The following is a 132,097-nucleotide window of genomic DNA, read 5'->3' as shown; positions in this document are numbered from 1 at the left end:
AGGCCTCCAAAGTTTCCCCAATCAAGAACATAGCACTTGAGACCCAGTCCCCTTCTCCCTCAGATCCAGGAGCCTGTGTCCCAGGTACCTTCTCTCTCAGGACCAGAGACCAAGCCCTCAGCCCTTTCTCCCTACGACCCACGAGTCCAGGCCTTCTGCTCTGCTTCCCAGGACCCCCAGTCATCTAGACCTTTAACTCCTAGATCAAGGATTCCTGAACCAAAGCCCCCAGACCCTTTCTTTAAGGATGAGCTGAGTCAGGCAGCCAACACCTCAAGGTAAGAGTTGACCCCCATCCTTGCTGTAAGGATCAGGACATTTCTATTTTCCCACCCCTAGCCTCTCCTTTGCCCCCTCCCCTTCAGGGCTCACTTCTTTGTCTCCTCAAAATGCAGTGTAGAATTGTCTTCCCCAAGCTGACTGGGGCAGTCCTGTCATGTGTGTGCATCTGTGCATGTATGTTTGTGTAGCTGTATCTTAAAAGAGCCTAGAGTGCTCAATGGGTAGCAAAGGGCGGGGGGGTGGCTCACGGTTTTTTCTACAGCCACTTCATAGTCTAGGGTAAGAAGAAGGGCCTTGGGGCAGCTTCGATGGACCCCTTCTTTGATAGACAGTAATAATGCCAGGAGAATCTCTAAGACATTCACTTTGCAACTTTTTTTATTAAACATAAATATTCTCATTCTCAGATTCCAACACCACCCCCTCACCCCCCCAACCCCACAACAGCTCTCACCCTATCCTTACTCCTTGGGTCCAGTTCTTCCAGGGCCTTTAAGAAAGGTAGAAAAAATCAAGATAGTGACCATCTTGGATTCCCAGGGAGTGAATGGCCATTTTGGCTGCAATTCCGTGGGTGAAGCAAAGTGCCCCTTGGGGAGAGCCAGGAAAGGTCCTCCATCTTAATCTGCCTTATGTTGCCTTTCGTCTCAATGCAGGTGGTCATCTTGAACTATCTTCTTTCAGTGTTTGGAAACAACTTCCTTCTCTGCCCCTAACTCCCATCACCTGCTGTCCCCCCATCCCTCTGCAAAGGGTCCATGTGCCATCTTGACTCTCTTTTACACAGGGGAAGAGGTAGGCACAGTGGCCTTCTTGCTCCCACTTGGGACATCCCCTTTGGCTGAGCTGACTGCATATCAATGACCCAGACAATTGTAACAATCTTTCCCTCCCCTCAATGTTCAATTTTGGAAGAGTAAGGTCGCCAACTTGTTCTGGTTCCTCAGAAATCAGGACAATCCATTATGGCAAGTTGAAGATCCCAGGACTCTTCAGTTGGAGAGATGTCACACATGAGTCTGGAGACGTGGGTGGCTGGGTGTGGGGAAGGCAGCATATGGGAAGGGGGGAGTGCTGGGGGCCAGATCTGGGGGTCCAAAGGATGTGGGTTTGATGTAGCTGGTAAAAGCTCGAGGATGGGGTGTGGTGAGATAACCTGCCTGGGCTCTATATAATCTGCAGGGGGGGACAATGCCCAGATGTGGTTTGAAATCATAGAAAGTAGGGGTTCCTGGAGGTCCAAAAAGGGAGGAGGGTGGTAGGAAGAGACCTCCTCCAGGGGCTTCTCCAAGGCTCAGGCTCACACTGACTCCTCGGACCTTGTAGTAACCATTGGTTGGGTCCTGAGGGGACAAAATGGGACTTGGTAAGGTATGTAAGGGTACAGCGGGGTGAGGGTCACGGATGGAGAGACACACTGAGATAGAGCCAGACCTAGGGGGAGACGAAAAGATAGAAACAGGAGCAGTCAGAGACCCAGAGACATATAGACTGGTAGAAGGGCAAAGTGACACAGAAAAACAGTGACAAGAGATGAAGGGACAGAAGGAGATGGGCAGAGAAAGACAGAGACAGAAGGATATAGGCCTGCTGAGGGGTGGTGGTGTGGAAGGAGATGCAGAGGGAACAAGAGAGAGAAATGGAGATGAAGACATTCATTCATTCATTTGCCCAACAGCCCTGAGGCTTTGATTCTGTGCCATGCCCTGTGCTGCATGCCTAGACATCTCTCACTAGGATAGACCTAGCCCTGTCCTCATGGAGATCCAGGCCAAAGGAGAAATGATGAATCACTAGATAGAGCCAGGAAGGTCAGGGTTGTGATGGAGGAAGTTCACGGAGTGACTGGGACAGCGATGGGGGAATCTTCAGACTGTCATGGGGAAGCCTAGCTCACAGTGGTCATGGCTATGACAGGTGAAACACAGAAAGAATGATCAGGGCTGCGAGGAGGGAAGCATGAGCTTTCTGGAACCAGAAATGTTTGAGTTGAGACCAGAGGAATGATGGAGAGAATTAGGTAGGTATGTGAAGAAAGGTAGGAGTGTTTCAGGCCAAGAGAATAGCATGTGCTAGGTACAGAGAAGAGAGAGAAGGGCTCTGGATTGGGGACTGGGGTCAGTGGGGCCTAAAAGAGATGGGACCCTAAAGGATGTACAAGTTTGGGGAAATGTGAGGCCAGTGTGGAACCCGGTAGGTAGAAGGGGCCTGGGTGAAGCAACCAGGGAGAGGCATCTAGGAGGCCTGAAACATGACTGTGATGAGGAAAGCACAAGCAGACTGAACCTTGATCTGGGGCTCAAGATGGAGGCCAAGGCTGGGGCAGATATGTGGGCATAGTCAGCAGATAAACAAACTGAAACTGGAGGTGGGTGAGACAGCCCAGGAGGCAGCAAGAAGTGGGTGGAGGGGGTTAGATGCCAGCTCTGGGGGCAACAGAATGAAAAAGGAGGGAACAGAAGTGGAGAGAGAGACTTCTCTGGTGGCGCAGTGGTTAAGAATCCACCTGCCAGTGCAGCGGACACGGGTTCGAGCCCTGGTCTGGGAAGATCCCACATGTCATGGAGCAACTAAGCCCGTGTGCCACAACTACTGAGCCTGTTCTCTAGAGCCACAACTACTGAGCCCGCATGCCACAACTACTGAAGCCAGAGCGCCTAGAGCCCATGCTCTGCAACAAGAGAAGTCACCGCAATGAGAAGCCCACGCACAGCAAGGAAGAGTAGCCCCTACTCGCCACAACTAGAGGAAGCCCGCGCGCAACAACGAAGACCCAACGCAGCCAAAAATAAAAAATAAAAAAAAAGACGTGGAGAGAGAGTTGGAGATACAGTGAAGGGAGCCCCTCTTTTCCCAACACTCACCTTGGTCTCCAGAGCTCCCTCCTCATCCAGAGCCAGGTCACTGTGGTCTGTGTGCGCGATGGGGCCCTGGGGTAAGGTGCTTAGTGAAAGGGAGTGTAGAGGATCCTCTGGCCCCAGTGCCAGACCCCAGAGACCCTCAGTTGAACATCTGAGGCCAGGCAGGAGGGACCAAGGGCACCTGAGAGCTGGGGTCTGGACTCAGGACAACAAGGAGCCCTAGGGACATATTGGGTCTAGGGAATAATTGGGTCAGGGGTGTATTTGGATTTGGGGGATATTTGGATCTGGAGATCACTTTTGGGACTATGGCTCTATTTGAGTTTGGGGCGCCCAGTTGCAACTGGGATCACAACTGGGATTGGGTTACTATTTGGGTCTTGAGGTACCGTCAGGTCTGGGGACCCTGGCATCCTACCTGGTCCTTGCTGCTGCCTGTCTCCTCCTCGGGACCCCTCGAACTGGAGCCGTTGCTGCTCCCTGGGATTCGCACCAGATTCTTTTGCTTGGAGAAAGAGGCTGAGGCCAGGGACACTGGGGGTGAGGGCAGAGGTAAATGATGGGACTGGGTCACGGCCTGTGGAGACCAGTGAGTGGGAAGAGAGAGGACTGGGGCAAATCAGGTCGGGAGACTGGGAGAGAACCCTGGCCTAGGAGAGTAAGGGGTGTGTGACCCTGAGGAGATGGAGTTAGAGCTTGAGCAGGGAATCAGGTCCTGAATGTGAGCCAAGGCCAGTGAGGGTCTAGAGAGGCAGGACTGGGACCAGGTCCCAAGGCCAGGCCAGTCAGTGGGCAGGGCCTGTGTATGGGGCTGGGGTGGGGCTCAGGTACTGACCCTTGCCGTGGCGCCAGCAGCAGAGGGCCACCCCAGTGATGACCATAAGGAGAGTCATGGCCACTGCGGCCACTCCAGCCACAATCCGCACAGTGGGCAGCAAGTCTGTGGGATGAAGAGGAGGTTCCTGAGGAGGCTGAGCAGGAACTGGGGAACAGGGCTTGGGGCTTTTTTAGGGAATCTCTGGGTTCAAAGGTCACCAAGTTTGGGGATTCCAAGTTTTGCAGTACCCTAGCTTGGGGTCCCTGTGTTTAAGGACTCATGAACTTGAGGTTTCACAAGTTTAAACTCCCTGGCTTTAGGGAGTCTTAGACTTTGAGCGTATTTTTACTTTGCCTATATTTGGAGGTTGCTTTCTTTGGAGCCCCTAAGTGTGAGGGGTCTCTCAGTTTAGGATTCCGTATTTGAGGGAAATTATTGTTTGGGGATCTCAGGATTCAACGGACTCATAGTTTTGAGGCTCCCAAGGTTTGGGGGTCTCTGCACTTGAGGATCCTCTGTTTGGGGGTTGTGGCATTTTGGGGGCTTGAAATATTCAGATTTGGGGTCTTTGGGCCCAGGGTCTCACCTCTACGTCCCAGGCTGACCTGGGTGCCTCCTTCGCCCAACCGGTTCCGGGCAGTGCAGTTGAAGCCCCGGCTAAAGTCGGACTCCTGGGTCCCCGAAATGTGCAGCACAGAGATCAGGCCTGGACCCTGTCCCCCGCGGCCCTCTGGGGCTGGGAATGTCTCCACCAGGAACCGACCCCGCGACCCTGCCGTCAGGAAGCCCTCATCCCAAGACCAGACCTGGGGGCACAAAAGAGGAAGGTCACTGAGGAGACTAAGGGGGGCGGGAAGAGGAGGTCAAGGTGTCGGGAAAGTCACAGGTAATCACAGCAGTTTTGGGAGTCCGGCTAGGAGGGCTGGGATCACCGCTGGACGGGTCATGAGAGTGGGTACTTTTCTTACCACGGCTTCTGGGGCGGGGGAGGCGAAGACTAGACACTGGAGGCGGGCGGGGCCCCTCAGGAAGGCGGGCGCAGAGTGCAGGGCGGTCACCACTGGGGGAGCTGGTTTGGAGATTGTGGACCAATCAGAGGAGAGCCCCCCCCCTCCGCCCAGGCCCGTTCTCAGGCAGGCGAGGCCAGGCCTGGGCACTCGCCACTAACCCCAACCAACTAGGCCATGCCTCTCAACAAACTTCGAACCCCTCTGAGGCTTGCCTTCCCTAGGTCCCAGCCGTCAGTTAAGCTCCCCTTCTCAAGGCCACTCCCACTCCCATTAGCCCTCGCCCCCTCTGCCCACTTCTCATCCCAGGACATGCCAGGTCCACTAGGAAGCACCGCTTTCTCACCGTTCACAGTCAACCTAGCTTCCGCAGCGCCGCCCCCCAGGCCCGAGAGCCCCGGCTCGGCTCTGCACACGTAGTCGCCTGCATCCTTGGGCCCCACCGCGAGAAGACGCAGCGTGGGCCCGGAGGCCAGCACCTGGGATAGGGAAGGGGCGTCAGGGGCACGACCATGGGAGAAAGCCCCATCAACTGCCAGCCATGGCCACAAGCCCCAGGTCTGGCCTCACCTGCGCGTCCCCGCGGCGGGTCCAGGTTACGCGTGGAAGCGGATTCCCGCTCCAGACACAGCTGAAGGAGGCGTCTTCCCCTACGTCCACGGATAAGGGTTTCGGCTTTGCCTGCAGAATCGGCCCGACTGGAGGAGACAGAGGAGGGGTCACATGACCAGGGAGGGATGCAACTTCTGAGTTGGCATCAGCCACTCAGAAACGACACTCACAAGGGCCATTGAGTTTAAGCCCCCAGTTCACAACTCAGCTCATACGTCCGGCTCACAAGCCCCGGCCCCGCCTTCGCCCCGCCCCTACTCCACTTTGGTACTGATCCAGCACAGCCAAATCCCGCCTAAATCCTACTTCGGCCCCACCACCTCCCGCAGTCCGTCAGAGCCGCGCCTCACCGTAGCCCCAGTCCCATTTCTCTCACCCCACTTTGGCCACACCCACGGCCCCGCCCCTGCTCACATCGCACATCCAGCGCTGTGCTGCGGTTGGCGCTACCCACTGCGTTGCTGACCTCGCAGGACACCGGCGCAGTCAGGAATGCAGCGTCCGCCACTACCTCCAACATTGGCCCGCGGGCCCCAAGCACAGGGGAGCCCCCCTTTGCCCACCTGCGAAGGTGGTGGGCTGTGTTGTCCTTGCTCCCGAAGCACACCTACTCACGTCCTAGCCCCAACCCTCCCCAAGCCTGTTCTCCCGGCTGGGGAGAAATGATCTGCGTCCTCACCTATAGCCGGTGACAGGAGGCTGGGCTGTGGCCTGGCATAGGAAAGTGACCTTCTCTCCCTCCTGCACTGTCTGTGGCTCTGCAGACAGAGTCACCACTGGGGGGTCTGTAGAGGTGAGTCAATGGTCAGCGGTGGGCAAGGACATGCAACACCTCCACTGATGACCTAGTAGTCCAATTCTCAGGTCCTCCACCCCAGGAGTCTGAGTCCCCAGTCCCCTCTTCCCTTTCAGCTAGGAGTCTAGGCTTCCAGTACCCAATTCCCCCAGGGACCCGAGGTCCACAGCCCTCTCCTTTCTCATACCCTGAAGTCCAGGCCCCAGCTCCCTCTTTCCCCGAGGACCTCAGGCTCAAGGCCCAGTGTCCAACTGCACTCACACTGCAGGCTCAGTGTGATGGCTGTGTCCTTCCCCGTGGGCAGGGCCTGGCTCCGAGCCCGGCAAACCAAGATGGCTCCATCATCGTGGCTGGAAGGGGTCAAAGATAAGATGCTCTCCACTGACCCAGTGGCTCCTTCCTTCAACAGGGTCTGTAGGTTATGAATAATAATGATGATTTCATCTACCCTTAGGTAGTGCTTACTTTATGTCAGGCACTCTTCTAGGCATTTATAAATATTACTTTATTTAATCCTCACAACTATCCTAGAGGTGCATACTACTATTAACTCCATTGTACAGATAAGTAAACTGAGGGATGGAGAGGTTAAGATCAACTAACGAGTGGCTGAGCCAGGATTTGAACCTAGGTAGTCTAGCCCTAGAGCCCTTATACTTAAGTATGTAGCAAGGTTCCCAAGCCTTGAATCCCTGCCCTCCCATGCCCTTTTCTCCTTTGGGTGAGCCTGTGGTCTGAGTGGACCCCCAAATTTCCCTGAATGAGCAAGGGCTGGCACAGAGATTTGGACCTGACCTGGCGGAAGGTGGCCCCATCTAGCCGGACCCCATCTCGGAACCACAGCAGCTCAGGGGTGGGGCGGGCATCCCCACGGCTCCGACAGGTCACATTCGCAGGAACCCCAGCAACCAGAGACACAGAGGGGCCACCCAGCACCTGGGGGGGTTCTGGAGGCACTGTAGGGTGGATCTGGGGTCAGAGCTGGATCCTGGGCCCAGAGACCCTGATCTTCCCAGCTCTGACCGACCACTCCTCCGTTCTCCCCAGACTCTCATATTCCCAGCTAGCACTGGTGGCCCCCTGCGCTCCCCAGGGACAAGTGGGCTGGGTCCTCACCCAGCACGTGCAGTTGGGCTCGTCGAGAGCGGAGGCCTGCTTGTGTAGCTTGACATTCGTAGGATGCTTGATCCTCTAGCTCTACGGGCCTAATGTGGAGGTCGTGCTGGCCACTGGCTGCATTCCCTGATATCCAGTACCGGGACCACCCTGGAGTCAGGGGAAAAAAAGGCAGTCACACCATGGTTCTGAGTTCTTGGCCCCAGGCCTCCATCCCCAGACATCCCACACCAGAAAGACTCTACCAAAAGTGGGTGCTGGGCCAGAGAGACACTAATCTTCTCCCAATCCAGAGTCACTGCAAACTTGCAGGGGGGTGGGGTGTGTGTGTGTGTGACAAATTCAGGAAAAAAAAAAAGCAAGAAAACAATTGCCATAAAAGTCAGATTAGATACTACCTCCTGGGTGAGGAGGGAGTGGGCTATGACAGGGAAAGGGAATAAGGAGGGCTTCTGGGGAGCTGGCAATGGACCTGGGTAGTCGTTACATGGCTGTCTATCTTAGAATATTTGGCAAATCTTCCATTTATGCTTTATGAGCCTTTCTGCACTTATGCAATATTTTACAATAAAAATTAAAATTCCCAAACCCTATGGGTCACCTCCAACGAAGAAGCTGAAAATTCTGAACTCCCAAATGTTTCCTTGAGCCCATTCATTTCCCAAACTTGAAAACGTCAAAATAGAAACTTCAGTTATAGCCCAAGCCCAACACCCTCACCCTGGAGGCAGCCCCTCCCTGAATAGACAGAACAGCCTCACCTGGCAGGTCTCTTTCGCCCCCTAGAGCCAGCCCATCCTTAGTCCACTGAACCAGCCCCCAGTATGCGCCCAGGGCACAGGGCAGACGGGCCTCGTCCCCCAGCAGTACTACCAGGTCCTCTGGCTGTTGCAGGAAGTGGGGTGACAGGCCTAGGAGAATGGGGCGGAGGAGCAGAGCAGAGCTTAGCACATTCAAGAGTTCCCTCACTCAGGAGGGGGTTCAGTCCCCAATCCCCTCTGCCCTCAGATCCAGAAGCCCAGGGTCCCAGAGTTCTCCTCCCTCAGATCTAGGAGTCTGAACCCTCAGCCCCACCTACCACAGTAAAGCGACAACTGGCAAACAACCCTCTCTTATGTTTATCTGCCCCTGCCCCTCGCGGTACCTGCACGCCCTCTGAGGCAGAAGAAGAGGACAAGGAGTGCGGGGACCAGCATCCTGAGTGTGTGTCCCCCAAGATCCAGCAGACTTGCTGTTGCACTGGCTTCCCTGCCAGCTCCTTCCTCGGCAGCACACCTCCCACCACTCTAGCCTGTAGTCCCCTTCGCTCCCAACTCTTCGCTCCAGGCTAGAAGCACCCCCTGCCTCTGGCCCGGAGTTCTCCTAGTCTGCTCAGCCGCAGGCTCCGCGGCTCTGAAACGCAGGCCAGTTCCGCGCGCTCGGTCTCGGAGAGACCCTGGAGGGCCTGATCTCACTCGCCCCGCCCCGGCCTGCCTTCTGGGAGACCCGCCCTCTTCCCACTGAGAAACTCCCGCGGCCCAGACGCGGATGAATGGGGGCACGCAGGGCCGGGCCCCCAGCGGGAGGACACCCCAGCGCCCTTTCAGTTTGCGAGCTGGAACACCTGGGTTGAAGGACGGGGTACCGGCTGGGTTGGACACCTGCACCCTGCCGGGGTTGGGGGATGGCTGGGGGTGAGGAGGAGGGAGGGGAGGGAGGGGAAGAAACTTGCTCAGCCCGGGTCCTGGAGGGACCGCGCTGAGTGGAAACAGAGCTATAAATGGGAACCCCTGGGGACTCGCTAGTTTCCGCGCCCCGGAGAAGCGGGGCCCGGGGCTCCTCTGGGCCTGGTGGGTCAGGAAGAGGGCACCGTGTTTGCCTGGGGGGCAGCTTGGACTCCCCCCCCGAGAAGTGGGGGGTTTAGCTCTCCCCAACTCCAAGCCCCTTCTCAAAATATCCCTCTGCCTGCCTTGTTACCGCTGCAAACCATAGCACGTCCTAAGATCCAGGAATCCAGGCCCCCAGCCCCTCCTTTCCCAGGACCCTGCGGTCCGGGACCACCCCCTCGCCGCACTCGGCCGTGGTTGCCGGGCGACGGCTGGGAGGCGGCGGTGTCCGGGCTGAGTCAGGCGGGGAGGCTGGGAACCACGCAGCTTGTCCTGACGGCTACATGCCGCCCAGCTGGGGCGTTCCCACGCTGCCGGCCCGCGGTGCGCTGCGCAGCTGGCCGGGCAGGTGGGAGGGACCCTGAGCCGACAGAGCGGGGACTGGGGGCTTGGGACCCTGGGTCTGACATTCTTGAGCCTGTAGGGACTGGGGCTCCACACTCCGTTGTTCCTGAGCTCAGATTCTTGTGTCCCTAAATAGCAGGGGCATGGATCCCCAGGATTCTAAGACTAGGGGTTCAGACCTCTGAGGACTGAGAAGCTAATGGCCTGAACTCCGAGTTTCTGAGGAGTTGGGGACTCAACTAGGTCCCTTGCCTGCAGCAGAGTGCAGTTGGGAAAGGATGACCTGGGGTCAGAAAATCTGGTCTTAAATCTTAGAGTCAGTGGATTTAACCACCAATCTCTCGCCCACCCCCACTCAGGCCCAGGAGGATTTGAAAATCAACAGACAGTGAACATCTGCCCTAAGTCCTGTGTGTGCATGGGGGGGTGGGGTGGGAAGGATTGGAGGCCTGAACTCCCAGGTCCTTGGGAAGAAGGGACCTGGACTCCTGAGTCTGAGAGGGTAGATCCTGGGGACCCAGACTTCTAGAACTCTTGGCTTTTGTTTTGGGGATCCAGCCCCTGGATTTTGAAACAGGATGAGCTTGGGTCTAGGACTCCTGAGTCTTGGGGTGGAAGTCAGGTAGTAAGGCTGTTTTTCCAGACACCTGACATCACTTCCCCTTTCTGGCTCTCTGGGGCCACAGGCATGGAAAGATGGAGAGGCTGAGGTCCCAGGAGCATCCAGAGAAGGAAAACATCCAAGGTGGAGGGTGGAAGGTTTGTGCTAATTAAAGGTCCCAGCAATGGACAGCTCTATGCCCTGGCCCCGAGGGACACCATCTGGTGACGGCCCTATGAGAGAACCTCCAGCTCTGCATCCAGCCCATTCCCCAGGAGGCGTGGGGGCGTTGGGAGAGGGAATGTGGGAGGAGGGCAAGGAGTCAGTAGTGGGAGGGAAGAAGAAAGACCAGAGGGAGCATCAAGGATAGAGGTGTGGGGCCTCAGGCCAGATGCCTCATCTTGTTTCTGGATGAGGACCAGATGGGGGTCATAGTGGGGAGAGAGAGAGAAAACGAGCAGTTCCAATTCCTGCAGGAGATAAGCGGGCAGAAGAAGCTTATCCCATGTGGGTGTGTATGCGCACACTGGAGTGGGGAGGGCAGGCCAAGCAGCATATGGTTATAAAATCCAAAGATGTGACAATCAGGAGGACTCAGAAATGAAGAAACGAAAGAAAGGCATACAGTCAAAGGCTGACTGAGAACAAATATTCATTGAGCTCCTGGTGTGTGTGAGAGACAGAGTATGGGGTGGGGGAGAGATAGAGATGAGAACAGAGACAGAAAGTGAAAAACAGAAACATACAGGCACAGACAGTGACAGAGTTAAAGGCTGGCTGACATGTAACCACCTAATGGAGAGAGAGAGGGGGAGAAAGACACTGAGTCAGAGAGGGAGAGTCTCAAAGCGATGGAGAAAGATAGGAAAATAAATTGAGATGGACTGAGGGAGGGAGAGAGACCGAGACACCCAGAAGGCAAGAAGACACAGAAAGAGATAGAGGGAAGCTACGTGAACTAGAACTCACAAGGCCCTTGCCAAAGTGTTCCCACACTGGGCTCAGTGCTTGTGACCTCGGACCCTACCTCTCACTCCTACCCACTCAGATTGCCAGGCACACTTAACACCTTAGACATCTACACACTCACACACTGCACAAACTTCCACAGATCACAGCTCACTCTCACTTTCCCCAGGCTCACAAGCATGCTCACACACTCACAAGCACTTCACACATATGTGTGCACACAGATATCGGCACTCTCCCAGTCCCTCTCACACACTCTTGCACACTCCGCAGCAGAGACCCCTGACGTCACTGAGAGGGGGATGTCTACTCAAAGAAGGAAGGGACTTGAAGGTCAGGTACCAGGGTAGGAAGAGCCGAAGAGTCTTACCCCCACGCTGGGTCCCGCTCTCAGCTCCCCACGCTGAGCTGGGACCTCCTGGGTCTGACCTGCTCCTCCTTACCCCTGGCCCAAGCCCGGCCCTTGGGGTCATGGGGGCTGGGGAGGCACCGAGGAATGTGCCTGGCATGCGCTGACGGGGGATTTCTTGCTCCAGCTGTGCCGGAAGAAGCCTGTTGGGCAGAGGCCTGAAGCTGGAGATGCGGGAGGGTGCCTGGGGGAGGTAACAGTGTGAGGACAAGATTCGACTGAGAACTGGACCCAGCTCTGCCACTGACCGCATCCTCGCTCTCCTGGGCTCCCGGGGCCTGCGCGACTCAGCAGTGGGTCCTCCCTGAGGGGCTGTGAGTGGTGAGAGGAGACCAGGGGTGGGGGTGGCACAGGAGAAGAAAGAAAAATAGACACTGACTTCAGGGAAGGAGATAGAGACTGAGAGAGAGAGAGGGAACTTTAGACCAGGAGAGCACGACAGAGAGAATACAGGAGGGAGATCAGAGGGGACTTAGGGCAGGAAGAGAGAGAGAGAAAGTGTGGGGGAGGGGAGACTGACTCCTGGGAGGAGAGAAAAACAGAGGAGGAGAAGAAGAAAAAGAGAAACAAAGAGAAAAGTAAGAGACGGAGACGTGGAAAGGGACCCCGAGAAAGACAGAGGCAGACGCAGGAGGCGGGCAGTGGTCACTGTGGGAGCCACAGGCAGAGGACCTGGGATGGCTCTGAGGCTTCCCATCAGGACGCCGCTGCTCCTCATGGGGCTGCTGATGACAGGTGAGTGGGATCCTGGCCGGTGACCAGAGCCAGGTGGCCCTCGTTTTCCACCCACATTCTCCAGGCAGACCCTCTGCCCTCTCCTACTGACACCTCTGTGTCCCCAGGCCTGGCCCAGGTGCCAGTCCCTGCCTCAGCCCCCCGAGGCTTCTGGGCTCTGCCTGAAAACTTGACAGTGGTGGAGGGGGCTGCCGCTGAGCTGTGGTGTGGGGTCAGCGCCCCTGGCAGCACAGTCCAATGGGCCAAAGACGGGCTGCTCCTAGGCCCCGATCCTAGGATCCCGAGTTTCCCGCGGTATCGCCTGCAAGGGGACCCTACGAAAGGTAAGGGACAAAAGCCTGAGATTCAGAGCCACCAGCAGAGGCTGACCGCGGCCCTGACCTGGGGTCCTCCCTGCAGGTGAATTCCACCTGCATATTGAAGCATGTGACCTCAGCGACGACGCAGGGTATGAGTGCCAGGTCAGCCGCTCAGAAACAGGCCCCGAGCTCGTGTCGCCCAGAGTGATCCTCTCCATCCTGGGTACGGGTGAGAGACCTCCAGGACCCATGAGTCTGGACTTCCACCCTCGCCAGCTCCAGGGTCCAGGAGTCCAAGCCACCAGTTCCCCACCACCCCTTTCCTTAGACCCAGGGTGCAGAACTCATTTCCTGAGCAATGAGACACAAAGCCCAAATCCTCATATCCTTCTGGGTGCTTCTGGCTTATCCCAGACCCTTTCTCACCAGTGCCCCCCAAGGTGCTTCAGCTGACCCCCGAGGCAGGGAGCACGGTCACGTGGGTAGCTGGGCAGGAGTACTTGGTCAGCTGTGTGTCTGGGGACGCAAAGCCAGCACCTGACATCACCTTCCTCCTGAGTGAGTGTGGGTGAACTGATGGGGGCAGCGTGAAGCCCCTGGAGTGGGGAGGGGATGTGTCCCTGCCCAGGGTCCTCCTGAGATGGGATGCAGGAACAGGCTTGGGGAGATGCTGAGGCCAGTGTGGGACCCAGTGGATGGGAGGGGACATCCAGGAAAGGTACCGAGGAGTTCACAGGACTGCTAGGCCAGGACTCAGGGGAGAGGCTGAGGCTCCAGCTAGAGATACGGGTGTCCTTCTGGTGCAGCAACGAGAAGCTGAGGTGATGGGGGTGGGTAATGCAACCCAGCAAGGAGGGGAGGGGAGAGGGAATTCCCTGGTGGTCCAGTGGTTAGGACTCCGCACTTCCACTGCAGGGAGCACGGGTTTGATCTCTGGTCAGGGAACTAAGATCCCTGCAAGCCAGGTGGCGTAGCCAAGATAAAAAGAGAGGAGGGGAGAGGCCCAGGCCAGGACTCAGCCCTGAGTGAGGACTCCAGGATTCAGGGAGGCTGGAATGTGTGGAGGGAATGGACATAGTGTTTTTCCCCAGAACCAGGGGGGAGGGGTTGTATGTCCACCCTGAGGAATTCCAGGCCATGCTCCCCAGGATCTACCTTGGGGGAAAGCTGGCACCCCTTCAGCCTTCTTGTTACCCCAAGGTGGACAAACAATTTCTGACATCTCTGCTAATGTGAATGAGGGATCCCAGGAGAAACTCTTCACCACAGAGGCCACAGCCAGGTATGGAAATTGGGGTGCCCTCCCCGCAGACTGATCCCCAAATTTCTCCATGAAAACCCCATATCCTAGGGATTCAAGCATGGAAACTTGGGTCAGGTAGGAACATCCGGGACCCAATTCTTCACCCTGACACTCTAAAACTTCTTCATGGAATCCCAGTTCCAGAGGATCAAGTACAAAGGTTTTGGCCAGGTGTGGGCCTCTGGGACCCCAGTTCTCGCTGTTGACCCCGAAATCTCGTCCATGGAACTCTAAATCCTAAAGGAAATCATCATAGAGACTTAGGCCAGGTGTGGGGACCCGGCACGCCCACCTCTTCACCTTGACTTCCCAAATTTCAGATGATCACTCTGACTTTAGAACCCCAACTTCCCACCCCAGGGTGACACCCCAGAGCTCGGATAACGGGCAGTTACTGGTCTGTGAGGGGTCCAGCCCAGCTTTGGACACCCCTATCAAGGCTTCAATCACCATGAATGTTCTGTGTAAGTGGGGAACTGAGTCAACTGTTGGCACTAAGGATAGGGAGCAGGAATTGGGGGGCCCGGGGGGCACAGGGATTATGGAAGGCTCAGACTCTCAAGGGGGAAACATAGGGGTTCAGAGACAGGTTGTGGGGCCTGGAAAGAATGGATGGGGTCCCCAGGCCCGTGACTGCTGTTCCCCAGTCCCCCCAGGACCCCCTGTCATTGAGTGGCCAGGCCTGGACGAGGGGCACGCGAGGGCAGGGCAGAACTTGGAGCTGCTGTGCATGGCCCGAGGGGGGAATCCGCTAGCCACACTGCAGTGGCTGAAGGTGAGGGCAGAGGCAGGTCTGGAGATGCGGGGAAGGGCGAGGGCCAGGAGCCGGCCCTGAGCTGGCCCAGGCCTGTCCCTGTCTCCAGAACGGCCAGCCAGTGTCCACAGCATGGGGCACAGAGCACGCTCAGGCAGTGGCCCGCAGCACGTTAGTGATGATCGTGCGGCCGGAAGACCATGGGGCGAGGCTCAGCTGCGAGGCCTACAACAGCGTATCTACAGGGATCCAGGAACGCGGGGTCACGCTGCAGGTCACCTGTGAGTCCTGGTGCCAGCTGCCCATCTGTCAGTCTGTGCCCCAGAGAACCATCTGTTTGTGTCCCCAAGTCATGCCTGCCTGATGCCAAAGACCTCATCATCTGTCCCCAGTCTCCTCTCTGTCTGGGCTCATCTGTGAGCCGTGCAGCCCAGCTTATGTCTCTCCTCTGTCCATCATCCCTGCAGTTCCCCCCAGTGCCATTACCATCCTGGGATCTGCATCCCAGTCTGAGAACAAGAACGTGACACTCTCCTGCATCACCAAGTCCAGTCGCCCGAGGGTCCTGCTGCGATGGTGGCTGGGCTGGCGGCAGCTGCTGCCCACAGAGGAGACGGTCATGGATGTGAGGCAGGGGCCGGGCTCCTGGGTCTGAGGGAGGAGGGAGCTGAGGGCACAACTCCTGGATCTGGGAGAGGAGGGGGTCTGGCAGCTTGGATGCCTTGGTGCCCGGGGAGCAAGCATGGACTGGGGCCCAGGGCCTCCAGGGTCTAACAGAGGAGAGGGTGGAGATGATTCTGTGTCCCTGCTGGGGTCTGGGGTGGACCCAGGTCACTGGTACCATGGATGGGGGTGCCCTACTCCCCCAGTCTGAAGCTCGCTCCCTGCCAGGGCCTGCATGGTGGCCACATCTCCATGTCTAACCTGACATTCCTGGCGCGACGGGAGGACAATGGTCTGACCCTCACGTGTGAGGCCTTTAGTGAGGCCTTCACCAAGGAGACCTTCAAGAAGTCACTCACCCTGAATGTGAAATGTGAGGCTCCACCCTCACCCGGGGGTGCCCCGTGCCTTAGAGACCCCCACCCTCAGGCCCCAGCCGGGAGAGAAAAGCCACTCTTCCTGGCTCTCCCCACAGATCCTGCCCAGAAGCTATGGATTGAGGGCCCCCCAGAGGGGCAGCGTCTCCGGGCTGGGACCCGGGTGAGGCTGGTATGTTTGGCCATTGGAGGCAATCCAGACCCTTCCCTCACCTGGTACAAGGTTGGTGTCAAGCAAGGGTTGTGGGGTGGCCGGGAATGTGGGGGAAAGATGAAGCCCCTTCTCTCCTCCTCTTGGGAAATCTTGGGAAACCTGAATTTCTTGAAAAATACTGGAGATTTTGAGTTTCGGCAGGGAATTGGAAAAGACAAACGCCATGAGAATTAAATGGGACCTTAGGAAAAGTGAGGAAGTTCTGGGAAAACAGTGAGAATTCTAGAATAAAAGAAAGAATTCTGGATCCAGATTGGGAATTCTAGAGAAAAGGCAATTAATTTCATTAAAATTAAAGGAAATACTGGTGAAATCTTGGAATTCAGGTGAAATGGCAGGAATTTTAGGGAAAGACTAAGAATTCCAGAAACAAAGACAATGGTGGGCAAAGCCTAGAAATTTGGGGGGAAAGACTAGTAATCCTCCAGCACATTCGGAAAATCCATTAATATTAAATTGAATTCTTGGGACTTGGGGGTAAGAAAATGAAATTCCATTAAAATTTAAAAATTCTGGCAGAATTCTGGGAGACTCTTGGGAAATTAGGAATCTAGTGGAAATTCTGGGGAAAGACTAGGCATTACAGGAACGAAATCGAATTCCATTTAATTGGATGGAATTTTGGAGAAATGCCACGAATTGGGGCAATACAAAGGATTCTAGTAAAAGATTAGGATAATAAGAGAATACTGGGGAAGGATTCAGAAATTTGCGACCAGCCAATGGAATTAAGGGAAAGATCAAAGGAAATCTCTGAGGAAGGTGGGGAGTTTAAGAAAAAGAACTAAGGATAGGCAAAAGTGAAGGAATTCTGGGAAAGGTTTGGGAATTCCAAGGGAGTTTCCTGGCGTAGGGTGTCTGGTAAACATAGCTGGAATGAATTTTGAGGAGTGGGGCTGAGGGTCGGCCGAGGGCACCAACGACTGCAGGCCTCCAGAGAGCAGAGGAGGCGGGGGGCGGGGGTGGTGAGGCGTGGGACTGGAGGTGGAATCAGACAGCAAAATCTCGGGGCTCCGGCGGCCCGGTCGGCGGGAGAGATTCCGGCAGGATGTGCTCAGTTCCGGTCCCCATTCCTCTACCCTAGCTGGTGCCCCCGGAAGGGGGCGCCTTTTCCTCATCACACAAAAGCTTTATCTGGGCTGGCAGCCAACCCAGTGGGGCGTCTCGCGGGGAATGGCAGGGCTACCCGCCGTCCCCCAGTCAGTCTCGGCCCTCAGGACTCGCGCACAGTGACCGAACCGCGGCCGCCCCAGGAGCCACGGCGGGTGCAGCTGGGAAGTCTGGAGAAGTCCGGGAGCACCTTCTCCCGAGAGCTGGTACTGATCACCGGTCCGTCGGACAACCAGGCCAAGTTCACGTGCAAAGCCGGCCAGCTCAGCGCGTCCACGCAGCTTGTGGTGCAGTGTGAGGAGGCGCACGGCCGGGCTGCGGGGGAGGGCTTGGCCGCCGCGGGCAACTGAGCCGGAGCCGTGGCTGGCGGCTTGGGGATGGGGGGCGGCTGGCGGAGGGGTGGGTGCCGCAGAGCCCCGGCGCGCTCGGGGCTGGGCGGGGCCTGGGTCACTGCCGGGCGGAAGCAGGCCGGGCCTCCTCCTCACCTCTGGGCCTCGCTCCTCCCACCGGTTCTCGAAGTCCCCCCAACTAATGTGACGATCCTGGCCAATGCGTCGGCGCTGCGCCCCGGGGATGCCTTAAACTTGACGTGCGTCAGCGTTAGCAGCAACCCTCCGGTCAACTTGTCGTGGGACAAGGAGGGGGAGAGGTGAGAGTGCGAGTGGCCCCGTCGCTCCCTGGTTCTGGTCACGCTCCTTTACAGTCAGAATCCCGCCCCCGCCCTACTTGCTGTTCTGTCCAGTACCCTGCCCAGTACCCAGACTCTGGCTCTGGTCCTACTCCCTGCCCGGTCCACAGGCTGGAGGGTGTGGCCGCCACGCCCCGGAGTGCTCCATTCAAAGGCTCCGCCGCCGCTAGGAGCGTCCTTCTGAGAATGTCATCCCGCGACCACGGCCACCGCGTGACCTGCCGTGCCCACAGCACCGAGCTACGGGAAACCGTGAGCGCGTTCTACCGCGTCAATGTGCTGTGTATGTGTGCAGGCCTGGCGTCCCTCTTGATTCCCTCCTGACCCTATACTACGTGGGTCTTCATCTTGATACTGTCTTTGACTTCCATCCTAAACCTTGAAACTTTCCTGACCTTTATCCTCACACCTGACCCTGCACCAGCTCCTATCCTGCCCAACCCCCATCCTGCCTTTTGTCCTCTATCCTTACCCCTGACCATCACCCCCATCCCGAACCCTCTTTCCATCCTTAAAGCTGACTCTGGCTTCTCCTGAACCTAACCCCCATCTCAGCTCTGAACTTAATTGCTACCTTGTCCACAACCTTAAAATCGAGTCATGATCTCGACTTTAACACTTCATGCCTGCACCTGATCTCAAATCCTCCCCGGATCTGAACCTTAACAATCTTGACTCCCAGCGGCGCCTCCTCCGCAGACCCTCCAGAGTTCCTGGGTGAGCAGGTGCTTGTGGTGACCGCGGTGGAGCAGGGCGAGGCACTGCTGCCCGTGTCCGTGTCTGCCAACCCTGCCCCGGAGGCCTTCAACTGGACCTTCCGCGGCTACCGCCTCAGCCCAGGTACAGGGAAGGGGCATGAAGAGCAGAGCAGGTCTCCGGGACTCCAGGACGGGAGGGTCTGGCAGGCCCCTCAACCTTTACTTCCCCCAGCTGGCGGCCCCCGGCATCGTATCCTGTCTGGTGGAGCTCTGCAGCTATGGAACGTGACCCGCGCTGACGATGGCCTCTACCAGCTGCACTGCCAGAACTCAGAGGGCACCGCTGAAGCTCTCGTGAGGCTGGATGTACACTGTGAGCCCCCTCGTCACCTTAGGCAAATAGGGAGCTTTGGAAGCCCCGCCCACCATGGAAACCACACCCATCCAGGGAATCTTGCCCACTGTGGAGTCTCCTCGTTGTGGAAGCTCCACCCACCCAGGGATTTTCACCCATCCTGGAAGCCTCCCACTCTGGGAGCCCCCACTGTGACGGAGCCACGTCCACTTTGGGAAACCTGCCCACTAGAGAGACCCTATGTAGAATCTCTGTCCACCTACTCCCATCAGCAAGCCAAGCCCTTTGTGGAAGCCCCACTGCCACACAATTCTGGAAGTCCACCGCACCTACTCTTGTCACTACAGTGGTATAGTAGAGGGTGGGGACAACCTCATTAACCTTGAGAACTTTACTCCAAAGGCAGACTTTATCACACCCATAACTTCCTCGGGCACCTCTAAGACGCCTCTCCCACCTGGGGCCCTCTTCCACCATGGCCTGTCTGGGCCCAAGTGCCTTCCCCAAGCTCCTCCCTTCCCTAGATGCTCCCATCATCCGAGCTCTCCAAGACCCCACTGAAGTGAATATTGGGGGCTCTGTGGACATAGTCTGCACTGTTGACGCCAATCCCATCCTTCCTGAGATGTTCAACTGGGAGAGGCTGGTGAGGATCCAACCTTTGGTAAAAGGAGGGGGCTGGGAGGATGTGATTTCTTGACTGTGAGTTCCTTGGGAGGAGGGGTCACGTCTACATGACCCTCTATAACTATGTACTTGTCCGGGCATGCTCCAAGAACTAACTGTTGAATGGCAGATGGATGGGTGGATGAGTGAATAGATAACCAGGTGAGTGGGTGGGCAGGTGGGTGGATATATGGATGGATAGGTAGATGGGTGGATGAATAGGTGGATGGATGAATGAGTGGATGGAAGAACAGATGGACAAATGAACAAGTGAATGACTGGATAAATGGATCAATAAATGGGCAGTTAGATGATTGAATGAGAGAAATGAGTAGATTAGACTAGAGAGTAGATGGATGGGTAGATATACCATCAGTGGAAAAGATGTCTGTGGAAGGATAATGGGTAAACGGATGGATGGATGAATGGGTGAGTGCACAGGTCAATGGAGAGATGGAGAGATGGATAAATAGGTAGCTAGATGCATTGATGAACAGATGCATGTATTTATTGGTGTGTGTGTCTATGAGGAAATAGATGGGGTGGATGGGTTGAGAGATGGAAGGGTGAATGGACAGGTAGAAGGAAGACAGATGGCTGGATGAATGAATGGGTGAATGGATGAATGGATGGAATGGGAGGTTGATGGATGTATGGATAAATGAATGAATCGATGGATAGTATGGTTAAATACATGGATGGATGGGTGGGTAGATGGTTCCAAGCATGAATGGTTGAATAAATGGTTGGGTGAGTGGTTGGCTGGGTTGGTGGATGAATGGATGGATCCATGCATGAATGGTTGGATAAATGGATGGATGGGTGTATGGGTGGATGACAGGGGGAATTTTTTCTTTGCTAGGAAGGGTGATTGTGGCTGGGAGAATGAGGCTACAGAGGGAACCCAGTTTGGAGGATAATGGAGCAGGGGCCAGAGTTGGGGACTATCTCCTGAGTCTTGTGCCTCCAGGGAGAAGAGGAGGAGGACCAGAGCCTGGATGACATGGAGAAGATATCAAAGGGGTCCACAGGGCGTCTTCGGATTCACCACGCCAAGTTGACCCAGGCTGGTGCTTACCAGTGCATTGTGGACAATGGGGTGGCACCTCCAGCCAGAGGGCTGGTCCGTCTTGTTGTCAGATGTGAGTAACAACCAAAGCCCTAACTTCAACGCCTGCCACTAAATCCACATATCATATCCTTCCATACACCTCATGTTGACCTCCAACCCCTCTAGTTGCCCCCCACGTGGAGCATCCCTCTCCTCTAACTAAAGTGGCTGCAGCTGGAGACAGCACTAGTTCTGCCACCCTCCACTGTCGTGCCCGAGGTGTCCCCAATATCGTCTTCACTTGGACCAAAAACGGGGTCCCTCTGGATCTCCAGGATCCCAGGTGAGCCCAGGCCCAGCCAGGTAGAAGTCCAGCCCTAACTTTGATCCCCCAGCCCCAATCACCCTCCCTGAGTCCCTGCCACACCTCCTCTCCAGGTACACAGAGCACACATACCACCAGAGTGGTGTCCACAGCAGCCTCCTGACCATTGCCAACGTGTCCGCAGCCCAGGATTATGCCCTCTTCACGTGCACAGCCACCAACCCCCTCGGCTCGGACCACACCGATATTCAACTCGTCAGCATCAGTATGGTGGGAGGGGGCTGTGAGGGTGTTGGGAGGGTGCTCCCCTAGGTCAATCCCCAAGTCTCTGGTTGCTCTCAGAATGGCGGTGTTCTGAAACCTGAGAAGTGTTTATGAATGAGGATGGAGTTTTTGCCTGCCCCGAAAATCCCAATGGAGACTGGATTTTTAGGGAAACCCACAACAAAGGAAAAAATGGAGGGGGTTTCTTATTGGCCCAAGTAACTGAAAAGTAGATTTTCAGGAGTCACTGGATCTAGGTTCAGCTGTCATCAAGAACTCCCCATCTCTCAGGATCGCTTTTCTCTGTGTTGGCTTTATTGTGAGATGTCTGTTAAACATCTAACAACCACTATGAGAAGCTTTACAATAAAGTAAGGCTTCCTAACAGTGGTCTGAAAGTACTAGAATTAAGATCCATTGGTTCCACTTGGCTCCCAGCCCATCCCTGATCCAATCAGGTGGTGAGGGGAAGACAACCTGATTTGATTGTTGCTCCTGTTGGCGAGGCCTAGTCACATGTCCATCCTACAAGGAGTGGAGTCACTTCCATCAGAAGCACGTGGCCTGAGGATGTGGGCGAGTGGTTCTCCAATGGGTATTCAGGGTTCTGTAACCAGAAGAAATGAGGGGAATGGATATGAGATAGGCACAAAAATCCACCACAAGAAACATATATTATACAGTCAATCCTCCTTACTTGTGGAGTCTGTATATGCAAATTTGCCTGCTGGCTAAAATGTATTCATAACCCTCAAATCAATACTCATGCTGCTCTCTCAGACATTCAGGCGACTGTACAGAGCAGGTGAAAAATTTGAGTCACCCAATGAGTGAGTACATTCTCCACTGAGGTGGAGCAAGGCGACACTCTGCTTTCTTACAGCTCTCATTTTTTGCACCTTCGTGCTTTTTGTTAGTGATTTTGCTAAATAAAATGGCCCCCAAGCACAGCACTAAAGTGCCGTCTGGTGTTCCTAAGCTCAAGAAGTCTGTGGTGTGCCATTTGGAGAAAATACTTGTGTTGGATAAGCTTCGTTCAGGTGTGAGTTATAGCACCACTGGCTGTGAGTTCAATGTTAATGAATCAACAAGATATATTAAATAAGACATCTTTAAGCAGAAACATGCATAATACAAGATCATGTGTTAATTGGTTGATGAAAATGTGACTAGAGGCTCATGGGAATCTAAGCCTGCATTTCCCCTAGAAGCAATGGTTTGGTATTTGCTCGTTGAGGGTTCGCAGTGACTTTAGAGAACATGACCACCATGAATAATGAGAATCGACTGTATGTTTAAAATCATGCTTAAGGAATCTGGAAGGAATCTTTCAGAATCCTTCTGTATCCTCTGACTATGTCCCCCATCCTTTACCTCAAAGGCCGCCCTGATCCGCCATTGGGATTGAAGGTCGTGAGCATGGCCCCATACTCGGTGGGGCTGGAGTGGAAGCCTGGCTTTGATGGGGGCTTGCCACAAAGTTTCCAAATCAGGTGGGTCCCTGTCATGGCAGGAAGGGGTGGTAGGCAATAGGACTGGGGCACCTCCCTGAATGACTGCTCTCCCTTTCATGCAGGTATGAGGCTCTGGGGACTCCAGGGTTCCTCTACATGAATGTCCTACCACCCCAGGCCACCACCTTCACACTGACTGGGCTGCAGCCTTCTACACGATACAGGCTCTGGTTGCTGGCCAGCAATGCCCTGGGCGACAGCGGACTAGCTGACAAAGGGTCCCAGATCTCAGTCACCACTCCAGGTGGGAAGGGACATTCTTGGGCAGGTTGCAAAATTCCTCAGAGAACTTACAGGGTGGTATAGTGAAGTCAATACTATTATTCCCTTTTTGCAGATGGAGAAACTGAGGCCCAGAGAGGTTAAACTGTCAAAGCTCACACAGATAGAAGGAACTACGGATGAGATTTAAACTCAGGCAGATGAACTCCAAAGACTAGTTTTTGCCACTAGACTCTACTGTTGGAATGTGATTGATCACACAAGGGAAATTATAAGGGAATTTGAATTGAATTAAAATGAAAACATGAAAATTGTGGGGTGCAGCTAAAGCACTGCTTAGCAAGAAATTTATAGCATTAAGTGCTCATATTAGATTTTTTTTAAAAGGTCTTCAAATTGTCTAAGTTTCCATGTTAAGAAACTAGAAAAAGAAAGACAAACCCAAATCCTAAGTAGATGGAAGGAAGGAAATAATAAAGAGCAGAAATTGATGAACTAGAAAATCAAAAAACAATAAAGAAAAATCAATGAAACCAAAAGCTGATTTGTTGAAAAGATCAGTAATGTTTATAAAGCTAATCAAGGCAAAAAAGAGAGAAGACACCACTTAACCAATATCAGGAATGAAAAGGGACATTACCACGGATCCTACAGACATTAAAGGAAATTAGGAAGTATTACAAACAACTTTATGTCAATAAATTCAGCAACTTGATGACACGGATAAATTCTTATATGACTGAGAACATTTTGACTCTGGTAGACACTACAGTGTCGTGGCTAACCACACAGAGCATGGTTCAGACAAACCTGGGTTCAAGTCCCAGCTCTGCAACTTCCTAGATGTGAGACCTTAGGCAAGTCACTCAAGACTCAGTATGATCTTTGAGCCTCAGGCTCTAAAGATAAGGTGTATCTCCAGCCTCTGTATCTCAGTTTCTGAAAATAAGGTCTATCTTAGACAGTTGTGAGGATTAAATAAAATATATCTAAAACTCTTAGAACAGGGCCCTGTACAAAGTAAGTGCTATGTAGATGCTAATTTAAAGAAATGCCCCCTGCTCACCTTCTGTTTACTTTGCCCCATGAAAGCTCCCTTTTTCTGTCTTTCCCTTCCTGACAGAGCAGCCTTTTTCCTCATGGAAGTAAGGACTCTTTCCCATCCCTACAATCTTCCCTCCCCTTTCCCCCACCTCCATTCCAGTTTTCCCTTTAAGCACTAAAGCATAAAGTAGTACTATACTTACATCCGTTGCTCTAGAACTTATACGTCTATTAAGGCATTCTGAGAACCCAGCATCTTTTTTGATTAATCCCTAAAATTGACAATTCAGGTTAAAAGGACCTTCCACACCATAAAGCACTCATCAATAATTTATTATTTTTTATTATTAGCATTATTATTATTAGCATTAGTGTTAGAATGGCTATTAATAGTATTGTCATTATCATCAGCAATTTCCAGTTCTCTTTGAAATATTCCTAAGAAGTCATAAATTAGTTCCCATGAGTCTCAAAATGGGCTGCAAAGCTTAATAGGAGGCTGAGAAATATTTAAGGCTTATCTCAGATTAATGGTGTTAATTTGCATTCTCTATATCCACCTCCCAGGTCTAGACCAACCTTCTGGAGAACCTGACTACCAGCTGCCTACAGAGCAGCCTGCAGGCAAGTCCTCAATCCCCAAACACCCTCTCTTTCCTGGAAAAAACTTTCTGGTCTCTAACCCCACCTCCTCTTCCTTGTGGCCACAGCCCTTTAAGACTTAGCTCTGCCCTGTAGGCCCTCATTCATATCCTTAGCTCTTCCTCTTACCTGGATGTGATAAATTTTCTCTCTTCCTAATTCAGTTTAATTCTGAAAAACAAAGCAAAACGAAAAACTAGCTGATTCCATGCCCTGTGCAGAGCCTGTGTCAGTTGGCTTTTGCTGCGTAACAAACCATCCCAAATATGCCCACTTACAGCAACAAACATTATTTCTTGTGATTCTATGAGTGGCTGAACCGTTCTGGTCTGGGCTATAGTCATGTAGCAGCTCTGCTGGGACTGGTTGGTCTAGGGGGGCCCCTCCTCACACGTCTGACAATCTGGCTCTTGGTTGGGACAATGGAGGTAAGTGGGCCGCATGTGCCTCCTTGGCTTGTTCACATGGAGGTGGTCACTGGAATCCCAAGAGCAGCAGGAGAGGGCAAGTTCCAATTTACAGGCACTTTTCAAGCTTCTGATTCTGTCTCATTGGCTGAAGCAAGTGACATGGCTCAATTCAGAGACAGTGTGGAAGGGAAAATCTCAAGGGTATGCATATAAGGAGACAATTATGATCATTTTGCAAATAATCCCCTTTAGAGTCTGAGAAGGTTGCAAGTGACAGAAATTCAGCTGTTGTTGACAATAAAAAGAATGGCTTGGCTCATGAAATTGAAACCTCTTAGTGTGCCTGGATTCAGGTGCTTAAAATTTTCACCAAGGATCAGTTTCTCACTCTCTCTCTCAACTTTGCCTTCCACTCTGATGACTTCCTTCTCAGGTTCTTCTCTTAAGAAGGCAAAGAAGTCCTCCCACACCTTCAGCTTTTATTTCACTTCTTAGCAGCTAGCAGAAGAGTGTCCTAGATGTTCTTGCAAAAATCCACCTTAGGTCAAATGCCAGTCTCTGAACTGATTGCCGTGGGAAGAGGAATGGGTGCTCTTATTGGCCATGTCAGGCCATGTGTCCTCCACAGAGTCCTGGGGAGCCATCCAGGCTGAGAGCAGGGAGTAACCACCGTCAAAGGAAAATGAGTCCTGTTAGCAGAAGTTGGGGAAATGAGTGCTAAGCAGATGTCTACTGAGAGGGACTTAGTCCTGTCCTCAGGGATATAGCAGAGGACTCTGATATTGTCTGGGATGGAAGTTTGTGCAAAGAGGAAGTCATTTGAGATGGAGTTTGAAGGGAGAGTAGAAGTTTGCTTGAGATGAAAGGACATTTAAAGACAGACACTTGACTATTCGAAAGCTTAGAAGTGTGGGTTTGTCTCAGTGATTCTGGAAACAGCCAGTGGTTAGTTTTGTGTGGCTGGAGGGTCAATAGTCTGTGAGCAAGAGTGGAGACATGGGAAGAGGCCAGATCACAGAAGGTCTTGAATGCCCAGCTAAAGAGCTGAAGTTCCTGCTTGAGTCCATACAAGGGGCTTGGGCAAAGGTAGGACCCAGTGCTAATGGCCTGATTTGAGAAAGGAGCCACCTTCCCTGGGGTGGCAAAAGGAGTGGACATGGAAACCCCTGCCCATCTGATTTCCTGACCTAGGAGGAGGACTTTGCTTGGTCAGGGACAGGCTTTTTCAGAGAACCCCAGTTGAAGTCTAAAACCAATTGTCCCCACAGGACCCTCAAAGCTGCCCCTGCTGCCGGTGCTGTTTGCTGTTGGGGGTCTTCTGCTGCTTTCTAACGCCTCCTGTGTCGGGGGATTCCTCTGGCAGCGGAGACTGAAGCGTCTTGCTGAGGGTGAGGAGGGACCTTTCCCCTGCCGGGACGGAGGCCCAAGGGTGATGGGAGCCCTGGGTTGGCTGCATATGAAGGTATCCCAGGGCCAAGTGGGCTCGAGGAGCATGTTTCTGACCCCTTTTTTCCTACTTCCCTCAGGCATCTCAGAGAAGACAGAGGCAGGGTAAGTGGGGATATTTTTCTGTAAGGAAGACTCTGGGGAGGAGGATTGAGGGAGACAGCTGTCAGAGGGTCAACACCCAGCTACCCCCATGCCTCCATCCTGGAAGGTCGGAGGAAGACCGAGTCAGGAATGAATACGAGGAGAGCCAGTGGACTGGAGACCGTGACACCCGAAGCTCCATGGTGAGTGAGGGTGGTCCTGACACCCCCCCACCCCCGACAGGGAATTGACAGTGACTAAAATTCCACTGTCAGCTTCACATTAATCATTGCCCTTTCCAGGAATGATGGAGTCAAAGGATGGAAAAGACTTTATCTGTTGTTTTTTGGGGGGGGGGGGGGCATTGACAGGTTAGCACAACAGATGTAGAGCCATATTACCACTCCATGAGGGACTTCAGTCCCCAGCTGCCCCCCACGCTGGAGGAGGTGTCTTATCCCCGAGGTGAGTGGTGAGCACAGTGGAAACCCCCCCCACCATAGGTACCCCTGACATCTGGACCTGGTGCCCTGATCATCTCTCCCTTCCAGGTCTCACAGGTCTTGAGGAGGAGAATATGACTTTTCCTGGGCACGTGTATGATGAGGTAGAAAGACTGTACGCCCCGTCTGGGGCCTGGGGACCCCTCTACGATGAAGTACCGATGGTGAGGAGATTTGTATCAGCAGAAATATTTCTTGGCTAGTGCTGGAAACCCACCTCCTATTGCTTGTATTAATTAGGGTAAGCTAGCTGCTGTAGCAAAGAGGCCTTAGCCATAATCCAGTGGCCTAAACAAGACAGTCTATTTCTTTCTCACATAGCAGTCAGAGGTGAGTGGCCCTGCTGCATGTGGTTATTCTGGAGCCCAAGTTCTTTCTATTGTGTTCTTCTGCTATCCTCTAGTAAGCTGACCAAGTTTACATGGATGGGACAGTTCCCTGGGGGTTTCAACCGGTGGGAAAGGGAAAAAGAGAGCATGGTAGAGGCACAACCCTGACTTAACGGTACAGGCCCAGAAACGGTGCATTCTGCTCTTATCCCACTGGTGAGAATATGGACATGGTCACACCGAACTGCAAAGGAGTCTGAGAAATGCAGCCTGTTTGGCAGCTATATCCCCTACTACAATTCTGTTACTGTGGAAGAAGGAAGGTATGTAGTTGGTTGGATAATTAGCCATCTCCACTATACTGGTTAAGCAGAGAGATACAGAGAAATAATTTTTTGGCCCACTCAATGGAAAAGTCAAGGGATAGAAATGTCTTCAGGCCCACCCAGAATTTCCTCTCTAAAGATGTCCCTAGCAAATTCAGGTTTGTATCCTATTAGATTAGAAACCTTCAAATAAAGGGAATGCCTCTTTTTCAATAGCTCCAAAGCCCCAACGCGGACACTTATTGGTTTAGTTTGGCTCATACTCATTGCTGAACCACTGAAGTGGGGAGTAGAATATGCTAATTGGACACGTCTGAATCAGTGCCCACCCATGGCATCAGGGAGTAGGGGCCAGCCCCACTCAATCCACTGGGCTGAGAGTGGAAGAGGGATGGAGAGCACAGAGGGAAGTAAAGATTGTGGCTGGGCAGGCAAAAGCAGCAGACAGGGACTTTGGCCACCAACTAAGCCCCACCTACTGCCTCACAGTAAGGGAGGTGGGGCAGAACCCCTACTTTCTGTGTGGCCTTGACTAATGCTCTGGCTACAGTGGGCCAAAGATTTCCCTCTGTAACTTTGTCCAGATGGGGAACTGTTCTCCCCACAAAGGTGGAAATAAAGTGCATAATGCTGTCCATGGTGCTGAACCACATGTGCCCTCTAAAGCACAGACGCAGTCTGCACACTTTCTGAAAAGGGCCAGATCGTAAATATTTTGGGCTTTGCAGGATATAGTGTCTTTCTAGAAACTACTCACTGTGCCATAAAAACAGCCATAGACAATAGATAGACAAACAATTGTGGCTAAGTTCCAATAAAACTTTATTTTTGGGCACTGAAATTTGAAATTAATATAATCTTCACATGTCACAAGTATCATTCTTTTTTTGATATTTTCCCAGCAATTAAAAAACGTAAAACTATTCTTAGGCAATAAAAAAATGCAGTGGGCCATATTTGGCCTGTGGGCAAGTCTGCTCTAAAGTTTGCTGATCAAAAACAACCATTTTCTCCCAAATCTAGGGAAAGCACATCCCCAGTAGCAACCACCCTACATGGTCTTTTATCTCTTTTATTTTGATGATGGAATGTTTTGGACATTCATAAGACTGACAGAATCAAGATTCACATTCCACAATTCCCATAGCTGATATCGTGGGCTAACTAAAAGTTTCACATGTCTGACATTTAAATTACTTTTTTGAGTGTAAATCACAAGATATCTTGGACTTGCTTAAAAATAATCCAGTTGGGAGGGTGGGGGATAAGAAGCTAGAGACATAGATAAATAAAGATTGACCAAAGGTTGATATTGTTGAAACTAAGTGATGGGCTCACGGGGGTACATAATAATCACTCTCCTCTTTGTTTATGTTGGAATTTCCACCATAATTAGAAACTAAAACATTTTTTTCTATGAAGTAGAGCAGGAGGGTGTATCCCCCAGAGCTTCAGTGATGACTCACAGAGCATCTCTCTATGGTTCTAACTCCACCTTTGCTTGTCAGGGCTCCTGTGACCTCTACTGGCCTGAAGACAGGTATGAGGATGCAAGAGGAATCTATGATCAGGTGGCAGGAGATTTGGACCCTATGGAACCTGATGTTCTACCCTTTGAGATGAGGGGACAGCTGGTGTGAGACAGCCTTTTCCTACACCTGCAAGACATAATATCCCAGTTGTCCTTTTTATTCCAGCCTAGGCTGAGCTTGTTAAGTGATCTCCATTGGACACAAAGGGACTGGACTTTTTCAGAAAGGGAAGTGGAGGGGTGTGTGTAAGTGACAGAAGATGGTTCAACCTGGTGTCAAAGTATAAACAAGCCTCCTCCTGGGGTTGGATTTAGAGTTCTCCATAGGGACACAGTGAATTGTAAAAGACATCTCAATAATGAAAAGCTAGTCTGAGGGTTTTTATGCTTTTTAAAGTAAACATTTCAGAAGTGGGAAAAGACATGTTAAAAACTCAGTTCATTTTGAGTTCAACTACATCTGAAATAGCCTGGTTTATGCTTTTCCACAGTTATCTACAACACGATGTGTAAACTGTGACACACATGTAAACATAAATAGACTCTATAGAAAATAAACAGCCTTTATTGAAACAAGCTGGACACAAAATAATACATGCTATGTGATTTCGCTTATAGAAATTCTAGAACAGGCAAAGCTAATCTACAGTGACAGAGCCAGATTAGTGGTTGCCTCGGGCCATGGGAAGGAACTGACTAAAAAAGAGTATGAGGAAATTTTTGAGGGGGTGATAGAAATGTTCTATATGATGATTGTGGTGGTAGTTATATGAATGTATAGATATGTCAAAACTCACTGAACTCTACACTTAAGATCGGTGCATTTTATGGCACATAAATTATACCTCAACAAAAGTGACTTTAAAAACAGGCACCATAGGGGCTTCCCTGGGGCTTCCCTGGTGGCACAGTGGTTGAGAATTCGCCCCCCAATGCAGGAGACACGGGTTCAAGCCCTGGTCCAGGAAGATCCCACATGCCACGGAGCAACTAAGCCCGTGTGCCACAACTACTGAGCCTGCACTCTAGAGCCCGCGAGCCACAACTACTGAAGCCCATGCACCTAGAGCCCGTGCTCCACAACGAGAGAATCCACCGCAATGAGAAGCCCGCACACTGCAACGAAGAGTAGCCCCTGTTCGCCGCAACTAGAGGAGGCCCGCGCGCAGCAACAAAGACCCAACACAACCAAAAATAATAAATAAATAATAAAATAAATAAATTTATCTTTTAAAAGGCACTATAATAAAGCAGCCCAGCAAGAGAATTCTTATTTTTTTTAATTTTTAAATTTAATTTTATTTATTTTTTTATACAGCAGGTTCTTATTAGTCTATTTTTTTTTGTATTGAAAAGCAGGAAAAGATAACTGAGAAGCTGTCTATTTCCATGGAGAACAGAGTATAGTTAGGAATAATCTTTCTTTAGGCCCCCAGTTCTATTTTATTAATCATATTGTCAAAACTGTTTAGTTCAAATGCTTGTCCAGGGACTTCCCTGGTGGTCCAGTGGCTAAGACGCTGTGCTCCCAATGCAGGGGGCCTGGGTTTGATCCCTGGTCAGGGAACTAGATCCCACAGGCCACAACTAAGAGTTCGTATGCCACAACGAAGATCCCGCGTGCTGCAACTAAGACCTGGCACAGCCAAATAAATAAATAAATATTTTTAAAAACCCCACAAATGCTTGTCCACATATTATTTTTTATCAGCATAGGCTAAAATAAGTTTTTATACCACAGCACTTGAATACACAAATGCATTGGAGTCCAATTGATTTCCCTTTAATTAAAAAAAAGATTCCATTCCTAAGAATAGAATTTTTCTAATTGTGTATTTTTCCTGTTCAAAGAAGAAGACTACAGGGTATTCCCTGGAGGCCCAGTGGTTAGGACTCCGCACTTTCACTGCTGAGGGCGCAGGTTCAATCCCTGGTCAGAGAACTAAGATCCCACAAGCCAAGCCGTGTGGCCCACACCCACCCACCCACCCCAAAAAAAGAGAGAGAGAGAAGAAGGAGGAGGAGGGGGAGGGGGAGGAGGAGGGGGGAGGAGGGGGAGGAGGAGGGGAGGAGGGGGAGGAGGAGGGGAGGAGGGGGAGGAGGAGGAGGAGGGGAGGAGGAGGAAGGGAGGAGGAGGAGGAGAAGGAAGAGGAGAAACACAACATTCTGTTTCCACTTTGGCTAAGGAGAAAAGGTGAATTTATTGAAACAAAGCTATGAGGGGTCTATCTCTCTGTCTCTCTTGGCTTTGCTGTTCTCTGTGTTGACTTCATTCTCAGGTAGACCCTTCATTTGGGAGACAAAGATGACCACTTGCAGTTCTAGGCTGGCATTCCACAAGCTTAGGAGCCAGAGTACATCTTTTGCTAATAGTTCTGGAAGGTATTGGGGCTGTCTTTTGTCAGCCCAGCTTGGGTCTTACGTCCATCCCTGAACCAATCATTATGGCCAGGGAACAAAATATGTGGATAATCCAGGTCCTGGGTTGCTCAGAACCACATAAACCACTTGGGTAAGGCTCACCAAAGGAACCCCCAGGCTGTGGTTGGGTCTCTTCACGCACTTTTTACTTCCTCTTTGCTACTGTTTGAATCAATGTAACAGATATCTATTGCTTCTGTCTGCCCAGAATCGACTCCCTCTTAATTCATATAGATATCATTGAATAAGACAAGTTCCTAATTATGCTAAGTCCCTGGATCCAGCTATACCCAAAGTCAGAGCCACTCCTGGACTATACATTCCCCTTTTCCCTTAGGTAAATCTGAATGGTGTCTTCAGTTAGTTAGTTGCAACCATAAATTACCCTCTCCCTTAAGCCAGTTTGAATGGGGTCCTTAGTAAACTGATACAGAAATGAATAATTTACAAGGGGACGAAACTCACTCAAATTAGTAGAGCTAAAAGGCATTTACTTTATTACTTACTAAGGGAAAAATAGTAATTTCACAGCGGAGGAAACCTGACAGATGCCACTTTACCAAATGATCAAAGTTAACATTACCAGGCATGTAAGAAATTGACATCATGGGCCTGCTGATATGAAATATTGAGGATACAACAGTATGTCAATGATATTCCTGAGTAAAGTGTATAACCTGAATCTAACCATGAGGGAGACATATTGAAATTGAAGGATATTCTACAAAATAGCTGTCCTGTAATCTTCATATATGTCAGGGTCATACAACAGAAAAGAAGACTGAATTGTTCCAGCTTAAAGGAGACTAAAGAGACGTGGCAACTGAGGGCAACACATATTTTCTATAAAGGGTATTATGGGGACAATTGACAAAACTGAGTAAGAATTGTAGATTAGATAACAATATAGTGTCAATGTTAATTCTATTACACTATGGTTGGGTAAGAGAATGCCTTGTTCTTAGGAAATGTACACTTAATCGTTTAGGGTAAAAGGTTATTGTGTCTTCAGTTTACTCTCAAACAACTGAGAAAAATAATGTGTGTTTATACAGAGAGATAGAAAAGGATAAAACAAAGGTAAAACGTTGACATTTGCGGAATGAGGGTGAACTGTATTGAAATGCTTTGTATCCTTCTTAGAACTTTTCCGTAGGCCTGATATCACATCAAAATAAAAGTTGATTCTAAAAAGTGCATTGTAAAGGTGCACGACAATGTCATAGAAGAAAAGAATCGGAAGTACAACTGGGTCTCATGGGTTGTGCAAATCTATCCAGTTCTTTTTATCTTTCATCAGTCACATCATCTTTTGTCTACATCCCTCAGCAGGTTTCCTCCATTCTCTCCTTGTAGATACCTAGCTTCCCTCTTTGTCCATAATTATTGCTTGTCCACGAATTGACTGCCCCAGTTCTAGAGCACCACACCCTTGCCTGACTCTGAAATATAGTGCCTTTATTCCAAATTTCAGACAGATCAAATCGGATTGGCTCAAGTTGGGTTAAAAAAAGGAGATCATAGCGGAAATGAAGACTATCTAGAGCAACAACATGGATGAATCTCACAAACACAGTGTTGAATTCAAACAAACCCAAAAGAGAACATACTGTATGATTTCATCTCTTTACAGTTAAAAACAGTCAAAACTGATTTGTGGCAAGAGTGGTTACCTTTGGGGGAGAGGGAGACAGTGATTGGAAAGGGACACAAGGAGGGTTTTTACGAGACTGATAATGTTGCTCCTTGACCTGGGTGCTAGTTACACAGGTGTTGTCATTTTCTGAAAATTTATCACACTGAATACTTGTGATATGGGCACATTTCTTTATGTGTGTTATATATCATTAAATTTTTTACATTATATCTCATAGATGGCATTATGGTTGGAATTATAATTTTCTGATATGGTTAACAACGCTTGGTACCGTTCTGAACAAATAAATTATAACTGTCACTCTATTTACTGTATAGTTTCATTTCAGAAAAAAGTTCGTATATTTTAAACCATACCAAAATTTTTCATGCATGCGTATTTATATTAATTTCAGATAATTATAAACTTATCTTTTTACCCATATGAATGCCTTAAACGATGTTTTCAAGTTGTTCAGGACGCGGACGCAGTATCCAGCAGCATGCCTTGACGCTGGCCTCTTAAATGTCTGTAGCGCCCTCCGTCAACGCGGTAACCAAAAACGTTTGCGTAAATTCCCAAAACTCCCACCAGGGGGCGGTACCGCCCCGTTTGAGAAGAACCAATCTACCAGAAGATTGGTTGTGTATTGGGAGCTCAGGGGACGGGTCTGTGCTGGAGATAATAACTTGGTGGTGGTGGTGGGAGTGTCTTCTGCATGTTAAGTGGTCACTGAGCCCCAATATTAAAGGCTAAGTAGCTGTGCAGGGCATCAAGACATGGGGGACCGCAGGAGCACAGTATGCGGAGGGATTTTCTTAAAATTGTCGCTGGAGAATAACTGTCAAGGCAGGGAGAGGTAGGAATTGAGGCTGGCGAGATGGGCAAAGATACATCACGAAGGTCATCTTATGGCGTTTGTACTTTATCCTATGGGTGATACGAAGCCACTGAATAGTTGAAATGACAACAACGGACAGACAGCATTTATGAGCTGTTTCCACATGCCAATCCCTTTTCTAAGTTCTTTTTATGTATTCTCTTCCGGAACCATCAGAATTACCCATGAGCTCAGTTGTTCTGTCATCCAGAGTTCATTCACCCTTTTCCTGGTGACATGCAGTCTTCTCTTGGGAAGCATCGGTGCCTAGTCTCCTGCTTCAGATATGCTTTGTGCTTTGTATGTAGCCCACTCTACCTGGGGCTCCACGAATAGGGATAGCCCTCGGAACTGACCAACCAGAGTGTCTTATTTTCTAAGCCCAGTGATTGGTTTACGGGTCATCAGGTGACCCAGTCAGAACCAATGAGAGGACTCTGACCCCAGCAGCTGTTCTCTGAGCTAATATTAAAGCCCCTTTCACTCTCAGCGGGAAGTGGGTGGTCACCCACAGAAGGACCGTCTGGGAACTTCGTTTAAGAACTTTCCCTAGCTACTGTTGAGCAGCCTGTTGTGTTCTGCCTGCTCTGCCAGGAGCTCAAGGTTCCCCACCTAGCCTCTGCCCCCCACCGCACTGTCATTTTCAACTTCACTTTCTACCAATCCTAGTTCTGTGTTTCAGGTAGTTAAGAAGAAATGCTTTTCTCCTCTATAGTTGTTTCTACCTCCTTGCCTTTAAATCGTCTGTGATCTCAACCTGGTATGCCCACCCATTTTATTCAATAAGAATTTGTGGGGCATCTTAGTCCATACTATACTCTGGAGGATGCGGAGATAAATAGTAGATCTGGTTGTCTTCAGTGTTGTGCAATTTCGTTTTGATGTATTTAGGCATGACTTTATTTTTATTTATCTTGTTTAGGATATACTTGCTTCTTGGAACTGTGGATTCATGTTTTTCATCAGTTCTGGAAAATTCTCAGCCATCATTTCTTCAAAGATTGCTGTTCCTCCATTCTATTTTCTGCTTTTTGGTCTTTTATCAGATATTTGATGTATCTTAATCTCTCCTTCACATATCCATCTCTTTGTCTCTTTGTGCTATGTAATTTCCTCTGATAAATCTTTCAGTTCAAAAGTTCTGTCTTCAGCTATGTCTAATCCACTGGTTTAATTTTTATTGTGGGAATTACATTTATTATATTTTTAATCTCTAAAAGTTTCATCTTTATTTTTCAAATCCACTTTTTTCATTCCTGGTACTCTCTTGTTGCTTGCTTACATTTGTGATTGTATATTTTATTTCTTTAAACATTTTACAAAGGGCTAGTTTGTAGTCTGATTTTGACGATTCCAATATCTGAAATTCTTGCAGGTCTGAATCTTTTGTTTGTTGTTGTGTTATATTGTATTTTTCCAAAGATGGCCAAAACAAGATTTGCTCTTTACAATATGACTTGACACAGGGCAAGTTTATGACTATGGCAGAAGTGACATTGTGATTTCCAAAGCTAGGTCATAAAAGACAGTACAACTCCTCCCTGATTCCTTTAGGATGCTCACTCTAAGAACTCCACCACCATGCTGCAAAGAAATCCAAGCATCCTATGGAGAGGAACTGAGGCCCCCAGCCCACAGACCTGACGGAATCTCCAGCCAACAGCCAGCACCAAGTTGTCAGGCATGTGAGTACAGCATCTTGAAAGTGCATCCTCCAGCCCCAAGTTGAGCCAACCCTGCTCATACTACATGGAACAGAAACAAACAACTGAACTGAGCCCTGCCCAAATTGAGAAATTGTAAGCAGAACAAATTATCGCTATTTTTTAAAGCTACCAATGTTAGGGGTAGTTTATTTTGCAACAGTTGATAACTGGAGCAGTTGCTTCTGCTAACCCTCACTCACGGTGGCTTACTTTCTTGCGTGCTTGGTGATTTTTTTTTTATATATTACCAGGCTGGAACATCATTATTTTAGAGTGATTTATCTTCTCTTTTAGGACAGACCTCAAGGTTAACTACTGATGAGATTTCCCATTTCTCATCCCTCTTGCTCGATAACCCTAAAGAACTCACCCCTAGTCTTGGAGGGCCCCATCCTGGGACAGTCTGTACTTTTCACATTTGTAAATATCAACATCAGACTGATAATAATCTCATCACCACACCCCAGTTCACCCCCCACATCTCTACCCTGGGAGTAGAACTAAATTCTTCGATTGGTTAACACATTGTCAGCAGTCAGGGAGCAGGCTAGTTTCCTCCTACTACAGGAAATAGAAGACAACCACACACATCACTAGTTCAGTGTAAGTGTGGCTCACCTATGCCTAATTTGAGAAAGGAGCAAATTCGCTCTCCCTTCAATAATCTCCCTCTATCACCATTAACCTTTGAGATCCCTAAATGCAAGCAGTTCACCTGCTGCTGCTTGGTTCTATCTCCTTAGTTGTGGCTCGCTGGCTCCTTAGTTGTGGCACGTGGGCTCCTTAGCTGTGACGTGTGAACTCTCAGTTGCAGCATGCATGTGGGATCTAGTTCCCTGAGCAGGGATCAAACCCGGGACCCCCGCATTGGGAGTGTGGTGTCTTAACCACTGTTCCACCAGGGAAGTCCTGGTTCTATCTCCTTGAGAACAAGCAAGGGGGGAAAAAAAGTAAGATCTGCCAGCTGAGAAATAAAAAATACCTTCTCCAAATCCCACTAAGGTGCCTTTCCCACCCAGAACTGAGTTTTCCCACTGCTATATATCTCCTTGTAACTTAATTAAAGAGCAATCAGGGCCTGCCTGCCTACCGTCCAGCATAAACATCCTTGGAAAACGTCAAACACGCCTGGATAACTAATTTTGTCATGAGAGAGGGGAAGATCTTGGCACCGCCTCTACTGGAGCGATGAGTGCAACACCACTGCACCTTGGTAAGCAGCGCTGCTGTCAGCGACCACTGTTAGAGCAACTCTACCTCTCCCAGCTGCCCCCTACTCTGTCCCCTGTCAGATCATGACTTTTTTGAGGGAGTGATTCTTGTGGTCTCTGCTACTTCTTGCCAGATCAGCACTGACTCAAGAAGTTGATCTTATCCACATGGAAACAACTTAAATGTCCATCAACAGATGAATGAATAAAGAAGACGTGGTACATATATACAATGGAATACTACTCAGTCATAAAAGAGAATGAAATCATGCCATTTGCAGCAACGTGGATGGACCTAGAGATTATCATACCGAGTGAAATAAGTCAGAAAAAGAAAGACAAATACCATATGATATCACTTACATGTGGAATCAAAAATATGACACAAAAAACTTATCTATGAAACAGAAACAGACTCACAGACATAAACAGACTTGTGGTTGCCAAGGGGTGGGAGAGGGATGGGTTGGGAGTTTGGGATTAGCAGATGCAAACTATTATATATAGAATGGATAAACAACAAGGTCCTACTGTATAGCACAGGGAAGTATATTCAATATCCTGTGTAAACCGTAATGGAAAAGAATATGAAAAAGAATGATGTATATATATGTATAACTGAATCACTTTGCTGTATGGCAGAAATTAACACAACATTGTAAATCAACTATACTTCAAAAAAATAAATTTAAAAATTTATGACTTTAGACCCAAACTCTGGTTTACAGGAAATACAGAAGATAAAGGAACACATTGAATGACATCACAATGACATCATAATCAGGCAAATACAATATGTAGGACATTCTATAAGACAACTTTAAACTTTGCAAATTTTCATGATAAAATGTCAGGGCAAGTGAAGAAATTATCAGTGATGGGAATCCATTCAACACAACAATCTGCAAATGTTAAAAATGAGGCAGATCAGCAAACTATAGAGAAAATGAACAAAGCCAAAGTTTGAAAAAATCAACAAGATTGGTAAAATCCCCAGTTAGATTGATCACGAAAAAAAGAAAGAACAGAAATAACTAATATCAAGATTGGAAGAGGGATTATCACTACAAATTCTGTCACCATTAAAAGGATGTAAAGAGAATATTATGACAACTTTGTGTGAAGGCCTTGACAATTTAGATGAAATGCCAATTCCTTGAAAAACATAACATATGAGAGTAACTCAAGATGCAATAGAAAATATATTTATTCAAGAAATTGAACTTATTATTAAAATCCTTCCCACAAAGAAAGCTCCAGGCCCAGATGGCTTTGCTGGTGAAATCTATCAAAGATTAAAGAGAGAAATAACATAAAATCTTTCAAATCTGAGATCCAACTATATGTGCTGAGATGGAAACAATCCCTCAAGATACATTAAGTAAAAAAATCAATGTGCAAAGGGACAAGTAGTATTTTCTCATTTATGTAACAAAAAGGAGCTATATAGGTGTGTTTCTATGCACAAACTATCCTCTGCAAGGATACCCTGTTGCTTTAGAGGCATGAATTGAGGAGTTGGAGAAACTGTTTCACTCCTTTTCCTTTTGTATTATTTTAATTTTAAAATATGAACTGCGCATGTAATAAAAAAAAGTTTAAAGACTTTTTAACCCAGGATTTTCTGGATTTATAGTCTGACTCTTGTCCCTTGATTCTGTGAATTAGGTACTGAGGAAAAGACTGCAAAAAGGGTGGTTAAAATTTTATTCCTGGGGTTTAGGGGACAAGGACATTAAATCCACACTTGGCCACTGGCTGTGTCACTTCAGACATCTTTACCTCTCTGAGGCTCCACTTTTACTATCTGTGAATTGGAGGTTGTGCATTAAAGGATTAATTTTGTCCAACTCCTGGGAGGTAACCTCTAATCCCCTGGAATATCCTGCTTGTTAGGAGTATCTTTGTTTACCTGGGGTCCTTGGGCTGTGCAGTATAAGCTTGACCCCTGGAGGGGCTGGAGACTAAGGTCAGTCATGTGGGAGGTAGGCCATGCCCATGTGACTGACCCCCAATAAAAAGTCTGGACACCATGGCTCATGTGAATGTCCCTGGCTGTGGCACTCCATGTGTGTTTTCATGTTTTGTTGCTGGGAGAATTGAGCACCATTCACTAGGCTCCACTGGGAAAGGACAATGAGAAGCTTGCCTTGGTGTCTCCAGGACCTATGTCTTGTCTTGGTGTCTCCAGGTCGTGTGTCTCCTATGTCCCATAGCTTCTTCCCTTTGGTATTTTTGATCTGTATCCTCTCACTGTAATAAATCATAACCATGAGTAAAACAGCTTTTCTGAGTTGAGTCCCTCCAGCGAATCGGTGAGCCTGAGGTGGTTTTGGGGATCCCTGAACACAGGGGTGATTAATGTCATATACCTCATCAGGGGCATAGACACCAATGGGGTTGTACGTACACAAAACTTAATGATCACAGCCAGTATGTATTGAGCACATACTGTATACCAGGCTGTGTGTGTCCACGAGCTCACTGGATCCTCATAACAACTCCGTGAGGCTGATACTATGATTAATTTCTTATTTTTATTTTCTTGTGAAATGTACATTCAGGAGTGTAAAATATAAATGTATGGCTTTAAAAAATACTTATAATGTGAACAACTGTGAATCATCATCAGGTTAAGAAAAAAAGGACATAGAAGCCCCCATGAGCCCCTACCCAGTTACAACTCCTCTAATCCCTTGAGGTGACCACCTTTCTGACTTTTGTGATAATAATTTCCTTGTTTGCCTTTTCTTTATAGTTTGACCACCCGTGTATGTATCCCCCATACTATATTGCCATTTCATTATCCCTGCTTTTGAGTTTTTTGAATAGAATAAGACAGCATGTCCTGTTTGGCTGTTTGGTGTCTGGTTTCTTTCACACACCACGTGTGCGAGATTTATCCATGTGGTTGTATGTATCAGTAGTTTATGCTCTTTTCATTGCTCTGTAGTATTGTGTTGCATGACTATACCACAATGTATTTATCCATTCTCCAGTTGATGGAAATTTGGGTAGTTCCCATTTGGGGCTATTATAAACAATGCTGCTGGGAACATTTCTTCCTGTACATGTTTCCTGATGCCCATGTTCAAGTTCTCTAAGATATATACTTAATATGGAACAGATAGGTAAAAGGTTATGTGCATTTTCAAATTTATTCAGTAGCACTACCCTCTCTCCCATTTTAAGATGAAGCAATTGCAACAAGAGAGGTTAATAACTTTCCCAAGATCACAAAGCCACACTGCCTTGCTCCCAGAACCCACATTCTCACTTAACACCCACTGGCGTATGATGGGCACCTAATAATTGTGAGCTGTTATTCTGAGGGTCGTTGGGGGCTGTTTTTGGGGGTTTCCTTTCCTGTCCCCATTATTCTGAACTATGTCCCCATAAGTTAATAATTAACTGCCCCCCAAGGAGCCTATGATCCTAAAGATTTGCCTTTCCCTGGTTACGGTCTGGTTAATCAGTCACTGCCCCTGGCCGGGCAAGGGGCACTAGGCAGACCAGCTGCCCTCAAAGCCCCCTGACCTGGTGTGGAAGTGGCGAAGGACTCCTGATGCTCTGGACCTGCCGTGCGCTCTGCTCCCAAGCTGGCCCCTCCCCTGGGGGCTGGAAGCCCCTGAGCTTTGATGGTGGGGCCTTCCACCTCAAGGGCACGGGAGAACTGACCCGGGCTTTGCTGGTGCTACGGCTGTGTGCCTGGCCCCCTCTGGTCACCCACGGCCTGGCGGTGAGCAGTGACCCTGGGGACTGGCCCAGGGGGTCCCCAGGGCCAGGCTCTGAGCCCTTGCTCCCTGTCACCCCAGCTCCAAGCCTGGTCTCAGCGACTCCTGGGGTCCCAGCTCTCGGGCGCGCTTCTCCGAGCGTCCATCTACGGGCAGTTCGTGGCTGGTGAGACCACAGAGGAGGTGAGGGGCTGTGTCCAACAGCTCCAGACCCTAGGCCTCCGGCCCCTGCTGGCGGTGCCCACTGAGGAGGAGCCAGACTCAGCTGTCAAGACTGGGTGAGTCGGGGGCCAGGGACCAGGGTGGCCGGGGGGCTTGCAAGAAGGGGGTGAGTGGGCTCCAAACCCTGACGCCTGCTGGCTGGGCAGCGAGGCCTGGTACGAGGGGAACCTCAGCGCTATGCTTCGATGCGTGGACCTGTCACGAGGCCTCCTGGAGACCCCTGGCCCGACCGGAAACATCCTCATGCAGCTGAAGATTACGGCGCTGATGAACACTCGCCTCTGTGTAAGGGACCAGCGGAGGGGGGGGGGACGGGGTGGCTGCCCGCCAGGGCCCCCTCACACCCCACCTACCACCCCATTCCAGAAGGAGCTAACCTCGCGGGTCCGAAGGCCGGGGGGTTCCCTGGAGCTGAGCCCTGAAAGACTGGCAGAAGCCATGGACTCTGGGCGGGTAAGGGCCTCAAGCTGGGGGAGATTGAATGGCTGGTGGGGAATGTGGGGGAAGCAGAGCCCCCTGGACTTGGAGGTAGCAGGCACCCGCAAGCGGCATGTTCAAAATATTTAACTACCTCTACTTTCCAGGCTTAGAATGATCAGAATAAATGTGGCTACAGACCTGGGGCATGGCTGGAATAAATGGAATATGGGTCACCGGGGGACTCTAGGGGAGGGGCCTGGGGGCTGGGAGCTCTCAGAGGAGAGATTGAGACAGCAGCTCTTTACCAACTGGAAGAAAGTAATCAATATTTTATCAATCAACTCAGCTATGCTAGTGTGTGCTAACTAGCTGGAAGCATTAGACCAATGGGTTTTGGTTCATTCATTCACTCATTTGTTCTTTCATTTATTCCTTTTTTTTTAATTAACTGTAACTTTTGAAAAATATTTCTTTTATTCATTTATTTATTTGGTTGCACCAGGCTTTAGTCATGGCAGGTGGGCTCCTTAGTTGTGGCACGTGTGCTCTTTAGTTGTTGCCGGCAGGCCCCTTAGTTGCGGCATGCATGTGGAATCTAGTTCCCTGAGCAGGGATCGAACCCGGGCCCCCTGCATTGGGAGCACGGAGTCTTAACCACTGCGCCACCAGGGAAGTCCCTCTTTTGTTTATTCTTTATTTCCATATCTAATTTTTACCTTCCCTGCCATCAGCAGCATGTATCTCTTTGTTACTGTGATTTTGTTTTGCCAAGTATATGCTCTTTGGGGGCATATTTTTCCAACATTTTATTATGAAAATTTTCAAAGATACAGAAAAGTTGAAAGAATTTTACAGTGAACACCCATATACCTGCTGCCGTTAACATTTAACTATACTTGCTTTATTTATTTATTTATTTATTTTTTAAACATCTTTATTGGAGTATAATTGCTTTACAATGGTGTGTTATTTTCTGCCTTATAACAAAGTGAATCAGCTATACATATACATATATCCCCATATCTCTTCCCTCTTGCGTCTCCCTCCCTCCCACCCTCCCTATCCCACCCCTCAAGGTGGTCACAAAGCACCGAGCTGATCTCCCTGTGCTATGCGGCTGCTTCCCACTAGCTATCGGTTTTACATTTGGTAGTGTATGTATGTCCATTCCACTGGGCATATACTTGCTTTAAATCGTATCTATCCTTCTATCCATTCCTCTATCCACCCACCAATCCACATTTTTTTGATGCATTTCAAAGTAACTTGCAGACACCAGCACACTTCTCCCCCAAATGCTTCAGAATGCACATCACCAATTAGAGCTCAGTATTTATTTCTTTTCAGGTAAAATTTACATACAATGAAATGCACACATTGTCAATGTACCCTTTGATGAGCTTTGACAGATACACACCTGAGCAATTCAAATCCCTATCAAGGTATAGAACATTTCCATCACTGCAGGAAGTTCCCTTGTGCCCTTCTCCATCAATGGGGCTGGGGTGGGGGGGGGAGGGTATAGTTTTAAACGCACACAAGTAACGTTATGTTATCTATGGCATTCTGTTTCTTACTTTTTTCACTGAGCACTCTGATTTTAAGATCCCTCCAAGCATCTCTGTGTACATCTAATCCATTTTTAAAAATATTTATTTATTTATTTGGCTGCTCTGGGTCCTAGTTGTGGCACGCGGGATCTTCGTTGCCGCGTGCGAGATCTTTTAGTTGTAGCATGTGGACTCTTAGTTACAGCATGTGGGATCTAGTTCCCTGACCAAGGATCGAACCTGGGCCCCCTGCCCTGGGAGTGTTGAGTCCCAACCACTGGACCACCAGGGAAGTCCCTAATCCATTGTTTTTAATGGCTGCTTCTGGCCGCATGGTTTACCTCTCCTGGGATGGACACCCGGCTGGCCTCTGAGTCTCCGTCACCCCAAATAATGATGCCTGGGACCTGCTGAGGTTTCTTTTTTTAATTTGTAATTTTTAATATGTGCCACAGAACACACAGAAGCAGGACTCAGTGCTTCAAAGGATCAGCTTTGGAGTGTACCGAATTTCACCTCTTCATGAACTTAGTTTACTCATGTGAGGACAGTGAGAGTAATTTCTTCCCAGGGTGGTTTTAAAGACTAAAGCCCCTGCCAGGCTGGCATCTGCACGATTACAGAGGGGCCCTCATCCCTCTGTGTCACTAGCTTCCCTTGGCTTCCCCAACACCATCAGACCTGGTGTTCCTTTTCCATCTCTGCCAGCTCATTCTCAATCTTTGTTAGGTTTTACTCTGCCTGACTCTTAAATATGGAGGTTCCCCAGGGCGAGGTCCCGGCTCACTCCCCTCTCAGTCCTTACTCCCCTCGAAGGGACCTTCTCACCCACAGCCTGTTTCCCTGCTCTGCACTCATGATGCCTGCCTTCTGTCTCCAGCCCCAGCCTTTCCCCTGAGCCCCTCTGGAACCTCCGCCTGGACGTCCCCCAGACCCCTCACACCAGCTGGGTCCCACGCTGGCCTGTGTCTCCCCAGACCTGCCCCTTCCTCCTGTCCCCATCTCAGAGCAGTCCTACCACCCCCATCCCAGACCCCAGGCCCCACCCATCCTTGGTCTTCACAGCCACTGGCTCCACAGCATGATTCATAACTGTCCCGTTCACGGCCATATCCCAGGCCATGGCACCTAGACAAGATGTGATAAACATATGTTAAATAAATGAGTAAATGAATGGAGCAAGTGAGTCTGAAACAGTAAATTAATGGTGGAGAACTTACCACTCACAACGTGCCACGCACTGTCCTAAGTGGTTTATATGTGTTCGAGGGAAGCATTTACTCTCTGCCTGGAGATGCTGAGGTTTAAATCCCAGGTCAAGCTGTATGATTTTATAAGTTTATTTATTTATTTATTTTTATTTTTGGCTGTGTTGGATCTTCATTGCTGTGCGTGGGCTTTCTCTAGTTGTGGCGAGTGGGGGCTACTCTTCGTTGCAGTGCGCGGGCTTCTCATTGCGGTAGCTTCTCTTGTTGTGGAGCATGGGTTCTAGGCGCGTGGGCTTCAGCAGTTGTGGCACGCAGGCTCAGTAGTTGTGGCTCACGGGATCTAGAGCGCAGGTTCAGTAGTTGTGGCGCACAGGCTTAGTTGCTCCGCGGCATGTGGGATCTTCCCAGACCAGGGCTCGGACCCGTGTCCCCTGCATTGGCAGGCGGATTCTTTTTTTTTAATTAATTAATTATTTATTTATTTATTTATTTATTTATGGCTGTGTTGGGTCTTCGTTTCTGTGCGAGGGCTTTCTCCAGTTGCGGCAAGCGGGGGCCACTCTTCGTCACGGTGCGCGGGCCTCTCACTATCACGGCCTCTCTTGTTGCGGAGCACAGGCTCCAGACGCGCAGGCTCAGTAATTGTGGCTCACGGGCCTAGTTGCTCCGCGGCACGTGGGATCTTCCCAGACCAGGGCTCGAACCCGTGTCCCCTGCATTGGCAGGCAGACTCTCAACCACTGCGCCACCAGGGAAGCCCGGCAGGCGGATTCTTAACCATTCTCCACCAGGGCAGTCCCAAGCTGTGTGATTTTAGACGAATGACTTCACCTCTCTGTGCCTTCACCTCTGTTTCCCCCTCTGTAAAATGGGGATGACGATAGTCCCTACTTCAGAGGGTGGTGAAGGGTAAATGAGGCCCTGAAACAGCACCTGGCACCCTGTCGGCCCTCTGTGAGGGCGGCGGCTCCACCAGCTGCTCACACCCCAGAACTCCCCTGGGATAATGTCCCACAGGGAGACAATTCTCTGACTGGGGAGAAGAACTCCGCAGGTGCCCCTCACCCTTCCCTTCTGCTGGAGAATCTTCTCCCCCAGGACGGGATCCATATCCATCCTGTTGACTATAATGGAGCCCTAGATTCCACCTGTTCCTCTTTCTTTAACTTCCCAATGTCTTTGAACCCAGCTGGACTCCCCGAGTCACCAGCAGCTCGCATTCACCCTGGAATCCCCATAAGAGGACCCGGAATTAGGGACAGTTATTATTTCCACGTTACAAATGTAACAATTCCCTAAACGTTTGTTGAACATCTACCACGTTCCAGGTGCTGTGCCAGGGGTGGGGATGATGCCCGAGATAAACAAAATCTCTGCCCTCGAGGTAATTACTTGCTAGTCCGGGAGGCACAAGAGACACTCAATTGTTAAAACCAAAGCCCAGGGCTTCCCTGGTGGCGCAGTGGTTGAGAATCTGCCTGCCAATGCAGGGGACACGGGTTCGAGCCTTGGTCTGGGAAGATCCCACAGGCCGCGGAGCAACTAAGCCCGTGAACTACAACTACTGAGCCTGCGTGTCTGGAGCCTGTGCTCCGCAACAGGAGAGGCCGCGACAGTGAGAGGCCCCCGCTCGCCGCAACTAGAGAAAGCCCTCGCACAGAAACGAAGACCCAACACAGCAAAAATAAATAAATAAATAAATTAAAAAAAAAAAAAAAAGCTTATCTTTAAAAACAAAAAAACAAAAAAACCAAAGCCCATTCGGGGCTTGCCGGCCTCATGCCGGTGAGGGGTGGTTGGGGGGGCAGTGCACCAAGCCAGGAAAATCATTCTTTTTCAAGTTTAGGTTCTAGTACCCCTCGGGGTCTCAGTTTCCTAATCTGGAAATTGGGAATAATATTTACTTAATTGTTTTAGGGGATCAAATTAATTAATGCAGATAAAGTAGGTACTTTTGAAATTGGGCTCCGAGAGCTTCCCCATATTAGTAAACCGCCTTTTCACTTGAGCTCTTTTGAAAGGTTTCTGTTTATTGTTCCCTTACAATCAAATGATCTTGGATTCAGATGGGGAGTGTGGCGCAGAGACAGACACAGAGAAACATTGCCCTCTCTTCACTCTATCCATAAGTGTGTGAAAAAATGTAATAAATGTTTAATTATACTAAAACAAAAACCAAAAAACAAAGCTGATATGTTACAAGTATAGACAGCCATCGTAGGGAAAAATAAGGCTGAGGAAGGGGAAAGGAAAGCCCCAGGAAGGGAGTTGCAAGTTCAAACCAGAGAAAACCTCATAGAGAAGGTGGCATTGAAATAAAGACCCTGCGGAGAGGTTGGAGTGAAGTAAGTGGACATCTAGGGGAAAAGTGTTCCAGGCGGAAGGAACAGCCAGAGCAAAGGCTCTGAGGTGGGAAGGTACCTGGCATGTTCAAAGACTCACAGGGAGGCCAGTGAGGCTGGAGGGCAGTAAGCCAGGCGGAGGGTGGGAGGAGGTGAGAGCAGAGGGGCCAGACCAGGGGAGCCTTGTGAGTTGCAATGAGGCCTTCAAAGTTTGATGAGGAAACTGAGGTCCCAAGAGACTAATGCAAGGTAACACTTATGGCTCTCATTATGATCTAGCTACTGTTCCAAGCACTTTCTAGATGCTAATTCCAAGTCACATCACTCTCCCACTGGAAAATGGAGCTTGGAATAACATCTGCCTACTAGGATCATTGTGAAGATTAAATACATAAGATGGCATTTGAAGCCACCTATTATTATAGCATGTATTGAGTGCTTATCATATTCTGCCACTGTCCTGTCCTGTTTATGTCCAGGCACATCTCATATATTAACCCATTTTTATCCACACAGCAACTCCATGAGGTAGTTATTATTATCACCCCCATTTTACAGAGGAGAACATTGAGGCCCAGAGGGGTTATATGATTTGTTCAAGGCCACACAGTAAGTGGTGGAGCCAGGATTCAAACTCAGATTCTGAGCTCTCAACCACTGTATAAATAAATATACAATAAATAAATAATAAATAATAATAAATAAATAATATCAATCAATCAATAAATAATATCAATGTGATACAGCTACTTTTCAGATTTCTAACAATTTCTAAACATTTTTTCCCTTCCTGCTGGTGGGGGAGAGAAGACTTAGGCTCTGGAAGGGTCCAGTAGCCCTGAACTGCTCTTGCCACCCCCTGCCCCCCACAGGACCTCCAGGTCTCCTGCCTCAATGCCGAGCAAACCCGGCATCTCCAGGCCTCCTTGAGCCGTTTGCACCGGGTGGTACAGGTAACACCTGCGGCCGCGGTCTGGCTCCACTGCACCTGCTTGCTGGTCACTCCTGGGGGTCCGACCACAGTCTCTCTCACCCTCAGCACGCCCGGGCCCAGCATGTGAGGCTCCTGGTGGATGCTGAGTACACCTGCCTGAACCCTGCACTCTCTCTGCTGGTAGCCGCTCTGGCCACTCGCTGGAACAGCCCCAGGGAAGGCGGGCCCTGGGTGTGGAACACTTACCAGGCCTATCTGAAGGTGTGTGGTGCACTTGGGGCTGCGGGGGGGGGGGGGGTCCGGGGGAGGGGACCGCAGGCCGGGGTCCCAGCACCTTGACCCGAAGCTGCCCCTGTGCTCTGCCAGGACACCTACGAGCAGCTGAGGCGGGATGCTGAGGCCGCAGACAGGGCTGGCCTGGCCTTCGGGGTGAAGTTGGTACGAGGGGCGTATCTGGACAAGGAGAGAGAGGTGGCCCGGCTCCAGGGTACCGAAGATCCCACTCAGCCTGACTACAAGGCTACCAATCAGAGGTGGGACTGGGGCGGGCTGGCCTCTGAGACAAATAATATTAGCATCTAACCTTTCATTAGAGCTCACTCGCCATGGTGCCGAGCGTCCTATGTGGGTCTACACAGCACTCCCTCTCCCCGGCCCAGGACACCGTCACTTCCCACCTGGAGATCAGCCTCCTCCTTGGGCTTCCTGCTCCCTCCTCTATCCCCCCTCCCCATTCGGTCCCCACTGTGCAGCCAGAGGGAGCCTCTTAACACCTGCCTCAGATCTTGTCCCTCCTCAGTTCAAAATCCTTCCATGGCTCCCAGTGCGCCCTTGATAAACCCCAGATCCTTGCAGCGGCCTGCAATCCTGTCTCCTCGCTCACTTCGCTCCAGCCACACTGGCCTCCTTGATGACCCCCAGGGCCTTTGCACTTCCTGTTCCCACTGCCCAGAACCTTCTACCTCCAGACAGTGGTGTGGCTCAATCCCTCACCTCCTCAGGTCTTTACTTGTTGGTACCTTCTCAGGGGACCTTCCTGCCCTCCCTATCAAAAACTAGAACTCTCCACACCCACTCACTTCTTAGATTTATTTTTCTTCCGGCGCTTATCAGCAGTTGAGGTTTCACATTCGGTTGCTCATTATTCGTCTCACCCACGGGAGCGTGGGCCCAGGAGGGCAGGGCGTTCTGATTTGTTCACTGCTGAACCCCCAGTGCTTAAAATTGCGCCTGCTGTGTGGTGGGTGCTCGGTACAGATCTGTTGAAAGAATGAATAAACAACCCAAGCAGTAGATACTATTATTATCATCCCCATTTCACAGGGGATGAAATCGAGGCACAGAGAAGTGGAATCACTTACCCAGGCTCGCACAGCTAGTGAGTGGCAGGGCCAAGATTTTTGGCAGACTGGCTCTAGAACCCACATTTTTACTCACCTCAAATCATTGTGAGTTCCTTGGGCCACCATCCCATGGCCCTGGGAAGAAAGAATTTATTCTTTCAGGGAATTCCCTGGCAGTCCAGTGGTTAGGATTCTGGGCTTTCACTGTTAGGGGCCCAGGTTCAATCCCTGGTTGGGGAACTAAGATCCTGTAAGCCGAGAGGCCGCAGCCAAAAAAAAAAAAAGAAAAAGAATTTATTCTTTCAATACATACTTGCTGACCACTTTATTTATTTATTTTTCTTTAAAATTTATTTATTTATTTAGTTTTGGCTGTGTTGGGTCTTCGTTGCTGCACGCAGGCTTTCTCTAGTTGCGGCGAGCGGGGGCTACTCTTCGTTGCTGTGCGTGGGCTTCTCATTGCGCTGGCTTCTCTTGTTGTGGAGCACGGGCTCTAGGCGCATGGGCTTCAGTAGTTATGGCACGCAGGCTCAGTAGTTGTGGCTCACGGGCTCTAGAGCTCGGGCTCAGTAGTTGTGGCGCACGGGCTTAGTTGCTCCGCGGCATGTGGGGTCTTCCCGGACTGGGGCTCGAACCCGTGTCCCCCACATTGGCAGGCGGATTCTTAACCACTGTAACACCAGGGAAGTCCCTGACCACCTGATTTAGATCAGGACCTGTGTTGGACCCTGGCTGCAGTGGCAGCCAAGGTGGCCACCAGGCCCTGTCCTCATGGAGTTTTCAAAGCCCAATTCCATTTCACAGTGCACCAAGGAGAGGTTTGTAGAGTTGCAAGTACTTACCAAGCTTCCAGAGCAAGTTGCCAAGCCACGAAGGCTAAGCTTGCATCCAAGCCCATGAAGGTTCCTAGGCACATTTGTGTCCCATAGGCTTAATCATTTGGCACCATATTTTTACTGAGATATAATTCACATATCGTAAAATTTGCTATTTAAAAGTGTACAAGGGAATCCCCTGGTGGTCCAGTGGTTAGGACTCTGTGCTTTCACTGCCGAGGGCCCAGGTTCAATCCCTGGTTGGGGAACTAAGATCCCACAAGCCATGCCATGTGTAGTCATAAATAAATAAATAGATAAATAAGTAAATAAATAAAAAATTTAAAAGAAAAAAAAAAAGGGGGCTTCCCTGGTGGCGCAGTGGTTGAGAGTCTGCCTGCCAATGCAGGGGACACGGGTTCGAGCCCTGGTCCGGGAAGATCCCACATGCCGCGGAGCAACTAGGCCGGTGAGCCACAATTACTGAGCCTGCGCATCTGGAGCCTGTGCTCCACAACAAGAGAGGCCGCGATAATGAGAGGCCCGCGCACCGCGATGAAGAGTGGTCCCCACTTGCCACAACTAGAGAAAGCCCTCACACAGAAATGAAGACCCAACACAGCCATAAATAAATAAATAAATAAATAAATAAAACTTTAAAAAAAAAAAAAAGTGTACAATTCAGTGGCCTTTAATATGTTCATAAGATTGTGCAGCCATCACCACTATCTAATTCCAGAACATTTTCATCACCTCAACAAGAAACCCCGTATGCATTAGCAGTCACTCCCCATTCCCACCCCTCCTCAGCCCCTGGCAACCACTAATCTACTTTCTGTCTCTATAGATTTGTCTATTCTGGACATTTCATATTAATGGAATCATATAATATGTGACCTTTTGTACCTGGCTTCTTTCACTCAGCATAATGTTTTCAAGGTTCAACCATGTTGTAGCTCGTGTCAGTGCTTCATTCCTTGTTATGGTCGCATAATATTCCATTGTATGGAGAGTCCACATTTGTTTTATCCTTTCATCAGTTGATGGATATTTGGATTGTTTCTACTTTTTTTGGCAATTGTGGATAGTGCTGCTATGAACATTCACATACACATTTTTGTGTAAACATACAGTTTTCATTCTCAAAAGTTGAGTTCTCTAGGACTGGAATCGCTGGGTTATATGGTCACTCCATGTTTAACTTTTTGAGGAACTACCAGATGGTTTTCCAAAGTGGCTGCAGCATTTTAGACTCACACCAGCACGGTGGGAGGGTTCCAATTTCTCCACATCTTCTCCAGCACAGTACCATTCATGTTTTAATAGAGATTTTGAATAAATAATACATTCACATGATTCAAAAATCAAAATGATATGAAAATGAACACACCGACACAGCTCACGTCCACTCACATCCCCATGTAATCACGGGGTCTCCCTGCCCCCGCAGGGGCACTCCACTCTCCTCTGAGTGCTCATTTAGCCGGTCCCCCACTTACAGACCTTTGGGTTGTTACTAACCCTGCTCTGTAGACACTGCTGCAGTGAATGACCTTGGATAAATGTCATCTTGTGTGATGCGGCCCTTTGCTGTGAGAGTGCCATTGTGCCAGAGGCTTTAGGTCCACCCCCATCTCACTCCATCCTCACAACAACACTGTTAGGTGAACGTGGGTTGTGAAAGAGAAGAAAAAGGCTCAGAGGGGGATGTCTCTCGCAGCGGAGGCAGGTGGGATGCAGGTACTTCCTGACTTCAGGGTCCTTGCCCTTAGGCACCCCACCTCCCAAGGACAGAAATCCCCAGTCCCTGGGGCCTAACCCGCACTTACCAGGTGTCATACGCCAGACCTTCATCTCCCTTCAGTTACAGCCGCTGTCTGGAGCTGATGCTGACCCAGGTGTCCCATCGTGGCCCCATGTGCCCCCTCATGGTGGCGTCCCACAATGAGGATTCTGTTCACCAGGCGACCAAGCGGTAGGAAGTAGGGGAACGGGAAATAGGTGCCCAAAGGGTGGTGGACGTGGAACAAGGGGAGGGACAGTGCGGGCCGCTAGGTTCAAAGGGGATCTGGGGAGGATATTCAAAATATTTAACTCCTGCTACACCTGCAGGTCCCATAGGCCCCAGCTGAACAAGGCATTGCCCCTGATTTGCTGGGGCATGGGGAGGTCCCAGGGTTCCAGGGAAGAAGTGGGGACTCACTGGGGATCCTTCAGGGGGCCCAGGGCAGTGGTTATTTATCGGTGAGTTTGGAAGTACTTCAATATTCGAATAACTAGCACAGCCGTATGAGTGCATCATGGCTGACTTTCAGCTCGGGATGCAGCCACTGTCTGGACTGATGATGTGGCCTTTTCTGTAGCATGTGGGAGCTGGGCATTCCTCTGGATGGGCCTGTCTGTTTTGGACAACTTCTGGGGATGTGTGACCATGTCTCCTTGGCACTGGGTATGTGAATGATCTGTCCCTCCCAGCCCCACTCCCACATCCCACCCAGTCAGCCCCAGGCCTCATTCCCTCCCAAACAGATCCCATCTTCCATTCCCAGGCAATGCCTGGCCAGGCTCCCATCCAGAGCCTGCAGCCGGCCCAGCGCCAGACCCTTCCAGATAGATCTGTCCCATAGCTGAAGGCCTTGCAGGCCTGTGTCTCTGTGTCTGTGGTCTGTTGTTTTTGTTGGTTCTTCATCATGGTATCTTGTCACCTGTGTGCTTTGTTATCTTTACTGTGTTGTTCACCAGGGCCTGAGACCAGAAGATTTATGTTTTCTTCTGCCAGGTGCTAAGGGGTACAAAATCAGTGCACCCTAACTTCACAGCTTGAGGTTTCTTGAGATATCCCAGGGATGCAAATTGGGGCTGCAAATATTTTAGGGGACTAACCCATGGCCACAACCTGTCAGAGATGGATTTCTCTATTTTTTTTCTTGCTCTGCTCATGGTCAAGGCCATTCCCTGGGAGTGAGGGAGGGTGGGAGGGTTGACTTCTTGTTAACTCTTACTTTGAGGGTCTAGATTTTGGGGTTCCAACTTAATCTGGGGAAGTTCTCCTTTATAATTCTTACCCTGGTCAGGCTTTGGGCCTCCATTTCTGTACCCCCTCAGCTTTGAAGTCATTAAATAGCAGCTCAATTTTGCCTTCAGGATAGAAATGCTTCTTGTGTAACCCTTCCTTCTCTGGATTCTCACTTTCTCTTAATTCTTGGATTAGTAAATTCCTTATTCTCTTGGCAGCATTTTCATAACTTTGAGAAGATTTTGTTTTTAATGTTTACTCCAGGATTTTTAGTTTTTTCAGTGGGAGATTTTGTCCAACCCACCTAGTCTGCCATGTTCTCAGAAGTGGAAATCTCTGTTCCAGATGGGGCCTGGGGGAGCCTCTCCCCAAACACCAGCCCACACCCTGCAAATACTCTCCCTCCAGGGCAGGCTGGCTATGCCGTGTACAAGTCCATCCCCTATGGCTCCCTGGAGGAAGTGATCCCCTACCTGATCCGGAGGGCCCAGGAGAACCGAAGTGTACTGCGGGGTGCCCGCAGGGAGCAGGAGCTGCTCAGCCAGGAACTTCGGCGGAGGCTGCTGGGGCGGGGCCTGAGGGTACCCCATTAGCACCCCCAGGGGTCATACGGTCAATAAAGGTCCTGAGCTGCTGCCCAGGCAGCTGCCCTGTACGGAAGCCACCTCCTTGGGGAAGGGCTCATCCCACCCTCAGCCAGCCCAAGCTAAGGGAGCTCTGTGGCTCAAGAGAGATCTTTAGATGACCCTAGAGCATAGCAAGGGCATTGATCAAAGGCTAATGAGCTCCCCCACCAACCCTGAGGCAGACGATCCTGCGATGGGCCTGGGGTCAGCTCTACTCAGCCAGTTAGTTGCTCACGCGGGAATTGTCTTCACTCCAGTGGACGCCCAGGTGAAGAGCACAGATGAAGGCAGACACTGAGGCACTGAAATCCAGAGGCTGGGCTAAGGCCACACGTGCACGGAGGGACAGAGAGAAGAACCAAGCCACTCTCTCATTTAATAAGCATTTACTGAGTCTCCTTCTGAGCTAGGCTTCCAGGTGAACAGTGCTAGGGACACAACAGTGACCAAACACAACCCCAGGCCTGGCCTCACAGAGCTCTTAGTCCAGTAGGGGTAGACAGACCCATCTTCAGACAGTGACAGCCCAGGGTGGTCAGGGCTGTGATGAGGGGAGGCCAGGCAGAGTATCAGGGCAACGTTGGGAAAAGCCTGGAGGCTGTAGGAGGCCAGAGGAGACACCTGGTGATCAAGAGGGCATCCCAGAGAATTCATAAGAATAACCAAGTGAATACTGAGAAGAGCATTCCAAGACAAGGGCATGTGCATAAACAGACTGCGGAGTCGGGGGACAAGGATGGAGGGTGGGGGGCCAGAAGATGCAGTCTTGGGTGCCACACTGCAGGGTATCGACTCTATCCCAAGGGCACTGGGGTGTAAGGAGGCTTTGAAGCAGGGGAGGGACAGAGTCAGGTTGGGCTTTAGTGAGAGTCCCTTGGCTGCTGCATGGCGGGTGGACCTTGAGCTTTCTGCCTGAGAGCCCAGAGGAAGCCAGGGTAGGGTATCCTGGCAGGTGGGTAGAGCAGGGCAGGGTGTGGGGAAGGGAGGAGGGGGCTGGTGGAAAGAACAATCAGGAGACTGAGCGAAGGGCCGTGGAGCTGATAGGCTGGTTTTGAGGGAGACATTCAGGGCCAGGCCCAGGGCTCTGGCCTAAAGAGGGGACAGTGGGTCCAACTCTGAGATGGGGATCTGGGAGGAGATGCAGTTTGGGGGAGATACTGAGGCCGGTGTGGGACCCAGTGGGTGTGAGGGTCCCAGGGGACGTCCAAGGAGAGGTGTCCCGGACATTGTGGAGCCCCAGGTGTGGGGCAAAGAAGAGAGGCTGGGGCTGAGACGGAGGAAACCCCCCGCGGGCCTGGGTGAAAAGCATGGAAAGACAGCCAAGGGCAGGGATCATAAAGGGCCCGCCAGCCCAAACAAGAAGGCGGTAACATTAGGGAGCAGTCAGTAGCTCTGGGGTGGCCATTGCTGTCTCTTCTACCGGGTCACCTCAGGGCCGCAGGGGCAGCTCTCAGGGGCGGGAGGCCACTGCGCAAGCGCACAGGTGGCCAGAGCCAGCTGGTGCGCACGAGCCGAGGATTCCCGCTCAGATCGCCAGAACTAGTGCACGGGGTCACGTGGCAGCCACGTGGGGATCACTGTTGGAGCCCAACGGTAGGTACAAAGCTCCAGGGACTGGGCACTCAGCCGTCCACCGGGCCCCTTCCCCAGCCCACAGACCCCGCCCTCAGACCTCCCCCTCCCTCATACTCCTCCCTTCCTTCCCGCCCCTCCTACGCCCTCAGACCCCACCCCTTTATCAGACCCTGTCTTCATTACGCGCTCCCTTCCCTCAGCCCACGGATGCAGTCCTCAGACCCCTTCCTTCCCTCCGTCCCTTCTCATAATCCATAGACCCCATCCTAGCACACAGACGCTTCCCTAAACCTCAGTCCATGCCGCCAACCCTCAGACCCTCTCCCAGCCGACAGACCCCAGCCACTACCCTCAGACCCCTCCTCAAGCCTGCTGACCCTGCCCTCAGACTGTCCTCCTCCCTTGGACGCCTCCCTCTCACAGCCCGTAGACCCCAGCCCCTCTCAGGTCCTAACCCTCAGACCCCTCTTCCTCCAGCCCCTAGGTAGTCTTCAGACCCTCTTCCCCAGCCCCCAGACTCCTTTCCCTGGCCCAAATCCTATCCCCGTAGCCCTTACACCCTCTCTCCCAGACGGAGCGCCCAGCCCTCAGATTGCCATAGATCCTCTTCACTCCCAGACTCCCTTGGACCCCTGACCTGCTGTTCTGTAGCTGTCCCAGAGCCCACCACTTTTCTCATTCTGATGCCTCTCTCCAAAGCAGACCCCTCCTGAATTGCCTTTTTTTTCTCAGTCTGCCCCCCTGGACTCCCAGCCAGCTCTGTCTTTATCGCCCCCCAGAGGTCTAGTCCTTCACTTCCTCAAGCCCTCATGAGACCCGCTAGCTGATCCCTGGCCAGGAGCTGAGTCCAGAGCCCACAAATGCCCTCACTGCGTTCTCGCTTCCCCGTGGAGCTGGGCTCCGGGATCCAGGAGGCCAGGTGGGCCGTCTGCATCGCCTGGCTGTGGCCAGGGGCCCAGGCTGGGGCCTCACCCGGCTCCTGCGGAGAGGTGAGAGTTTGGCTGCTGGAACTGCCTGGGGGGACAAGATCAAGGGGCAGAATGGAGGGTGCGACTTCAGTTGGCCAGTCAACAATTGTGTAGCAGGCACCTATCGTGTGCCAAGGCTCTGTTGTCTGAGATGGGGATTTATGGGTAAACACGACCTTCTGGGTCATTGTGAATGAAATCTAATATGAGAATTTAAGAGAGTGATGAGAATGACGTAGAAAGGAGAGGTAAAGAGGATGGCCTTTCGGATAGGGTGATACTTGGGTCCCACAGTATGAGTCAGTCATGCAAACAGCTGGGGGAAGAGCACTTCAGAAAGATGGAATAGCCAGTGAAAAGGCCCTGAAGTCAAAACACACTGGGTATGTGTAAGTAGCAGCAAGGAGCAAGGGGACTCAGGGAGAGAACTGAAGCGGAGGGGGCAGCAGGTACAGACAGGAAAGGGCCTTAAGAGGGGTGTGAATTTTGTTGGATTTTGTTCTGTGTGTGATTGGAAACCATCGGAGTTGTAGGCAGGAAATTAACACTATCAAATTTACAGTTTCTGTTTTTCATTGATTTTTGTAAGTTGATTGTGTATCCAGCCACTTTCTGAACTTGCTTAATAGTTGTAATTGTGTGTTGATTCTTTTACTTTTTTGTTATCTGCAGATGGTGACAGTTTGGTCTCAGCTATTCAATCTTTAAACTCCAATCTCTTTTTCCTGTCGTAAGGTATTGGCCAGAACTCCCAAACCTTGTTGTCAATGGACATCTCTTTCCTTGTTCTTGATATTAAAGAGAAGAGCCTATGTTTCTGCACTAGGTACCATGCTTGCTCTTTGGGTTTTGGTTTGTAATTTTTATCAAGTAAGGAAGTTCCCATCTATTCTTAGTTTTCTGCGGTGGGTTTTTTTTTTCTCCCTAATCATAAGTAGGTATTGAATTTTATCAAGTGCTTTTTCTGCATCTACTGATGCAGTTATACGTGACTTTTGTCCTTTAGTTCATGAATGTGTTCTGTTACATTGATAGATTTTCTTTTGTTGAATCATCCTTGCTTTCTGGGAGTAAATCGATTGGGTTACCCTTTTTACTTTATTTAGGGGCTTTGTGTATATGACCATAAATTGAATTGATCTATAGCTTCATTTCTGATTCTGGAAACTCTCATCTGGTTTTGGAGTTAAGGTCGTACTAGCCTCATGAAAATGAGCCTTGCCCTCTTTTTCTATTTTTCTGTTTTGGAACAACTTGTATAAGGTTATACATGAAATGAAGTGATTATCGTAATGATTATATTGTGAAATGATTTGTGTTTTAAGAGGATCCCTCTGCAGGGCAAGACAAATGCAGAAAACCAGTTAGGATGCCATTGCAAAAGATGGTAGGCTACTGAGTAAAATAGGATGCAGTAAATGTGATATTCAGAGGTTCCTGAAGGACCACATTTGGAGGGATTTTGTGGCAGAGACCAAGCTAGGTTGGACCAAGTACATGATTAATTAGCTGTGTCTGCCAGTTACATAGGAATGCAAGGACAAAGACACCATGGGTATATGGGATAGAGTCTGGAGGAAGAGGCACTCAGGGATGATGGATGCAGAGAAACAGGGCTTGGGACATGATGCGTGTTGAGATGAAGGGTTGGGAGGGGGGCTCTGAGCAGGATGATGGTGAGTAGGGGATTGGCAAGGGCATGGAGGCTGAATCCAGAGGAGGTTACTACCTGGATTCAGCTCTTAAACGCAGTGTTCAAAAATAAACTTGAGAGATTTCCTGATAAAATCCAGAGAGTTTGCTTTTCTTGAATTTGGTGCTGACCACATGGGACCTGTATTCATATAGTGAAGAAGAGCTGGGTGGAGCCTGCCTGCCCTAGACAGTGCACGAGGCTCCTATAAGCCCAAGTGCCCATGAAGTCCACTTCCTCCTGGCCCCTGGGTACCTTGGTGTGATTTTTTTTTTTTATAAATTTGATTGATTTATTTATTTTTGGCTGCTTTGGGTCTTCGTTGCTGCGCGTGGGCTTTTCTCTAGTTGCAGCGAGCGGGGGCTAGTCTTCGTTGCTGTGCGCGGGCTTCTCGTTGCGGTGCGCGGGCTTCTCGTTGCGGTGCGCGGGCTTCTCGTTGCGGTGGCTTCTCTTGTTGCCGAGCACGGGATCTAGACGTGCAGGCTTCAGTAGTTGTGGCACGTGGGCTCAGTAGTTGTGGCTTGCGGGTTCAGTAGTTGTGGCTCACGGGCTTAGCTGCTCCGCGGCATGTGGGATCTTCCCGGACCAGGGCTCGAACCCGTGTCCCCAGCATTGGCAGGCGGATTCTTAACCACTGCGCCAGCAGGGAAGCCCCCTTGGTGTGATTTTGACACCTCTGGGATGGGGGATGGATATTGGCATGGCAGGTAGATGTCACCTTGTTCCAGTTCTGTGGACTTAATGGTGAGGACTGTGTTGAAATGGATTCTGAGGCAGAGTCCCCAGCGGCTGGAGGTGGGCGTTCCAGGACATAGAGACGGAACCTGGAGTCAAGGATCACCCAGTCAAGGAGGGACTGTGGGGGCAGGGAATTGGGAGAGGACCTCTGCCCCCGGAGTAAGGGGCAGGGGTAATCCTCAGCCTTGCTGCCCCTCCGTTGTCCAGGTAGATGGTGAGAACTCTGCTGGGCAGACGGCGCTCTTCCTCGCGGCCCTTCTGGGCCACAGCTCTGCCGTGCAGCTCCTGCTGGCCTTTGGTGCCAGCCCCAACCAGTGAGTGGACAGGTGGTGATGCCCCACACTCCCAGCGCCCTGAGTCTGAGTCCCAGGGAGCCTGAGGGCCAGGGCTGTCTTCCCCAGAGGCCTCTCTCCCTCAGACCCCCTTCCATCCCCTGATGACCCTCCCATCCCCAGTGACCAGCCCCCACCTTGTTCTCTCAGTTCACCCCTTCTTTTTTTTTTTAATGTATGTTTATTATCAAGATTTATGCCGTAACTTGCAAACCTCAAGGCACTATTTTTTTTTTTCAAATTTATTATTTTTGGCTGCGTTGAGTCTTTGTTACTGTGCGTGGGCTTTCTCTAGTTGCGGCGAGCAGGGGCTACTCTGCATTGCGGTGCGCAGGCTTCTCATTGCGGTGGCTTCTCTTGTTGCGGAGCACGGGCTCTAGGCGCGTGGGCTTCAGTAGTTGTGGCTCGTGGCCTCTAGAGCACAGGCTCAGTAGTTGTGGCGCACAGGCTTAGCTGCTCTGCGGCATGTGGGATCTTCCCGGACCAGGGCTCAAACCCGTGTCCTCTGCATTGGCAGGCGGATTCTTAACCACTGCGCCGCCAGGGAAGCCCAGTTCACCCCTTCTTGTCCTCCAGTGACTCTTCCCATTCTCCCAGTGCCTCCCATGCTCACCGCGATCCTCTCACCCTCTCAGACTCCACTGTGTTCCCAAGTGAGCCCCCCATCTTGATCGCCACCTCCCATGATCGTAGTGACCCCTTTATCCCTCAGTCCTCCCATCCTGCACCTCCTGTCCCTGTTCCGTCCCTTTCCTAATCCATTACTGTTCTCATCGTTCTGCTGCAGCTGCTGCCTGGACGGCAGCACACCTGTGCATGCGGGCGCCTTCTCGGGCCGCAGCCTGTTGATGCTGCATGTGCTGCAGGCGGGGGGTGACCTGCGTCTGCATGACCAGCAGGGTCGCATCCCTCGGGAGTGGGCAGAGCAAGGCGGTGCCAAGCAGAGCTGGGAGGTGAGCCGTGGCTGGGGTGGGGTGAGGGCGTCAGGGCGGGCGGCCCACTCTGCCTCACCCCACGTGCCACCCCCTGTCCGGGTGCTGGAGCTGTTACAGCTCTGCTGTGCCCACACGTCAGCACTGGTGCATGGCAGTGAGTTGGCACCCACTGCACCCCTGGGCCAGTTGCAGGCCAGTTCGGGACAGAGCCTGTGTGGTGGTCTGTGGCTGACGCACGCCGACAGGTAACAGCCCACATCCCGAAGCCTGCCTACCCACCACTCCCAGCTGCCGTGGACTTACTCTCAGACGGCCCTTTACCCCAGGGCACGGAGGCCGGAGCAGATCAGAACCCCCCAAATCCCAGCCTTAGGGTTCGGCCAGGTAAGCGGGAGATGTTGGAGGGAGTGCGGACCACTCCGTCCTCTTCCTGCCTCATGGTCCCGCTCCCCACCCCCAGCGGAGCAGCTTGTGGCCACTGGGGCTGGTAACAGGCGGACCCCTCGCGCACCCCGAGGAGCTGCTGCCAGCCCGGGGCGGGCCCGACCGCACCTACGAGAGCAGCTCCCACACCCTCATGGCCAAGTGAGAGAGAGACCCCTCCCACACCCCTGCCTGGCTGTCCAGCAGAGCTCGGGGGAGAGCCCAGCTCTCCTCTGCCCTTACAGGGAAAACCCCCTTGTCTCAGGCCCATACTCTCTCCCCCTCCCCGTTTCTCCAGCCTCCCGTGGAGGGGCCACCCCGTGACCGTGACCATGACCGTGCGGCAGCTGAAGGCACCTGGAGCCCAGCCTGACGTGCTGATGCCTGACCTTCAGCACTGCAGGTACGTCACCCCAGCCTTGCCCCCAGGCCAGCCCAGTCCTGCAGAGCAGTCTCCTGCCTGCCCTCCCGACTCAAGCGTTTCGGAAACAGAAGCCCAGGGAATGTGGCAGTGGCCGCGGTTACAGTCTTCACCTCTGGGCCAGCGCTTGGCATGAAGCCTTCTTACTGGAGTGACCCCTCCCCATGGGTACGTGGGTACCCAGTTCTGCGCACTGTCTTGTAGGCCTCTGAGAGGAGGCGGGTGTAGGGGGGCGGTACCACGGACAGGGTGCTGGTTCTACCACTGCCAGGCTGTGTGACCCGGGGTCTCGGTTTCCCCTCCGTCTGGTGGCTGAGGCAGATCGTCAGCCCCTGGTGCGTGGTGATCTGTGCCTGAGACCAGCCCCCTGCCCCGTGTGGGTTGGGGCCTCCTCACGAGTGGCCTGCTCTCCGCCTGCCCCGCGCCCTGCACCAACCCAGCCTGTTGCTGCTGATGGCACTGAGCCGCTTGGCCGACCCGTCGGGGCTCTGCCTGCTCTTCGAACCCGTGTGGCTGGGACCGAGAGAGGGGGGCCCGGCCACCTGCCGCTGCAGGCGCTGGAGGCCCTGCTGTTCCTGCAGGCCCGCTGGCGTGCTCCTGGCGGCCTCAGCTCCCATGCTGTGCAGCTGATGCGGCCAGGCCTGGCCAAAGTGGGCAGCCTGGAGCACGGGCGCCCACTGCACCAACTCTGGCTGCGGCCCGGGTGAGCGCCTGCCTCACTTGCCTGCCCCTGTGTCCCTGTCTGGCGGCCACTGGCTCACCAGGTTCCTCGGCCTCCACAGGCCACAGCAGGGCTACCCGTGGGGAGGCCCAGGCCCAGGGCTGCCCCCACCTCCCGAACTGTACCCGTGGTTGCCACTTGAGCTCATCTGCGGTAACATGCTTGCCGCCACCTCAGACCTCTACAGCTTCTGCATCCTGGCCCAGGAGGTCTTCACTGATCAGCGAGTGACCCCGCTCCCTGCCCCAGTGAGGCCCCCCACCGGTTTGGGTCCCCCAGTTATGCTTCCGCACAGGAGAGCTTCCCTGGGCTGGAAGAGAAGGGCCTGAGGTGAAGGCTGAACAGGAGGCCAGTGAGAGCCCAGCCCTGGACCCCCTGGTGCCAGCCCCCTACCAGGCCCTGGTTCAGGCTGGGCTAGGTCTAGGGCCTGCTGACCGCTGGGGCAGCCTGCAGAGTACACAATACCTGCTGCGGAAGGCCATGGCTCAGGTATAGGGCAGGTAGGCCGGGGTGGGTGGTAGCCCTGGAACCTCAGGCAGGGCCCATGTCCCACACCCAGCCTCCTCTCCACAGGACTCAGCCTCTGAGGTGAGCTCCCCAATGGATTGGACCACACTGTGCCCTTCACCCCAGGGTTCTCCACCAGGTTAGAGGGCAAGAAGGGGATGGTAGCAGGTGCTAAGCACAGGTCAGCTGTGCCCCCACCCCATTCCAACCAACTGGCTGTTCCCCCAGAGACGACGTACTATGAGGTGGCTCCCAGAGCCAAGACTGCACTCAGGCCTGTGCCCCCTGTGATGTCCCCAGGCCCCTCCCCATCCCAGGTAGGAGCCAGGACAGGCATGTGGAGGACCAAGGGAGCTGTGGGGCACCTGGGCAACCATGCCAGCTCTCTGCCATCGCTCTCTGCAGGTCATGGGCCACAGCAAAGTCCAGAGGGGTGCAGCCTGGGACTCGGGCAGCAGCTTGACTCTAGGCAGCAGCTCGAGTCCCAGCCCCAGCCTCTGCCCAGGGCACAGCCCCACAGCCAGGGTCAGCCTGGACCGCTGCCTGGAGCCCAGATCAACAGTATGGATACCCTGAGCCCTGCGCCACCATCCATTTGCTCACCTGTGACCCCTCCCTCCAGTTGTCACCAACCCCAATTTCCCTGGCTGCCTCTCCTCTGACCAGGGACCCCCTGGGACCCCCAACTGTTCCCTCGATGACCTGTGACCCCCAACCAACCCTGCTTCCCCCAGGGCCCTGCCCTGTACTCCAGCCTTCAGGACTCAGCCTCCCTGCTGGGGACTCAGAGCTCTGAGGAGCAGTATGAGAGGAAGTTCTCAGCCAAGATCCAAGCCCTGCAGGGGCTGCGGCGGCACACACACAGGGCTGCCCTGCTGGACCCCCAGCCCTGTGAGCCCACCCCCTGCCTACTGACCCACAGGGAGGCTTCCCACACCCTGGAGGCTGCTGGTAGGGAAGGCCACGAGGGCAGGTGAAGCAGAGGACCCTGAGCCCAGCCCCTGCCCCACCCCACCCTCCCAGGGCCACCCTGAGCTCCATGGCCACCGGGTGGCAGCTCTAGTCTTTTACTCCTGCAGGTGCCCAGCCCTGAGCTGATCAGAGGAAGTCTCTTCTCCAGCCTGCAGAAGTGAGAAATGGGGCACTGGTGGGATGGCCACAGGCCCCTTCCTCATCCCTGAGATAACCCTCAGTCCACCCCTACCCGCCCACCCCCCCAAGGATGGATCTGCTGGAGGAGATCATAGCAGAACTACACGGTGGATGCCAACTTGAAGACAGGCCCAGGCTCAATCCCACTCCTGACACAAATTGTTAGGGCACCCATGGCCCCTTCTCTGCAGATATCGCCCCCTCAGAGTCTCCCAGGAGTGACTCACCACTTAGCACCTGCTGAAATGATAAAATGAGAAAGCAACCCATCTGTTACTGCCTCTTTATTCACTGAGCCTGGCCCCAGCATGACACTAGCAGCCACATTTTCACCATTTTTATTCATTAATTTTGTCAGATGGTTTAGCGGGGTATGTGGGGGGAGATGGCAGGAGCTGTCCCCCCACCCCCTGTGCACAGGACAGGACATGCTGGGAACTCCTGGAGAGAAAGGGAGGACAGGGAGTCAGCCTAACCCTCTCAGATTTGTGCAAGAGCCCCCAGGATGGAGGATGGTGGGGGGATGGGCATGCCCTTCAGCCCAGGGTAGGTAAGCTATGATAACAGGTTAGGGACCCACATCAGAGGCAAGTTACAAAGTTAGAAACCTGGGGTAGGGGTCAGGAGCTCAAGAAAATACAAAACAAGGGATTAGGTTGGACCAAGATCAGTGAGGGAGAAGAGAAAGGAGGAAGGTCTCTCCCAGCTCTGGCTCAGCAGTAGCTTCGGGTCTGGCCCTCAGAGTGGAAGGACCAGCTGGGAGTGGGGTAGGGGGGTGGGGGACCAGCCCCCTCCCTTCCTTGCCCCCCATTCCTGTACAAGGACCCTCGGTGGTGCTCGCCCCCCCTCCCATAGGCTGGTGGGGCTGCCCTGTAGGGGAGAGGGTCTGGAGGGCCCCAGGACCCAGGCACCCTGTGAGGGGTGTGGTGGCCCCAGGGGGCCCGCTGTTTCTGGGGGAGGCGGGGGGCTGGGGGACCAGGATCAGAGCGGCTTCTGGGGTGGGCCGGAGGGGAGGAGGAGCTGGAAGAGGCGGGTGAGGGACCCCTGGGCCCTAGGGCTAGGTTGACATAGAGGGGCTCAGGTCGGGTGGGGCGCCGGGCAGGGTGCTGGGGGGCTGAGTAGCCAAGGTGGTCGTGGGGAAAGCAGGAGCGGGGTGGTGGGTAACTGACCAGGAAGTCGGGGGACCTGTGGAGTGGTGGTGATTGGCCAAGCATGCCATACGAGGCATTGAGCCTATCTGGGGGCATGGAACGCAAGGGACTCCAGGACCGGGTGGGACCAGAGTAAGGGGACCCCTCGCCTGCCTCGATCTCATAGTACAGGTTCTCTCCTCTGTCCAGTGGTGCAGGGGGACCCAAGGGGCTCCTCCAGACTGGGGCCGGGGAGCTGGGCTGGAAGGATGGGGAGCCGAGGGGGTACAAGCCTGGTCTGGGGACCCCGAGGAAGGATGGTAGGCACTCCCGGGGGGCTGAGGAGAAGAAGCCAGGGGTAGGAACCTGTGGGGGGACAGAACACAGGGAGTGGGCTGCCATCTCTGGCACATCCCTGCACCTCCCACCTGTCCTGAGCTGGGCACTGACCTGGGAAGGGCCCCTGGGTCCCCTCCTTGAGGTCCCCGTGGGCCGCTGGCTCCTCACCAGGCTCCCATCGATTTGTTGTCTCGGTAGGGAGGGTGGGGGTCCCGGAGCCCAGGCACCCGGGTGGGCTAGGGAGTGGGGGGGTGGCCCACTCCCTGAGGTCCCTGGGGGCTCACTGCCCACCTCCAGGGACAGTGAGCCATGGAAAGGGGAGTGGGGAGCAGACGGGGTGCTCCCCTGCTCCTGTTGACTCTGTCTCTGAGCCACCTGCTGAGCCCGCTCAGCCAGGGCCAGGGCCATGAGGCGTGCTGGGTTTTTAGGAGGCGGGGGCGGGGCCCCCCCAGGGCGAAGGAGGGACAGGGGCGGGGGCAGCAGCGGTGAATCCATAGCAGCACCTAGGAGGGGAGTGGGAAGAGGAGTCAGCAGGGTCTTGGGCGCAGCCTCAGGGTTGTGAGGGTGCGGGGTCGGGTGGGCTGGACAGGACTCACCATGCTGGCCTTGGGCTCCCCGGGGACCAGGCAGTGCCAGCTTGCTGCAGATCTCCTGTTGGCAGGTGTCGCTCAGCTGGGCCTCAGCTCCACGCAGCAGCAGGGGGATGAGATGGGGGCGCAGGCCTGGGCTGGGGCTGAGGGCTGGCGCTGGGGTGGCCGAGGCAGGTGTTCCCCCAGCCCCCAGCAGCTCCAGGACAGCGGGTGGCACCGATACAGCCAGGGGCTCTGAGATGTCCAGGGCAATGGGTGAGGCAGGGCCAGCGGGCCCACGGGGCGAGAGGGCCTGGGGGGTCACCCTGGGTGGAAAGGCAGAGGCGGGGGCCGGGGGGGCCGGGCTGGCGGGAGGTGCAGGGTCCCCTGGGGTGGGGCTGCTGCATCGAAAGGTAAGGGGATCAAAGTCAAGCCCCCGGAGCCCCTCCAGGCAGCGGGGTGGGCTGAAGTCCAGCTCGTCACCATCATCTAGCCAGGCTGAGGCTCGGTGTGAGGGGGAACCGGAGAGTGCCCCCAGCCCAGCTGCTGAGGACTCGGAGGAGGAGGACTCGGAGGAGGAGGACTCGGAGGACTCGGAGGGCTCGGACGATGACAGGCTCTCGCAGGAGCCAGCAGGTGCTGGGCCCACAGGAAAAGCATCACTGCTGGAGTGGGGTCGCCGTAGCCTGTGCAGCCTCTGGAGGCCTGGAAGGGCAGTATGGGGGGGCAGTTAGGGGTCGGGGTCAGAACTTTACATACCCACGTACATCAGTGAGAACAGGACACACCGCCCAGTAAGTTGGGGAAATAACATGAAGAGGCACGTCCCTGGATAGGGTCACAATGGCTGGGAATCCAGGGAGAGCTGTTCAGACTCATGGGTGATAAAGGAAATAAATGGCAAGTCCATGAAGAGAATCCTTCCAGACCCAAAGGCAAGAATGAAGTCTGACGACCCCACTGGCTGTGAGCATGAGACCAGCAAGATCTCATATACAGTGGCTGGGAGGACAGCCGTGGGGCGACCACGTCTGGGAAATACTTGGGCCTTGTCTTGTACAGTTGGATGTGAGCATACCGTACAGTATGTACCTCCACTCCTGGGCGAGCTCATCAGAGCCCCCAGATCCATCAGGAGGAGGATGGACAGGCAACTCCCAAGGGGATACCCACACATGGAACACTAGAGAGTGACGGAGAGGAAGGAGGCTGAGCTCCACTCAGCAGCGCGGACGGCAGCCTATAATGTAGTGGTGAGTGAATCCACATACAGCGCGATACCGCTTTTAATGATACCCTTTAATTAAAGTTTCAAAACAACTAGAACTTCGCAGTATGTTATTGACGCCTGCACCTGTACGTGATAAAACTGTAAACGCAAAGGGATGAAGACTATCAAATTTAGAGGATGCCTGTGGTAGGGAAGCAGCAGGTGGGAGGGGGAGGAGTTCGCAGGTAACGTAGTGGCGCTCTTTTAGTTCTGGCCAGTGGGTTCATGGGTGTTCATTATACTATTTAACTTTTTTTTTCAAAAGGGATGAATAAAAGACTGTTTGAAAGGACGCTGCATGGACCAGTGATCACAGTGCATCATGAAACAAGGGTGAAGCTTTATCCAACTTATTGTACCTATGGTCCAGATTAAAAACGAAAAAAACCCAAGACCCCCAAATCTGAAAACACCACTTGGAGGCCAACTCAGGGCCCCAGTCCCTCCCAGCTCCACCTGGGCATAGGCAGCTGTGCTCACCAGCCCCGCTGGCCTGCGATGACAGAGACTCCTCACTCTTGGTAGACCTCAGTGTGACAGTGTCAGGTCGGCTGCCTGCAGGGAGAGGAAGAAGGGTCACGGGGGGCACTACGCAGTGCCTCTCTGACCACCACGCCAGCTGCCCGGCCTCTGACCTGAAGGCGGCGGTCGGGCACGGGTGCCCCCTAGCCAGGGAAGAGGCTTCTTTCGGGGGATGCTGGGGCCCCGGCCCAGGGCAAAGAAGGTCTTCCAGCTGCTACCCCCAGGCTTCCGCTGTTTCTCGCCTCTCTCCCCTTTCCTCCTGGAGTTTGGGTGAGACACAGGAGGCAGGATGAGAGCTGGGGCCCCCCAGGCCGGCCCCTCCCCTTCCGGGCCTCCCACTCACCTTTCCACAGGTGAAGCTGGGGCCTTGGAAGTTGTGGGCTCGGTGGGCGTCCCCAGCCGGCCCTGGGTGCGAGCCTGGGCTTCCTCCAGCGTCAGCAGGCGAGTGGAGGGGCCGCTGCCCGCAAGGGACTTGGGCCTGGGGAGGAGGCAGCGGCCTGGGAAGTCGGGAAAGGGGGCAGCCGTCAGCCCTGGGACCATTCAAGGCCACAGGCAAAGCCAAGCGCTACAGCCCAAGCCCCGGCCCAGCAGCGTGCCCACCCGGGCTGGCAAGGCAGGGGGCCAGGGCGGATCAGGCGGGAACGGGTGGGCAGCAGGCAGGTGAGGAGGAGGCGTGAGGCAGAACGAGCTGATGAGGAGGCAGCTCCCAGCAGCCAGCGAGGACAGCGGCTCTGGCTTCAGTTACCTCGAGCCAGAGGGCCCTCCGACGTGCTGAATCCTGACTGGGCTGGGGTCCGGGGCAGGGCGGGGAGTCTGGGTGGGGCCGGGGCGGGGTCAAGTCTGGGGACCTCCCACCTCCTCCCAGGTGGACCCAAGGCCCCGAGCGCCCCCAGGAGCTACAAGGGGTGAAGGAAGAACGATGTCCGGGCCAAGAAGTGGGGATCCTGAGCGTAGGAGCTGAAATGAGAAGGGGGGGGAGGGGAGGGAGAGGCCGGGGCGGGGTCCTCAAGGAGCCAGAAGGGAGGTCCAGCTTCAGTGGGATAGGGATGGGGCTGGGAGCCCACCTGCCCTCCCGCTGCAGCCCGGACAATGAGGGGGCAGTAGTCAGGACATCGGGGGTGGATGGGCATACCTGCAGGGTCAAGGCCAGCAGAGGTGAAAGTGTCGCTGAACAGGACGTCCACGTGGGTGAGCAGGAATTCCACCACCACCGACTGCACCCGCACCTCCCGGAAGGCTGCTGCCCCCCCCAGCCCCACTGACTCCAGCTCCATGGACCTGGATGGGAGGAGGGGGAGGGTGGCCGGGTGCCTCGAGCCCCAGCTGGTGGGTTCTGGCCAGGCAAGGTAGGGAGCCTTGGAAGCAATGACTATCATTCAATGTCTCTGACCCTGTCAAACTAAAACTGCATTCTCAACCCTTCCCCAAACCTGCTCCCTCCCTGCCTATCCCATCTCAGTCAGTGTACTTCTAGTGGCTCAGGCCAAACACCCTAGAATTGTCCTTGACCCCTCTTTCCCTCACACCCACATCCAATCTCAGCAGACCCTGTTGGCTCCACCCACAAAATCTACCCAGAATCTAAACTCTGCTCCTCTACTGCCCCCACCCTGGCCCAGCCTCCATGCTCTCCCTCCTGGACCATCACACAGCCTCTTCCCTGGTCTCCCGGCTCCCATCTGCCCCTACAGTCTGCTCCCCACACACAGCCAGAGGGAGCCTGTGAACCCCTGAGTCAGATCAGGGCCCTCCTGGCTCAGAGCCCTCCTCTGGCTGCATCTCACTCCTGGTAAAAGCCAAAGTCCTCATTATGACCCACAACCCATAAGTCCCGTCCCTACCGGGTCCATCACCTCTCTGACCTTACCATCTCCTCCCCCTCAACCCCTCCCTCACTCACTCAGCTCCAGTCACACTGGCCCCTCTGCTGCTCCTCCAAAACACTAGGCCCTGACCCAGCCCCAGGACCTTTGCACTTGCTATTCCCTCTGCCTAGTTTGCTCCTCCTCAGATATCCACATGGGTCCTTCCCTCACCTTCTGCAGGTATCAACTCAAATGTTACCTTCTCAATGGAATCTTCCGCACCCACTTCATTTAAAATTGTAAACCTCTATATTCCAGGTCTGTCTTTATTTTTTCCCCCGTAGTTCTTATACCTACCATGTACCATCTATTTTATTTATTTACTTATCTGTTTCCCAAGAAGAACTGAACTCCTCCAGGACAGAGAACTTGCCTGTCTTGGTCACCATCAAATCCTCTGGGGCTTACCCTGCTGCTGGCCATGGAAGACTTCTTCCTGAAGCCTTCACTGCCACTCTAAACATTTCAAATGCCATGGCCCTGCAGATCTCCCTTCCCCACTTTGTAATCTTTCTCCTTGCCACTCATCATCATCAGACAGTGCTCTGTGTTTTTCTTGTAATGGTTCACTGTCATCTCCCGCATGAGAATGTGAGCCCAGAGCACAGGTTCCTGCTCACTACTGTGTCCCCGGTGCTGAGAACAGGGGCTGGCATACTGGCATCCGACACTTAAGAAATATGTGAAATGAACAAGAGAGCAAAAGCTGGGTGGGTTCCTGGGGTGGGGTAGGGGTCGGGGGAGACTCAAGGCCCAGCCTGTGGGAGGGAGCTAGGGGGGCAGGCTGGTGACCTGCCAGCTTACCGTAGCAGGTTGGGTGCCCAAACGATGGCCAGGTTGCGGGCATGCATGCTGGTGTTGGCACTGTGTCTCGCCATGCGGGCCAAGTGCCTCAGCAGGTACTCCAGGGTCCTGGGGGTGGAAGCGGAGGGGGGACGCCTGAGCCTCAACTCCCTTGGGAGCCCAGCACAGCCCTTCCTTGCCCCTCCTGGTTTACCTGTAGTGCGGCGGGGGCAGCTGCTGGATGACGTCGTGGACCCGCACCAGGCGTTCCTCCTCCCCAGGCACTGACATGGCTTCCTGAGATTGTGCACGGGCATGAATGAGGAGGGCTGCACGCCTCCCAGCACCCTCCAACCTTGCCAGCGCCCTCACTCACGCTGAACTTCCCGTAGAGCTGGTATGTGAGCAAGGGGTTCGGCAGCTCTCGGAAGTAGAGCTTGCAGAGGGAGGACACGCTGTGGATGTCCTGCAGGAAGGCGGGGCCAGACAGTTCAGGGATCCTCTCACTGTCAAACTCATGCCTGAGGCCACCAGGTCAAGGAGGAGGAAGATTCGGGTCAGAGCTAGCCCGCCTGGCCGTGTCCTTCCCCCGCCCCCTAAAGTGTCCACAGGTGGATGCAATCCTCTTCCTGTGCTGGGCTCTTCAGAGGCTCTCAGAACCTTACCGAGCCCCCTTCCCCCCCAGCAACCCTATGTGCCAAAGACAAGGGCACCCCACTTACAGAGGAGGACACTGAGGCTCGGGTGGGAGATGCCCTGCCTGTAGCTACCCAAGGCTATCTGCCCCCACAGTGTAACCGGGCTCTGTCCACAAAGTTGTGCCATTTTCCTGGCTCCAAGAGGTCACACTGGAAAATGCAGCTGAAATCCCAGCGGCCCCTGCTCACAACCTGGCGGTGTCCCACCCTCTCAGGTAAAAGCTCTATGCACGCGACCTAGGCCTCATCTCTCACTGCCCCAGGCTCCACGCTCTTGCTTCACGGCCTCCTGTCAGCTTGGAAGCCCATGCCTCACTGCTTCCCACCTCTTAGACTGTTGTTATGCATGCTGCCCCTCCTGGGCTCAGAACCCATCCTGTGGTTCCCCTCTTACTCCCAGTAAAAGCCCAAATCCTAACAGTCATCAAAAAGGCCCCGCATGCTCTGCCCCTAATCATTTCGCAGACATCATCTCCTGCTGCTTTCCCCTCGCGCTGGCTGTTCCCTCCAACGTGGATAAGCACATGGCTCGCTCCCTCGCCTCCTCCACAGCGAGCTCTCCCCCAGGAGGCCTTCTCCGCCCACCCTACTGAATACCCCTCCCTGATTTCTTATTATGATCTTCCTTACCCCTGTCTTTTTTTCTCCATACCACTTGTCACCTATTGTAAACTCTCTCATTTCCTTGTCTGGCTCCCCCTCTAGCACGTGGGCCCCATGAGGACGGAGTTTCTGGTTGTCTCATTCACCACTGTGTCCCCAGTGCCGAGTGCTTGGCATGTGGCAGGTGCTCAGTGAAGGCTGACCCCCCTGCTTTGAGTGCTTGTTCTGCTCTCACCTTTCAGACCTCAGCTGGGGTGTCACTTCCTCAAGGAAGCCTTCCCTGCCCCCACCTCGGTCCAACCCTGCCCTGTGCCCTCCCAATAACTCTGTGTCCCCAGCACATGGCACAGGGCCTGGAACAGAGATGATGCTCAATAAATGTTTGCAGAGGGAAGGGGTTGGCGGAGGGTCCTCACCGTAGCCTCTGGATGTTGGATGACACACCCGAGAGCCGATAGATTCCATCTACCACCCCATGGGCCTCGATAAACTCAGAGCAGCAGCGAAGCACCTGGGGCACTGGGAGAAACAGCGGGGTCGGGGCTGGGCAGGTTGCAGCCTGGGTGGGAGGATCGGGCAGGGCAGGTGGGCCCGGGCCTCACCATCCTGGCCGGAGTTGCTGAGGTGCTCTCCAAGGTCACAGCCGAACACCCTCTGCCGCAAGATGCCCCGCTGCCGCAGCCGCTGCCGGGAAGGGCGGGAGTGCATGAAGGTGCGGAGGAGGCCGGCCAGCTTCCCACGCGGCCGGGGCACAGCTGTGGGAGTAAAGGCGGGTCACACAGGGTCAGTGCAGCCCCCGGTCTGGTGGGGTGGGGGGCAGGGGCTTCGCCCCTCGTCTGCATTACCTGAGGTCAGAGAGGAGATACCCTGGGGAGCTGGGACACCACCCGGGGGACCGTCGGCATCTGTGGGGCGAACAAGGGGTGGAAAGGATGGATGGCGGGCAAAGGATGCAGGAGGGCCTCCCCACTTTGCCCAGGACACTCACCCCCCTTTAGTCCTGGACCCGGCCGCTCTGTGAACAGCTCCACACACTCGCTGGGGAAGAATCCGACCTGAGGAGGGTTTGGGGTCAGTGATGGGGCCATCTGAGCTGGCGCGGTGCCCCGACCCCACCTGTCCACCCCCAGCCAGGCTCACCTGGAAGCCCCGCTTGCCCCGCCACCAGCTCCGATCCTCCGTGGGCGGCATGTCGATCACTGAGACAATGTCTCCCACCTGGGAGTGGGCAGGTGTGAGGAGGGAGGGTCAGAAGGCGCAGGGGAAGTGGGGACCCGGCTGGAGTCTGCTCCTCCACAGCCTCACCTCAAAGGACAGCTCGTCGGGTGCCTGGGCTGTGTACCGCTTCACCACGTGGGCGGCGGCCACCGCGGGGATATTGAGCGAGGCCTCCTCACTGAGGAGCAGTCGCCGGCCGTGGTTGTCCAGCTGAGACGGAAGGGAGTGTGGCAGGGAGAGGCCAGAGGAAGGCGATAATAAAGACAGAGAAGGTTCCTCCATGCCCAGTGGAGGCCACCACCTGTCCCCCACCCAAAAGCCCCTGTCACTCAGAGCTATTGGTCAAACACCTACATTCTTGCCCCTCCCAAAACAAAGCCCTTTCCATGTCCCAGGACTCCCCTGCCCGAAGTCTTTCTGATACACCCTTGCACCCTCGTCCTCCATAGCAGACACTGCACATCTTCTATCTAAAAACCTGCTGCTTGGGGCTTCCCTGGTGGCGCAGTGGTTAAGAGTCCGCCTGCCAACGCAGGGCACACGGGTTTGAGCCCTGGTCCGGGAATATTCCACATGCCACGGAGCAACTAGGCCCGTGCGCTACAACTAGTGAGCCTGCGCTCTAGAGCCCGTGAGCCACAGCTACTGAAGCCTGTGTGCTACAACTACTGAAGCCCGCGCTCCTAGAGCCCGCCCGTGGTCTGCAACAAGAGAAGCCACCGCAATGAGAAGCCCGTGCATCGCAACGAAGAGTAGCCCCCGCTCCCTGCAACTAGAGAAAGCCCACATGCAGCAACGAAGATCCAACGCAGCCAAAAATAAAATAAATAAACAAATTAAAAAAAAAAAAAACAACCCGCTGCTTTAAGCCACTCTTAGCCCGGCATTCTGAGCTACAGCCAAACCTATTTCTAACCAATATACCTTGAAATTCTCACATCCCTACAGCCCAACACCTGCGCGCACACGTTTTTCCCTCATAGGCAAGCGCCCACACAGACACTGAAATACCAGCGTCTCCTCCACTCCGGCTCGTTTCTTTCCTGTGCCCACACACACCCTCCCAGGCTGGTTCTTGCTCCCCAGACGCCCCGCACTCACTCCCAGCTCCAAGCCCTCCTGCCCGGGCCCACCTCCATCCAGGTGAGCACGGGCCCGCAGTTGAGGTTACTATCCACCAGCCCTGACAGGGTCTCCAGGTACTGCAGCAGCAGCGGCACCAGCATCTGGGGGCAGGTTGTCAGAGTGGGCTATGTGAGAAGACCCCGCCCAAGACAGCCCACTGCCCTCCTATACTGCCCTAGCTCGCCTCTGGCAGAGCCGAAATTCAACTTGTACGCATGGGCGCTGCTCCGCTCGCTCTTAAGTACTGAAATGCTGTCATATCAATTGGTTAAACAGACTATGCCGAGTCCCCCACAATGGTGTGCCCCCATTGGTCTGGCCATTCTGACCCTTCCGTGGAACCCCCGGGAACTCCCTATGATCCTACAACTAAAGGGAGTCTCCAGAACCCTGCTGCAGTTCTAAGGCCTCTGACTGGCTGGGACTCAGGCCATACCAGTGCTTAAATATTTATCTATTCCCCTGCCTTGATGGTTTCACACATCTCTGATGAGGACACACCTTGGCTGAGGTAGGGGCTGGGACAACAAGTAGTTTACCTGGGCAGCCCTGGCACCCTCTGGGGGTGGGGGAAGCTCTGGGAGGCAGGAAAACCTCCGGTCAAATATGCACCGGTGGAGGTGGGCATCCAGGGAACGGAAGTCATCATAACTGCGGAGAACTGGCCAGGAACGGCCCTGTGGGAGCGGGAAGGACAGGAGAGAGCAATGGTTCCAGTACCCTGAGCTGAGGACCGTGGCAACCAGCCCGCCAGGCTCGATGAGAGGCAGGGGTGGGTGGCCTCACCTGACAGGTCACCTGCACCCCAAACACCAGTTCATTCTCTCCAGAGAAGCTGGGACCTTCACGCTCTGGAGACAGCAGGAGCTGTAGAGGGAAACAAAGGTCCAGGTGAGAGTCTCACTTTTTTCCAGCCCTGACCTCTCCAGATTGGCATTATCTAAGGATGGGTCTGCGTCCCCCTCCTGAGCCTCCCCAAAGGCAGGGCCTGGTGACGTCTCAGTCAGAGTACAGGGTCCTGGCACAAAGCATACACCTAACAAAAAGTTGTTACTGAGTGAATAAAGGAACAAATGAATGAACAACTCTCCCCTTCTGCCCTGCAGCTCCTGCCACTGAGCAGCCAGTCCCAAGGGTAGGTTTCAGCGGTAAAGTGGCTGATACTGCTTCAGGGTTGGGTGGGATCTTGCCTACCCACCTGGTGCAGCCCCCATACCTGAATGTGGCCAAAGTCAACGTTCTCGTAGTGGAAATGGGCACAGTCAGCCAGCCGGGGAAAGGGACCTCGAGGAGCCGAGAGCCTGGGGGACAGGTGACAGGTCACCGGTGGCTCCTGCGCTTGGCTCCCCTCCTAATTTGAGCCTCTCCCTCACCTCTCACCTCTTCCCAGGCTTGCCCTTCACACTGGGCCCCCCAGCCGGGGGCAGGGGCTGCACTGAGCCTTCCCTTGGACCATCCAGGCTGTCAGTGCTGCGAGCCTGCAGAGCAGAAAGAAGAATCAGAGGCCCCCAGAGATGGGAGCAGAGAGACAACGGGAGCATTGTTATCTGTCAGCCTGGGCCTGCGGGCCCGAATTGCTCCATACACTGCCCTGAGCAGGGAGAAGAGGGGTAGGTCAGGGGGAGGTAAAGGCTGGGCTGAGGGTAGGTCTGCTTCTTCATGTGTGGTCTGGGGTGGGGGACTGGAAGAGCAGGGCCTTCCTGGGTGAATAGGGTGAATTAGGGAAAGAGCATGTTGGTACCATCTCTCCCCATTTAAAACCCTCCTGTAGCCCCAGCAGAGTATAGTCATCCCCCGTATGTGCCTCTCACGCCTTTCATAGACGTCTGGACAGCCACTGCTCCCATCTTATCAGTCTTCCTGCTTCCACCTCTCCCTTCCTGCCAGCTTCTTCACAGCAAGAGCCAGTGTAACTTTCACAAAACACAAATCTGCCTCTGTCTCTCCACAGGTCATGAATCTTCAATGGCTCCCTGTTGTCTTTAAGATAAAGTCTAAATATTCTGGTCTGTTTACCTCTCCAGCCTCATCTCTTCCCATTGCCTCCGCTCTCAGAGCTCTCAAACTTCTAAGAGTCCAACAAAAGCACCATCTTCTCACTTCCTTCTAGGGCTTTGCAAAGGCTGTTCCTGCTGCATGGAACACTCTTCCCCATCCTTTCCCTGTCCTTTCACTTATTCCTCAGGTCTCAACTCTCATGTTCCCACATCTCGGAAGTTCTCCCTAACCCTTCAGGCTGTGTCAGGCCCCTCTTCTGGACTCCCGCATCCCCTGAGCCTCCCCCATCCCAGGCTTGATGATGTTGCCTAAGCTTCCCTCATTACAGCCTTGAGCACTCTGAGATGTCCCTGTCTGATGACAGTCCAATGGGGGAGTCCCTCTCCCCCACTGGACTGGGGCTGAGTCCCTAGTCCCCCAGCATTGCCCAGCACAGAGCTGGGAACAGAACTGATGCTCCTCACAGGCTGGGTTGTGCCCGATTCCTCTCTGGGTCCCAATGCCCAGTGCCAGCTCAGTCACGCAGCGGGGGCTGGGTAAAATCTGATGAATAAATTAACCATCTGCCAGGTGAGGATTCCTCAGACTGGGCTCTAGCCTCTCCCTCCTTCGTATCCCTACAACGCCGACTTCATCCTTTGGGTCTCACCCTTGGGTGGGTCCCTCTCCAGCCCATGAAGCTCCCCAAGGCAGGAGGGGATCTGACTTTCTCTATGCCTGGAGCAAAGGGGCTACACAGAGGTCTCAGTGATTGTTAAGTGAGCGAATGAGGGAATGAATGGATGAATGGGCAGGAGCAGCACGGTGGGAGAGGGAGATGCTGGGGGAGGGTGGATGAGGACAAGAAGATGGAGAGGACCCAAGGATCACATCGGGGTACAATGCACGCTTGGGATTAGGGTGGGGTAAGGAGGAGGGTAGCAGCTGGAGAGGCTGAAGTAAAGGTTCAGGCTGATGGGGGATAACGGAGGGTTGGTTGAGAGGGACTGGGAAGCGGTGAGAAAGACGAGAAGGAGAAGAAAAGAAGGGTCAGGTTGAGGATGGAGCCGGGTGGGGGTGGGGCTCAAGAATGAGAAACCGGCTGATGGCAGGAGGAGGAGGGGTCTAGGCCAGGGATGGGTGGAGGCTGGGATGAGGACGCTGAGGATGGCCCTGGGATAGGGGCTGGTGAAGGACCCAGAGAGCCTCAGCAGGTCCCTGCGGGGGCCACTTGGAGGATGCGGGGTCCTTCCCTGGACCAGCCCTTTTTCCTCCCAAGTCTGGGTCTTCGGCCACCGTCACCCCCATCCAGGGCGTGGAAGGGGGATGCGCGCTGAGGGGGCGGGGCTCGGGTAAGAGCTCGGGCCCAAGACCTGGCCGGGGTAGGAGAGGGACCGCGGTGAGGGGTGAGGGGCGGCGCAGGCCGCGGGCTCGGGCGGGGCCGGGGGCGGGGCGCGCGGGGCGGGGCCCCGCGCGGACAGACTGACTTCACCGACAGATTGACGGCCGCGTGGGCGCCTCACCACCATGGTCGTGTAGCCTCCTCAGGCGCCGGCCGCGCTGGACCCCTCGCTCGTCGTCCTCGTCGCCGATGCCGCCGCCATGGCGACACAAAGGGGAGGACGCGAGCTGCGCGCGGGCGGCTGCAGGCCCCGCCCCTAACGGCTGCCCGTGGCTCCGGCACTAGCCTCACAGGGGCTGGGGCAATGGGGGACGCGGCGCAGCGTCCCATTGGCTCCACCCTTGGCCTTAGGACGACGCCCCGCCCACCTGGCGGATTTTCATTGGCTTGGGTCTCATTTCTGGCTAGGTCTCTCCGGTCCCGCCCCGCGAAGTTTGACAGCGCCGCGCCTATGCCTGCTTTTCATTGGCCGTCATTCCCCTCCTGAGACACACCCTCAGGTTCTTTATGCTTTGCTTCTAACATTTCTAACACTAAGCAGTGGACCCTTCCCTTAGTCCACTGTCAGTGACCGCTACTCTGCCACTCTCAATTGGCTTCTCCCATGGCCTCAAGCTTTTCTCCATCCCCTAAGCAGCTCTTCAAAGTCTCGATCCTCTGACCCCACTTTGTCAGTCCTTGACCCCTCCCCTCCCCACAGAATACTAACAACATTGGCCCCTGGATGTTTTTCACTGGCTCAGATGCCCTGCCTGGGACATAACCCTAGGCAATCTGCGACTTAGCCTCCCCCTACCCACTGGACATTATCCTTGCCTCCTCCTCTACTGCTTCTTACAGGCTGGGCTCCAGCCTTGACTCCTTCTTCCTAGGAATAAATTTAGCCTGCATGCCTGAACATGACCACGCCTCCCATAAAGCCAGTCCCAGTTGTTCCCGCTGTTGATTGAGGCTCAGAAAACACTCTGTAGGGACTTCCCTGGTGGCTCAGTGGTTAAAGACCCGCCTGCCAATGCAGGGGATACGGGTTCGAGCCCTGGTACGGGAAGATCCCACATGTCGCGGAGCAACTAAGCCCGTGTGCCACAACTACTGAGCCTGCATGCCACAACTACTGAAGCCTGCACACCTAGAGCCTGTGCTCTACCACAAGAGAAGCCACTGCAATGAGAAGCCCGCGCACCGCAACCAGGAGTAACCCCCGCTTGCCGCAACTAGAGAAAGCCTGCGCGCAGCAACAAAGACCCAACACAGCCAAAAATAAATAATAAATTAATTAATTAATTAAAAAAATAAATAAATACAGCTCTCGGATCCCTGGACCAGATATGTACATTAAAAAAGAAAAGAAAAGAAAAAGAAAACTCTGTAACAACGCCCTTTCTAAGAGAATTTGCCATTGGTCATGCCCTCAACAAGGCCCTCGAAGGTACATCCTTGATCCACCCATTCATTCATTCAAAAACTCTGATCGCTTAATTTGTGGATATATCAGTAACCAAAACAGGGGAAAATATACCCTGCCCACATGGAGCTCAAAAGCTAGTGGGAAAAGACAGTTTACAAAATAAGTATTTTAAAATATAGAATATTAGAAGGCGATGATTTCTATGGATAAAATTTAAGCCGAGATTGGGGAAAGGGAGTGCTGACGGAGGGGTAAATTTACAGCTCCTTATTTCAGTTTATTGAACTTGCTGACCTCACTTCCATAACAGGGATTTCCCACATGAATTTCCCTCTGCCCGGAGTATTCTCTGCGCCCCCGCCCCATTAAAACACGACTGCAAATTCTTTCACACTCCTCTCATGAAAAGGTAGAGTCTATCTCCATCTGGGCAGGATTGTGACAACTTCAACCAATAGAGAATAGTAATGAATAGCAACTGACACTATGTGATTTCCAAGGCTATGTAGTAAAAGGCAAAGGCATTCTTTGTCCACTGGAATGACTAGCTCTGGAGCCTTGAGGCATCATGTGAGAAGTGCAACTCTGCTGAGGTAGTCGTGCTCTGAGGAAGCATAAGCCACATGGAGAGACCTTGTGTAGGCACTACAGTCCGTAGTTTCAGCTTAAAGTCATCTGAGCCCTGATGTCAGACTTGGGAGTGAAGAAGCTGCAGAGATTCCGCCCCCAGCTGTCAAGCCACCTTTGTCTTCCCAGCTGAAACCCTAGACATCATGGAGCAGAGACAAACTGTCCCCAACTGTGCCCTGTCCAAATTTCTGACTCACAGAATCCATGAGCATAATAAAATGATTGTTTTATGCCACTAAGTTTTAGGGTGGCTTGTAACCCAGAAATAGTAATTAGGATGGCCCTTTGTTAGTTATTAATTCCTACCTGTCTCAGCTCAAATGTAACTTCCTCAGGAAAATTTCTAGGTCCCACTCACCCCCCAAGATCAGATTCTGCTACTACAAACATCTTTTTTTCTCCTTATATCTAAGCAGCTATTTCCTTCTTTTGATTTTATTTAAATGTATGGTTTGTTCAAAAAGACTGAAAACAAATGTTTACCATGTCTGTGACATACAGAAGCTACTTTTTACAGAAATCTATCCTATCTTCTCTTTTTTTGTAAATACAAATATCAAAATAATCCTGATCATATATTCTCCAACATTTTATTATAAAAATTTTCTAACATACAGCAAAGCTGAACAATTTTACACCCATATACCCACCACTTAGATCCTACCATCAGCATTTTACTATATTTGCTTTATGTCACATCTACCTATTACTCTATTCATCCATTAATCTAATTTTTGGATGCATTTCAAAATAAATTAAAGACATTGTGTACTGTCTCCTAAATGCTTCAGCACGCAGATCCTTCATTGGAGTTCAATATTTATTTTTCTTTTGAGGTAAACCTTACATACCATGCAATTCATAAATTTCACTGTATTTTGACACCTTTGTAGTCAAAATCCTTATCCAGGATGGCAACTGGACTTTTTATATGGCATCCCAGGGCTCCAAAAGGAGGGGGACGGGGAGAGACGGAGAAAGAAGAGAGACTGGGAGAAAAACAGGTGGAAATTGTATCATCTTTTCTAATCCAATTTAGGAAGTTAAAGTAATATCACTTCCTCTGCATTTTATTTGTGGAGGCAGTCACAAAGTTCAACCCAGTTTCAAGAAGGGACATAGACTTTACTTTTTTGATGGGAAATGTGTCAAAGTATTCACAGATAAAACAATAGGTTTTTCAATAGTCCGGACAGGTGACGATAGCCTAGACTGGGGTGGGGCAGTGGAATGGGGAGAAAGGCGGGGTTACATTCTGGAGAGATTTTAAAGGTAGAGATGATAGAACTTGCTGGTCAACTGACTGTGGGTGTGAGGGAACGAGAGGAGTCAGTGACAGCTGTGAGGCTTCTGACCTGAGCAGCCTCTGACCTGAGGCTTCTGACCTGAGAAGGACAGAGTTGAGGGCCAGGGAGGAGCAAGTTTAGGGGGAAGATTAAGACCTGTGGAGTTTGAGACATCTCTTAGACCTTTCTGTGTGGATGATGAGCAAGTAGCAGGGTACCTGAGGTTCTAGGCTGAAGATAGAAATTTGTGGACTATCAGAAAAGAGATGGGGTTTAGAGCCCACGAAGCCAGATGAGAGCACCTGGGATTGACTGTAGATAGAAAAGTCAAGGCCAGGGCCCTGGGACACACTAAAGTGACAGGTGTGAGGCACAATGAGGAGGCACAACCAGAGAGGTGAGGAGAGGGCTGGGGTTCTGGAAGCCAGGAAAAGAAGTGCTTCAAGGAGGGGGTGGGGATCAGAGCACCAAATGCTGCTGCTGGGTCAAGCAGGATGTGGACGGAGGCCTGCCCATTGTCCAACACTCTGATGACTCTACAAGCTTCATACCCAGAGGACAGTTCCTTTGGTCTCATCTGAGACAGGAGGATCCACTCCTGAGTTGAAGGTCAGATAAGGTGAGTCCCAGTCTTGCCCGGAACCCCTCTCCTGCCCTCATAGAGGATGAAACCAGAAGAGACTTTGCTTCAGTGGTCAGAAACTAGGGTGAGGTGGGGCAGGGCAGAGCTAGGGTGTGTGTGTGGGGGGAGGCGGGGCATGGGAGCTATTTCCCTAAATTAGCATGACCCTTGGCCTTTCCAAAACAACCTCTTTCTCAGAGACAACCAGTAACCTGAAAAAAAAATTTGTTAGGAAAAATAGAATCTGTACAATTCAAAGTCGTCTGGCCTCAAGAGAGGCTCCTTCCCTCCTCAGCCGCATCCTTGGGGACCCTGGAGGCGACCTGGCTGGAGGAGACCAAGACCCTGGGTCTTCAGTGTGGCCCAGCAGGCGGGATATCTGGGCATCCACTTTCCTGGAAAAAGGACAGGGGAGTAGAGGCTGAGGTTTTGCTCAGGATTGGGGTCTGCGGCTGTGTATGTTCTGGGAAAGGGGCTCAGGAGAGGTGGGTACCAAACGGCGGTCTCAGAGGATTCAGGGGCCGGGTGTCTTAAATCCTGGCATGGTCACCTTTTCTGCCGCCGCAGCTCCGCCCTTTGAACCCTTAGCACCAGCAGTATAGGGTCGTCCTGGAACTCGCTGCCGTCGGAGTCTGGGGGGAAAAGAGCGAGATTCAGCGGGCCGGACTCGTAGCGTGCTGGACTGCCATCCAGATCCGGGCAGCCACGAGCGTCAGTGCGCATCAGCTCACCTTCCGCAGCCTGCAGCAGTCTGGCAGCCTGGGAGAGGAGGTCCTCTGAGGGGGCGTGGCCATCAGCGGATGAGGGCGCGGCCACAACTTCAAGAGCCCCCTCCTTGAACGGACGGGGCGGGGCCTTAACACAAGTGGCCGCCTCCTCAGCTGGAGGGGGCCGGACCTTGGGCGGCTTACACCCGACTTCAGCCAAGAAAGTGTCTTTGTCCTTCCTAGGCACCGATCCCACTAGGGGGAGCATGGCCTTGGCGTTCCGACCCTCGGCCTTAGACCGACCCTGCGGGGTCTCTGCCTGGCGACACCGTGATTCAGGTGGAGGGGCCGTGACCTCTGAACGAGGGGACAGAGTCTCGGTTTGAGGGCGTGTGGCCTTGACTTTCTGAGATTCAGCCTCGGGTGGAGGCGGGCCCTCTTGGCGAGGGGCTGTGCCCTCCAGGCTGGCCGGAAACAGCCGAGCCGCCACTACTTGGCCCAGCGCGCCTCTGAGCTGCGGGCCAGGGCCCTCGTCCGCTGCCGTGATTCGCCCAGCGGACTCCCGGCGTTGGGCTCTGCTTCTTCGAGGCTTGGAGCTCTGCCTCTCGAGCTCGGCTGGGCTGCATGGTGCAGGGGTGGGCGGGCCCTGGGGGGCGGCAGGGGGCGCGGGAGTGGAGGCAGAGGTCGCAGTGGTTGAGGCTGGAGGCGCAGGAGTGGAGGCTGGGGGCGCTGGGGTGGAGGCCGCGGCCGTGGGAGGGATGGCCCCAAGAGATACCCAGGGACCGGGCTGCGGGGCCCAGAAGAATCCATGGGGACTGGGGCCCCAAAAGATATGTGGAGAGAACCCTGGGGGAATAGGAGGCCTCTCCAAGCGGAAGGCTTCCCGGGGACCAGGTGGAGCCACACTGCCCCAAAGTGGGATGCAGTTAGGCTGCGTTCCCAGGGAACCAAGGGTCTCCGCAGGGGCAGGAGAGGTCTGTAGACAGATGGGGATAGGGACCTGAGAGGGAGAGAAAGGGTAGAGGGTCCTCAGTCCCCCTCAGCCTCCCCCTTCCTCCAACTTCCCTTAGGATCCCCGCTCCAGCCCCCTCAGTCTCCTCCCTCCCCCCATCTCACCGTAGGGGTGAGGGCAGGGGTCTGGGGCAGCACCCAGGTTCCATCACCCCGGCTTCCTCGAGCCTGTTCAAGCTTCCGCCGCTGCCGCCACTGGTACAGAATGTCATCCTCTGGCCGCAGGGGTGCCCGGGAGGAGACTGGGGATGGAGTAGGGATGGGGGCAGGTGCTGGGGTTGCTGTGGAGTAAGTAGAGGGAAGAGGGGTAAGGCAGGGCCTGGGGGGATGAGCAAGGACAGCCTAGCACACACCCTTCGACTGTACCAGAAGGTTATTCAGACAGGCTCTCCAGATAATGTCCCAACTCCCCTGCAGATTGGGAAGTGGGAAAAGGGGCAGAATCAGAGAAGAGAGCCCTCATGGGCTTCTCAACCTGTCATCATTCAATTCTTCATTCATCAACAAATATTTATTGAGCTCTTACTATTTGCTAGGCACTGTTCTGGACATGGTGGTTACAGCAGTGACCAAGGCAGATCCTCCAGAATCTGCCCACTTCTCCCCACTTTACTTCCCTCACCTGCCAACCCCAAAGCAACTTCCTCCCTGGTTTCCCTTCTCCCTATCCTCCCAAACTGTCCCCACCCGCAGCCAGAGGGAGCCTGTGAACACCTGAGTCAGATCAGGGCCCTCCTGGGTTAGAATCTTCCCCAGGCTGCACCTCTCTCCTGGTAAAAAGCAAAAGTCTTTGCATTTGCGGTTTCCTCTGCCTGGAAGGCTCTTCATTCATGTAACCACAGGGTTCACTCCAAGTCTTTCCAATATTTGCCCAAGTATCACCTTCTTAGTGAAGCCTTCCCTGGCTACCCTATTCAAAACGGCAACAACCCCAGCCCTACCACTCTCCATCCTCTTTCCTGTTCCATTTTTCTCCTTAGCACTTATCACCTTCTAACTACTAAACATCATACTTCTTTGCTTATTTATTGTTCATCTCTCCCTCCACAATGCCAGCTACACAAGGGCAGCAATTTTTGTCTATCTGGCCATTATCATATCCTCAGTGTCAAGAACAGGACCTAGTGTCAGTATTTGTGGCATAAATGCAAAATGAACTGTTTATTGTGTTCCATCCCAGTGCCCAGCCATGTGCTGGGAATACAGCAGTGACTAAAGGCAAGGCCACTGGCTGTCCTCAGTCCTGTGGGGCAAAGAGACACAATTCCCTATCACCCAGAGCATCATTTTGTCAGTTATGATTAGTATGGCTACCATTATCTCTCAGAAGCCCCACCTACTAATGCTGCACAGAGAAGGGGTGGGGGGGGGGTGCATCATGTGGGACCTCTTCTTCTCTCCTTTCTATATACTGTGATTCTACTTCCAAACCTGGCCACTTCCCTCTACTCTGCTCCTCAGGCTCTGGCCCAACCCAAACTACCAGAGTCTGTCTCTCACTAGATGTTGATAGCAGCCATAGGGAGCCAATAAAGATCCCGTGCCCTCCTTGCTCAGAACTCTCCAGTGGCTCCCCGGTAGATTATGACCAAATGCCTCACATGCCTACAGAGCCTATGGAATCTGACCCCTGCCAATCTCTTCCACCTTATCCCACACTACTCTTACTCCTGGCTCTTGCCTTTCCTAGTTCATTGTCTGCATCGTGTTCCCTCTGACCTCAGGTCCTTTGTGCAGGTTAGAGGGCTATTGTCCCCACCTGCATCATTCAGGTCTCCACTTAGATAGCACCTCTTCCAGGAAGGCCTCTGACATCCCAGCATCGCAATTATCTCATGCATGGCCCTCATTTCTGCTTATATTCCACATTTGTTTGTGGAGTTATGTAGCTATTCTCTGCTCCACACTCACTATCCTGTGAGGACCATGAAGGTGGGACCATGTATGGTTGGTTCACTAAGGAATCCCCAATCCCACTCACAGGCTTCATACACAACAGATATTCAATGTTTGTTATGTGAAATAATGAATACATTTAACCTGCAAAACAACTCATGAAGTAGGTAGTAGTTTTATCCCCATTTTACAGATGAGGAAACTGAGGCTCAAGAAGGAGAAGTGAATAAAAAGAGAAGTTTAGAAGGAGCAAAGAATCAGACAGGGGAGTGCTTGGGCAGGATCACACAACATGCACAAACACCACTCTGTTCTCTCTGCTTGCCTGTCCCCACTCACGGGAGTCCTGTGAGACATGGAGAGCATCTGTCCTGTGCAACACTGCATCCCAGGACCTGGGCACAGAGTAACGGTAACAACGATGACCGTAAGAGTAACCCAGGTCCTTAATCCAATCTCTGAAATCTTGGGGGCAGAAATTTGAGAGTTCAACAGTTTGCATGTTTTAGCAAAGTTACATGGTATGTACAGTGTTGACAGGGGTCTGGGTCAGTACACCAGACTCAAACACATTGGTATTTAGTTGAACAATATGAAATTGCCATTATTCAACCATTTTTCACTTACAGACAAAAACTTCATACGGTTCAATGTTATATATCCATAGAAAGAAGCATGAATATTTACTCCCTGACTTCAGACTATACTACAAAGCTACAGTAATCAAAACAGAACGGTACTGGCACAAAAACAGACAAGTAGATCAATGGAATAGAACAGAGAGCCCAGAAATAAACCCATACACTTATGGTCAATTAATCTACAACAAAGGAAGCAAGAATATACAATGGGGAAAAGACAGTTTCTTCAATAAGTGGTGCTGGGAAAACTGGACAGCTACATGTAAAAGAATGAGATTAGAATATATTCTCCCACTACATACAAAAAGAAACTCAAAATGGATTAAAGACCTAAATGTAAGACCTGAAGCCATAAAACTCCTACAAGAAAACACAGGCATAGAACACTATTTGACACAAATCATAGCAATATTTTTGTAGATCTGTCTCCTAACGCAAAGGAAACAAAAGCAAGTATAAATGAATGGGACCTAATTAAACTTAAAAGCTTTTGTACAGCAAAGGAAACCATCAACAAAACAAAAAGACAACCTACTGAATGGGAGAAAATATTTGCAAACAGTAGGCCTGGTAAGGGATTAATGGCTAAAATATATTAACAGCTTATACAACTCAACATCAAAAAACAAACAACCTGATTAAAAGATGGGCAGAAGACCTGAATAGACATTTTTCCAAAGAAGACATACAGAAGGCCAACAGGCACATTCAAAGATGCTCAACATTGCTACTCATCAGAGAAATGGAAATCAAAATCACAATGAGATATCACCTCATACCTGTCAGAATGGCTATCATTGAAAAGACCACAAATAACAAATGTTGGTGAAGATGTGGAGAAAAGGGAACCCCTGTACACTGTTTATGGGAATGTAAACTGGTGCAGCCACTGTGGAAAACAATACAACGGTTCCTCAAAAAACTAAAAATAGAACTACCATATGATCCAGCAATTCTGCTCCTGGGTCTATATCTGAAGAAAATGAAAACAGTAATTCAAAAAGATACATGCACCCCAATGTTCATAGCAGCATTATTTACAATAGCCAACATATGGAAGCAACCTAAGTAAGTGTCCATCAACAGACAAATGGATAAAGAAGATGTGGTGTATATATTCAATGGAATCCTACTCATCCATTAAATAGAATGAAATTCTACCATTTGCAACAACATGGATGGACCTGGAAGGTATTATGCTTAGTTAAATAAGTCAGACAGAGAAAGGTGAATACCGTATGTTATCACTTATATGTAGAATTGAAAGAATAAAATAAACGAATGAATATAACAAAACAGAAACTGACTCACAGATATAGGGAACAAACTAGTGGTTACCAGTGGGGAGAGGGAAGCAGAGGAGGGGCAGGATAGGGATAGGGGCTAAGAGGTACAAACTACTATGTATAAAATAAATAAGCGGGGCTTCCCTGGTGGCGCAGTGGTTGAGAATCTGCCTGCTAATGCAGGAGACACGGGTTCGAGCCCTGGTCTGGGAAGATCCCACATGCCGCGGAGCAACTAGGCCCGTGAGCCACAACTACTGAGACTGCGCGTCTGGAGCCTGTGCTCCGCAACAAGAAAGGCCACGACAGTGAAAGGCCCGCGCACCGCGATGAAGAGTGGCCCCCACTTGCCACAACTAGAGAAAGCCCTCGCACAGAAATGAAGACCCAACACAGCCATAAATAAATAAATTTAAAAATTAAAAAAAATTTAAATAAATAAATAAATAAGCTACAAAGAAATATTGTGGAGCACAGGGAATATAGCCAATATTTTATAATAACTTTAAATGGAGTATAATCTGTAAAAATTTTGAATTACTATGTTGTACACCTGAAACTAATATAATATTGTAAATCAACTATACCTCAATAAAAAAAGTATGAATATTCACCCTAAATAAGATAGATATATGAATATTCTTCATATTGTTTACATCAAATTTAGCTGGCAAATCAGCTGTGGTGCCAAATTTGCAAAAAGCCTTCTGATTTTGGGGCTTCGTGTTCAGAACTGCAGACAGGATGCAGGGAGAGAACCTGCATACTCCTGATAGCTACTGTTAACAGAGCCGTGGTAGGTGTTCCATGTATTCACCAACTCATTTAATCCTCACAACACCCATAGCAGAGGAGTACAATTATTTCCCCTGTTTTACAGCTGGGGAAACAAGGCCCAGAGAGGCCCAAGGTCACAGAGCTGGTAAGTCGAAAGGCTGGGATTTGCACCCAGACTGCCCTCATCCTTGCCTCCCAGAACCTACCTTGTGCCTCGGGGTCAGAGCCCTTGCTGGAGTCAGGAGTGAAGGTCATGGAGAAGGGAGAGAGGCCATCAGAGCTGAGGGGGAATGAGGAGCTGCCGGCATCGCTGGGGCTGAGGGAGGAGGAGGAAGAGATGGAGGCCTTGCTGTAGGGAGAGGCAGAAGTGAGGCAACGGGGGTCTCAGAGGCAGTGGCCCGAGCCTGGAGGGGTGGGAGTGGGGAGGGTGATGGGGGCGGGGGAGGCACCTGCGTTTGAGCAGCCTGGCAGCTCTGCTTTGCAGGCTCAGTGTCTCCAAGTCCAGCAGGGATGAGTTCCACGTGTTGAGGCTCTGTGAGGTGAGAGGGGTCAGAGGCCAGTCCCCATCCCAAAGGCTACTGGGAAAGGGGCTCGGGACAGAGGGCCTGGATGCAGGTCTACATTGCACCTGGTGCCCTCACATGCTGGCTTAGAATCTGCTCTTCCTCCTCAGGAAAGAGAAACCAGGTTTTCCTCTGTGGATCCATATCCCTCAGTGCAGTCATTGTTATAGAAGGGTTGACCCTGCCTTCCCGATCAGGCCTGGCTAGTCATAATGTTCTGTCCTCTGGTTCACAGTGATTGGCTCAAAGATGAGCGAATGAGAGTAAGCCCTGGGGTTTAGGATGGAGCTATTGGAAAAGCCTTCTCTTTCCACTGGAGTGATCAAGTACATTAGAAGCCTAGAGTTAACGGGGCCGTCTTGGCTATTTTGAGGGGAAAGCCTACCTGAGATTGAGCCAAACAAAGAGGAACAGAGAGCCATGAGAGTCAAGTTCCTCCCAATATGGTTCAAACACCTGGATTCAGCTGTGCCTGAAAGCAGCTACCTTTGGATTTCTTGATTGCATTAGCCAGCAAGACCTCCCTTTTTTGTTTACACTGCCTTGAATTGGGGGTTGACTCTAATTCTATCCCAGGGCTGGTGCTGCCAGTTCAGGCACGTACGGGAAGGAGTGGATGGGGATGTCACCTGCTTTACTTCCTGAAGGGGGGCCATAGTCTGTGATGCACTGGCCACCTTGGCACGAGTCGGGACTGCTGTGTTGGGTCTTCCTTCTGGTTCATTGGCTCCTGTTGAGAAGCTCCAATTGATTTAGGGGGGGCCAGGAGGAGTGGCTGCTGGGGGTATCGCTCAGGAGAGGTTATAGGCCAGGGGTAGTGAGACTGAAGCAGGTACCTGCTGCAAGTTGACTGCTGGGGTCTGGTGATTCAGGCCACAGCCACCAGAAGTCAGCTGGGGTTGGGCCTGCAGACTGGCGTTCCTCTCGGCTTGTGGGCTGAGCCTGTCGGAACCGGTTTATGTACCTGTGAGCATCAGAGAATTGCGAGGTGGGTGGGATGAGGAGAGCCTAATATTTAATAATAACAATAATAATCACAATAGCCAATGTTTACCTAGCTCCATAGCAGCACTTGGTAGTTGTCCCTCAACATCTGTTCTCCTTTCTTGTAGAGTAATGCAATTTTGTTTTGTTTTGTTGTGTTTTTTTTTTTGCCAGGCTGTGCGGCATGTGGGATCTTAGTTCCCCAGCCAGGGATTGAACCTGTGCCCCCTGCATTGGGAGTGCGGAGTCTTAACCACTGGACCGCCAGGGAAGTCCCCCAGTAATGCAGTATTTTATAAGATGATATAATCCTGGGCACATAGCCATTCTTTAAATACATTTACCAGGTGCCCTTGTAGCTTTATGCCCATGTAACTCTGTTCTTGACCAACAGGTAGGAGGAGATGTGATTCTGGAAAGTGGATGTGGCTGGGAGCCATTATGGGCCATGAAGGAAAGGGTAACAGCCTAGGGAAGGGAGAGCGACAAGAAAGAAGGAGACAGTGTCTCTGACACCTCACTTAGGGGCTGCCATATCAGCCCTGGTTGCTTCTGTCTGGACTATTAGGTGATGAAGAAATAAGTACTCTCTTGTTTAAGCCACAATTAATTTGGGTCTCTGTGTTATAGCAGCTGAACTTGGATCCTACAAATCCAAGTGCTCACTATGTGACAGGCATTGTTATAGATGCTGTACAGACAGTAACTCATTGAAAACTTAAAACAGCCCTAGAGAATACATGCTATTAATATCCCCAATTTACAGATGAGGAAACTGAGGCCAGGATCATATACGGAGTTGGTGACAAAGCTTGGATTTGAACCTCGCTCCAGAGCGCTTGCTAACATGCATGAAGTGTGGTCCTAAAAGTGGAGATCTGGCTGTGATGATTATTATGGGATGTCTGCCCCCTCCCGCTGATCCAAACCCTTCTTTTCCCCCAGGGCTACTGCTACTTACTTGGCCATCACAGAGTCCTCGCTGTCAGTCACGGTGGGTGGTGGAGAGGCTCCCATCTGTCCCTCAGTGGTGCTGGGTGGGGAAGGGGTCCCTGAGCTGGATGGCCAGGACTCCTCAAACAGCTCAGGGGATTTGGGACCTGTGGCCAGAGCCCTGGGAGCTTCTGGGAGCCTGGATCTCCGGGACCTGGATGAGCTCAGGGTCTAAGTTAGGGGAAGCGAGGAGAAGAAAAAGTGAGGCTGAGGGGTTATCCCTGTAGGGGAACGAAGACACATATGAAGTCTCAGTCCGGAGGGGAGGAAACACGTCCCACGACTGCAACAACTCAAAGTGATTGGGGCTGTGATGGAGGGATTTAGGTGGTAGAGGACAGGATAAGGGCAGGGCCATGGGGAAGAGAGGAGGGACTGTCTTTTGAACTCTCACCCCCATTTCTCATCATGTCTTCCTTCTCTCTAGTCGTCACTCCCTTGCTACTGGGCTGGAACACAGCACTTTCTGTGGGGTGTCCTCAACTTGGGGTGCCAGGTCTGGCTTCAGGATGGCCAGTAGTGGCTTCGACCCAGGGGGGCGTCCCCAAAAGAACTGTCTTGGGTGGAGAAAACTGGCAGGCTGCAAGGGGAGAGGGGGGTTGGCAGGCAGAGCATGGTCACTGCAGCCCTGCTGGGAGGCTGTATGTGGGTGGGGTGAATGGGAGAATGCTAAGAGGGCAGAACCACACTACGATTCCCATGGATTCCTGGAAGAGATGGACTATAATTCCCATGAAGCACCACTGCACACTCAAGATAACGATACTGGAGGCACGATTCCCACCCGCCCTTGGAGCAGTCTCAAAAGAGAAGAACCCAGGAACTGTTGGTTGGTGGTTCTTAACCGTGGATCCAGTCTAGGAGGAATCTTTTAAAACTACAGATGCGTGATCCTCACCCCAGACCAAAAGAATCAGAATATCTGGAAGGGGGCTGGGCATCTACATACATCTTCTTCTCAGTGTCCCAGGTGATTCTGAAGTGGAGCTCACGTTAAGGGCCAAGGCTAAACCTTATCACTGTACATTTCCCATAAGTCCTTGGGACACTATCTGAGGAGAAAGGGGTAGATGGATTACAATCTCTATGGTCACTGGGCTCCGCCTAAGCAAGAAAGGTCAAAAATAACACCCATGGGAGTCTGGGGACAAATTCAAAATTAAGAATCTTAATTCCCAAGATGCTCCTGAACACCCTTAGAGGAAAAAAAAAAGCCCTCGGGGCCACTTAGCGGAACGTGAGACGCTAGGGAACCCCCGGGATGGTGAAGTCCAAGGCGGGAGCCGCTTAAGGCTGTGGAGCATCTTGGGAGTTGTAGTTCCAGTGCGGTTGAGAGCGAGAGACTCCGGACCCTAGAAAACCTGATCCTAGGCTGCGTTACTCTCACCCTTGGTCCTCCCCAGGCCTCTTGTGATCCCCGGAAGAGGGATCGGCCTCACCTGCGGTCCATCCCGCAGCTACCTCGCCGCTTCCGCCTGCTCTGCTTGGTCACCGGACTCACTCGGAGCTCATCTTTGTCGCTTAGCAATGCCCTATCAGCCCCGCCCCTCTCTGGGACTGCAGGCGCGGGAAGAGAGCGGCCTCCAAGGCGACCAATGATAGGAAAATAAAAGTAATTGGACGGTGGCCAAAGGGAGATGTCTCACAATTGGTTGGCTGTGACGTGAATGAGAGGGCACGTGTGATTGGAGAACCATAGCGAGCTGCAGTAATTGGCAAGTCTGTGGACCAATGGAAAGGAGCTGAGGCTGGGCTCGCGGTTAGGAGGGGTTCCAATGTACTCTCGCTTTCCTGTAGTCGTGTATTCTAGCCGCTCCCCCTCTTGCTGCGTAAGTCTCATCCAGATTTCAGTCTAACTGCGGCTTTTCCCGTTGCAGGGGCAATAAGGGCGTCTATGTCCTCTCTAACCGCCGTCCCTCCATCAGTCCAGCAGCCTACCAGTCCCACCCGGTCATCTAACCACTTCCGTCTTGCTCCAGGAGCAGCTGGTTGCGCCAAATGCCAGGCCTGGGCTCCTGGCCGAGGTGGCTGGATCAAAATGAGCTATTTTGGGCCCCGGCGCGCTGCCCCAGGGGGGCCAGCCTGGACTGTTCTTGCCCGCGCCCCCTGGCCGCTGCTCACCTGGCAGACCCCGCTGCCTTGTGCACCCGAGGCTGAGTCAGACGCACAGAATTAGGCCCGGCTTGCCGGGGGGCTGGGACCAGGGCCCTGCTGAGATGGGAATAGGGTCTGTTCTGTGTCCTCCTGACAGCCTGGCCCAGCTACCGCATTCCCTGTACCCAGGAATCTGCTCCTAAGACCGCCATCTGCGTCATCCTCAGAGCGCCTTCGGGGCGGGGGCGGATTAAAGGGACTGGGAATTCTTTGGTGGGTTTCTCAGGCCGTGGGTCCCAAACGCCACGCTTGCACCCCGCTCTGGCAAGGCTCCGCCTCCTCAGCTTTAGTTTTCCTTTCGGAAAATTGGGGAATGATACCTCCCTGGCATTCAGCAGGCGCTTAATAAATGGCCAAGTCATTGTTGGGCTGTCTAAATAAGACTCTATTAATGGCCGGCTCTGGCCGCAGTCCCAACGTCCCCGGGCGGCCCGCCGAGGGGCGGACACAGAGCGTACTATAAAGCAGCGGCGGCGCCCGCTGGGGCACTGCGGAGCCTAGGGCGGCGGCGGAGCACGATGGAGATCCCGGTGCCTGTGCAGCCGTCTTGGCTGCGCCGCGCCTCGGCCCCGTTGCCCGGGCTTTCGGCACCCGGGCGCCTCTTCGACCAGCGCTTCGGCGAGGGGCTGCTGGAGGCCGAGCTGGCTGCTCTCTGCCCCGCCGCGCTGGCCCCCTACTACTTGCGCGCACCCAGCGTGGCGCTGCCTACCGCCCAGGTGCCAGGCCTGGGGGAGGGGCGGTAACCCGTCTACTTCCAAGGCTGGGGTCCCCGGTCCCCTGAGGGGGGTGAAGGAATGTCCCTTGACTTTGAGCGGGCCAGAGAGTCCGGCCCCTCGGAGGGGCTTCCGGAGTTCCCTGAGTATGGATTCTCGGAGGTCAGATTACTGAAAGGGGTGGGAGGTCCCCGTCAGTCTGAGGAGGGTCTCAGCTCCGAGAGGAGTGTAAGGGCTGGGTCACTAATTGGGTGGGGGCGGTCCCTCTGAGGGGAGTCTTGGTGATTCTGAAGGAGGCTGGGGACCCAGGGAATCTGGGAAAAAGGGGGAGCCCAGTCATTCTGAAGGGCGTGGGGCTCCCAGTGCCTCCCGAGGGGAGGGAATATTTTGTTATTCTTGAGGAAGACAGTTTGGAGACTGTGGTGACTGTATGTCTCCTGGAGAGGTAGAGGGGAGGGAGGGTCCTGTGACTTGAGAAAGGGGGGTCTGGCCACTCAGAAGTGGGGGAGGGGTACTGGTAACTACTGAGGGCTCAAGCAATCCCGTGACTCGAGTGGGAGGGTAGAAAGGGGACTCTGGAGACTGGGGGAGGCGGCATCTTGGCGATTTCTGGCGGGGGTGGCGCAGTAAGGGCCCCTGGGGCTCTGAGGGGAAGGGGGCTGAGGAGTCAGTGTTCAGAAGGACACGCTGACTACGGCGTTGCTGACACTGGGGGAGAGGGCAGGCCTCACCCCGTGAGGACGGAGGTCCCTGACCTTGCAGGGTAAGGGGGCCTCATCACTCTGGATGAGAGGGGAATCCCAGTGGCTACAAGGCGAGGGATGATCCCAGTTATTCTGGGCGAAGAGGTCCTCGGTGGCTACGTGTAGGAAAGGGGACGCCCCAGTTCCAGAGGCCAGGAACAGCTGCAGCACCGGAACCAACGGAGAACCAAGGGGAGGGGCCTTTCTGGGTCCCCGGAGCCTCGCCCCGCCCGATGACTATCGGGCTGTGCGCAGGTATCGACCGACCCCGGGCATTTCTCGGTGCTGCTGGATGTGAAGCACTTCTCACCCGAGGAAATCGCCGTCAAGGTGGTTGGCGACCACGTGGAGGTGCACGCGCGCCACGAGGAGCGCCCGGTGAGCCCGCTGGCGGGGGCGGGGCCAGAACAAGTATGCTGGATCCGCAGGCCGGAGGGGCGGGGCATCTACAGGGAATGGGCAGAGCCCCTCAAGCCTCTTTCCCTCCAGGATGAGCACGGATACATCGCGCGCGAGTTTCACCGCCGCTACCGCTTGCCGCCTGGCGTGGACCCTGCGTCCGTGACGTCCGCGCTGTCCCCTGAGGGCGTCCTTTCCATCCAGGCCGCACCTGCTCCGGCCCAGGCTCCGCTGCCGTCGCCGCCGGCGGCTGCCGCCAAGTAGGAGCCAGGGCACGCCTGAACCCTGGGAGCCGCCTCAGGCCCTTCCACCGCACTTTTAAAGCCGACCTGACTCCGCCCAGCCAGATGTCCCGAGCGCGCCAAGACTACCCGCCCACCCAATCTGGGGTCTGCCTTGAACCTTCCAACCTAGACGCAGCCTTGATAACCTAGACCTTTCCACTGACACTCCCTCTCTCACACACGCTCCTGTTTTCAAACCTCCCGACACCTCTCTGGCTTCCAGACCCTACAAGCACAATCCCCCGGCCTACAGTCTCCCATCCCCACTGACCCCGCTTGGCGTAGAACCCCACTCCAAACTCCCTGTTTCCTTCTGACTTCTCTAGGAAAACATCTCCACACCCCGTTTCAATCCCCCCCACCCAAGATTATGGTGTAGACAGACCTGCCCCCACCCTAGGCCTACGCCAGTCAAGCATAAGCCCCCGCTTCCCCTCAAACTCTGCACAGACCTCCCAACCTGGACCTTCCTGGCCTGGTCCCCAAGACTCTGGGTCCTTCCCCTCATTCCAACCAGATACTCCACTTCTCCTCACTCTCTCCCCCCAACCCATCTTCTAACTTGAAACCTCAGCCAGCCACCCCCAGACTCTTGAACCCCTTTTCTGACCCCCACCCTTTTACACCTATTCTAGGCCAACCAGGACCCTCAACCTCACACTGTACAGATATCCACCCCATCTCCTCAGACTCTGCACGGATGTCCTAGGCCCCTAAGCCCAGCTCCAACCAGAACCCCCCAGTCACTGTCATGACCCCCAAGTCTCCAACCACATAGCCACCTTCCACACCCCTCCCCTTATTCTCCAAGACCCAACCAAGCAGCCACTTTCTTTGATTCCCCACAATCTTTCTCTTGCCTCAAATTCCCTGATGCCCCATCCCCTCACTCCCCCAATAAATGTGCTACAGCTGTGCCAACTGCTTTATGTCTGATCCGGGAAGGATGGGCTGGAGAAAGCGGAGGCCAGTGTGGACGAGGGGAATGTTTATTGGGGTGGGGGTGGGGACAGGGGAACATCACTGTCGCTCGTACATCTCCCGTAGGATCTTCATGCTTTCTGAGTAACGAAGCTGGTTCCGATGGGATGCCTCCTTCCACCTGCAGTTGGGGTGGGGGGAAGGCAGAGGGAGGACTCAGCAGTTGGCGCACAGGCCACAGGGAACAAGCAGTTGGGGGATGCTCACCTCTGGCGGATGCGTTTCCAGCGCTGCATGTTTCGGTAGATGAGTGCGGAGGGTGAGGGCTCAGGCTCAGAGGGCTGCATGGACAGAGAGGCCAGGCTGGGTGGCCACGCCCGAGCCCCACAACTCCTGCCCCATTGCCCCAGGCCGGCCGTGCACACCCACCTCATCATCAGGGGTACCCTGGGTCTCAGGCTGCAGTGGGGATGGAATTCGGGATCTACAGGCATCTCCGGGTGGTCCGGGAGCTGTGGGTGGAGGCAGCTTATACACATCACGACTCTTGCTGTTGGTGACCTCTGAACCCTGAGGATACAGGACCCCACACCAAGCCCAAGAGAGTCAGAGAAGAGGGCCAGGGGCACACATTTCACACCTCCTTCCTTTCCCAGTGACAAAAGACATGAGGGTCTCACCAGGGACCTGTACTTAGGAGTCATGTCTGTCTGCTCCAAGGATCCCTGTTTTCTCCTATCCAACCCAGGGATCCCCTCAATTACTCCTGCCCAGCACACAGACCTCCATCTATGGAGACTTCCATTCCCAGCCCAAGGGGTCCCCATCTGCTCCCCTAGGCCAGGTGGCTACATCTGTTTGCACTAAGGACCCCTGCCCAGTCTCCCAGCTCTTGGGAACCCCTGATCTTGGAGGTCACGTCTATTTGCCCAGAGGAACCCTGTCCCCTCTCCCTCCCAGAACAGATAGCCACGTCTGTCTGCTCTGGGGCACTCCAACCATTCCCCTGGCCTAAGGGTTCCTATCTGTGTGCCTCACCGAATCCAGGAGTTACCTGAGAGACACAGAGACCTGTGCTTGTCTATCCCATTAGCTAGGGGGGAAGGTACCTTGTGACTGTCTACCCACTGCCCTCCCTGGCTGCTGGGCGGGGGCCCACCACCCATCCCACCTCCTCATCCTCAGGCAGTGGGGGCAGCGGTGAACTGGGTGAGCGTTCACGCTCGCGCACTGTGGGGCTGTTGCGCATCCAGGCTCGGCAGATCGGGTAGAGCGGTGTGTTCTCACTGAACTGAGCCAAGTCCACGCTCCGGTCAAACAGCTTGATCACGTACGAGTCTAGGGTGGTGAGTGGGAGGGGTATGAATATCGTCACGTAGACCCCCATCACTGCCTGCCCTCCAGGGCCACCGCCTACTCACTGGATCGCTGTGGCCCTCCCTCGGCCAGCCCCTCATCCATCTCCCTCCTCTTCTTCCTCCGCTGATGGGGGAATCGGGCAGATGGCCTGTGTGGGGAGGGGGAATTTCAGGACCGGGGTGGGGACTGAGGACCTCTCATCAGCTGGCTGGGGCCCCTGCCACCTTACCGTTTGCCGCTGGCCGTGATGGAGCAATCCCTGTGGGGAGAGACAGGGAGTCAGCAAGCTTACCCTTGAACAAATGCCTGCTCAAAACCCCCCAAAGGGCACCCTGGGGGTACTGTGATCAAGCTCATACAGACGCCACCAACTCCTTAGGCCTTGTGTTCCCCCCACACCGGGGCTTGAGGTGGCATCATCAGGGGACCTAAGCTTCTGCTGCCCCAGGGCCTTTGTACATGGAGAGTGGTTAGGAGTGTGGTGGAGAAAGCATGGGGCAGGGTGGTCAGGGCTTGGATGAGGAAAGAAGTTATCTACCACAAACCCTCAAACACAGATCCCATCAATAAAACTTACTTGTTGTGGGTGTCTGAGGGGGTCTTCCCAGCTTCCTCATCCAGACGCTCCCTGGTAGCAGAGGAGAACTGTAGGCTCAGGGTTCCAAGGGCCCAGGGTGGGAAGGCACCCAGTGGCCTCATCCATTGGGCCCCTTCCTCCCTAAGCCAGCCTCTGGGGTCCCACCCAGGGCCCCCGACTCCCTATGACCCCATGCTGGGCCAGGTCCCAACCTGTCCATGTGACTCTTCTCCAGCAGACACTGCAGAACAGCATCCAGTTGGTTCCGGGCCTTGGCCATCTCCAACTCTGGGGAAGAGGGTACCGAGCAGGAGTCACTTCCCAGGCCCACGGCAGGTGGGCAGCCACTGGGCCAGGGAAGGGCATGTGTATCCAATCCTTCGGTCAGGCCCAGGCATGCTGGGAGGGTACAGTGGGCAGAGACTACTGAAATGATGAGCAAGAGCTCTGGCTTCCAGGGCTGACCCGCATGCTCATGTGTGACCTAAGGTGAATCACCTTACCTCACTGAGCCTGTTTCCTCATCTCGAAAATGGGTCTCCGAATGATACCTACCTGCTAGGACTGTTTTGAGGTTTAAACAAACCTATGTTGTATATGAATCTCAGCAGGATGCAATAATAATGAGTAACATATATAGAGTGCCTATTATGTGCCAAGCACTGTTCCAAGCACATCACACATATTAAGCCATTGAGTTTTCACAATAACCCTGGCAGGTAAATATGATGTTTATCCCCATTTTACAGATGATGAAACTGAGGTACAGAGATGTTAGGCTACTTGCCCAAAGTCACACAGCTAGGAAATCGCAAGGCTGAGGATTTGCACCCAGGTCATCTGGCTCCACAGGTGAAGTTATAAGGCACGGACTCAAACTGGGTGCAGAATCCAGCCGCCAGATGTGCTTTGTTTGGCTGAGGTAGTTGTGTTATTTTAAATCTGAGTTAAATCTGAATAAGATGGCTACATTTAATAATTGGGAGATTTCATCTCAAATACCCATTTTTGGCTTTTTTTCCCCCAGGAAATGAGACCTGGGCCCACCTTCCTGCATGCCACAGCCCCTGCCTGGCCCTGTCGGCCTGCGTGTTTGCCTCTCTTCATCATGGAACATAAGTAGATGATGATGTTATAAATATTCTCCTCTTACTCTTGTGGGGTGTTCGCTCTTCTCTTCCAACTAGTAGGAGCTCTGACCCAGCGCTCTACAGCCTGGAAGGACACTTGGGGACATGCTTTGCCAGCCCTGAGACTTCCTGAAGAGACCGGGAAACATGACTCAGAGGAGAGACAGGGTGGGGATGCAGGGCTGGGGGCAGCTGAGATTCTAGCAAAGAGCCTTGGTTAGGAGCCAAGGTATGGATCATGCCCACCTCTCTTTCCCTAGTCCTTGCTTCTCTCCTGAACCTCAGATCTTGGGATCCTATGGACTCCTGGACACTTTCCCCTTGACATGCCCTGGGCTCCTGCCACCTACTGGGTCCCACACTGGCCTCAGTGTCTCTCTAAACTTATCCCTTTTCCTGGACCCCCTTCTCGGGGGTATCCACACTGTCACCCCATCCCTCCCTGGGCCTCAACACGGTCACTTCTCTCCCTCCCCCACCCACCCCACGGCCTGTCCACTTGGTCCCCTGAGTGTCTCTCCCCCCTCCCCCCTCCCTAGTCTGCCCAGCCGGGTCCTTTCCCTCCCTCCCCCTGGGCTCCCAGCCTCAGTCTCCCCTTCTAATGAACCCTCCGCAAGGTGGCCAGGGGAATCTTCCTAAAGCCAAACCTGACCCTGAGCCTTCCCTGCTTAGAACCGTCCACGACTCTGCAGTGCCCCCCTGGGGCAGAGTCTGAGTGTTTCAGCCTGGTGTTCACAGGCCTCCATGACCCTGACTACTCCTTCCTCACCACCATCATTTTGTTGTGGTCAGGCCCCCTTCACTTTTCCATCCACGATTTTGGGGGCATTTTTTGGCATCTGGGGGGCCATCTTGTAAAACTCCCTCCTTGGTTCAAAACCCTCCCTTGGCTCCCCATTTCCCTCAGAGCAAAAGCCAAAGACCTGCCCCCCGCCACCACCCCCACCCCCCCCACCGCCCCTTTGCTCTCATCTCCTCACACTTTCTACGTCACTCGCTCTGCTCCAGCCACACTGGCCTCCGTGCTGGCCCTTGAACACTCCGGACAAGGCTTTCACCTCTCCGCTGTTTCAAAGCTATTTTCTTTGTCAGATTTGCTGTTCCCTCACTTATCCTCATCGCTCTCTCCCTCACCTTGCCTCACTCCTGATCTCCCTACCTTCTCCTGTTTCGTTTTATTTACCACTTATAGCATTTAACATCTCACGTCATTTTACTATGATTTTGTTGTCTGGATTCCATGCCTCTCCCACCACCCTTAACGTGCCAGTCCTGGGTTCCCATCAAGCTTGGCCCCAACCCAAAATGACTTCCGCTCTCTCAGATTCAGTTTCCCCATCGACCACATTTCCCAATTCCTAGGATTATTGGGATACAGTGACTACGAGGATTAAAAGCTTTCCTGTACTTCAGGTGCTCAGCAAATGCTGGACTCATGACCACTGCGAGAAATGGGGAAACGGAGAAAAGAGTACTTCTTTGAGTCACACGGCTCGGGATCCCCATGTCTTACCGCACCACACCACTGCCTGAGCCACCACCATTCAACCTCAAAGCTATCCTGAACACAGACCGGGAGGATATCAAGGTGGCAGGAATCGCTCGATGCCTAACAGCGATAGTAAGATGGGCTGCGGGGAGAAGTCGCGTAGTCCGCCTTATCGCGATAATGCTGTCTATAAGGACTCCCACACCCTGATCAGTCCGGTGCTCCCCTACAGGCCCCCGACCTCGGGGTCCTCACCTGATTTCTCCACTTTCACCTTCACCGGGAACATGGTTGGGGTCTGGGGTCTGGCTAGCTGGGTCAGAGAAGCCCAAAAGAGCCTAGGGTCACAAGTCAAGGCCGGAGGCAGACGGGGAGGAGTCAAAGGTAAGCTTCGTGTGTGGGCAGTCCTCCGCCCTGAGCAGTGTCCGGCCGCGACGGCCGCGGAGGCCACCACCTCCTCCAGTTGCCCTTCTGTGGGCGGGCCCCTTCGGCAATCCCTTGTTTCCATTAGTCAATGCAACCGTCAGTCTCGTACCCTGGCCAATTCACAGCTGCCGCTGTCGGTTCCCAGCTCTAAGTCCCACCTTTCTGGGGCCAGGTTTCCGGAAACAAACCAACGATATCCCAGGGCGCTTCCTGGGAGGTGTAGTTCTAGCTCCCGAGACTCAGCAGAAGTAAGCGCGCCTGCGCCGCGCGAGGCACGGTGGGAGACCAAGGATCAGAGCGTCGCGAGGCTGCTTGGCAGTTACAGTATTAGAAGCTTTGAGTAACACCAATTTCGCTATTGAACAGGAGTTATTTAACCGTGGGAGTCTCTCGGTCCCTAAGAGGAAAACAAGTCTGGGGTTAGGCTGGGTTCCCTCTTAACTAAGCACTCACTAGGTGTCAGCTACCTGTTAAAACTCTTTTCAGGTGCAGCCTCATTCACTTAGCAAATATTAAGTACCTGAGCCAGGTACTCTCCTAGGTACTGGGGACACCGCAGTGAACAAAATGGACAAAAATCCTTGCCCTAATGAGCTTATATTTTAGAGGATGGAAGATGAACAGTAAACAAGTAGAACATTTTAAATGAAATGTGAGAGGAGAATGGATATAGCCTGAAAGACATAGGGAGTGTGGTGGCCCGAGCGCGGGTTGGAAAAGAATTTCCAGACACAAGGCAGAATGTAAGGAAGATAGAGTTTATTAAAGAGAAGGGTCGCTGCAAGAACAGCGGGCCAACTTCCTGGTAGCCAGGGAAAGTCAACCCCCTCTGTGGGCTAGCAGCCAACTTTTATAGCCTCAAGACAAAGAAAAATCCTGCGGGCAGGATGGCATTAGGTGATTGGTCAGGAAGCTACAAGGTTACTACATGGTGGATATTTTACCTAATATGGAGTCGGGGGGCTGACCGGTTTAGATTAGGAGAGCGCATGGCAACAGCTGCTATGGGGGCTCGGTTAATTCCAGAGTTTTTGTCCTGTGTCCTTGATGTAGGGTGTCCTTGATGTAGGGCTCCACAGGAGATGCCAAGGTGGGGATTGAAATTTTAAATAGGAGGGTCAAGGAAACCTTCTCTAATAAATCTCTTGAATACATGTCTATTGCTGTCTATTGCTGCAGACGATCTCCTTCAGAAAATGAGGAACTTCCATTTACCACATGTGCCTTGGCATAGATAAATTCTAGGGGGTAGCATTGTGATCCACACTTCTGATAAGAATAATGAGGGCGAGTGGGGAAGTAATGTTTTCAAATTCACATACTACCTGTACAGGATAACAGTCCCTAGTAATGGAAGTATTATTGCTTTCTTGGTTCCAGATCTGTACAGTAGGGTTCCCAAGCAAGAAAGTTCCTATTTTTGATGGGTTATGAGTAGCATACAGTGAACTAATGCGCATGATGTATGAAGCACTAAGCCTAGCACAAAGTAAGCAATCAATAAATGTTTCGGAATATTAATAATCATTTTATGCTTCAACCTCCAAAAGATCCCAGGAAATCAATATTGAGAATTAGGGTCCTTTATTAGGGGATGTCAGCAGAGAACACAGGAGATAGGAACAAGTCTTAGGGGCCTGAGAGCAGGCTCGGAGTAGAGGAGCCCATCCTGGTCCTCAGGCCTGTGCAGAAGTTGTCAGGGGGTACCCAGGGGTATGGTGAAGGAGAGGTAGTCCCCAAGGGCGCCCCAACGTGGCCGGTAGATCTGGAAGATAGTGATCCAAGTGGTGAGTACAATCACCCAGAAGAGGAAGCCCACAGCTGAGCGCCAGACATCTGTAAGAGGGAACAGGAGGGGAAAGGTTGGCCTCCACCTGCTCTCTGGTCTCCCCGAGACCGGCCCTCTCTTCTCTTCCACAGAGTCCCAGAATTCTGGAACCTCCATTGTCCCTTCCCAGCAAGGCTCCCAGAGTCCCCCTCCCCACACCCGATGGCCTCCCTTCATCTGTGCCCTGGACTCACAGCCTTTGATTTGGCTCTGTTCTGTGTATGCCGGGACAAGGAAGGCCTCTCGGAAGAACCAGAAGATGTTGACCAACCAGAGAAAAGGCAGGAAAGCAAACCCACCTAAAGAGAAGAAAATAAACTGGGACTTAAGGCAATGAGGATCCTCCCAACACCCACGTAGAAGACCAATTTGGAAGGTCCTCTCCCATACCCAAATTCAAATGGAGATCTCTGCTATCAGGGATTCAAGAATCCTGACTCCTCCCCGGAATCCAGAAATCTGAGTCCTCAACCATCTTTTTGGCAGGACCAAGAGCCCAGGCCCCCAACTCCTGTCCTCTCTTGGGACCCAGAAATTGAGGGCCCAGTCTCCTCCTTCCTCAGGACCCAGGCCCTTCCTCTCTTGGGACCCAGGAGTCGGCGTCCCCAGCCACTTCATCCTCTAGACCCAAGAATCCAGGCCCCTAGACCCTCTTCCCCCAGGCGCTCCAGTCCCGTCCCCTCTCTTCTCCGGGGACCCTAAGATATCAGCCCTTACCCAGGTAGTACTTCCGGCACAGGTTCAACTTCTCCTCGTTGGACACCCGCTCCAAGTTCATAGTTGCGCTGGGGCCGGGTCTTCCGAGGGTCTTCAGGGCAAGACCCAAGCCCTGACCCTAAGTGACAGATGCAAGGATCACAAACAACCACGCCCCTATTACGACAAAAGGGAGAGAAATTGAAGGGTGGGTTTTCTGAAAGAAGGGTACCCCCGCCCCCACCAGCAAGCTGACTGGGTTGAGACGCTCTTTATGTTTACTGGGGTACGGAGACGACCCCTAACTCACCAGTGGAGTCTTACTTCCTCCGGTTTGGACCCCTTTGCCACTTTCAACTACGGACTTTTGCGCGAGATGCCGCAAGTCTCTCTGGACCTTGTAGTCTTTTTGGTCAGGCAACGCTGCACGCATGCGCTTTCAGGCAACTCCAGTGGGTGAGTCCAGGCGGAGGGTGCGAGCCTCCAGCACGCAAGCGCACTAGAGAGTTTCTGAGTGTCCGGAGGCCGCGAAGAACTACATTTCCCAATGCCCTTAAGCAACGGAAGTGATGTAAATAGCAGACATAGTTGGAGGGTTCGGGTAAAAATGGCCGAATATTTAGCTTCGATATTCGGGACTGAGAAGGACAAGTGAGAACGGGCGCAGGGAGTGGCCCCTCGGGAGCCCGAGGACGAGGCACTTGGTTCCCTGGTGGCTGGGCGGCGTGGGGCGGTGTTTCTGGGGTGTCCGGCTCCCCGGCCCTCGGTTCACCTCTGTCTCTGCACCTCTTCCAGGGTTAACTGCTCTTTTTACTTTAAGATCGGGGCCTGCCGGCATGGGGACCGGTGCTCCCGGCTTCACAACAAACCGACTTTCAGCCAGGTGAGACCCGGCACGGAGCCTGGGGGGTTAACCTCCTGTCCATTCCCCTTCTGTTGTCCACCATCACGAGGTCCCACCTTTTCCGGATTTCTAGGGCCCACCCTACCGCCCGGCTTTTTTCTTGTCGGACCTCTGCAGGTTCCTCCCCCAACCTTCAGGCCCTTCTCCCGGGAACTTGGCCACGCCCCCGTACGTAAAGACCACACCCCTGGGCTGTCCCTCACTGCTAGGTACCCCCTCTTCTGGTTTTCTGAGGGACAGGCGTTGCTGATGCACTCAAGATGCTTATGCTTTTTCTCTGGTGCAAGGTCTCACCCCCAACTTTAATACCCAATTCCTTTGCATATAGCCCCGCCCTCTGAGCTCAGGCCCCGCCCCCTTTAAATTCTGTTCAGACCATAGTACTGCTCAACCTGTACCGGAATCCACAGAACACCGCCCAAACCGCAGACGGATCGCACTGTGAGTGAGGGACCTGTCTTGGGGGCAGGGCGGACAGCTGCCAGCAGGCCACGCCCTGATTCCACCCTGCCCCCCTCCTCCAGGTCACGTGAGCGACGTGGAGGTGCAAGAACACTATGATAACTTCTTCGAGGTGAGGGTTGGCAGGGGTGGGTTCAGTTTCCTGTGGGCCAGCAGCTCAGCTGAGTTCCTCCTGGTCTTCCACAGGAAGTGTTCACAGAACTGCAGGAGAAGTACGGGGAGATTGAAGAGATGAATGTGTGCGACAACCTGGGGGATCACCTCGTGGGCAATGTTTATGTCAAGGTGCCTGCTGTCTCTCCATTAGAGCCTAGAGGTGGAGGCATTTCAATGCCTAACGGCCACCGTTGAAGCCTCACAGCTTGAGGTCCATCACTAAATCCACTCCAGACCCTGAGCTGCTAGCTAATCCCCTGATTTCTGAGTTTGATTGCTGACCCTGACCGACTTTCCCTCAGTTTCGGCGCGAGGAGGATGCAGAGCGGGCAGTGGCTGAACTCAATAACCGCTGGTTCAACGGGCAGGCTGTGCATGCCGAGCTGTCTCCCGTCACTGACTTCCGGGAGTCGTGCTGTCGGCAGTATGAGATGGGGTATGGTAGTGCAGGGGTGGGATGGTCACCTGGAGTCCCAGACTTCTGTGTATGTGTTGAGGGGGCTGTCAGTGACAATGGCCTCATCCGTCCATCCATGCTTTACCCAGGGAATGTACCCGGGGTGGTTTCTGCAACTTCATGCACCTGCGACCTATCTCCCGCAACCTCCGGCGGCAGCTCTATGGGCGGGGACCCAGGCGCAGGTACCTCAGGACCAGCCTGCCAAGACTTCTCGTATCCCAAGGCCCCTGTATCCTGAGATGAATCTGATCCTGTGCCCCAATAAGTGTCTCAAGCCTTTTGTGCCCTAAGACTAGCCCTGAGCCCCATCTGAAGACCAGCACCTAAGTCCCAACCCCCAAACCAGCCTGAACCCCAAACCCAAGTCCATCCTGGATCTCCAGTCCTGAGGTCGGCCCCTGTGCACCTATCCTGAGGCCACCCCCAGGAACTCTTCTTACTTCATCAACTGCCATGCCTATCCCAGAGCAGAGAGGCAGAACTGGGGGATCTGCACACCATTCCCATGGCTCTAACCCTCCTCTCTCCTGTCCCCAGGTCACCCCCAAGGTCCCATACTGGCCACCGTCCCCGAGAAAGAAATCGACGACGGTCCCCAGACCACCGGCATGGCCGTTTCTGAGATGCTGACCTCCTTGCCCTCCACCCCTGGCAGGCACATATGTTCCTGGCCAGGACCCCTCCTCAAAGCTCCCTTAACTCCCTAGTGCCATCTTTTCCAGGCTCCGGGTCTCCATGATGTAATACCTTCAACACAGGGACCTTCTATCGCCCCGCCCCTAATAAAGTTCTATATTGAGGGTTTAGAGCTTCGTTGTTAGCTTGAGCCTGGCTGTGGGCTGGTTTCCTTCCACCCCCACATCTGCTGATGAAAAGGGGAAGTAGGGCTGGGCTCTGGCCACAACCTCAGCCAAGGAACTTCCAACAACAGGTGGGAAAGCAGCATGCCCAGGGTCCTAGAAACCCCCAAGTGGGACTGGTTGGGTGGGGCTGCCTTTGTGCTGAAACTTCAGCACGTCCATCAGAGGATTCTCAAGGGGGAGATGCTTGGTTGTGGCAGGTTGGAGGATTCCCAGTCTGGAGGAGATTGGGGTTAGGAGCTAAGGTAAGATTGCTGGGAGTTGGGTGGGAGTCCCCAGTGGGTGATGGCTGGGTCCTCTATGCCCACTGCCCTGAGATGGGAATAGGTAGTACCTAATACTTAAGCTTACTCTATGCCAGGTGTTCTAAATGCTTTACTTCCAGTAATGGTTTTACTTCTCCACAATAACCTTCTAAGACAGGTACTATTATTATCCCATTTTACAGATGGGAAAAGAGAGGGCAAGAAGATGGCAGAGATGGGATATAAATCCACGCAGTCCGGCTCCAGAGTCCTCGCTGTAGCCATCTTGAGGCCTTGTGGCCTCTCTGAGAACGGGCCAGGAGCTGGTCTGGGGGCTGGAGAGTAGATTCCTGGCTTCCAAAGGGGACTGGGGATCCTATGCCCCCACATCCACTGCTTCCTTCTTCTGACCCGGTTTCCTGGCAAGTGCGGCAGAGGCGCTGTGGCAGGAAGTCCTGTGGTCATGGCCCCCCAGAAGGCAGGCTCCGCCAGGATGGGGCCCCTATGCCTCCTCCTGACTGCCGTGCTGCTCCTGGCCCAGGCGGCGCCGAGGAAGGCCTCTCAGCACTGCAGCCGCCTCGAGTACTGGAACCCTGACGACCTGTGCAGTGGCAGCTGCCTGCAGCGCTTCGGGCCGCCCCCTGCTCGGGTAAGGAGCGGGGACTGGGCGTTTGCATATGTTCAGGCGGAGTTAAGGGGTGATAGGGAAGGGGGAAGGGGCGAGGTCTGTGGGGTGTGGCCCGTGAGGCTTGCTTCGGGGTAGGGGCGGTGGGCCGTACGTAGACGAAGGGGGGATGGGGGGCTGAGCCTGCGAAGAAAGGGACAGTGTGAGTTAAGAGGGTCATGGTTAAGGGGTGTGGCCGGTTAGACAGGCGGGAACCGGGAGGCGAGGAAGAGGTGGGCGGGGGAATGAAAGGAGCGGGGCCTGTGTAGAGAAGGTTGGGAGACTGGCAGGGCTAGTGTGTGTGTGTGTGTGGGGGGGGGGAGGAATAGAGAGGTGGGCACGTCCGCTGATAGGTTGGGTGAGTACAGTGCAAGGGGCGGGGACTGCTGGGATAGGACAAAGGGGAAAGCACGTACTAGCGCAGAGGAGGCAGGTTTGGGGGCTGCACGTGAGACGCTGTGTCCCACCAGACTGAATTTTCGGAAAACTGCCGGCCGGATGATGCGGGCAATCACGTAACGCACCCCTTCAAAGAGTGTCCTCCTGGGCAGTGCAACCCCAACACCGAGGAGCTAGGTAGCCCTTGTGGCGGCGGAGCAACGGCCCCCACTTCCTTGGGGAGCCGCGGCGGGACCCGGAGGCGCGGCAGACAGGTGCTGGTTGGGCTCCGGAGGGCCTGGGCAAGGTGCAGCCTGCCGGAGTGGGGCGGGGGCTGGGGGCGTGGCTTGGGGTCGGATGGGCGGGGTCTGTATCAAGGGAAGGGAGGGTTTAACCTAACTGAAGAGGATAGGGGTGGGGGCACAGTATTAATAGTATCAGGGGTTAAAGGAGTCGGGGTGGGAGGGCTGGATCAGGTGGGGATGTGGCCCCATTGAGGGATTTAAGGATGGGAAGTTTGTGCTGAGGAGGCAGGAGTAGGGCATGCTTCCCTCTTTATTTCCAGAAGCCGGTCCCTAACAAGGAGCCCTGCCCCCTGACACGTGGAAAACTGAGCGTCCTTAGTTCCCAGGAGCCCAGGTCACCGGCGATCCCCAATCTCCCGTGGACATCTGAGCACAAAGTCCCTCAGCAGGCCTGGCCGAGTTGGAGTTTTGACCTGTCCCTGGTGCTGGTTCTGCTCGTGACCTCAGCAGTAATTCTCCTGCTCGCCCTGCAAAGGCACCGCCGTCGCCACCACCAGGGGAAAGCCGTCCAACACCCCTATCCTGGCTTGGTTTGCAACGACCTGAACACCCACATCCTATTCTCCTTGCACTCGTCCCCTCCAGGCTCCCTGGAGGCTTCAGAGGCAGGGTGCTCAGGGAAGGAGGTCCCTCTGCCTCCACTCCTAGGCAGGGGTTAGTTGAGGATACACCAAGGAGGGGGCGGGGGGTAGGTGGGCTGGAAGCTTATGCCTCCTCCCCTTCACCCCTCCCTTTGTCTCCTAGAGCTGCCAAGTCTGGAATCACAGCCGCTGTCTCGCCTCCTGGATGAGCTGGAAGTGCTGGAGGAGCTGATCGTGCTGCTGGATCCTGAGCCTGGGCCAGGTTGGGGGAGAGCCTGTGGCAGCACTCGACACCTGGCTGCAAAATATGGACTGCCTGCTGCCTGGTCCACTTCCGCCTACTCCCTGCGGCCCAGTCGCTGGCCTCGGCGGGCCGTGATGGAGATGGTGGTGGCAAGGGAGCCCTCTGCCTCTCTGGGCCAGCTTGGCGCACACCTGCCCAGAGAGGGCGGGCAGATGCACTGCGGGTGCCGTCCAAGCTTGGCTGAGCTGGGGCCTGCCCGGCCTAGTACCCGATAAAAATAAAGTTTCCATTGAAGTTAAGTGCCTGCTGTCCCTGGGCCTCATCACGGGTCCTCTTAAAATAGTCTTAATTGGGCCAAAACCCAACAGACATCCTCTCACTCCCCTCCCCATTCAGGGAATGGGCCAACCCCACCACACACACAAGACCAGATGTGGGTTACCTCTGGGCAACCAGGGTCCCCTCTGAGAAATGGCCCTGCTACCCTTGGGAGGGTTCATCTATAGGGACCCATCTGAGTTCTAACTTGGAATAGGTGTTACAATTATGCTCTGAGCCTTAAGAGACCCCCACAGTTTACTTCTAATTCTGAACGATGCCCTCTCGCCTTCCCTGGCTCAGGATGAGTGTGGGGCGCAGAGGAACAGATGCTCCTACCTGCCCCCAGCACCATACAAATGGAAGACCACCTCTCCAAACATTGACAGACTTTATTGTGGGGGGTTCCCACCTGGGATCCCACCCTCTTAAATAAAAAAGTGCATAGAAAAGGAGGGATTTAGAAACTTTTGTACAATATCTACATCCTGGGCCCCCAGGGAAAGAAGGGGGCGATTGCTGGGTGGGCTGGAGGGGTGGAGGCAGGGCCCTTGCCACCTGCATGCCCACATCCACCCTGAACGTGAGGGTGGGGTGAGATGCTCTGGGAGGGACGAGGGGCAAGATGGCAGCGGGGGGCGTGGCAGGCAGCCACAGCTTCAGTTAAGGAACCGACGGCAGCGCTTGGCGCCACAGTTGCAGGGCAGCTTGTTGCTGGCATCCTCAATGGGGAACTTGTAGTCATAGGTGAGCTCCTCGCCACGCAGGATGCGGCGCAGGGCGAAGATGACGATGTGCTTCTGGCCCTCCACGTGGATGACTCGAGAGAAGCAGTTGGGCTCACACGAGTGGTTGATGAAGCGGGCGGCATTGCCATGCATGGTGGCATCCACCACGTCAAAGTCATCCATGCGGAACATGTAGCACCCAATGCCCTACAGCGATAGGGTGGGGCAGTCAGGGGCTCTGTTCCCATGGACCACACCGTTTCACCCGTCTCATTCCCATCGCCTGGCAGAGCCTACCTTCCCATCATAGAACTTCTCCCGCTTGTCAGTCAGCACAGAGCGAATGACAATACCAGAGTACTCAATGACCATCTCGCCGGCATCGATGTTGCGTTTACAGAACAGGCCCCGCCCGTGGATGGCAGATCTGCAGGGTTGCATGGGCAAGGGGGAGGTCAGGGGGCAGGGGGACAGAACCAAGGCAGTCCCACACTAGGGCACCTATCCATCCACCCAAGGGGCATCCTCCCCCCGACCCCACTGACCTGTAGACACCCACAGCCTCTTTGGATGTCTTCTTGAGGTGGCGAAAGCGCATGGCCATGGGCAGCTCCAGACTGGTGGCGCGTCTGGTGGGGGACGGCAGCGTCACACAGGTTGGTACCCAGGAATGACCTCTCTTGCCCCGATCACCCTCTTTTGGACCTTTCCAGACCATCTCCAGTACCCTGGCCTGCCCTCCATACCTGGTTGACCTGAGCTGCACCTCATCCTCTTCCTCGTCACAGGTGGCTCCCTCAGGGAGCACCCGGTGCTGGGAGGCCAGGAAGTTGAACATGTCAAAGGTGCACTTCCTGCAGGTGGGAGGGAGGAAAGGAAGAAGGTTCACACCGATTCTTCCAAGAAGATGCTACCCATCTATTCTCTGGCCCGGGCCTGCTGCCGGTAGGGTAGGAGCAATACTGCTACTACTGAAGACACAGCAAAAGGGGAACAGATGAAGTTCATTCTTCTGATGTGAACTCTAGGAATAACTTCTGGAGTGGCCTAGTATCTTCTCCTCAGACCTCAGTTTCTAATCTGTAAAGACTTAATTCCCACCCTTGAGAACTCCTACAGGGCTACCCCGACTCAGGCACCACACCCCAGACCTCTCACCGGAGATAGACCTCAGCGCGGGCTGCCCCATGGGGATTCAGGGGTGGCTCCTCCTGGCCCTCTCCCTGCTGGTGGTAGCGGAATTTATAGTGCTGGCAGCGCTGAGCTCCGGGCAGTTGCTCTGCCAGGAAGATGACAGCATCGTGGTGGATGCCCAGGAGCCTTGCCCCACTCATTCCTGGGGAGAGTCAAAAGTGAGGACACGTAAGTCATGTCGGAGGCCCATCCTGCCAACAGGGAGTCATCCCGGCCCCCAGCATCCCTGTGAAACCCCTCAGTTACCACTAAAGGAGAGATGTCTGAGCCGGGCATGCCCTCGGGCCTCTTGCACCTTCTCAATCAGAATTCTCCATGCCCCTGGGGAGAGGGCAGGGCCAGAGCTGTCAGGATGGTGTTCTACGGGACACCTTCCCTCCCTGTCAGTGCTACTCCCAAACTCACCCTCCAAGCTCTCGGCCTCCACGCTGAACCCATCCTCACTGCTGATCTCGAAACGCAGGTGTGGGCCAGCCCGTTTAGGGGCCTGGTTCTCTTTGTCCTCTGGGGATGGAGGCTCTTCCTCAGAGCTTGAAGCCTCACCTGGTCCCAAGGAGCAGATCAGAGTTGGTGAGGGTCACCCCTCCTGGACTCAAAAGCCCCTGGTTCCCCTCTGCCCTTCCTTCCTCCCCGCGTATAGGCACAGTTGCTAGGTCTGAGGGCCTTCCTCCTGCAATATTTGCCCAGTGAACCCTAAAGAATGGACATTATTTTTTCTAGAGGGCCTACAGTCCCTTTACTGCAGGACATGCTTATGGCTCACTCAAACTCAGTCTACCGTAAATGCCGATCTACCCCTCATTTTTCCGCATCTCACACAAAATTTAAAATACTGGAGAACTACTATATTTTGCACATTTATTTTTCTTATGTGCACCACATTTCTGTAAAGATTACCAGTATATTATTATAAAGGCCCATACTCACAGAATCAAGTATATGTACACTATGAGGGATTTCTCAGGGGCTAAAAATTTTAAAGCTAGAACAGATAGGACTAGCTGACACAGGTGAGGTGGATTTGAGAGAAAACGGGGGTCAAGGACAATTCTTGAGGTGTGGAGCCTGAACAATTGGAAGGATAAAATGCTCACTGACTGAGATGGTTGGTGAAGGTGAGGGAGAAACGAGTTTGGAGTGAAGGTCGAGAACTGTTTGGAACATGTTGAGCCTGAGATTCCTCTTAGAAAACCTCCCCTTTCAACTTGCTTGTGGAGATGGCGAACAGGCAGCAGGATATAAGAGCCTGGCTAGTGATTTGGGGGCTATCAGAATTAGAGATGGGGTTTAGGGCCAGGAAGCTAGACAAGAGCACTTGGGAGTGAGTGGAGATTAGAGAAGTCAAGGCCAGGGCCCTGGGACACACCAAAGCTGACAGGCTGGGGCAGTGAGGAGGCACAGCCATAGGTGAGGAGACGGCTGGGGTGCTGGAAGCCAGGAAAGGAAGTGCTTCAAGGAGGGAGGGATCAGCACACCAAATGCTGCTACTGGCTCAAGCAGGATGTGGACTGAGGCCTGACCATTGTACCTGGGTTGAGTGGGGTGGGGGGCATACGTTTGAGTGGAGCATACTTTAGGAGGGGCAGGAGTCACACGGCCATACTTTCTCCCCACAGAACTGCTCTGGGCCAACCTGCCTATATGCCCTTCCAGCCCTAAGCAAGACTCTAAACCTAACTCTTGCCGTGTCCCCCACATCATCTCCGGGCCTCGCAATGCCCTAGGGTCCACCTCTGACTTCTGCCACCTTTCCCCATCCTCACTTCCATTCTGTTCCCTGAGCACAACCACAGAGGCCTCGCCTGGGCACACTCTCACTTTCTTCTTTCTCATGGTGCTCATCCTAAGCTAGAATGCGCTTGTTAATTATGCATCTGTTTCCTCTAGCAAAATGTGGTCTGGTCCCTATGGGCAGGGACCTGTCTGTCATGGTCACTGCCATATCCTCATGCCATCTCCGACCCCTGTAAGTAGCCTTTCAGTTAAACAGTCTCAGTCTACTTCATTCCACTTCCATACTCAGCAGCTTAGCTCTACATAATGAGAAAATCCACACATCTGGACAGGACGTGGGGCCACAAGGAATTCTGAGCCGCAGGCTGCTCAATTATCAGCTTACTTGGCTGTAGCCTACTCCCTCTCCCACTGCCCTCCATGACCAACAGAGCACTGCCCTTCCAGCTTCACTGAGTCCATCAGCCAGAACTGCTCCACGTGCCCCCATCCTGCATACTGATGTCTCGTATCTCTGCAAGTACAGGCATAACTCGGAGATACTGCGGGTTCAATTCCAGACCACGGCAATAGAGCGAATATTGCAATAAAGTGAGTCACACAAATCTTTTAGTTTCCCAGTGCATATACAAGTTATGTTTATACTATACTGTAGTCTAGTAAGTGTGTAACAGCATTATGTCTAAAAAAACAATGTACATACCTTAATTAAAAAATACTTTATTGCTAAAAAAATGCTAAACATCATGTGAGCCTTCAGGGAGTTGTAATCTTTTTGCGAGAGTAACAGCAAAGATCACTGATCACAGATCACCGTAACAAATAATGAAACAGTTTGAAGTATTAAGAAAATTACCAAAGTGTGACACAGAGACACAAAGTGAGCAAATACTGTTGGAAACATGACGCTGATAGACTTGCTCCATGCAGGGTTTCCAAAAACCTTCAATTTGTAAAAAACGTGACAAAGAAAAAGGGCAATAAAACGAGGTATGCCTGTACGCCTTCCTCATGTCCTTCCCTCCATCTCAGGGGTCTCTTATGCGAACCTGACCGCTATGTTTCCTCCCACCTCCTTTTCCATCCACGAGTCCCCTCCACCCTCATTCTTGCTTTTGCTGTCACAGCCCTCACACCAAACCCCTCTGAGCTGCTCCCCCCAACCCCCAACCCCCAACCCCCACCCCAGACTCTTAACTGAGCTTTTTGGCAAGGTGCCTGGCTACTGTTCTGGCTTCCTCATCAAACACTGTTTTCAGTTCTGGACTCGGACACAACATCCTCCCTACCCTGTGCCACCTGCCCAGACAGTACACCAATCCTAGACCCCACATGCCTGGTGTTGTGTGTGGCAGTTGGCACTGCTGACCACTCCCTTCCCTGAGCCTCTGGGACACCACCCGCCTCTGGTCTCCTTCCCACTGTTCTTGTCCTTCCTCTGGGTCCTAGGTGGGCTCCATCCTCTGTGGATGATCCCCAGAACTTCATCTCTGGCTTTACTAGGTACCTAACCTCTGACCCTGGTACACTAGCCCCTGAAGCCCTTCCTTGGGCTCTTGGGCACACTGAACAGGCATGTGTCTGTTTCTGACACAGGCCATAAGCTCCCAAGGGTGTCTCTGTAACTCTTAACACCCAGCCTCAGGCTCGTACCCAGGTAGGTGTGCAATGTGCAACACCCAGTGCGTTGTTTTTTTGTTTTTTTTTTTTAAGTGGACCAATTCTGTATCTGTGAGTTACTCAGCTGAGGCAAGCACGGGGAAGGATGCAGTGAGAGGGAAAGGCTGGCCCCTACCTGAGTAGTGGTGCCACTGGGACTCAAGCAGCAGGTCAGGGGGACCATCGGGGGCCCGGGGAGGAGCACCTTCTGGAAGTGGCAGCAGAGGGGACCGGTCCTGGAGGGGCCTGTGAGGAGAGACCTGTCAGAAGGAGGAAGCGACAGAGGTTCCAGAGCCTCCAGGGAAAGGAGGCTGGCCACTCACCTCGGGCTTTCCCCCCAGGTGGGCTCCCCAGGATCATCCAGGTCGAGAACTCCACGCACAGTGGGCGTTTTCATCCTCACTCGGCTAAACCTGGTGCGGGGTGGACCGTGAGAAGGCTGAGGTGCCTTCTCCTGCCCACCTTTCTCCCACTCCGCAGCCTGGGCACGCTCACTCACCCGCTGCCACAAAGCCCTGGACCCTGGGGGGGGTCCTCCGAGGACTCTCCATCTTCCTCCAGCCGGGGAGTTTTGCTTGGGGGAGGTGCTGGTGGGGAACGGCCAGAGAAGGTGGACACCCTTTTGACGCGGATGGCCTGGCGGGGCGGGCTGGGGGGCCCACCGCTCAACACCAGCGTCAGTGGAGGGGGGGGTGGGGGAGGGGCAGGGCGGACCACCCCTACAACTGGCAACACACCCAGCAGGGGTCCTGGGGGCAGAGTCCAGGAAGCAGGGGCCGTGGGGGGGATGGGAGGGGGCAGAGGTGGTTGCTTCACTGGGGGTGAGACAGGTTCACCCTCCCCTGCCATCTTTACGAACACTTGCCCCAGCTTGTTGACAAGGATGATCTTGGATGTGGCAGGTTTGGGGGGCTCGGGGGCAGGGCCCAGGCTCAATACCCGGACCCCTGGGGCCCCAGGGAGCCAGGCAAACGTCCGGGTGGGGTCAGCTGGGCTAGGGGGCAGGCCCTGAGGGGGCTGGCTGCCATTGGCCAAGGGAGGTGCTGGGGGGAGTGGCTCCTCTCTAGGCCCAGCGCCCCCCTCCCCAGGCCCCCCTAGGTTCTTCAACACAAAATCCACGATTTCTGACGGCAAGTCCTCGGGAGGTCGAGCCCTGTCCCCTGCAGCCCCAATGACCCCAGCCCGGCCTGCTCCTGGCCCTGAAGGTGGAGTCCCCTGGCCCCGAGGCTGCTGGACTGCCTCGGCCTCGCTGTCGGTGCCATCATCCACTCCGTCCAGCTGTTCAATGCGGGGGGCTCCAGGGAGGGCTCCAGGGGCCAGGGCAGGGCCAGACACCACAGTCACAGGGAAGTGGACGTAGCGGGGGGTGGGGCTGGCCTCCTCCTCCGAGCTGTCCCCTGGGCCCCCGTGGCTGCTCCCCACTGCCCCTGCAGCCACAATCTCTTCCTGGAAGGGCTCGGTCCCCAGCAGGCTGGCCGCAAAGTCCAGGTCAGCAGCACTCAGTCCTGACACCACCTCCATGTCCTCAAAGTCTGGGCCCAGGTCTTCAGGGGGTGGTGGAGGAGATGGGGCCCGGCCAGGGGGAGCCAGCTCCCCTGAGGTAGGTGTGAGGGCTCTAACGACTGAGGTAGGAGGGGGCACCCTGAGCTGAGGAGAGGTTCTGAGAGGGGGAGAGGCCCGCCGCGATGGTGGCAGCCTGGAAGCCAGGGGGCTGGGACGACGGGAGCGTCTGGGGGGAGCTGGGAAGTCCGGGTCTCCCACCGTAGGGATGTGGTGGGTCAGAGAAGATGGACTTCCTGTAGGGGGAAGGGTCAGGGTCAGCCAGGAGCTCCTGCCTCACCCTGCCCCACCCCTCTCCCAGACACTCCCAGGTACTCACCAGGGGAGGGCAGGGGTCCAAAGGAGACACCCCCCAAGGGCCTCCGGGATGGTGAGTAGTTGGGCACTTTGATTCGAGCCCCCGAGAAGGAGCGGGGGGCTGGAGGAGGGGCGCTGCTTGGATCCGGCCGAAGTGGGGGTTCCTGGCTCTCAACGGGTGAGTGGTGCTCAGGAGCTCTAGGGATAAGGGCACCTGTATCTGGTGGGGGATCCACATGATCTGGGGGCTCTAAAGAGGCAAGAGAATGGCATCATGGATGGCAGGGGCTCTTTGTGAAAGCCTCCCCTCACATACCCTTCGTTCTTTTGAACCAACCGTACCTTCTCTGCCTGGCCCCTGAGCTAGGGACAAGGCGCATGGGTTCCCAGTCATCACCCAGGTCCCAAACCCCTCTGCGGCTTCTGCAAAACCTCCACACACACCTGGGTCAGAGTTCCTTTGTGACCCTTCCTCACCCATCCTTTGCCATCTCCCCACTTGCTGGCTGCCTACTGCTGATTCAGGCCCCACACACGGCCAGTCCTACCTGCTCTGCACATCCCTGCCACATCAAATGCATCCACCCCGTCCTGGCGCTTGCGGCTCCCCATTACCTGGCTCCACCCAATCTGTGCAAGCTGATCTCTGCTGCCTCCTCCCAACACTTCCTTGTTTCCAGCCAGGGTGGCTGTATCCTCCTCCCCTCTCTACCCTGTGTCATGCTCCAACCCAGAACAAACACCTTACCCACAAGCGCAATCCAAATCTCCTCCTCCTCCCATTTGGCCCACAAGGACCTCTCCCTCTACCTATCTCCAAGCCCATTCTTTGCTTCGTGCCATCCAGCGCTCAGCTACATCCCTCAGTGCTAGCACAGTTGGGAAGGTGCCAGTTTGGGAAATGAGCAGATTTAGGCTTGAATCCTGGCTCCACCACTAGGTCACTGTGGAGAGCTACTGCCCTCTTTGAGTTGTACAGAGGAGCTTATACCTTTCTCAAAGGGCTGTGGGGAGCACTACATGAGCACGCAGCCCCAAGTCAGGTGGCCATAAATGCTCCCTACATTTGTGCACAAGCAGGTAGCATGGCGCTCTCCCCTCAGCGTCCTGGGAGACGCTGAGCACAGCCCCCGCACACTATGCGCAGCCATTAAGTCATCTCAAGCTACTGCCATTACAACAAGTGGAACAATGGCAAGCATCCTGGGGTTTCCTTAGGGCACAAGGAGAATAAGGGTTGGTGGGTAACTGTTTGGGGAGGGCAGCACTCAGGGAAGAAAATGAAGGAGTTCCCAGGCTGTACCTGAGGAAGGGGCGGGGCTGTGCACAATGGTCTGGTTCTCCTCTGCCGCCTCCAGGTGAACCGGCTCTTCCCTCGGCCCCCATGGCCGATACTCCAGAATTCGACACCGATACCAGCAGCGCCGCCGAGCATCTACTGTGCTCCAGTATAGACGGGAGCACCTGAGGGGTGGGCGTGTGGGACAGGAGGGTCAGGACAACTTAGGCAACAAGATCCAGTCCTGGAGACCCCCCCGCCCCACCAATGTCCCTTGGGCTGCTCACTGGTAGCCAATGGGGAAGAGCCGTCCCTCGCAGTCTGAGAGGTCAGACAGAGTGCCCAAGGAGTCGATTCGGATGGAGCCTATGGTGCAGAGGAGAGGTCAGGAGGGTGGGCCCAGGCAGGGTCAGGAAGACCAGGGTAGAGAGCAAGCTGCTTACCAATGAGCACATTGATGGCATCAGGTTCAAGCCCCGTCAAAAACTTTCGCTTGAAGTTGATACCCTCAAAGTCCACATAGACTCGGCGGAGAACATCAAAACCGTCAGGGGTCACGATCTCCTGGGAGGGGGTTGGCAAATGGGGTTGCTGGATTGGTGGGGGGTGAGGGGGATGCGAGGGAAGGCTCTGGAGGCAGAGACTGGTCAGTCGGGGGCTTGACTAAAGGACTGGGGGCAGGGGGTAAGGGAACAAGGAAGAGACACTGAGAGGCAGCTGGGGCCAGGCCTGAGGGGCTACGGAGCTCCCTGAGTGGAAGAGGAAGAGAGTGCAGTGGGGAGCTGTCTCCCCCAGGGTGCGGGCCAACCTTGCCATCCAGCAGGTCTGTGTGTTTCTGGCAGAAGACTTTCTTGTCATCCTGGAAGATGCAGTAGCTGGCCCGGGCACACATGAAGTGGAAGTTGCTGAGGCACGAGGAAAGGCAGCAGCCCACCGTGGCTCCAGGCTTCAGGCAGAGCTCACAGCGCTGTGGGGGGAAGGGGATGCTAAAGGGGGAAGCCAGTGACCCGAGCCAGGGCCTCACACTCAGCATCATTGTCCTTGAGACTCTGCTTGGGCCCCTGACTAGCCCAGCACCTCACCAAGCAAAGGCACTCACCAAACATTACCTCTCCCCTAGCTGCATCCAGGGTCACGTACACATCAAAACCATTTCAGACTGTTTGAAACAGAATTGCAGTAGGAAAAAAAATAACAAGAGCTAAGGCTGAGCGTGGCATTTACCTTACCATCTTCCTCATGCTGTTCTAGCATGGAACCTGTATTATTTCATTTCATCTTCACATCTGCCCTCCGTGGTACATCTCTCTATCATCCTTCTTTCTGAGGGTGAGCTGGAGACGTTCTACAGTACCTGACTCAGGTTCGAAACTGGTAAGGGGGATTCTAACTCAGGCTACACCTCACCTCATAGGGATGTAGTAAGAGCTACGTGCCACACTGTATGGAAAGCATCCAGCACAGGTTTAATCAACAGGATTCAACAGACTAACTTTTAGTCTCCCAGGCTTCAGGCCCATATTACGACCAGAGAGCACAAATAGGAAAAGAGCTGCTGTCACTGCAGCACCACAGTGCTGGGACAACCAAGAAAGGTACCTAGGACCAGCAGTGGAAGGACAAGCTGTGACAGAGACTAAACAAGAGCTGTCTCCGAGTGGAGGAGGGCCCCGAGGACTGCCCACCTCTCCAGGCCCATGCCCTCACCATCTGCCTCCCTCGAGCCACAGCAGCGTGCACGTTCTTGAGGGAGCCGTCGTTTTCTTCGAACACTTCGGCTGACCAGATGGCACAGTTGACGTGTGTCCACTCATTCTGCCCGATGTACAGAAGCCGCCCCGCCTCCTGGAGACAGAGGAGGGTGGCAGGAGGGGAGGCCCCAGAGACCAGACCCCACAGCCTGGGCTTCATGCAGTAGCCCTCACCTTAGAGTCTGCATCCCCATATTTGAGGCACAGCGCACACTGACGGGGGTCCTCCAGGTGTGAGAAAGCAGCTGAATCCTTGCCCTGGAAAGCTGGAAGGGGTGTGGGAAGGAAGGTCCAAGAATGAGGACCTGGAGCCTGGCCCACCAACCAAGGGATCTGGCTTCCAGCCCCGATTTCCCAGTACCTGTTGAGGGATCCCCTGGAGGCTGCCCAGATTCTGGGGTCTCTGGTTCCTGCTGCCTCCACTGAGCGTAGACATGGTCCAGGGAAGGGGGCAACACGGCATTGGGGAGGACTCCGCTGTGGACAGGCAGGGTCAGCCTCTGACACGCCTTTTAACGGGGGGTGGGGGCTGCACTGGGGCCCACCCACAGTATCAGCCTGAACATGCCGTGACACTCTCTGTCCTCTCTCTACGTAGAATTTCTCTCAGTCTCCCAAACAAGCCAGGCTCTCTCATGCCACCTTTGGCCCACGAAACACTGTTCCTCATGCCCGGAATACTTTTCCTCCACTTCTCAGCTTGGATGTCACCTCTCCGGGAAGCCTCAGGCCCTAGGCTCCTAGGCAGGCGCCTCCTCTGGGCTCCCACAGCCCCTGGGTCTCCCCATCAGCGCCCTGTCTGGGTCATCAGTGCCTGCCCACCCTCCCAAACATGGCTCGCCCACTGCTGTCCCCAACACCGCCTTGCATAAAGTAGAACCGAAGTGAGAGTTAACTACACAATCTGAGTCTCTGCTCGTCTAGAGCCACTAGGGACTCTCATGCTGGCTCCACCACCCTCCAGACCCTAACCCTGGCTCCTCGTCTCAGTCCAGCTTGACCCTGGACTCCTAGGTGCCCTTGCCTTTGCCCTCACTCCCTGGTTCCCCTCCTGCTACCCAGCCTTGCTCACTTGGGCAGCCGGGTACTCCGTCGCCAGTACTTGGGGTCGTGGGCGTCGAACCAGCCGAACGCAGACTCTAGCAGCTGGGGAGCAGGTTAACAGGATGAGAAGAATTGGCTTCCCCAGGAGAGCTGGCAGGGGCAGGGTCTGAAGGACCCACTCTCTCCTCCCCACTACCACGCTAGCTACCCTCCAGGCATCCCCCAAAGAGCTCACCTTCAGTAGGAGCCCCTTCGTCTGGCCTCCAGCCCGGCGCTCCGGCGTCTCTCCTTCTTCCGAGTGCCTCATCAGGATGCCCACCACATCCTCCATGAAGCTGTGCTGTAAGGGGGTTTGTCAGGACTCGAGCCTCGACCCCAACCCTCTCCTCCTGGCACCCACCTGTTCCTCTCAGTGTCCCACTCACCACGGACTTGTAGTGGCCTTCCTCAAAGCGCTGGCTCACAGCGTGCAGATCACAGGGCCCTGGGTGCAGCTGCTTTCCATCCTGCCCACACTGCAAAGAGGGGAAGTCAGCAGGGCTCGTGCTGGGCCTAGGCCCACCCCGTCCTGCCACCTGGGGCCCCAGACCTGGGTGCACAGCAGCAGTGGGCCTGCCACCTTGGAGCTCAGCAGGCCCTGGAGCACCTGGCGCAGGCCCCCCTGCAGGGCCCCACTCAGGGCCTCTCGCCAGCGGGGGTGCGTGGCCCCAGCACACGGCCCACAGGTATACAGCACCGAGTCTGGCAGCCCCGAAAGGATCTCATAGTCTTCATCTAGAACAGACAGGGTAGGAAAGGAAAAAATGGTTTAGGGAGATGTGAGGGCTCTCAGTAGCCCCCAGATCACCAAGAACATTTAGCCCTGTCCCCTGAGGGCCTGTGGTGGAAGGTAGAACAGGGATCCCCAAAGGACTGAGGCCAGCCCCCAGGTAATCCACCCACTCACCTGAGAGCCCCTCACACTTCGCGTGCACCCAGTGGTCACACTGGGCGCACTGCATCATCTTGCTCTCGTAGTCGTTGTCTTCATAGCAGCGTGTGCAGATCGGGCAGTAGTTTCCTGGAGCGAGAGGGAGGAAGAGACAAGTCAGAGGGGCTGGTGCCACTAGGTGCCGCTCAGAGTCCCTGCCCAGAGGCCAGCCATCCCCTGACTGCTGCATGAGCTGCCTCTGTCATGCCCCACTTGGGTCCCTACCGCTCCCCAAAAGCTGGCTGAGGATAAGGCTGCTTTTCTAACTCTGCAGCTCCAAGACCTCACAAAGGAAAGAGCTTTGCTAAACATGCTGCCTGAGTAAATGAGGAAGCCCAGGTCTTCAAAGAGCTCAGTGGAGACTTGAGGTTCCAGGAGGTATCTCAGGGACCACCACAAGGGTGGGCTCCAGGCCCTCCACTCCCACTGCCACTGCCCTCAGCGGGAGAGTACTCTGAGTGGAAGGAAAGGCTCCAAAGTTAGAAGAGAGTAGAAAGCCACTAGAGAAGAGTTATCTGTTCCAACTGCTTGTCTAGGAACCTGGCCCACTCCCCGGTGGCCCCCGGGGCCCCGGTCCCCTGCCAGGTCCCCACCTTTCTCATAGAGCTGGGTGCACCTGGGGCAGAGGCTGTAATCTCCCGACCACTCGACGTCCCAGTTCTTGCCTGGAGTCGCCCCACAGCTCTTACAACGCACGCAGGCTGAGCAGATCTGGGAGGGCAGGGCGACATTAGGGGGAAAGCCAGACACCGGGCTGGAGCAGTGCGAAGGGGGGATGGGCAAAGAGAAGGCAGGAGACAGATAAGGAAGGATGGGTAAGAGGAGAAAAGGTGTGCAGGAGAGGTGAAGAGGAGGAGGAAGCGAGAAGAAAAGAAGCAGGGCAGGAGAGAAATGAACTGGGGAGATCGGTAGAGTGAGACAGAAGAGGTTAGGCTAGAGCAGGAGGGGGCTGTGAGCTGGGGGCCATGGAATACATGAGCCCGTAAAACCGTTACATACAAATTCTGCACATAAATCTTGTCTACGTGAAACTGTTGAAGAGGACGTGTGATGTTTATCAAAGTCTCAGAAGGACCTCCACCCTTCCCCTCCTCCTGAGAGCCCTGGCCTAGAGCAAGTCTGGGGGTGGTGTGCGGCATTAATCAGAACTCCAAAGTAAGGGGTGGGGGCCTCATCTCTCACCCAGTGGCGCCGTTTGCGTGTGGCCCGGGTTGGGTAGCTGGGCCCCAGGCAGGCTGGGTGGTAAGCATGGCGGCAGCGCTCGCACTCCAGGAGGTGCTGTTGGATGTTGGAGAAAGACAGCAATGGCAGAACCTACTGGCACAGGGACACCCCTTCTCTTTCATGCCTCCACTGCCATGGCCCTCGTGCCCAAACCTTGGATCCCCGGCCTTTGCGCCCACAGACATGGCAGAACTTGCAGCGGCGGCAGCACCAAGTGTCATGATGTTGGGGCAGGGGCCGCTCAGCCTCCTCCAGGCAGAATGGGTGGAAAGGGTCACAGCAGACTTGGCAGAACACCAGCTGGGGCGGGGAGACGGAATGACGGGCAGAGTGTGAGGCCAGGAGGCCAGGGAATGTGACCCTGTGGAGAGGGCCCAAGAAACCAGACTTGGGGGGCTGTGAAAAAAGGCAGGGGTCCAACCTCATGCAGGCCTTTGCTGGCACACAGCAAGCACACCATCGGTGGGCCCCCTGGCACAGAGGTGAGTACGCTCAGGCCGCCCATCAGCCACACGTTCTCCAGATCACAATCCTCCTGAGGGAAAAGAAGACAAGGGATCAGAGAGCAGCCAGGAACACAAGCCAGACCCAACCTTAAAGCCCTGGTTTCTCACTCATAATCAACAAGTTTCTTCCCACCGTAGTCCCCGCCACCCTCCCCTGCTCCGTGCCATACCTTAAAATCCACACGAACCCGGTGCACGCCATCAGGGGACTTTTGTTTTCCAGTCCAGCCATTGGGAAAAGAGACAAAAGGGCCAGGGGCCAAAGCATCCTAGGGAGGATGGTGGTGCTCAGAGTGCTGCCAGCCCCACCCTTTACCAACTTTTCTCCTCACCGCCCTCTCCTCCAGCCTACCCAACCCTACCTTTTGCCCAGATCCTACTTGGCCTTCCAGAAGGACAGGCCTGCTTCACCCCCTCAGGACCTGTCCTCTGGCGTGGACACGCCACGGCACTCAAGTGAGCCTGTTACCCTGACTTGCCAGGAAGCTCCTTGGGATGGAGCCATGCCTTCCACAGGACTTGGGGTTCTTGGTGTGGGGCTATGCTGACCTTGTCCAGGCGCCTTCGGGCCTTGAGCTGCAACACAGGCTGCAGGGTGGGTTTGCGGGGCCGACTCTGCTCCTCTGGTTCTGGTACTGGCAGCTCTAGGCAAGACACGTGAGCGGTGAGGTTTCCCCCTCTTCTCTGCCCCATTCCCCCTCCTCTACAACCCCCAATTGTTACCTGGATCCCTAGGGCCTTCTTTAACTAGACAAGGTCCACTAGGATGACTTGGGCCTTGTTCAGCAGGCTACTGAAAACCTCCTGCACCCTGCACCCGTCCTCCCTGTCCACTAAAACCATTCCCCTTCTCTACACTGAGACCGACAAAGCCCTGGGTCTGGGAGTCCTGACCCTTCCACACAAAAGACACAGAACTGACCGACAGAGGAAGCAACAAACAATTCGCACCATTCTCTCGGGGGGTCCGACGCCGAGGAGCAGGGGGACCCCCGGGCTCTGAGTCATCCGAGTCCTCGAAGATATCATAGGAGGGTCGCTGTTTGACGCAGCGCCGGGCTGACTTGCGCTGCAGTAGGAGGGAGTCCTGCTCCTCGGGCCCCGGGGGGGCCACCACCTCCTCCCGGGGCCCCCCAGCTCCCGCCCCCCGGCGTGGGCCTGGAGGACCAGGGGAGGCCTCAGGAGATTCATCGGAATCCCAGGGCAACAGCGTCTTCACTATCGTCCGGCCTGTGGGAACAGGGGACTTAGTAGGATCTGAGCTCAGCCAGGGACATGGGACACTGGGATGGAGAAAAGCCAGAAAAAAGTGGGGCAGAAGCAAACAAGCACACGATGGAAAAGAAAAGAAAGGTGGTGGACTGCAAAGATATGGGAAGGAGAGCAAAGAAGACATGGTTTCCTCCGTACCACGAATCTCAGTAAGATTGTGTAAAGAAGTGCTCCTCAAACCTCGTTACCTTTTTTGGCCAGCCGTTCCATCTTCCGAGCCTCTATCTTGTCACACTTCCGGTATCTGGGGAGGGGAGCAGCACGTCACCAGGGTAGGGGACTGGTGGTCTGGGGGAAGAGAGGAAGCTCTCCACAAGGATGCCAATCCCACTGCTCTGCTGGGGCAGGAGGCCTGGGTAACTGACAACCATGGGTGGGAATGCAGGCTGCACCCCAGCTACTCACACACAGCACTGCTTCTTGGTGTTGGGGCCCCCAAACTTGGGCTTGTCCAGGCAGTTGACACAGGACCCACAGTCCTGCACACGCAGGCAGCCCCGACAGTGTCCACACCGTGCCATCCGCATCTTCTTGCCATGATGGGAGGGCAGTGAGCGCCGGGGTGCATGTGCCAGGGTTCCTCCAGACCCCGCAGGCTCTGAGTCTCCCCCAGGTCCTGCTGGCTCCACTTTGCCCCGCCGGGACCGAGATGGGACGCTCTCAGTCTCAGATGCTGACGACGTATCTAGTGCAGCGGAGAGGCCGGGATGGAGCCACAAAGCCACCAGGAGTTCTACCTCATTTCCCTAACCTCCCCTAGATCCCATTCAACTGGCCTTCTGGTCCCCACTTTCCCACAGTGCTCCCATTCCAGGTGCTCCCAACACTAGGTGCTAAGACCTAGCACTCCAACCTACTCGCCACCTGGCCCCAAGCACCCGACTCAGCTGCCATTCCCCCAGGTTCTTGATGCCTTCACTTGCCCCCAAACTTGACACAGCTGTCAAATTTCCCAACAAGCCCACCCCTACCCTCCGTGGCGAGGTCCTGCCGATCCCGGAGAGGGAGAGCACTGAGGCGGGGGACATCTTCGGGTACCATGGCCCGGGCCTGACCCAGGGCCACAGCAGCATGACGGCAGACATGTTTGATGCGGGGGCCTTGCACAGGGGACTCGGGGCCCTGGGGGGAGGAGAAAGCAGGAACACATGTGGAGCGCTGCCCCTTGTGGCCCCGCAACCAGCCTTCTTCAGAGGGCCTTCTTCCCACTCCATACCGACGGTCTCTCTCTCTTAGTTTCCATCGATTCATCTTCAGACTTGACACAACCTCTGTCTGGGATCTGCTTGACAGCCCCCACGACCTCCTCCATCTGCCCTCCAGGGCTTGACTGGTGGGGGAATAAACAGGGTCAGAGGCTAGAGTGTGAGAAAAAATGGGGCCAGGAGACTAGCACTGGGGAGGGATGGGGCCAGGGAAGGAACACAGGAAGCTGGGGGACAGGGGAAGGACTGGCTCTGAAGGTTCCCTGCAATGCTGGAGGGTGTCTAGGGAGGGAACGAGGTTCAGGGGTTGCAGAGAATTGAGGCTGGGTGCAGGGGCCTGGCCCAAGTACCACGCTCACCGGCATCAAAGATGCCACCTTCTGCTGCTGCTGCTGGTCGATCTTGATTAGCTGCACCTTGGCTCTCTTGAGGAGGCTGAACATTTTCTCCTCCACACCAGACAGTGGTAAGGAACCCAGGCCTGCAGTCCGGGCCTTTTCCAGTGGTGGCGGCTGCTGCGGTGGCGGTGGCTGCAGCTGTAACTGCGGCTGTAGTTGTGACTGCTGTGGTGGTAGTGCTGGAGGCAGCAGCTGGGTGTGCAAGGCCTGTACAGGCGGCTGCAGCTGAGCCTGAGGCTGCTGCCCACTGCTTGGAGCTGGAGCCCCAGGAGGCGGCACCTCGGCCTTAACAGGAGTGGCGACCACAGGGGCGAATCGAGGCAAGCTGAGGTGGTTTGTGCGGCCCACTGCCCGTGGCTCAGGCTCAGCTGGAGAGTCATCGGCAGGAGGCGGCTCTGGCTCAGGGGCTTCAGGGGCCCCAAGAGGAGGAGTAGTAAGCACCGATTCGTAGATCTTCAGGTGGGCTTCACTTGGGGTAAACTGAGGGGCCCGAAGGAGCAGGGGCCTCCGGGACGGAGTGACGGGTGCAGGAAGCGGGGGTGGGGCTGGCGGAGGAGCAGGGGGAGGAGGGGGCAGTTCCCGGGTCAGTGAGGTCCAGCGAAATGTGGGTTCCCTTAGGATGGACCGTCTCTTCTCAGGGAGTGGGGCTGGGGTAGGTGGAGGAGTTGGGGCACGCGGTGGAGATGGGGCTGGTGCTGGTTCCTGGGGGGCGAGTGGGGAGGTGGCAACAGGAGGCCGTAGAGTAGGTGAGACCTCCACCTTTGTGGGTTTGGGCGGGTCTTCATCCATAAATCGCCGGGGCGTCTTGATGACACGGGAAGAGCGGGCACTCACCACAGGCATAATAAACTGCCGGATGTTCTTCAGAAAGGTGGTACTTTTGGGGGCCACAGTGGGGCTGTCTTCCAGAGGGCCTCCTGTGGTGGTGCTGGGGACTGGAGTGGGAGGAGAGGTGCCCTCTGGCCCTGCCCGAGCAGCTTCCCGTTCTGCCCGCTGGCTGGGAGTCAAGGGAGGCCGGCCCCTCTTCCTGGAGCATGTAGCTGGGACCACGGGAGGAGGGGATTCTTCCTGCTCCTCTGGGGCAGGAGGCAGTGGAGGGGATGGTGGGGGCGGAGGAGACACTGGGGGTGGTGGAGGGCAAAGTGGGGATGGAGGAGATGTTGAGCGGGGTGGGAGGGAAGGAGGTGGAGGGGCTGGAGGAGTCAGCGGTGGTGACGGCAGCTTTGCCTCTTCCTTTTCCTCAGCTAGCACCATCTCTTCCTCAGCTGCAGCTCGCTCTTCCTTCTCTTCCTCCTCCTCCTTGTCTTTCTCTTCTTTCTCCTCCTCTCCGTCCTCCTCCAGCTTCTGCTCCTTCCTCCAGCAGGGGCCCTCTCCCTGTCCAGATCCAACTCTTCCTTGAGGGGCATCCTGCCAGCTTTCCTCATGTTGATCTTGACCCTGACCTGATTCAAGTCCCAAGGACAATTGTCCCATCTTCACTTTTTTGGCCTTTGAAACAAACTTGATCACGAGGGGGAGCCCGCCTCGGCCTCGGCCCCTGCCTCCACGGCCTCCTCGCCCAGACTGTCCTCCACGCTTGGGGGTCCCAGGTCCTGGGCCGGGCCCCTCCTTGCACTTCCAGCTGCCAGTTCGGTGTTTTACTGGAACAACAGGAGGTGGGGGCTCAGGTGTGGGGATTGTCACAGCTGCTTCTGCCACCACTACTGCTTGCTGCTTCTTCCTGCAAGGGCCTGCTGACCGTCCTGGGGGCCGCCCCCGAGACCGACGGGGGGTGGAGGACTCACATGCCCGGCTCCGGGGGGCTGGGGGTGCCTGGGCCCGCCGGAGAAGTTCAGTCAGTGCCTGCACCATCCGTTCTGTGCCCTCCTCACCCCGTTTCCGGGCAGGAGTCTTTGGGGGGGTAGGAGCCACATCTGCTAGGCGAGGAGGCGGAAGGGGGGTCGTCTTATGCTTGCGGCCCCGACCTCGGGGGGCTCGACCTAAAAGGAGAATAGGTGTGGGGAGATGGGTCAAGGTAGCCCTGCAGACTGAGGAAGACTCCAGGAGGGCAGGGACTAAGTCTTGTCTGTTTCCCCGACAGCCCAGCCTAGCTTGAGCTTTGAACACAGAACACACTTGGTAACTGATGAAGACTCTAGTTGAGCAGGGAAGAGCTGACATGAAAAGCAAGAATAACATTCCTGTAAAGCTATAGAGGTAGAGTTTCCCCATCACTCACCTCGCTGGGATCGGAGCGCAGAGCGCAGGGAACTGGGGGCCACATCTTCATCTGAATGAAAACCCTGAAACTCCTGATTTAGGGGACCAGGGGTGGAGGGGAGAAACAGCAGTCAGTGCCAAAGCCCTCATTTCATGTGAGACTCAGGTTCCGAGGAATATCCCCAGCTTCCCCCTTAACATATCCCTATTTACAAAAGAACTAAAAAGACTGGAAAGTGAGGGGAAAAGAAAAGATGGTCTCCTCCTAGGGATGGAGGCAGAGGATATTTTGAACCTGCACCCCCAGTTCCAGACCACACCAGCACAGCCATCAGCGGTTCACTGGTCCAAAGGGAACACAAGAGGGTCTCCTCAGATCAGGCAGTAGGCACTATCCTCAGATTCCCTCATCCTCCCACTGAGAAAAAAGTGGAACCTCTGCTTATACCCTCTCGGACTGTAGTTTCTTCCTGAATGAAAATGGGAATTGGGGCACCCAAGCAGGGTGTGTGTTTGTGTGTGCGTGTGTGTGTGCGTGTATCAAGCGGTTTATCATATTATAATCTGCCCTGAGTCCTCAAGTGGCTACAAACTGTCCTAAGTAATAAAACGCACACCTTCCTACCTTTTCTGAGAGACTGGTGATAAATCCTGAATTGAACTCAGACCTGCTAGAGTGCCCAGTCTCATCCTGCATTCCATTTCTCTTCAACCTGTGCCCCCAAGAGGAAACCCTCCACCATTTTACCCTCTCTCCACTTTAAGTCAGAAGGAGAATTGGGGCGCTGGTGAAATCAGGGATGTGTCGGAGGTTATGCGGCCGGGCGGGGCAGCCTGCAGGTAAGAGCCCAGAGAGCCCTAGCCTGGGGTCCACTCGAGCCACGCTGCTGCTGTCAACCACCGGTTGGGCGTGCAGTCTCCACAGCCTCCTAGCCCAAACCTCTCCTGCCCTGGATTTACCAACTACCAAGAAAGATCAGCCCAAGACACTTCAGCAGAACCAGCCTCGGGCCCAAGTGCCCAGCTACACCCCGGGCTTCTCTATCCACTTTCAGAGGCCTCCTCCTCCGACAGCTCCGTGCAGCCTACCTCCTCCCATGCCTATTTCCACGGCCCTTTCCCTCCTCAGGAGGCCTGAGGACCACGGTTCCCCACGCCACCCCTCGGGGCCACCCAGACCCCTGGAAGCCCCCCGCCTCCGCCCCGCCCGGCGCTGGGGACGCCTCCGACTGCCTCACCTCATCGTCGGACTCCCCGTCACTGCTCTCCTCCTCCAGCAGGCAGTCCCGGCTCGGGCCCCAGGCCCAGCCCCGGCCCCGGCCCCGGCCCCGGCCCCGCTGAATGCGCGGGCCGGCCCACAGGCGGCGGAGCCGGCGCAGGCCCCGGCGGAGCCCCAGCAAACGGAGCAGGGCCGTGTCCTCCCCGGGCTCGGCTCCGCCCGGCCCCGCCGCGCCGCCGCCGCGCCGCAGAGCTACCCGCACTCTTTCGGCCCCGCTGCCCCGTCCGCCGCGGCCCCCGCCCCCGCCAGAACCCCGCGGCCGGCCCGGGAAGCGGCCCCGCGCGGAGCCAGGCCCGGGGCAACTGCCGCCGCCCGCCGCCGCCGCCATCTTGGCACCGTGAGAGGGGCCGGGGAGGCGGGGGGAGGGGCGGCCCGTAAGCAGGGCCGGGGGGGAGGGGAGCAGAGGAGGGGCGGGGCGGCGGCGGCTCACGACAACAACCAGCGCCGCCGCCGGGTTGGCGGGAGCCGGGGGCTGGGCCGGCCGCGCGCGGGGCACCACGGGAGCGGGAGTCCGAGGCCGGCCGGCCGTCACCCTTAGACCGCATCTGAAGCGCAGAGACCCCCGCGTCGCGGCGGGAGAGGATGAGGCGCATGGGGCCTCTGGGAAATGTAGTTCGAGCGCCTCTCTCCTTCCCAGCGAACTAGGGCCGCGAGAGCTGGGATTATGGGGTCCTGACCCGACCCAGAAAGCGATCTCCGGGGCCGCCGGGAGATGTGGTTCTTGTCCCAGACTCCTCCCATTGCTCTTGTCGAGGCCAGCGGCCCGTGTGAACTACCACTCCCAGAGTGCGGTGGGCCTCGGACCCTGGGAACACCAGAGACACTGGAAAATGAAGTTCGCTACTGCAGGAGGCGTGGGCTGGGTAAGGGGCGGCGGCAAAAGATTAGTCTCAGTTTGGAGCTCGACCCGGCAGCCGTTTCGTACAGCCTGGAGGGAAGATGCCGGAGAGGCTGCGGCCTTTCGGCTCTTGTGCTCTAGGAAAGAAGGAGGGTGGCCGAAAGCAGGGCGGAGCACGCGTTCCTCTCGAGCCCCCGGCTGGGGGCCCAGACTCAGACTCCGCGCGCAGTTGCTTGCTGTGGAAGGGACGGGTAACTTGGGTTCCGACAGCCTCCCCCCACAGGGCTTGCTACTAAGTCGGCCTGGACGCCGAGTCCTCGCGGCCCGCTGCCTCCGGGGAAGGACAGGGAGCCCCGGGAGACGGAGGTGGTGGCCGCCGCGCTGAACCACCAGGGGCCGCTACAGGACTAGGGGCAAGGCTGTCCCCCGCGCGCAGGCTGAAGTCCGGACTCGGCTTTCTGGTCCGGAGAGGAGGGCACAGGAAACTCTTTATTTTGGTGATGAACCGCCAGTCCCCGCACAGTTAACCTTCACTCGTGCACACTTCACTGCCCTCACCCCACACGGGCTCGCTGGCCCAGGTTTCTGTGGCCCGCGGTCATCTGGGAGACGGCTCTTGGCGCCCTTCCTGCGACGCTTCTTGGAGCAGAGTTTGCTAGGCTGCCGTAGCCGCGGTGCGAGGTCAGAAGCCTAGCCGGCCCGCCGGCCCATCTTTTATTCTGTACGGTGGCTGAAGCCAAAGAAGCTACTGACACCCTGTCAGGTGGTTGAGGAAGGGGGCCTACAGGGAGAGGTCGAGGCCCGAGATGGCCTCGAGGAGGAGGAGGAGTAGAGGAAGGTGGAGCGAATGGTCCATCCCGGCGGGAGCTGGCTGGGCGAGTGGCCGCGCATGTGCGTCTGCATGGAGGCCAGGCTGGGGCAGCCGGCCTGGCACAGAGGGCAGCGGTAGGGTGCGGCCCCGTGCGTCCGCAGGTGCTTGGTCATGGCTGAGAAGTCCCGGGAGCGCTGGGGACAGAGGCTACAGGAGAAGGGCTTCTCTCCTAGGGCAGGTGGAGGGGAAGACCCATGAAGGAAAGAAGAAAGGAACGAAGGCTGGCCTAGGGGTAGATTGGGGCAACTGGGCAAGGTCGTTGCGGGGGAGCCAGACACTCGAGAGGGACTTAGGAGTGGGCCCACTGGAGTTTGGAAGGAGGTAGACAATTCACACAGGGCAGGGCGCCCATACCTGTGTGGACACGGTAGTGCGTCTCCATCTGATGTTTGAGTGAAAACCTCTTTCCACAGACAGAACAAGAATAGGGCCGAGACCGAGCAGGAGGGGGTGGGGGAGGGTGTTGTTGAGATGCGTGGCTTGCTGTGCCCACATGACCCACACAGGTTGCAAGTTCACCTATGGGGACAAAAGGCAAAGGAGGGCAGGGCTGGGAATCCCAGAGCCGGATCACTGGAACACTCAGGCAAGACATCAGGGGCTACAGTGGGGCTGAGGCAAAAGTGCCTTCACCCTACTCACCTGTGTGCCTCTGATCAGACTCTTCCATCTCCCCAGGGCTGAGCTGTGTGGGGCCCTGGGGGAGGGAACCTGAAGGGAGCAGAGTGAAGTAGGGGCTCTGCTCAGGCTGGACTCCTGGAGCCCCAGCCTCAGCCCCAGCTGAGAGAACATGTTACAGGGTGCATGCAGGGCAAGTGAGGGGCTTACCTGGGGTGGGGCTGCAGGAGGCCAACTGGTTCTGGTTCCAGAGGCCTTTGTGGAGGTTCAGGGACAGTGGGATCCTGGGAGTGGGATGGGGAAGAGTTACAGCTTTGGCTACACCTGGGATCCCGGCCAATTCCTTTCTGGGCAGGGAGGTGTCATGAGTCCTCAGGGGCTGGGCTTTGGCTTTCCCTGTGGTGGGAGCTTCTTGTCCTTTCCCCAGCTCAGGAAATGTATAGTAGAGATAAGAGATGTGGTGCCCTTCCACCCTTCACTGCTGCCTCTCCTGAGCCACTCCCTCTCAACCGGAGGTCTTCCATAGGCTCTTCAACTCACCTCTGGTCCTGAGGCCAGACCTCCTGCCGGGCTGCAGTCATGGGGGTGCTATGGGAGAAGGGAGTGCCATATCTGGGCGGCAACAGCAGGATGCTCCACAGGGCAGGCTGGCCCTCCCCCAACCAAGGGGCCTCAGCCCACCAGGGCCTAGGGGTGATGCCGGTTTGGAGGGAACCTGGTGGGGGAAGGGGGCCAGGGAACTCCCGCAGACTTTCCTCAGAGCCCCCTGGACTCTCCCTCACCCACATGATCACTTCTTGCTTCCCATTTGCTCCTCTGCGGCCAACAGGGGATTGGTTGAGTTTCTCCTCTGGTCTCATCTGCTCCCCTTGATCCTCCAGAGTTGCCTCTGCCATCTCAGGGCTCTCTCTTGGTGGCCTGTGCCTGTGCAACGTCTCCTGTTCTTTCCCACCAGCTCTAACAAACTTCTGTGGTCTCTGCTTCTCTCCAAAGCCCCCCACTCCTCTCATAGAATCCCTTGTGGGTTTCTCTGGCTCCTCCTGTTGTTCCTTCAGCCCTGGACCCACCTCTTCTCTGGCTGTATCTCTTCGAGCCCTCATGCATGCCTCTTCCAGGGACTGCACCCCTAATGCTCTGGCTGCCTCCTCAAGGCGCCCCAGTTCCCCAGGTTGCAGCTCTAGGCTCTCCCCATAAACAAAGTGCAGAAGTTGGGCAAAGGTGGAAGGGCTGATGCCTTTCACCAGAGCCCAGTGACCCCTGCGACCCAGTTGCTGGCTCACACCTGCCAGCACCAGGCTGTGGGCAGGGAACTCCTGGCTCCCCACTGTGATCAGGGTATCACACAGTGCTGGCCGGAGCCTGGCTGCTAGCCGTACCAGCCGATCAGAGCCATAGGGACTAGGCAGTCTTGTTGGGGACATGGGCATTGTGCCTTGCCTGGGTACCAATCTCAGAGGTTCTGAGAGAAGGGCCACAGTGTGGGGTCCATGGTGAAAAGTGGAGGGAGGAACAGCATATTCTCAAGCCTGTGGAGGTGAGGGGAGAAAGAGTGAGTTGCTGGTTCTGAATCAGAGCTCTCTGTCCTGAATGGAGCAGATAAACTGACCCGAGAGAGGACCTGAGCTTATCCAGAATCATAGCAGGGGCCAGGGGTGGGGGTAGGGTGGTGGGAGAATGGAAATCAGACCAAATTCAGGACTTAAAGAGCAAGGACCAGACAGTTAAGAACTATCTCAAGTAGTGGATTTAAGACTAGTAGAGATGGGTCCTGCCAGTTGGCAATGTCTGACTTAAAGGATAGCAAACACTGATACTTCTGCTTCTCCAAGCTCGTCTGCAGGCAAAGACCTCTGAGTAGGTCCCGCTCTCCTCATTCCAGACAAGAAGATCACCACAAAACCCAGTCAGCCCTGGAAGTTAGGGATGGAGCAAGACACAGCTTCATGGGTGAGTTTAGAAAGCTAGTGTGTCCTCCCCCTGCAAGCCCATCATGTGGAGCTGAGGGTTCCGAGAGGAAGAAAGGGCAGCAAGACAGGGGTCGTAACTGCAGGAGGGCAGGCTCTAAGGCATCAATCAATCATCTCCCTGAGGACGAAACTTCTAGAACC

The 132,097-nt window shown here is 54.1% G+C and overlaps 12 protein-coding genes across 23 annotated transcripts; 5 read left to right on the top strand and 7 right to left on the bottom strand.

Moving 5' to 3' along the window:
• Positions 1–735: 735 nt before the first annotated feature.
• Positions 736–11,933, bottom strand: KIRREL2 (kirre like nephrin family adhesion molecule 2). Its single transcript, XM_068527120.1, has 19 exons — positions 11,929–11,933; positions 11,715–11,823; positions 8,992–9,158; positions 8,636–8,688; positions 8,253–8,402; positions 7,492–7,641; positions 7,171–7,331; positions 6,637–6,787; positions 6,259–6,364; positions 5,994–6,142; positions 5,538–5,665; positions 5,314–5,446; positions 4,929–5,029; positions 4,547–4,766; positions 3,979–4,083; positions 3,562–3,677; positions 3,147–3,212; positions 1,587–1,625; positions 736–1,317 (listed from the first exon to the last, which is right to left on the bottom strand). The coding sequence occupies exons 1-19, from the start codon at positions 11,931–11,933 to the stop codon at positions 1,246–1,248; spliced, it is 2,181 nt and encodes a 726-aa protein (XP_068383221.1). The 3' UTR covers positions 736–1,245.
• A 68-nt stretch (positions 11,934–12,001) lies between these two features.
• Positions 12,002–29,726, top strand: NPHS1 (NPHS1 adhesion molecule, nephrin). The gene is made up of 29 exons (XM_068528677.1): positions 12,002–12,415; positions 12,523–12,738; positions 12,815–12,937; positions 13,144–13,272; positions 13,915–13,996; positions 14,378–14,481; positions 14,665–14,792; positions 14,881–15,052; positions 15,239–15,396; positions 15,663–15,807; positions 15,910–16,034; positions 17,243–17,429; positions 17,655–17,784; positions 17,934–18,106; positions 18,523–18,663; positions 18,754–18,894; positions 19,401–19,522; positions 20,513–20,684; positions 20,780–20,936; positions 21,032–21,183; positions 22,564–22,675; positions 22,759–22,940; positions 24,530–24,586; positions 26,283–26,402; positions 26,541–26,565; positions 26,672–26,747; positions 26,916–27,009; positions 27,096–27,211; positions 29,211–29,726. Exons 1-29 carry the CDS (start codon positions 12,358–12,360, stop codon positions 29,340–29,342), a joined length of 3,729 nt encoding a protein of 1,242 aa, XP_068384778.1. The 5' UTR covers positions 12,002–12,357; the 3' UTR covers positions 29,343–29,726.
• A 10,862-nt stretch (positions 29,727–40,588) lies between these two features.
• Positions 40,589–53,416, top strand: PRODH2 (proline dehydrogenase 2). 2 transcript variants are annotated; one of them, XM_068528586.1, is made up of 10 exons: positions 40,604–40,826; positions 40,903–41,099; positions 41,190–41,328; positions 41,410–41,496; positions 47,436–47,516; positions 47,603–47,758; positions 47,864–48,030; positions 51,520–51,630; positions 52,019–52,104; positions 53,080–53,318. In XM_068528586.1, exons 1-10 carry the CDS (start codon positions 40,653–40,655, stop codon positions 53,262–53,264), a joined length of 1,383 nt encoding a protein of 460 aa, XP_068384687.1. In that variant the 5' UTR covers positions 40,604–40,652; the 3' UTR covers positions 53,265–53,318. The 2 variants fall into 2 exon arrangements, with proteins under 2 accessions (XP_068384688.1, XP_068384687.1); XM_068528587.1 differs by lacking the exon at positions 52,019–52,104 and having other exon boundaries at positions 40,589–40,826; positions 53,080–53,416.
• A 9,615-nt stretch (positions 53,417–63,031) lies between these two features.
• Positions 63,032–74,667, bottom strand: ARHGAP33 (Rho GTPase activating protein 33). Of its 2 annotated transcripts, XM_068528676.1 has the most exons (21): positions 74,265–74,667; positions 74,101–74,185; positions 73,671–73,751; positions 73,424–73,561; positions 72,893–72,985; positions 71,847–71,969; positions 71,682–71,759; positions 71,530–71,596; positions 71,387–71,446; positions 71,144–71,296; positions 70,958–71,060; positions 69,617–69,761; positions 69,455–69,537; positions 69,262–69,369; positions 67,725–67,870; positions 66,936–67,089; positions 66,706–66,851; positions 66,551–66,625; positions 64,828–65,505; positions 64,343–64,734; positions 63,032–64,258 (listed from the first exon to the last, which is right to left on the bottom strand). In XM_068528676.1, the coding sequence occupies exons 1-21, from the start codon at positions 74,423–74,425 to the stop codon at positions 63,476–63,478; spliced, it is 3,852 nt and encodes a 1,283-aa protein (XP_068384777.1). In that variant the 5' UTR covers positions 74,426–74,667; the 3' UTR covers positions 63,032–63,475. The 2 variants fall into 2 exon arrangements, with proteins under 2 accessions (XP_068384777.1, XP_068384776.1); XM_068528675.1 differs by having other exon boundaries at positions 63,032–64,734.
• A 4,220-nt stretch (positions 74,668–78,887) lies between these two features.
• Positions 78,888–89,592, bottom strand: PROSER3 (proline and serine rich 3). 3 transcript variants are annotated; one of them, XM_068528495.1, is made up of 10 exons: positions 89,462–89,592; positions 89,036–89,238; positions 87,927–88,054; positions 87,720–87,820; positions 86,977–87,059; positions 86,734–86,876; positions 82,033–82,208; positions 80,941–81,916; positions 80,760–80,841; positions 78,888–80,604 (listed from the first exon to the last, which is right to left on the bottom strand). In XM_068528495.1, the coding sequence occupies exons 1-10, from the start codon at positions 89,465–89,467 to the stop codon at positions 80,463–80,465; spliced, it is 2,040 nt and encodes a 679-aa protein (XP_068384596.1). In that variant the 5' UTR covers positions 89,468–89,592; the 3' UTR covers positions 78,888–80,462. The 3 variants fall into 3 exon arrangements, with proteins under 3 accessions (XP_068384596.1, XP_068384597.1, XP_068384598.1); XM_068528496.1 differs by having other exon boundaries at positions 86,734–86,843; XM_068528497.1 differs by lacking the exon at positions 80,941–81,916 and having other exon boundaries at positions 80,523–80,604.
• Positions 89,593–91,561: 1,969 nt separating this feature from the next.
• Positions 91,562–94,277, top strand: HSPB6 (heat shock protein family B (small) member 6). Of its 2 annotated transcripts, none has more exons than XM_068528653.1 (3): positions 91,562–91,937; positions 92,933–93,088; positions 93,167–94,277. In XM_068528653.1, exons 1-3 carry the CDS (start codon positions 91,740–91,742, stop codon positions 93,338–93,340), a joined length of 528 nt encoding a protein of 175 aa, XP_068384754.1. In that variant the 5' UTR covers positions 91,562–91,739; the 3' UTR covers positions 93,341–94,277. The 2 variants fall into 2 exon arrangements, with proteins under 2 accessions (XP_068384754.1, XP_068384755.1); XM_068528654.1 differs by having other exon boundaries at positions 91,576–91,937; positions 92,933–93,055.
• Positions 94,278–94,333: 56 nt separating this feature from the next.
• Positions 94,334–99,298, bottom strand: LIN37 (lin-37 DREAM MuvB core complex component). 2 transcript variants are annotated; one of them, XM_068528639.1, is made up of 9 exons: positions 99,092–99,298; positions 96,430–96,505; positions 96,218–96,268; positions 95,870–95,899; positions 95,703–95,788; positions 95,453–95,619; positions 94,711–94,851; positions 94,549–94,622; positions 94,334–94,462 (listed from the first exon to the last, which is right to left on the bottom strand). In XM_068528639.1, the coding sequence occupies exons 1-9, from the start codon at positions 99,123–99,125 to the stop codon at positions 94,381–94,383; spliced, it is 741 nt and encodes a 246-aa protein (XP_068384740.1). In that variant the 5' UTR covers positions 99,126–99,298; the 3' UTR covers positions 94,334–94,380. The 2 variants fall into 2 exon arrangements, with proteins under 2 accessions (XP_068384740.1, XP_068384741.1); XM_068528640.1 differs by lacking the exons at positions 95,870–95,899; positions 96,218–96,268.
• Positions 99,299–100,829: 1,531 nt separating this feature from the next.
• On the bottom strand, positions 100,830–102,264 carry PSENEN (presenilin enhancer, gamma-secretase subunit). 2 transcript variants are annotated; one of them, XM_068528655.1, is made up of 4 exons: positions 102,097–102,264; positions 101,808–101,925; positions 101,285–101,389; positions 100,830–101,098 (listed from the first exon to the last, which is right to left on the bottom strand). In XM_068528655.1, the coding sequence occupies exons 1-4, from the start codon at positions 102,217–102,219 to the stop codon at positions 100,959–100,961; spliced, it is 486 nt and encodes a 161-aa protein (XP_068384756.1). In that variant the 5' UTR covers positions 102,220–102,264; the 3' UTR covers positions 100,830–100,958. The 2 variants fall into 2 exon arrangements, with proteins under 2 accessions (XP_068384756.1, XP_068384757.1); XM_068528656.1 differs by having other exon boundaries at positions 101,808–101,963; positions 102,097–102,184.
• A 70-nt stretch (positions 102,265–102,334) lies between these two features.
• U2AF1L4 (U2 small nuclear RNA auxiliary factor 1 like 4) lies at positions 102,335–104,476 on the top strand. Of its 2 annotated transcripts, XM_068528633.1 has the most exons (9): positions 102,335–102,437; positions 102,582–102,669; positions 102,808–102,858; positions 103,065–103,131; positions 103,215–103,264; positions 103,339–103,437; positions 103,611–103,744; positions 103,855–103,950; positions 104,306–104,476. In XM_068528633.1, exons 1-9 carry the CDS (start codon positions 102,394–102,396, stop codon positions 104,388–104,390), a joined length of 714 nt encoding a protein of 237 aa, XP_068384734.1. In that variant the 5' UTR covers positions 102,335–102,393; the 3' UTR covers positions 104,391–104,476. The 2 variants fall into 2 exon arrangements, with proteins under 2 accessions (XP_068384734.1, XP_068384735.1); XM_068528634.1 differs by lacking the exon at positions 102,808–102,858 and having other exon boundaries at positions 102,336–102,437.
• An 851-nt stretch (positions 104,477–105,327) lies between these two features.
• Positions 105,328–107,344, top strand: IGFLR1 (IGF like family receptor 1). The gene is made up of 4 exons (XM_068528608.1): positions 105,328–105,522; positions 106,008–106,190; positions 106,481–106,874; positions 106,965–107,344. Exons 1-4 carry the CDS (start codon positions 105,337–105,339, stop codon positions 107,318–107,320), a joined length of 1,119 nt encoding a protein of 372 aa, XP_068384709.1. The 5' UTR covers positions 105,328–105,336; the 3' UTR covers positions 107,321–107,344.
• A 393-nt stretch (positions 107,345–107,737) lies between these two features.
• KMT2B (lysine methyltransferase 2B) lies at positions 107,738–127,990 on the bottom strand. 3 transcript variants are annotated; one of them, XM_068528456.1, is made up of 37 exons: positions 127,622–127,990; positions 126,403–126,475; positions 124,146–126,163; positions 123,798–123,911; positions 123,553–123,703; positions 122,987–123,266; positions 122,770–122,825; positions 122,261–122,539; positions 121,859–121,953; positions 121,480–121,578; positions 121,225–121,338; positions 120,957–121,103; positions 120,762–120,857; positions 120,173–120,290; positions 119,556–119,669; positions 119,199–119,383; positions 119,035–119,124; positions 118,845–118,949; positions 118,638–118,711; positions 117,927–118,042; positions 117,740–117,831; positions 117,522–117,659; positions 116,623–116,781; positions 116,258–116,378; positions 116,102–116,180; positions 115,839–115,999; positions 114,558–114,785; positions 113,178–114,474; positions 113,002–113,091; positions 112,815–112,924; positions 109,691–109,828; positions 109,532–109,606; positions 109,250–109,427; positions 108,838–108,945; positions 108,637–108,720; positions 108,389–108,518; positions 107,738–108,298 (listed from the first exon to the last, which is right to left on the bottom strand). In XM_068528456.1, the coding sequence occupies exons 1-37, from the start codon at positions 127,988–127,990 to the stop codon at positions 108,023–108,025; spliced, it is 8,157 nt and encodes a 2,718-aa protein (XP_068384557.1). In that variant the 3' UTR covers positions 107,738–108,022. The 3 variants fall into 3 exon arrangements, with proteins under 3 accessions (XP_068384557.1, XP_068384558.1, XP_068384559.1); XM_068528457.1 differs by lacking the exon at positions 109,532–109,606; XM_068528458.1 differs by lacking the exon at positions 126,403–126,475 and having other exon boundaries at positions 127,622–127,657.
• Positions 127,991–128,940: 950 nt separating this feature from the next.
• On the bottom strand, positions 128,941–131,551 carry ZBTB32 (zinc finger and BTB domain containing 32). Of its 2 annotated transcripts, none has more exons than XM_068528580.1 (5): positions 130,530–131,551; positions 130,200–130,336; positions 130,014–130,082; positions 129,726–129,890; positions 128,941–129,540 (listed from the first exon to the last, which is right to left on the bottom strand). In XM_068528580.1, the coding sequence occupies exons 1-5, from the start codon at positions 131,414–131,416 to the stop codon at positions 129,260–129,262; spliced, it is 1,539 nt and encodes a 512-aa protein (XP_068384681.1). In that variant the 5' UTR covers positions 131,417–131,551; the 3' UTR covers positions 128,941–129,259. The 2 variants fall into 2 exon arrangements, with proteins under 2 accessions (XP_068384681.1, XP_068384682.1); XM_068528581.1 differs by having other exon boundaries at positions 130,200–130,273.
• Between the last annotated feature and the right edge of the window lie 546 nt (positions 131,552–132,097).

The sequence above is a fragment of the Eschrichtius robustus genome, chromosome 19 (assembly GCF_028021215.1).
Source record: "Eschrichtius robustus isolate mEscRob2 chromosome 19, mEscRob2.pri, whole genome shotgun sequence".
NCBI classification, from domain to species: Eukaryota; Metazoa; Chordata; class Mammalia; order Artiodactyla; family Eschrichtiidae; genus Eschrichtius; species Eschrichtius robustus.
This window is presented reverse-complemented; position numbering and strand designations above follow the sequence as displayed.

Excerpts from the sequence above, each read along its gene's own strand:
- KIRREL2 (XM_068527120.1), bottom strand. Across the intron at positions 7,642-8,252 it reads GGGCGAAAGAGACCTGCCAG|GGTGGTCCCGGTACTGGATA; the intron begins GTGAGGCTGTTC and ends CCCTGACTCCAG. Across the intron at positions 6,365-6,636 it reads CATCACACTGAGCCTGCAGT|ACCCCCCAGTGGTGACTCTG; the intron begins GTGAGTGCAGTT and ends TCACCTCTACAG.
- NPHS1 (XM_068528677.1), top strand. The coding sequence starts at position 12,358 with ATGGCTCTGAGGCTTCCCATCAGGACGCCGCTGCTCCTCATGGGGCTG. Across the intron at positions 20,937-21,031 it reads CTGGATCTCCAGGATCCCAG|GTACACAGAGCACACATACC; the intron begins GTGAGCCCAGGC and ends CCTCCTCTCCAG. Across the intron at positions 22,676-22,758 it reads CCACAAAGTTTCCAAATCAG|GTATGAGGCTCTGGGGACTC; the intron begins GTGGGTCCCTGT and ends CCTTTCATGCAG.
- PRODH2 (XM_068528587.1), top strand. The coding sequence starts at position 40,653 with ATGCTCTGGACCTGCCGTGCGCTCTGCTCCCAAGCTGGCCCCTCCCCT. Across the intron at positions 41,329-41,409 it reads TGATGAACACTCGCCTCTGT|AAGGAGCTAACCTCGCGGGT; the intron begins GTAAGGGACCAG and ends ACCCCATTCCAG. Across the intron at positions 47,517-47,602 it reads GTTTGCACCGGGTGGTACAG|CACGCCCGGGCCCAGCATGT; the intron begins GTAACACCTGCG and ends TCTCACCCTCAG.
- ARHGAP33 (XM_068528675.1), bottom strand. The coding sequence starts at position 74,425 with ATGCTCCCGTTGTCTCTCTGCTCCCATCTCTGGGGGCCTCTGATTCTT. Across the intron at positions 73,562-73,670 it reads GGGTGCAGGTGACCTGTCAG|GGCCGTTCCTGGCCAGTTCT; the intron begins GTGAGGCCACCC and ends CCGCTCCCACAG. Across the intron at positions 64,735-64,827 it reads GGGAGCCCAAGGCCAGCATG|GTGCTGCTATGGATTCACCG; the intron begins GTGAGTCCTGTC and ends CTCCCCTCCTAG.
- PROSER3 (XM_068528495.1), bottom strand. Across the intron at positions 88,055-89,035 it reads GAGGACTCTGTGATGGCCAA|GTACATAAACCGGTTCCGAC; the intron begins GTAAGTAGCAGT and ends TGATGCTCACAG. Across the intron at positions 82,209-86,733 it reads CTCTGACCCCGAGGCACAAG|CAACCCCAGCACCTGCCCCC; the intron begins GTAGGTTCTGGG and ends CTTACTCCACAG.
- HSPB6 (XM_068528653.1), top strand. The coding sequence starts at position 91,740 with ATGGAGATCCCGGTGCCTGTGCAGCCGTCTTGGCTGCGCCGCGCCTCG. Across the intron at positions 91,938-92,932 it reads TGGCGCTGCCTACCGCCCAG|GTATCGACCGACCCCGGGCA; the intron begins GTGCCAGGCCTG and ends GGCTGTGCGCAG. Across the intron at positions 93,089-93,166 it reads CGGGGGCGGGGCCAGAACAA|GATGAGCACGGATACATCGC; the intron begins GTATGCTGGATC and ends CTTTCCCTCCAG.
- LIN37 (XM_068528639.1), bottom strand. The coding sequence starts at position 99,125 with ATGTTCCCGGTGAAGGTGAAAGTGGAGAAATCAG. Across the intron at positions 96,506-99,091 it reads GGTGAAAGTGGAGAAATCAG|AGTTGGAGATGGCCAAGGCC; the intron begins GTGAGGACCCCG and ends CCTCTTCCCCAG. Across the intron at positions 94,463-94,548 it reads TGGAAACGCATCCGCCAGAG|GTGGAAGGAGGCATCCCATC; the intron begins GTGAGCATCCCC and ends CCCCAACTGCAG.
- PSENEN (XM_068528655.1), bottom strand. The coding sequence starts at position 102,219 with ATGCGTGCAGCGTTGCCTGACCAAAAAGACTACAAGGTCCAGAGAGAC. Across the intron at positions 101,926-102,096 it reads GAGGAAGTAAGACTCCACTG|GGTCAGGGCTTGGGTCTTGC; the intron begins GTGAGTTAGGGG and ends TCTGTCACTTAG. Across the intron at positions 101,390-101,807 it reads GTGCCGGAAGTACTACCTGG|GTGGGTTTGCTTTCCTGCCT; the intron begins GTAAGGGCTGAT and ends TCTTCTCTTTAG.
- U2AF1L4 (XM_068528633.1), top strand. The coding sequence starts at position 102,394 with ATGGCCGAATATTTAGCTTCGATATTCGGGACTGAGAAGGACAA. Across the intron at positions 102,670-102,807 it reads ACAAACCGACTTTCAGCCAG|GTTCCTCCCCCAACCTTCAG; the intron begins GTGAGACCCGGC and ends GGACCTCTGCAG. Across the intron at positions 103,438-103,610 it reads TGGGCAATGTTTATGTCAAG|TTTCGGCGCGAGGAGGATGC; the intron begins GTGCCTGCTGTC and ends ACTTTCCCTCAG.
- IGFLR1 (XM_068528608.1), top strand. The coding sequence starts at position 105,337 with ATGGCCCCCCAGAAGGCAGGCTCCGCCAGGATGGGGCCCCTATGCCTC. Across the intron at positions 105,523-106,007 it reads TCGGGCCGCCCCCTGCTCGG|ACTGAATTTTCGGAAAACTG; the intron begins GTAAGGAGCGGG and ends GTGTCCCACCAG. Across the intron at positions 106,875-106,964 it reads GCCTCCACTCCTAGGCAGGG|AGCTGCCAAGTCTGGAATCA; the intron begins GTTAGTTGAGGA and ends TTTGTCTCCTAG.
- KMT2B (XM_068528456.1), bottom strand. The coding sequence starts at position 127,990 with ATGGCGGCGGCGGCGGGCGGCGGCAGTTGCCCCGGGCCTGGCTCCGCG. Across the intron at positions 117,660-117,739 it reads ATGGGGATGCAGACTCTAAG|GAGGCGGGGCGGCTTCTGTA; the intron begins GTGAGGGCTACT and ends CTCTGTCTCCAG. Across the intron at positions 108,299-108,388 it reads AGAAGTTCTATGATGGGAAG|GGCATTGGGTGCTACATGTT; the intron begins GTAGGCTCTGCC and ends CTATCGCTGTAG.
- ZBTB32 (XM_068528580.1), bottom strand. The coding sequence starts at position 131,416 with ATGCCCATGTCCCCAACAAGACTGCCTAGTCCCTATGGCTCTGATCGG. Across the intron at positions 130,337-130,529 it reads GTCTGGCCTCAGGACCAGAG|AAAGGAATTGGCCGGGATCC; the intron begins GTGAGTTGAAGA and ends CTCCCTGCCCAG. Across the intron at positions 129,541-129,725 it reads GCACTACCGTGTCCACACAG|GAGAGAAGCCCTTCTCCTGT; the intron begins GTATGGGCGCCC and ends CACCTGCCCTAG.